Genomic DNA, 141,588 nt, shown 5'->3' with positions numbered 1-141,588 from the left:
TGCTACTGTTTTGTTTCAGCACTGATAGTGTGGAGTTAGAGAGTTTTACACATAGTCAAATCTCATGGTATTTAGACCCAGAGTACTTCAACATGTTTGAACCTTTTTCTTCAGCTTCAGAATAAAATGGAACAAGTAGATGATCATAATTTGAGTATTAGGATGGTACTGTGCTGTGCTCTTTGTGTCAGAGCCGGTTTTGGACAATGTGGAAATACTTCTGCAACCCCAGCCTTGTAACCAGAAGAGCCACAGAGATTTGACTTTCTGCCTTGCATCTGTAGAAGCTTGCAAGGGCCAGTGTTTCAGGAAATGCACATCCTCCCAACCTTTTCATAAACATCCCATGACAGAATTGTAACACCTACTTCTGCTATTTTGACAAGTTTTCAACAACTTTGCTAGAGTCCGTCATTTGTCTTACTGATGGATGAAGAGAATCTTCTACTCAGAGTTATTACCTTTTGAATGTTACTCCTACAATACTTTTTTTATTTGCAAGAGCAATTGTGGCTTCCAGTTTTATCTTGAAAATGCCAACTGACTACTGGACCTTTCCCTTCTGGAATACATACTGTGTGATTGAGGTAATGCATGCTTGCTATAATCACTTTTAAAAAGGCCTCGTGAGACTTTTGTCCAAATTCAGCCAGTTACACTTCAACAGTTTGCTCAGCCAGATGAAATTTTACCACAGCTACATGGTTGAACATATTTTTAATCAAGAAGCAGCAGTCATTGAATGTAGAACATAGAATGGTACTGAAAAAGGAATTGCTCTTCATTCTGCACAAAAAACTTTTTTTTTTTTTTTTCTGAAGCTCTTTCATCTTCACTGAAAAAAAAAACAAAAAAAAAGAGGAAAATAAGGAAAAAAATAAAAAAGGTGTGGAATCCTTTACTCCTCCCAAGGGTGAAGTGAAGCCATACTCAGGAAAATGCAAACCACAGCCAGTTTGGGGTTTTTTACACCTATTTATGAACCAGTTCATACTCTTTCTTCACCCTACTTGATTTTTCCCAAAACAGCCTATCAAAAATATCAAAAAATGGACATAAATATGTGTGGAGAAGAATACAGAGATGTGGCAGGAGCTGCAGGGGCCACTGCCTTCCCGAGAGCATTGTCTCCACAGGAAAGGAATAGCTCCGTGCACCAGACGCTCGTGCACCGCGGTGATATACGAGGGTCGACAAATGAAACGAGAGGGGTTCTTTGTTCGTGGAGTTTATTAATCTCACACAGAAAGGAACCAGGGAAAAAGAACCCAGAACAAAGGAGGGTCCAGGATTTTATATGGGATAGAGGAAGGCGGGGTATCTGAACTGAGGGCCAATGGGCTGAGGGAACAGGGGCAGCGTGGAGGTGGGACTAAGGAATAACAACTAACTGGGCTTCAGGGGAGGAGTGACTAGGAGTGGGGACTAATGGGGCATCAGGGAGTCAGGAACATTCTAGAACTGGGGTGTGGAAAAAGGATTATGTAACTAGGCACGTTAACATAAGATTGCAAAGAATTTTGGACGAACATTCCTTCCAAGTCTTTAAAGGGGAATTCCCTCCCAGGGCTTCTGGACTGCAGTGTCTCCTACAGAAGAGGAACTGGGAAACTGGAAAAACTTAGTTGTGACATCTGCTTGTTTTAAATGAAAGCACTAACATTGACATTATTCTACTTGGACGGTTGGTGATCCTGCCCTTTCATGCAGGTTTTACATAGTGAATGTGTGCAGTTATCTTTGAAAATGTCACTTAATAGTCAGTGTTAAAATGTGTGGGAAGTGTTTAGATCATACCTTTGTCGAGGACCTAGAACTATAAGTTGATCAAAAATCCCTGGGTGGGAGGTAGTGATGTGTCATTAGGTGAAAATTACTGAAGTTAAAAACCAAAACAAACAAACAAAAAAACAAAAAAAAAAAACAAAAAAAACCAAAAAAAAACAAAAAAACAAAAACCTCTATATTTTAAAAATTGGCCATGATTCAGGAAGGTGTTTATTCTGACTGATCTCATTCATGCATAATGACTAAAAATTGTCATTCACATTAAAATAAAAAGCGAAACTAACAGCCATTAGCTGTGGCCACCTCACTGACCTCTGATATTACAGTTTCTCCTTCTAACTATAAACTGTTTCGTGTTTGCCTCTGAAATCAAATAATGAACCCTACTTAAAGAGAATTGGTGTTTATTATGCAAAAATAAGTTTTTAAGATAATAATTATTTACCAGCATTGTCTTTTTGATACTCTCATCAAAATGACATGGATGGTGTGGACAACTGATGTCAACTACAAACTTTATTGCAATAGATCAGGCTTTATATGGTGTATATATGGCATTGATGTTGTTTTCATGTATCAAGTATTAAATGAGGATATATTCTTTATCTTATGGATATCAAAAATAGTGTGCTAAGCCTTCAAAGGATAAGGTATGTGTTAAATATTAATTGAGTAAAAGTGGTGGAAATGCTATGTGTTGGAAAAGGAGATTTTAGACTTACTGAATTCTTAACCCAGAAAGTGGAAAAATAGCCAAAAATGTTCTAGAGAAAAAGTTTAAGATGAAGTTCTGAGATTCCAGCAAAGAAATCTTTCAAAAATGTTGGTCAGCTTGGCATTACCAGGGAGATACAGGGACACAGGAGGTCCAGAGAACCTAGAGTCCTTTGGTGGTCATCTTTCCCAGCCTGATACTCACAGCAGGGAAAGATGAGGCAAGGTTCAGCAAGTCAGCCATGGCCTTATCTAGTGGAGCCTTGGAAGCTTCAAGACTGGAGCTTTCACCTCCTCTCTGCCTCAAAACTCTGAGTTTACAATTCCCTTCCCTTGTAGGCTGCCTGAACTGTGTTGTTACAGGGTGCTCTGGATAGAGCTCCCTCGGTCCTTTGGCTGGAGACCTTCCACCTTTGCATAAAATAAATAAATACTCACTGAATTAGAAAGAGGAAATGAATCTCAGCAGTGGTGGCTGGTCCTAGTCAAATGAGTACTTAATTTTTTATACACAAGGAGAGAACGCTGACACCATGACTTGAAAGGCTTCTCCCCTTTGAATACCCTTGTGGTCTCAGAACAGAGGGATCTAAATGCCTTCAGGCTGAGGTGAGATTGAACCCATCCAGGACAGAAGTCCTAATCACTCAGCTATTAAGTAAAACAGAGCTACAGTTCCCTCCCATTCTTGGAAACTATGTCATTTAATTGCCCATACTTTTCTTACAAACTGGCCAGAAATTTTAAGTTTCCCTGAGGGTAAAATATATTATGAGCATGAAGACATATGGGAGGAGTGGGAGCAGAGGAGAAGATTTGCAGGAAAACAAAGAAAACATAGTACATAATTTTATTTGAATGTACGAAATGCTTTTTTATTTATTTATTTATTTATTTTGTTCCATTTTTTGGCCACCCATCTGAAAAATTTATATTTTTCACAGTCATGTACAGGACTACTACTATATCCATATCCTCATAAAAAGAATAGTTGCATAATGAGTATTTAAAATCTGCCTTTTTAAATATCATGTGTAAGTTTGCCTCAGTATCTGAGGGGATGGAGAAAGAAATCTGCAGATTTGTGTCAAGTGGCAGTTGTAAGAAAGGATTTTGGCAGCATTTCATGCAGCAGTTTCTGAATTCTCCTTCCCTTCATTTCCTCTCTCAGCAGCCAACAAAATGAGTTGACACAAGGCAAATGCCTGCCAAAGAACTTTAACAAGAGGCAGTTTTTAATTAACAGGGGCCAAAGAAGGTGATAACCCCAAGGGTAGGGAGGAGAAATTAACATGGAAAAGCAGTTCCACGCTTCCGTGGGTCCCAAAAGGCCATTCGTATTAGTGGTGTCTGTTCTGATTGAACCTTTTCCATGTCTTTTTATTGATTCCCTTGTCAGAGTCTAACAAAAACACTGCTGGCCGTCAGTTGTTTGCTCGTGGTGGCAGCTTACGGCTCCAAACAGCTTCCTTGTAAAACATTCAGCACGGCGAGATCTGTCACTGTGGTTAGCATTTCCCAGAAATGATTAATTTTCTTAAACCTAGAATAAAATCCAACAAAATTAAAGCTAAAGCCTACTGAAATGAAAGAAATTCGGTTCACAGTTTCTCTCCAAGTAACTATTTCATCCTATTAACTGTTTGCCTGGCTTAGAGTAAAATGTTTTAATTATTAACCTTTTTAAAGTGGGATTTCGGAGCAGATAATCATGCTGACTGTTTCAGAAAGGATTTAGCCATTTAGCATATCTGGCACTTGCGGAAAGTATTTTTAAAAAATAATATCCTGTGGATAAATATTTCAAGTTTCTCTTCCTGGGATGAAAATGAATAATAAATAAAGCTTGTAAGAGCTTGAGGAAAAACCTGCCTAGCAAGCAAATATAAATAAGTAAAAAAAGAAATGTAATAAATAAATGAAAAGCTGGCACTTTTATGTGTATCAGTGCCTATTCCAAATTCAACTAATGCCAGAAGGTGGAGGACGGTTCTTTACAGCTTCTCAGGAAAATCCATGCTTATATTTGTATACTTCTGCTGCATAGCTAGCTCCGGATAATAAAGACCATAATTCAATAATATTCAAAAAACTTTATAGGGGAGTGCCAATGTTTACCTTCCTGCTTCTCAGAGACATAGAAAATGGTGTCATTATATGAAAAGGAAGTATGCTCCTATTTTCTTCTTCAGAGGTGGGGCCTAAATGTTGGTGTTCACTTGGTTAGCTGACATATTTAAAGAGAGTGTGGTTGTCCCATTTCACTTGGAAGAGTGTCAGCCTCAGCCCTTCAAACACATTAGGTATTTCAGTAGACAGACTCTCCTTGGAAAAGCATGCACGGCCCCCAATGACTTGGGGGACTCTATGTTGGACTCTATGCCACATCCTACTTTCAGCCCTCTTTACAAGAGGAGTGAAGACTGATTGCTGTTTATTTGCACTTATTGTTTCCAATGTTTTCAGAGTGCACTTTACCAGGAGTGCACATTAATGCAAAAAAAAAAAAAAAAACAAAAAAAAAAACAACAAAAACTAGTCTGAGATCAAACACTCCATTGTACTGTGCATGAAAATATTTAAGACAAGTGAGAATGGGAAAAATGCCAATGAACTTACTGGGGAAAAATCCAGTGTACACAAGAGACAACATGTACATCTATTTAATGAGGCATGTAGCCATATAAATAACATGTTTGAATGTTTCATGTTTCATGCCAATGTTTCATGCCAAAATGATATCCGTTTTTCCAATGGGCTAGAAATGTAAGACATTGAAGTATTTTATCTTCCATCTCCCTTAAAGCATCATGGGAGTCACAAATAATTTAATCTATGTTCCCTTGGCTGACTGCAGACATCATTGGATAGTAAGATCTCAGTGAAGATCTGTGACCAGCTCACTAAGACTACTTGCTAGTCGCAGTTTCTTTTGCTTGCACACATTGTATTAGCTGATAATGTTCTCCTTTCTCACTGTTTGACTAAAAAGTCAAAGTGGAAAGAACACAATAGATGGTAAGCCATGAATAATTAATATTTCAGATTGATTTTGAGTGTATAATCATTACTAGGGTGATGTACTCTATTTTCAGGAGTCAGAAAGAATGGCATCTTTGTGCTTATGCCTTTGTTATTTACCAGGAGGAGATTTTAAAAGGAGAAGATTTCATGTTGTTCAAGAACACCATTTTGTATCAAAATATTTTCAAAAGCACCTGTGGGTTTTGAGTATTGCAATGTTTTGTGTCAGTGAAAAGAGGAGCTGGGGAGAGCTGGGCCATCCTCTGCAGGTAACTTTCTTGACATCCTTTAATGACCAGGTGAAACGTCTTGTGAATGAGGAAGGGTTGGGTGTAATCTACCTGGACTTCAGCTAGGCCTTCAATGCTGCCACCCACATCATTCTCCTGGGAAAGCTGTAAACCCACAACTTGGATAGCTGCATGTTTCACTGGGCTGAGGACGGGCTGGATGGCCGGGCCCAGGGAGTGGTGGTGAATGGAGTCACACCCAGCTGGTGGCCAGTCATGAGGAGCATTCTCCAAGTCTCAGTGGTGGGGATGGCCCTGTCTTTATCAACCAACTGGATAAGGGGATCAGGTGCACTCTTAGTAAGTTCACAGATGACTCTACATTGGGAGGAACTGTTGATCTGCTGGACGGCAGGAAAATTTTGCAGAGGGATCTGGAAGGCTTGATTGATGGGCTGAAGCCAATTGAATGAGGTTCAATAAAGCACAGGCTTGAGTCCTGCCCTTAGGTCTCAAAAACCTCATGCAGAGCTTCAGGCTTGAAGGCAGAGTGGCTGGAAAACTGCCTGGTGGAAAAGCACCTGGGGGTGCTGTTTGATAGTGGCTGAATTTGAGCCAGCTGTGCCCAGGTGGTCAAGAACGACGGTGGCATCCTGGCCAGCATCAGCAATAGCGTGGCCAGCAGGACCAGGGCAGAGTCTCCCTGTACTGGACATTGGCAAGGCCAGATCTTGAGTCCTGTGCTAAATTTTGGGCCTCCCTCTATAGGAAAGATTGAGGGGCAACAGAGCTGGGGAAGGGTCTCAAGCACAAGTCTGATGAGGAGCAGCTGAGAGAGTTGGGGGAGTTTATGCCGAAGAAAAGAAGGCTCAGGGGACACTTTATCACTCTCTACAACTGCCTCAAGGGAGGTTGCAGCCACGTGGGAATTAGCCCCTTTTTGCATGCATCTAGTGACTGGATGGGACAGCAGAGGCTCAGGCTGTGCCAGGGAAGGTTCAGTTTGGACATTGAGGAATAATTTCTTCACAGAAAGGGTGTTTATGCGTTGAAATGGATTGCCCAGGGAGATTGGTAGAGTCTCCATCCCTGGCAGTGTTGAAGAAACAAATGTGTTATGGTTATGGCACTAGGTGTTATGGTTTGGTTGATATGGTGGTGTTTGGTCCAAGGTCTTGGAGGTCTTTTCCAGACTTAATGATTCTATGATTCTGTGACCTTCAACCCATTCCCAAGACTGTTATAGTTTAAGTAGCTATTCTTAATGCTTATAATTTGTAGTTCAGCCTCAGTACTATTACAGAAGAACTTTCTGAAAATTGTCTTGAACAGTGTCACTAACAGTTTATTTCCATTAAATTTCACCATTATTACCAGCACTATTGATATTAATATTATTTGTATTATGACCCAAAAAGCATAACTCAGAAATAGACTAAGATCTGTTGTTTATCTCACATAGCTGATTAAGTGTGATTTTAAGTGCAGTGTCCTTTTCTTGCTCTTTTTGGAGATATTTTCACCCCCTCAGAGGAGGTCATCCAAGATAAATGTTGTCACCGATGCTTGACTTGCTATGACTAAAATGACAGCTGTTTAACAGCTATGTAATAAGTGCTGTTCATCTGGTTTTTATATTTAAAATAAATGGTAATTGACATTAAACAGTAGGAGCTATGGTAACAAGATTATTGCAGCTAGAGAGACTGTAGGTATCAGCATCCATTGTACACTGGAACCCATGAGATTTCATAGCTGTTCTTTGTTATTTGGCAATACATATTCTCAGAGATAACCCTTTCTCAGCCCAAATAAAAGAGATATGGTGTTCTGTTAGATTTTTTTAAAGATTTTTATATTTTTCAAATAGTAATCCTACATAGTTTCTGGCTGAAAAACCCTATAATGTGTCTAGGCTGGCAGTGTTTTTTATTATCTCCTTATGTGATCATTTAAATAAAGACAATGAACACTGAGAAAACATTAATCTCCTCTTCCCCCCCTCTTGAAAACAAGGCTCAGAGAAAATACTGACAAATGATAATTTAATTTGTTTGACCTCTAAAGTGATTAAATAATTATGAAACTTCTTCTCTTTAACAACTGGTTGAAGTACTTTATATTCTTTACTCAAAGAGATGCAGTTTCCAGCTACTAGCAGTGTGATTGATTTTTCCATATCAGATACATTGTTATGGTCTATTGCTTCCATAGCAAACCTATAACATCTGTCTTCAAACTCAGGCTGCAGTCCTGCACTACTCAGTGATACTTTATGCAACCACATCCTTCCATTACAAATATGAGTGGATTAATATTGATTTTTTCCCTCTTGTCCAAGACAGAAGGTCCATCTTAACAGCAATAAATTGCACATCTGAGATATGATGACATGCCTGGTGCTCCTTGGTCTTCATACCACAGATTATTACTTTGCCTTGAAACCAATTTCTGATGTTTTTAACCCATTACAAGGGCTGAAATTGAAAGTTGTCTCCAGGTTTAAATACTTGTTTGTGTTATGTTGACAATAAAAATTCACAGTCGCTGGTCCTAGAAATAGCTTTTAACTCTAATCATGAGTGGTGAGAGTGATCTTCCAAAGCTTGTGCACAGGCAGGCTTGGAAATAAAACTTCAAAGAGCAGTGCTAGAGCAGGAATGACAAACAGTGAGAACTGACCACTTGCTCAGAAAATCAGTCTAATGAGGGGAGTAACAAAAAGAGTAACAAGGTAGTACTGGGTAGCAGACACAGCACTGTTGGAAGGGTGAGGATGCACTGAGTTAATGATACACCTTTTATGAATGTCATGCATGATATTGCTGTCAAATCCCTCTAGAAAGGTGAAGCTTTTCACAGTTTCATTTTCCTGCCTTACTTGGCTGATGAAGGGACACTCAAAATACATTTTCAGATCTAGAATTTGCAATGGGGATCAAATCTGCAGGAAATTAATTGTTGAGTATAGACACTTTTATGGCTCCTGCCAGATCCCTCATGATGTTCTGCATACTTTATGGTGTGCTGATGTGGTACTGTTTGGTCACTCTGGTGCTTTTAGGCAATGTTTCATTAATATGATATTTATTTTGCTGTGTTTTCTTGGTTCATTTTAAGTGCTTTTTAAGCAGCATTTTTAATATGCTGTTAACTGATATAGGCATTTTAGTCTGAGAGAGACACATATGTAAAGACTGAAATATGATACATGGGGCTGAATTTTGGTGTGGAAGAGAGAAAATCTGCCTAGGAAATGATGCAGCTGCAGGGATGTCATGATAACCAGTTGCGAACATGACATCCCTGACAGAAAAGGAACTGCTGAGCCAGTGGCTCCCTAAAGCCCTGAGCTACCACAGGGGTGGCACCTGTGGGTGCTCAGTGCTCATGGGGGCATCATCTTTTCCCTTACAGGCAGCTTACCATGGGCCTGGGACGACCCCTTCCCCTTCCCCTTCCCCTTCCCCTTCCCCTTCCCCTTCCCCTTCCCCTTCCCCTTCCCCTTCCCCTTCCCCTTCCCCTTCCCCTTCCCCTTCCCCTTCCCCTTCCCCTTCCCCTTCCCCTTCCCCTTCCCCTTCCCCTTCCCCTTCCCCTTCCTCTTCCCTTTCCTGAACTACATCTGTAATTTGCAAAGGTGTTCTCATCAGAAATCATTGTCTAGAGCTGAAAAATATAAACTAGAAATGTCTCTAGTAGAATATGAATAAGAGAGATAGCAAAATTTATGCAAAATACAGACTGGAAATCCATATTCAAAATATTTTCAAATGCATATGCGATATATTCAAAGCACATCTGCTACAAAAAGAACCTGTCCACAAGCATGAGATGAGGATAGATGTAGACAGAGTTTTTCTTCAAAACAGAAGCTCTGTTATTCTTAGGGGGAAAAAAAAGGTACAAAGCTTTATGTTAAATTCTGCTGAAGTACAACAATGATAACAAAACCCAAAAACATTGAACCTGTAGCAGTTTTAGAGTCTGCAAAAAGCCTTGGCTGAGCACACCAGCAGCTTTTCTGAAGACAGTTTTGAAGCTTTGTATTTTCTTGAAGATTTTCCATGCAGTTAGGAAGCTTTGACAGAAATCGTTCTAGTAGCTGGAGAGAAAAATGCTTCTGGAGTGGGCTCAAAGTTCAAGCTAAGCAAAATATATCATAAGGTTGGAACATCTTACCTCAGTTATCTTTAAATTCACTGGTAGATGGGAAAATGAAGAGCAAATGAAGAGAAATTCCCACCAAGGTGAAGGGAACATGCATTTCTCATGCTGTTGTTGTGAACATGGAAGTTGAAATGTTTTGTAGACAAAATCACTGTATATAAAGCTGCCATAGTTTGAATACTACTAATGTGATTAAGGTTTAGATTACACTCCTAAGCAAGCAAATGCCACAACAGTTTTTTGATGTGTTTATAAAGTGATTTTATTCACAAATTATTTGCAAATGAGTTTTTTCATAATTTGCTCTTTGGAATTTTTTGACAGTATTTTATGTGAAGAAACTTCATTCATATTTGTATCATGCAGATTTTTGTTTGGGAGCAACTATTTGCATATTCATATTTGTCCTGTGAAATGCACATTGCACAGGTGGCTACCCTTATGTCCTAATGTGGCCTTATGAGCTAGCTAGGGACATAAGGAAAACATACCTCAGGAAAAGGCTAGAGAGAATTCTGTCTTGTTAGTCTTTTTTTGTCTTTTTAATAAACTTGTTATCGTGGTCCCTAAGTGTTTTGTCCTCATGGTAAAGCATTAATAGCTGTTATTCATGTCAAAGTGGTTCAAATGGGGCCTTTAAATTGTTATAGTTTTCTCATTTCCATGAAAAAAAATATTTTTGTACACCGATGTACTCGAGATTTAGAAACATCTTGCTGGTTGACAGGAGTGAAATGTTTGTCAAGAAATAGAGATTGGGTTGCTAATTTTTAAACAAGTATAGTTTATACAAGGGTAGGTTTTGGGTGATGAGTCCTTTTTGTTAGGCATGCTGGTGTACTTAGATAAATAGATGAGATTTGTGGTACAAAAAAAAAAAAATGTTCTTATGCCATAGAGGTTTATAGCATGATTTTAATATGCAACTTGATGACTTTCTTATGAAAGAATTGTTGGAGCTAATAATTTCTTAGCTAGGTGAAAAATGCCTCCAGTCTTTTTCTTGCAGGAGTATTTAGTGGTTTTCACTAGAAATGCAGTGATTATTTCCTTCACAATAATACCATACTGTGATATTGTATTTGATTAGCATGAAAAATTATTTCAGCATAGTCCTATTTGAAAATGTGTTTGTGATATTTTAAAATATCATTAAACAATTCCTAAGAAGACATTGTATGTTATTCTCCTAGATTGCATTTTCCTTCAGCGTTACTAAATGCTTTGCTTATTACTTTATTGTGTTACATAAGCTGTCAATATTCATAACTAAAATCCAAAATGGGAATGTGTGACACATGACAGAAACTGATTTCTCTCTGCAATCGTAGTTTCAAAACCCAGCTATTTTTATTGTCATGACTGGTTTTAAAATATTTAAAACATTAGTACCTGAGATACAATATTGCAATTTTATGAGTCTCATTAGAGCCTTCAATTGGTGAAAACAGCAAGGCTACGGTGCATGAGGTGAGGCTGCTCTTTGAAGGCAGTGAGCAAACTCAGTGTTCTGAGGCAGGTGTAATCTGTCAGGTTTGGAAGAGAAGCAACATTTGTACTCTACTTCTGGTCAGGGGAGAGTGAAGGTTCTATGACTCCAACTTCCTTTGAGTTTTTATCCTTGTACACCCACTACAGTTAGCCCAAAACCTTTCCTGCAAACCTGGTCCTGGCAGAGGAGTGTGGATGTCCTGCATTTTGTGAGGAGGGACGTGCTCAGATGGGATACCAAGGGCTGATCCTCTCCAGAGGCCCCTCCAAGGTTCTGTGCCTGCACCAGCCTTAGTGTGCTGCCCAAAACCAGCATTAGCCTGGACATTTTCATTGTCTCAGTTTATTTTCCAATTCTGTTAACCGAGGTGATAATGGGGGATTTTCATATTCATACACTCAAAGCCATCTTCCTCCTAGCCATGGAAGAATAGTAAAGGGGTTATTATAAAATCAGGCCTGCACTGTGTGTAGTGTAGTTCTGAAACATAGTTTTTCGTTCCTTGAGTAATTTAATTATTTTAGAGAAGTATATTTTTATGTTTGTAAAGAAAACAAAGGCAAATTGGAATATAGCCTTATGTATCCTTATTAATATAGCTTCAAAAGTGTTCTTTCACAATACTATTAAGATTACAAGCAATATGTTGAATGGTTACAGAAAAACTACTGCAAATAATAGTTCCTTGTTCCTATGTATTGCAATAAAATCCTTAAGTATAGTGATTAAATGCTACTTATTCTAAGATTTCAGCATGTATGCTATGTTCCAAGGATATTTCAGCACAGTGTAGAAAAGACCTGAGAGAGTCCAGCCATTTCCAGACTTGCTTCCCATAATAGCTTGATTTTGCCCTAAGGCAGAAGCTTCAGAAAGAACTGAATAGATCCATTACTTATGAGAACTTTGAAACACTATAAGAACCTGGAGTGGTATTTCATGGAAGAAAACAAAAACTGTGGCAGATTTCACACCATTTATAAGCTCCCAAAAGACAAACAACATTTCCTAAACGGGGATATATTTACAAAGGCAGATGTTATAAATACATGACTCATATCAACTCAGCAGTGTTCCCTAAAATGACCTTGCAAATCAGAGAAGACAGGTTCAGTATTCCATTGAGGAAACATTGAATGTGCCTACATGAGCTTTTAGTTTTCATCAGGACTGTGCTTTTGAAGCAGATCTCCAGGTTGTCTCTACTTACTGCACTTTGGTTCACAGCACAAAGACATCAGCTTGCTCAGTATGTTTTTCTTTTAGATGAAACTAAAATTAAATACACTTGGAAAAGCCACTTCATGATTCCTAGCCACAGCCCAGGATAAACAGTCCCCAAAAGAAAAAGAAAAGGTAGGAAAGAGTACACAAATGCCCCAAAAGCTGTGCTGTGTATTTTCTAGGTACTTGCCATCAGCTACAGCTTCACAGAGCAATTTGGTTGCTCTGAGTTCTCATGTTGACCCAGCCAAAGCTGCTGCAGATTGCTGTTGGAGATGTACACTGCAGAAAGAGTGTATCACTTGAAGATCCTGTGGAATACTGCATTTCACAGTGAAGGAGTATTGAGAGGAAGGAGAAAAAACACAGCAAAGACTATTTTTTTTGAGAATATTAAATCTATAGGTAGCAGTCAATGGACCTTGCAGTGGGATTACTGTGCATTATTACTGTCACTGCTTATTTACAGTGGTAAAAATGTTTCTACTGTCTCAAAAACCTGTATAATTTAAAGTTGACATATTAATGGCTTCAGAACCTGTCTATGTGTGCACATTTTTTTTTATATTTTTTTGAGATTTTCTTTGTGAAAGAGTGAGCCAATATTTTCTTTATTTAAGCAAATAAAGAGAATTTAAGAGAATAAATTGTTGGCTAAGAAACTGCAAGTATTGGTGTGATACAGAAATATATGAATTTGTGTGGGTAGAAAAGAGATGTGCCTTCTCCCACATGCCTTCTTCGAAGGAGTTTCTAGAGAAAGCCGAGTGCCTTAAAGGACTTTACTGAAAAATATAGCAGCAAATGTCAACATACCTGTGTCATTTTCCAGACTGTTGACTGTGCCCCACTGGATGTGAAATGAAGCAGTAAAAAAGAGAATTAATAGAATGATAGGGAAAAAATATCTGGTGGGTTTTTCTTGTAAGAAGACTGAATGTATGCTGTAGAATTCACCCTTGGATTGTGTCCAATCCTCATGCTGCTGTTAAAGGAGACAGGCTGTTTATTCTGATCATCTGAGTAAGTTCATGGTCCATCATGAGGTGGCCTCCTCATGGTCATAGATTCTTTGAAACATAGCATGATTTGTGGTGAAAGGTAATTTTAAAATCATGGCTGCAACTCATTATTTTGGGCACTAGACCAGGCCCCATGCAACTGGCCTTGAACACTTCCAGGAATGGGACATCCACAACTTCTCTGGGCAACTTGTGCTAATGCCTCACCATCTCCACAGCAAAGAGTTTCTTCTTTTTATTTAGTTTAAATCTACCCTATTTCAGTTTAGAGACATTTTCAGGTGTGCCCTTGGAAGAAGTTGTTCTCCAGCTTTTTTGTAGACCTTTCTGGAAGGCTGCAATAAGGTCTTACTGGGTATTCTCCAGATTAAACCCCAACTTCCTCAGCCTGCCTCCAACAGAGGACATAATGACAAAGCATTTTAGTTTCTTCACATTTGAAACAGTGCAACTCAAATCACTTTTTTATGGCTTTAAACATCTATTTCTGCCACCTGGCAAAACTGTCTTACTGCCTAATCTTGTTGGGAATAGGCATAGGAACAACAAGATTATCATACCTTTTCTACTGGAATGGGATGTTTAAGTAATTCCCTGTCATTAAAGTCAACAAGGTTAATTGTAATCATCATAAGATGCAGCAACACTGGATTTAAACTAAAGTTTTACTGTCCTTGAGGAATGTTTGGTGACTACAACAAAGAGAAATTAAACCAAAAGAGGCATAAATTGGTGTATTATACCATATGCAATTATATATTGTCACACATAAGAGGGGGAAAATTACTAAAGGAGAGATCCAGGGTGAATATAAGTGAAGTATGATCGCTTAAATACTGTGAAAAGTTATAAAATCATCAAGACATATCAGGAACACTATTCACTATCAGACAATTGACATCACTGTTAGGAATCATTTGGCCTAACAGGATCCTTTGGGAATAACTATTTTAAAATAAATTCTTTGCTAGTCTGGTTCTTCCAAAATGAGGCAGTACATTCTGCATTTTCTGAACCTTGCAAAACTCACCATGACTTCTTCTGGAGCATCTTACAAGTTATGGTACATTGAGGTGCAATGTAAAACAACAGAGTACAACAAACCCCAAAACAATTCCACTAAAGAAACCACAAGAAATCAGAGCACTACTTTTAAGCAGGTACTTCACTAAAGTGATGTTGGTGACACTGGAATGACATCTCTCATTCATACAGTACAGATCTTTTGCATTTAGATTTTACTAAATCTATCTGCTTCTACTTTCAGTGACACATTCTTACTAAGCAAGCAAAATAGAGAAGGGACAGTGTTTAGATTTTTGTTTTTCTTTAACTGTTTGAACTTCAATGGTGTTTTTAAAGAACAGAAAGAATTCTGCTAGCTTTCTATTTGTTTGCTTTTTCCATACTGTAGTCATTAGGGCAAATATCTTGCCTCAAGTTAAATAAAACATTTAGTTGTTGCCTTTGGCAGATGGATATTCTTGATCGTAGAATGAATTTGAGGCCCTGTCTCGTAGTTCAGAGGTCATGTGTGAATTTGTTATGCTTGCTGGTTAACTCAACAAAATAAATGAATCTGGTGAAATTCTCAGGAAGTGTTTATTTTTTAATGTTTCCATAATATAGAGTAAATTATAATTTATGAGGTATAATTGAAGAAAAGTCTAGAGGAAGTTGTGTATAAGATTAGGGGATTATTAAATCAACTTTATTGTGTTTTCAAAACTTAAATAAAGTTACAATAAATTGTTTGAGAGTGCTATCAACTCACAAATCTTAATAATTTAATAAATATTCTGCTGTAAAGCGGAGTATAAGGCCAAATCCCAGAGTGGTTTGTACACAGAGTATTATAATAGTAATATAATATTTTGTCTTTACCTTTTGTCTGTTTTCATACACAACAAATGGTGATTGTTCATTAGTTTTAATGAACTGCATCTAAGAACTTGCAGGAGTTAGGAGGATAGTTGACATCCCCCTCCTTTTTCTCCATCTGTTGCAGGCTGTTAGATACTGCTGTTGAATGCAAGGAGGGAGCATCACTTATTACCTCTCTTGAAGCATGTTGACCTTTTAGGCTCTTGGAAAAGTGACTGCAATGTCAATACACATCTTATGGGAGATGGCAATTATTCATCTCTCCGTGTTGCCCAGAAGGAAACAAATACGAAAATTGTGAGTTTATTTCCCATGAAGGAGGATGAGGGTAAACAGAACAAGAAAGCAGCTGCTGCAGTTGGGGGTGTGTGTGTGTGTTCGTGCTCCTTACTTTAAAAAAAAAAATTATTATTGCTATGTTTTATCATAACTATGATTTAGAAACAGTGCCATAAAAATTACCTGTGGGCATTTTTTTGCACGCAGCCTTGGCACACTCTGTCCTGACGGTAGAATGTAACATAATGAAAGATCTGAGATCTGCTCCAACAGTAGCTGTTCAGCATCAGCTGCTCAGGATGGTGGGAGCAGCGGGGTCAAAGAGATTCGGCGCAGGACTCTTTCCAGAGCTTAATAACAAAGTCCAACAACAAATGCTGTAGTAAGATAACTGCTTTAATGGGAAGAGGAATATAGGTACCCAGCAAATCTTAAGTCCCCTTGGTTGTTGGACACCCTGCATTTGTGCAGCATCAGTTGGAGCTCAGGTAGACTTCCACACATCATGCTGTTCAGATCTGATCCTGTCCATGAGGGAAAGCTCTCCATTTTTGTCATATACCTTCTTCACAAGTAAGCAACTCTGTTCTAATGAGAACTTCCTGCTGCCCTTTTAGGTAAAGGCAAGGCCATAAAGGTGGTCCAACAAACAGTACCCAGTGGAAGCTGCCTACAAAATTCTCACTTTCTTGTAGGCAAGAGCACAAATTCTCTTGCACAATTTCCCTCTTGTGTAGGCTTAGTTTATGCTGCAGCCAAGGAACCTTTGCTGCACAGTACAGTCCCAAAGGCCTCACATTATGTGCAGCTCAGTACAGCACAGTTCAGCACAGCCCTGTGCTTCCTTAATTTCTGTTTTCACTGGTTCCAAAATGTGCAACACTTTCCCCATCAGGGTCAATAGAGCAGGTATCCAGCAATGACATAACTGAGTGTAGAGTGACATCTGCACTTATTGACAATACAGCACAATAAATCATGATTTATTTTAATAATATCATTTTAAATAAATATTTCAGTAATACTCTGGGGTTTTTTTTCTGGAAATTTAAGTAACTAATTCTAAAATAAAAAGAAGTCCCTCAGTTTCTTGTACTTCTCCCATGTTAGAAAGACGCTACAGATGAAATGGATGAGATTTGATCCAATTTGCAGTGACATTGTAGCGGGAAGAGTTGTATGATAGCTGGTAATCTATACAGGCTATTTGCATCATATACAAATACAGTTTCAGAACCTATTGAAAAGATATGCACGTGTGCATTAATTCATCCATTTATTGCAAAGGGGGAATCCATTTTCTTTCAGATTATGCTTATCTCATGTGAAAGGAATGCTCATTTATTAGTGGATAAGACCATGTATCAAGTGACTGTTCCTACTTTTGAAGCAATTCAATTTTGTGACTGTATATATATATATATGTGCACACTTCAGATATATTTTGACTTAATGAAGAGCTTAATGAAAATCAGCATTCATTGCTTCTGTGTAGTCAGATAAATTAGTTAATGCACAAACTGAACTCTTATGTATTATGCAAAAGATTAGTTCTAAGATTTGCATAATGTGCTACAAATGACCTACTGTTTCAAACAGTAGCAGCTTGGGTAAAAGTGGGTTGAAAGCTGAAGTGACGTCAATAAAGTAATTACTCCTAGCTTGGCACATCTCATTCATTGTCAAAAGTTCAAGTCCCTGTAGTGCTGAGAGAACAGCTGAAAGACATTGAAGGCAGGTTAAAGCAAAAATACTACAACAGCAGTCAGCAGGAAGGGCAGAGAATGGTCAGTGGGATTGGGATAGCAGGGATTCTTAGCTATTCAGCATCTGATCCAAAACCCCATTAAAATGAAAAGCAGTCCTTGTGCCTCCTTAAAGAGTGTTATTATTCTGAACCACAAGCTGTAGATCTGAGTTATGAGATTGTACTAATTCAGACCTGACTACACTGTTAACTAGACCTTAAATCAGTGCAATTTCTGAGAAGGGGGGAAACACTCTTTCCTTACAAATCTTGAAGTAGATTTGCTACATGAGAAACAGCAAGTGCCTGAATTTGCATAAAGATTTTGATCATATCAGGGGGCAGCACACAGAGTGTATTGGAAGCACATGATCTCCAGTCAGTTCTTTATTTGGTTTCTTATATAGTCAAAGCCTTAACTTTCTCTTTCCTCCAGTGTCACATAGGAGAAATTTTTGTGAAAATGTCTTAAAAAATTTTGTCTTGCTATAGCAAACAGCTTACAAGAACAAGTCCATGGCATTAACACTACTCAGCATAGATTTTCTGAAACATTAGACTAAAAATATTATTATATAGGTAGCCTGTTCTGAAGGCATTTCAGTCCCTCTGCACACCTGGGAGCCAAAAAGGCTTGAATTGGTGCTATTAAAAAACCTTTTTAGTTTGTTCTCAAGTAATGATTGAATTGATATTAGAATTGCTAGCTCCAGATTGACTGAGGCATGCAAACAGAGCAATTGAAAGAGATGCATGCCACCACTGTCAGAGCAATAGGCTTCCCTCTGTCAGATGCCTGAAGGAGCACGAAGGTGTTTTGTGTTCTGTGTTGGTCAGGCAAGCAGGTACATAAATTCACTTACCATAATTTTAATCTAATTTTTAAGAGGATTATTAATAAAATTTTTAATCAATCAATGCACAAAGTATTATAATTTATTTATTTTGCTCTTATTGAAGGAGGGAAAAAAACAATTAATTTTTTTTTTTGCATTAGAGGCAAGAGGAGTTTGCAATCCAAATAATTTTTGGCTGAGGCTTTCTTAAATTATGGTTTTCTCAAGGTAGAGTAAGGTCTAATCCACTCTTGTAGTATAAAAATGTGAGCTGCAGCAGTTGAATTTCAGTGTTGCAAATTTGTGCAGTTTGTTAGCATGATTCTTATAATGAGTGACTGTTCCAGTGAAGCCTCAGGCACAAATGCTGTGTGAAAACATAAGCAAAATAAATTAATAGGTCTTCAGGTTAGAGAAAAGAAGCTTTGAGAACCAGACATGTTTGCAGAACTGAAAAAAAAAGCAATTTTTGTGGCAAGGGGCAGAAAGACTGGTGCAGTGTATCAGCAGTGTGGAGTGGGGGCATTGTGGCATCCAGGGGAAAGGGGTGCCATGTGTCCTGTGCTTTGCTCTGAGCAGCACTCTCAGTGTGCCATGTGCATCCTCTGTCCACAGGGCTTTTTTGGGAAGCCTTGATCAGCTAAGAGCCTGGGCATCCTCCACAAAGGGAGCTGCAGCCCAGCACGACCACCCAGGGCTGGTGAATGTGTTGACCTGCAAGCTCTGTTCAGCATCAGCCCTTGCTCCTACTCTGACTTCTGCTGTTCTTCTGAGCAGCACACAGTGCTGCTCAAATGACTGGCTCTTGAACAAAACTCTCAAGAACAAATGGGAGAGGGAGAACCCCTTCCTTTCATTAACACACACAGGCACAGCAGATGGAATAAATGGACCAGCTGCTTTCAGTACTGAGGCACCTGAATTTACTCCAGCCACTCTATCAGGAGGAAAATCACATGCTTGAATGTCTGGTTAAAACCACTTTTGGGAAAAAGAAGCAAGAATTTGAAAATTGTATGCTTCGTTCAAAAATTATATAATTTCAATCTTTGTTCATCATGGGGAGTAGTAAAAAAGCAAGTAGGGTATCTAATAATGGGAACAGTTTTCAGAGACTTGGTAACAGCCACAGGCACAGCAGATTGAAGTCAGGTCATTTTTAACAATAAGACAAAGTCTCATTTTTTCACTAGGCAGCAGTGTTTGTAGCTATCTTTATGACAGCCAGTGTTCTGTCTTAATTAGTAGTATCATTTCTACTTCACCTAAGACAGCTGAAGGGTTCTCCTGGGATCTATTCTTGGATACAATTTTGTTTAATCTTATTATTAATGGTAATAATTTTTTTTCTTGCTTAGATTATCATCTGTATGCCAATGATTCTATTATTTAAACAAATAATTATTACACATTACAATTCCATTTACAGCATGACAATAACAAATCATAGTTACAGCTCATTCAAAGTAAATTAGTTCTAAACCACAAATAAAATTAATTGCAAGATACTTGATTGAAAAATAGAAACAGTTAAAACAGGAGCTCTTTATCATGGTCTTTGATGGTATATTACTTACTGGAATAAAGCTACTACCCTTAAATATCTTGGTGATTGTTAGCAAACAAAGAGTAATTGAAACTTGGTTGCTAAGTAACATTATTTTTCATTGGTGACAATAATGATTTTCTTTGCTGGTTCTATTGTTGTTCATTGCACAAGCTAAATGTTTTCTCATAACATTGTGAAAACATTCTTTGGATTCCAATTGTTTTATGTGATACCACTGGATCTGTTTTAAAAGCTTACAGCAGCATGGTATGCTCCGGGAAGAGTGGTGGTGTGGGATTTTCCGTGGTAGATGTAAATTTTTAGAATGCCAAAGATGCATGAATGAAAGCTGGAACTGCAGTCCAAGATCAGCAGTGCTAGCTTTCTCTCATATACTGCAGGTGAAAAAATTTGTAGCAATATTTTTCTTGATGTCTAAATGTCTTAGCAGCATTAGGTGCATTTTTCAGATGCTAACACTGGCTTTTGGGAAAGCAACTTTAGTAATCCGAAAAGAGGCTTTATTTTTAAATATTTTTAAATTCAGAGCTCTTTGATTGATGATACAGGTAGCCATCTACAGTTTTACCCCCAAAAATTCTGTTTCATCAGATCATGTAGCTGGCAGATTCTATTCCAAATTGCTTTGTGATTGATGCAAGGGATGAAAAACTAACAGCAAAAAAACCCCACCCATGTTAGTTGATTGTTTTGACCCATTAAGTAGAGAAGTTCTGTTTTAGGTCAAAACTCTGCTATGTGAAAATTACATTAATATTCATATGGCAAAAGTTTAAAAAAACAATTTAAAGATTTTTTTAACATTTTGGAGGTTTTTTTAATGTATACATTATCTTTGAAATTAAATAAAATGCATGGTTATTCTAATTCTAAGAGGAAATGTTAGGAAAAGACTTTAAATAAAGACTTGCACTACAAACTAGAAGAGTCAGTAAGGACTTTTAATTTTCCAGCAGATGCATGATTTTCCTTGCAGAGAGCTATGCCATATCCCTTTTCTCTTGTCTGCTGAGGTGCCTTTTACCTATTAACTTCTTCAGAATGACTGAGTGTTGCTTATATCTCTAAGAGCAAAGCATCTGCAAGTACAGGAAGTGCACACTGCAACAATTTACATGACAGGGTTGGTTTACGGAGCAATTTACAGCATAAATTTTCCGACTGGGAATGTAGGCTTTGGAGAGATGCCAGCTGCAGTTTAAGGAGGAAGGAGGTATTATCTATTTTGTTTTGAGTACAGGTTTTTTCAGATCAGGAGTTATGACCTTGTGTCTGTGAAGTACCTTGAAAAATTAAGTTGGAACCTATCCGGTGCTACAGAGCACAACTGTTACACCAGTCCTTATGCTGTAAAGAAAACATACATCATAAGAGAGATGTTTCTGCCAGAAGGAGAAATTAAATTTGTGTCTGTATGTGTGTACATATGTGCCTGATTATTGGCTTCACATGGAAACTCATTGTGGCAAAGAGCATTGCTAGTTTTAGTCCTCTAAAGACTAAATTTCCACGCTGAAAAGTTTGAGGTTGAACTCTTTGAAATAATTTCTGTGTTTGAAGATTTTTTTTTATTTTTGATCTGACTAGCTGGTTCCTTTCATTTATTTAGATTTGGATAGCTGCTGCTTCTTGAAAATGCTGGGAAGTGGGGTTTGTATTTTTTGTGTAAAAAGAGGAACATTTGGAAAAGCATCAGACTTCTTGATTTATTTCTGAAAGGAAAATGACTTCTGCAATGCACCTCAACATCTCTTTTGTGTGTTTTCATGTGTAGTAAATATATGCTGATGTTGATAAAATCTGTTTTCCTAATGAATGTTTTAGTATTCTTTTGTTCCTTTGTATTACGTTCCTATTAACTGGCTTCCTGTTTAGATACTGTGACTAATACTTGGTTTCTAGTTTCTAATTTGATTACTTAATTAATGGTTTCCAGAGTTCCAGAATGATGGTACATTTATAAATGAAATGCAGCTACCACTGTTTTTGAGTATGAAAAGGACTAAATGTCAGTCAAGTCCCTTTTGAAATATTTTAAGAGAAAATGATGAGAAGAGGAGAGGAGAGGAGAGGAGAGGAGAGGAGAGGAGAGGAGAGGAGAGGAGAGGAGAGGAGAGGAGAGGAGAGGAGAGGAGAGGAGAGGAGAGGAGAGGAGAGGAGAGGAGAGGAGAGGAGAGGAGAGGAGAGGAGAGGAGAGGAGAGGAGAGGAGAGGAGAGGAGAGGAGAGGAGAGGAGAGGAGAGGAGAGGAGAGGAGAGGAGAGGAGAGGAGAGGAGAGGAGAGGAGAGGAGAGGAGAGAAGAGAAGAGAAGAGAAGAGAAGAGAAGAGAAGAGAAGAGAAGAGAAGAGAAGAGAAGAGAAGAGAAGAGAAGAGAAGAGAAGAGAAGAGAAGAGAAGAGAAGAGAAGAGAAGAGAAGAGAAGAGAAGAGAAGAGAAGAGAAGAGGAAGAGAACTATAGGTTCTTCTATAGGTGAGAAGCAGAAATTATCCAGTAGTCAAGGCAAAATTTTAATGGATTTTAAATGTTCTGGATGAGTTATTCACACTTTTAGGGGAGTTTCTCTGTTAGAGTATATCTCTCAAGTTTCTCTGAGTCTCTCTTGAGAGTCTCTCAAGTTTTCAGCCCATATATTCTACATGCACTATATGATTTTGCACAGGAGCCAAGCTATAAATTCTGCAATCTGTTATCTGTGTAGAATTACAGAGTGTGATGCTACCTAGTCTTTTGGGATTTTATTCTTTCAGAGCAGAAAGTGTGTTAATAAAATCTAGTCACCTAGTAACAATGAGGAAGTACTGTGTGTGTACAGAAAGCAGATTAGGCTGAGGTCGGTGACTTTATGACTGCTATTCCAGTATATTTTATTTAAAAGGCAAAATGCCAGAGATTTAGTGCCTTTGAAAATAGTACTATGTAAAGCTTGTGTTGTATGATGAACACAATAGAGGAAGAGAAGTGACAGCAAAGAGTGATTTTAATTTTTTTTAATGTTCCCTCTTTCCATAACAGTCCCTGTGTCACATCATCCTTATAAACACTGCTGGAGCCTCTCAGTAGGACATTTACTCTGGAGAGATTTTTGTCACATGTGGACTGCCTTCAAGCCAGGAATTCAGTTGCATTTAAGGCAGTATGCTGAAGGAAAGCAGTTTGGTTAAAACGGAAGAAAGGCTTGAAATGCCTCAATGAAACCATCATCTTCTGTGCAGGTTAGCTTCATCTAGGTAGAAGCATCACTAAGCAAAGGAGAAGACCACAGACACTACTATGCTGCATCCATGCTGCAAGAATGATTATAAAGCAAGATGCTGAACAGATGTGATATAATAGAAGAAGTCAGTCTACAGAGCAGAGGGAAGAGCACATTTTATCAGGTTGTGCCACATGTTTTGTGGAAGCTGATAGCTACAGCAAAACGTGACCCACCTGGCATGTCATCTCTGTCCAGGTGTTTGTTCTCCAGACATGGTTGCTGTAATGTGGATAATTTCTGTATTTGTGTTCATAGTCATATCTATATATAGTTATGTTGTCTATGAGACCAGTATTGATGCTTGCATTCCCCATTTACCTCAGAAATTATTCTATTAAAATCAATGAACATATTGGTCCAAGGGAAAGGAATATGGTGTTGGATCAGTTGAGAAGTGTGTATGAAAATTCACTTGTTCATGAAAGAGACACCAAGGACATTCAAAGCTTCTACTGCTACCCAAAGCAGGAAAGTGAGAATTTTCTGTCTTTTATATGAACTAAAAGGAGGATTTTTAATATCTAGACCCTCATCTAGTTATGATGCTGTGTATGATAGTATCTGTGGGCACTGGATTAAATTCACTGCACTTTGTAATTTCTCATTACACACCCACTTGTGCAAATGTCATTACACTTTTCTGGATGGTGATGATAGGACATGTCTGAGCTCTCTCACCCTCTTTGTTCTCGTTTGAAAAGAGAATTAGTCCTCCAGCAAGCCTCATTGAAAGAAAAAAAATCCCAGATAAAGAGAAGAGGAAGAGGAAGAGGAAGAGGAAGAGGAAGAGGAAGAGGAAGAGGAAGAGGAAGAGGAAGAGGAAGAGGAAGAGGAAGAGATCAGGGTCTTAAGTTGGGTGTATGATTTAGAGTAGCCTGAAAATATTGCAATATTTATGTGCATTTTATTCTGTGTATGCACAAAGCACTTGTCGTTCTGAGTCAAGAGAACGAGATGTTTGAGTGCTATGAAAAATGAGACAATATTCTGCTCCCAATGCTTGTATCTTTGTGTTCTGGGTGCAAAGTAGATTTGGTGTATTACCAGCCCAGGCATGTGATGTTTTATTCCTGCATTACAATAATATAAGCACCTATGAACAGCAGAAGGTAAAAAAGTTGTAGTGTTGCAATTCTTCAGACATAACTCTGAGCTTCATGTCTTTTTGTTTCTTATGGTGCCAAAAGTGAGAAACTTGACCTTTATTTAAGAAAACTTATAAACCTTATTTTTTATAAAAAGGCTCTTGAAAACAGATGAAGAAACATACATGAACTATATATTCAGATGTCTTTCAAGCTGTATACAATGAAACATCATATAACTGTGTGATAAACTTAGGATTAATAGTTTGTTCAATGGATAAAATTCTTCTTTGGATTTTTTTTTTTTTATGATAGATGTTTTCAGTGCATGAAGTATGAGGCTGAGGAACTTAATTATTTGTATACATTTTTTTTTAAATATATCTCTGTTTCTATCACATTTCTGTACCTGACACAGTTCCATACTCAGTGTTTGTTTCAGAACACAGAGTTGGGCTTTAGTCAATCCTAAAAACCTTTCTGAATATGTTTAAATTGAAGACATAAGTGCATGTAATCAGTTACCACATGTGGAGATACTATTTGGTGTAAAGAGAACAGGAGCTGTATATTGCCTACCACTTATCTAACAAAATGGCTTATGCCTCCAACATAAATTAGTCATTCAAATTGTGGGAGTCAGAACCTCACAATCCCTCAAAGTCAAATTTTGATGGAGTCAGTATCTCCCTCTGGGATATACAGTACTCTATTTGTAATGCTTTGTGCTTCCACTGTTTCTACTTTCACATAAATCTTTTTTGGAAACTGTTTATGTTTTGGGTTTCAGATATTTTAGTGTGGCTGTAACTTTTCATTTGCACCACATGCTTTTCCAGGGGAATATAATTGATCTATTCCCCTTTGCAATATTCTATATTTTATATTCACTTTAGCTGCCTGCCTTTCTTCCTCCACCCCAATAAATTCTTTATTGCAGTTTTTTTTTTTCCTCAAAGCTTCCAGATTTACTGTTTCTGTTTTAAAGTAATGCATAAAACGATAATTAGTGAAGGCATTACTGCTTTCAGTTTACAATGTTACTAAATAGAATGACATTCACTTTCCTGATAAATGTGCGGTAAACTAGAAATGTAGAATAAAGAAGTTATTACTTTTTTCTTTTTACTTTTTCTTTTTTTTACAAAAGATTTTCAAATGCCCTACAATATATCTTGTCAATGAAGAATTTTTAGCAGCCAAGGCTTTTACCTGTAGTGAATACCTGGTTCAGGGTAAGAGGTCAAGGACAAAGACCTCTCTCACTGTCAATATTCAGGCAATTGATCTTCTCCTTTTATTTAATCTCACCAGCCACTTCCCTTCGTTTCCTCTCCTTTCCCTCTGTCTTTTTTCCCTTCCCCCATTCCACTCAGAGAAACTAAATGTTCCTGCTGCCAGCAGAGCTTAGTGTAAGTGTAATATTACATGAATCAAAGGCCCTTTAGGCCATGATATAGACTGGTAATTTATTACTGAAGAACAGAGACTTTTTTGAAATTTCCTTTAGTTCAGGCAGATCACTATGAATTAACTAGGCAAGAGGGCAGCAGGTGCTCTCATTAAATTTACAGTCACTGCCAGCAGACAGGGAAGCATTTAAAAAAAGAATATGCAGCTGTGCTGACACATGTAATTGCAACCATCCACAGACTCACAAGATGTGTGGGGGTAGACACAGACTTTTGGTCACTGTGCTCGAGCTGTGCAGGCACACAAGGACCAAGGCACATTGTGCTTGTGATTAGGTCCCTAAAACGGCAAATTGCTTTTACTAGACCTCCAAACATTGTGTGAGAAACAAATGAACTACTGGCAGGGCTGGGTTTAGTCAAACCTCCCAGCTGAAGTGACCTTGAACTTCAGAGAAGTTCATAGCCTGATTGCAGCTTTGTGGTTTTGGCATTTCTCCACTTACCCTTTGTAAAATAACAGCTTCAACAGATCTCCCCTTGATCTATGTTCTTGGCTCAGTTTCTTCAGCCATCAGATAGTGTTTTGTGTATAACTGCTATTTGAAACTAATGAAATGACATTTTTTGCAGAATCAAACCTATATTTTCCTTAAAAGAAAGGAAATTCCATGCAAATCTTCCCACTAATGATACCTTCTTAGTTTTCCTTTGTAATTGCTTATTAAGAAAAAAAATAGTATCGAAATGCTTATTTTGCACCCCAAACATTCCTTGGGGAAATGCTAACAAAGTAAACTCTTGGCACTGATTCAGAGCTCCTTTGAGTCAAGACTTCCACTGACTTCAGTGAGCTTTTACATCTGGCCTTTAAAACCTAGTTTTAGCTTTAGACATATGTGTTTTGTTTTCGTTACAACTTTTCATGGAAGTTTCACACGCATGTCTAAGGTTCTACAATAACCAGAGTCTTATGCCTTGTTATCTAAGTTCAAAACAATCCTCAAGTGCAAATGTACTGGAGTCAGTGCTCTGTATTCAAAATGGGTTGTACTTTGTCTATGGCTGTGCATCATAAGCTGTTTGTATACTGCACACTGTTACAAAAATGTGCCTATTTTTTTTCTTAAGTTTCTTTTTAAAATATTTTAACTAGTAAAAACCTGAAAAAGTTAGTTTGATTGATTAGAAAATTACATATAAATTATATAACTCAGCATGTATAACTAAAAAGAAATTTGATTTTTTTAAATAGAAAATTGGACTTTTGATTATTTCTTTCACTCTTTCTGTCCATCCTTCCTTCTTCCTTTCTATTTTCAGAGTGTATAAGCCAAAGAATAAGATATAATTTCAAGTTTTTAGTTTCCTTTGATCTTAAAAAATAAAGATGCTTCATATTGCATTTTTAGTGTGTCTGAGCCTTAAGACAAATTAAGGGAAATATGGGCTCAGTTCTTCAATTTTTTCCTATATGTAAACTTCTTTTCAGGATTATAAATCACCAAATACCTCTATATACAGTCATCTATACAAGGCTTTAAGAAGAAGTTTCTCTTATCTTGTATTTACAGTTTCCCTGCATTCATAAAATACTCTGATGCTACAGAGCTATGAACAAATTACACCACTTTTAATAGAGCCATTTATCTGTTTTAGAGAAGATTAGCATGCAATCCCTAGAGACATTTCTCAGCTAATAAGAATAAAATGAATGCTTCTTGAGCACCTGTAATCAAATTACTTTTTATTCCCTGAACCCTTGACAGACTGCAAGTCTTGTAGTTTCCTAGGTGGGCCTTTTACAGACCCTGGTAGTGTACTGCTGGAATTTTTCCTTTCTGTCCTCTCACATTTTGCCCACTCACCAGCCACCATTTCTTGAGAGAAAAATGCACCAACCAACCACCCAACCAACTGCCCTGGTTTGAAGGACAGGTGTCTGCCAAGAAAGGCAGGAGCTTCTCTTTGAAATGGAGAATGTAAATGCCCTCCCTCCAAATTATTATAATTTTGAAATTAAGGGGCTCTCAGGCAAAGATATGGGAATTTGGAATAACAGTTCTTTACTAGGAAAATTAAAATACAAACACACTATTACAAAGAACAATCCCAAAACACTGACAGAGTCAGAATACAGCCTGACACCCTGTCAGTCAGGGTATGGTAGCAGTCCCATTAAATGGTGGCTACAGTCCTCCTGCAGTGGCAGATGTGGTTCGGGTGAAGCAGTGCTCCTGTAGAAGGGGGCAGTTTTCCTCTGAAGGTCCAGGGATGGTGTGGAAAGGTCCTGCTTTCCTCTGGAATCCAGTGGAAATAAGGTACTTTGGTGTTCAAAATCTCAGTTTTTATCTAGGTAGGGAAGTCTTGGCTCCTCCCCCTGGTTGGAGCATCTCCCAGTGGGATGATGTAATTTTATCAGTCATACAGTGAGACTTGATACTTGGGCCAGCAGCAGATGATATCTTCCTTGAGAAAGGATGGGCTGTGGAAAAGATAAAGAATGATTGCTCCACCTGGTTTTAAAGGTGGCCCATTAGTAGAAAATACGTGCCACAGAGATAAGGATCACTGCCCCACCCGGCTTCAACAGATGGTGATAGAATACACATTTCTGGTCGCATCCTGTATTGCAACCCAAGACACCAACCAACCAAGAAACTCCTCTGAGATGAAAATCCCAGCATTTTGAGGGAATGAAGCGCTCCACCAGCCATTCCTCATTAGGTGTCACAGCCCAGCCTGAAGTGCTGGTGGAAAAAGGGCCAAATCATTTTATATCTTGTTGAGGAATACTGCTACTGCAGACTTGATTGTTCCCAGACAGCTGCCACAGCAAGACTGCTGCACCTACAAAAAATAACATCAGAACACAAACAAACAAAAAACCAAACCAACCCAACCAAACAAAAGGTTAAATTAAGGAAGGAAAACATCCCATTTAGGCATAGTAAAGTCTTTCACAGTTCAAACAAAAAACAATGTGTAAAACTAATCCTGTTCAATATAAATTTGTTTTCAGGAATAATATTTGGCTCAAATTTAGTCTGATGTTTTCAGGCAGAATTCAGTAGTTTTATCTCAAAAAACTTAAAATAGGTATTCTGAGCTTGTTAAATGTATATCCAAAAATTAAATGGAACTCCCTTGTATAACTCTGATGAACTTTTCTGTTATCTCCACAGAAATAAGTTTGATTTCTCTCATGATATCAAAATGACCTAGCTATGATACACAGATCTGTTTTACAGATTGGGAAACAGAAGTTGTGTTTTTGCACAAAGTTCATGGGTTCTTCAAGTTGGAAACCCAAACGAACTGATTTTCTGTTTTTAATTAACATCATTACCCATAAATTTGCTGAATTACCAGAAAGAAAACCAGCTGACCAGACATAGCTTTGTTTAAAAAGAAGGCAAGTACTGTATGTTGGTTGAAAGTTATTATATAAGCAGATGTCCATGTCAGGATGTCGTTTCATGGATTTCAGATCAGACATGACACCAGCTTGAGATCGAATCTTTTATTCTTATCTCACTCTCTGTAATCTCTCAGCATGGGATTCCCTAGCACTTGTGCTGACTCTCTCTTTACAATGTCAATCATACTTGCATCTGAGGTGAAACTGATCAGAAAGATTCAAGTGAAAAGGACTTCTCCAGGTGTCTTTTCCTTTTGTGAGGAAAACCTCTCATGGGCTGCTTAGAAGAAAGAGAAAAGGTTGTTTGCCAAGTGTGGGTCTTGTATTTAGCTCTGAATTTAGTACATATGAAATCTGAAAATCTACTCCCACTCCCTACAGTAGAAGTTACATGCCTCACCTGTCTGGAAAATTATAGTGTAAAGCAGGCATTAACAAATCCTGCACGTCATCTCAATACCAAAAACTTTCAGCAGTCTGTTTTATTTCCACATCTTGCACATGCTTTGTAATTTCATTTTTACATGAATTTATTAGGTGAAATATCTGATGAAAGAGTGGCTAATTTGCCACCTAGGTTTTTTCCCTTATAATTATTTTTTTAACTTTTTAAAATCTTTTTTAAAATTTAATATGTATCCGTTTTAGTGAGCAGGAGTCAGAGCACATTAACAGCAATGAGCTTATTTACATAATGAGTCAATATCTTACTGGATGTTGAAAACAGATGAGTCCATACTCGTGCTAAAAGCAAAAGGGGTCCAACAATAAGGACCCTCTTGATAGGAAACTGCTGGAAATCTTGGCTTGGAGTTTTTGTATTATTATTATTATCATTATTGTTATTGTTATTATTGTTGTTTTGCTGTTGTTGTTGTTGTTGTTGTTGTTGTTGTTGTTGTTATTATTATTATTATATTTTATTTTTTATGAAAATAAAATATTTTCTTTTTTATTTTTGTACTATTTTTACCTATCTTGAATTCATTTTCTCATAATCTGGGTGCTGCAAGATCCTACGAAACAAAGCGAAAAAACCTTGTATGGTCTTCATAAGGATTGAAATAATACTGATAGTTCTTGAAAGCACATGCTCAGTCCTAGAAAGTCCTGTAATAATTTCATGGTGTAATAGTGGTCTACGAACATCAAAATATATGAACCTGTTACTAACTCTGGAAAGTTCATTTTAGACAATTTAGTTGGAGCTTAAATATCCTTGACAAGTCACCTGCAGTATTGAAAACCTAGAGCAAATATTGTTACAAATTTATAAAGGAATAGAAGTGTTATCAAAACCTGGCAAATTTTTCACTGATGTTAGGTGCAATTCTACAGTGGAAAAACCTCATATGTTGCCAGTTACCTCTTTACAGTGTCCAGAAATTTAATTTTGCTTATACTGAGGTTTCCTTTACAACAGAAACAAAAGCCATTAGGCATAAACCTTAACTAATTATTGTCAGATGCAAGAATCTGCACCTAAACCCATATTTTTACATGGCTGCTTAAACAGAACATTTATATTTACAAATTTTATGTAAGATGCATGACATTTAAGGCACCTTTACTGAAGAAGACTTTATCCTCTTAGCATGCATAAATCCAAAGGAATATCTGGTTACCATCACTTCTTTTAATTTAGTAGACATTACTGTGATATTTGATTTCAGTTATTATCTCTCCAGATGCTTAATGTTAAAGTGACAAGAGTTTTGTTTATCAAAAGCACATGTTATTGCCTGAAATCCATGCCCTTCCCATTATATTTATCCTACACATGACTTAATTAAAATTTCTTTTAAAAGTATCTATTTATAGGTTCTGTGTCTTCTCTCCCCATGTGCAAATGAATATCATGCCTTCACGTCTTCTTGCAGGGTTTTGCTGAGGACAGTAAAACTGAAGAGACCACCATTGATGAATGCAGTGTAACTCAACAAAGGGAATGAACCTACAGATGTTCTCAGATCACTCCATATCTAGAATAAGTATACTGGCATGCCCCCATGTTCCTTTGATCAGTGCAGGACTGACCTCTAACCAAGTCCTGCTCCACCACCAGAAGTCACAGTGTAGCTTCATCATTTTAACTATTTTTACTTGCACATAGCACTGCTGTCTATTTCTCACTCTCTATGGCTTTTCATTTTTCACCACACATTGCTCATTCAGAAAAGGTATATAAATTTATTTACCCTATTTTGCTTTTCAGAGTATTTTACTTAGACCTTCCTTTTTTTTTCTCCAGCTCCCCCATCAACCATGTTAAGATTGGGGAATAAAGTAAAAATCATAGTGGTTTAATGAGTTTTTTAAGTCAAATAATTAAATGTATATTTTATATAATATAATTATATAATACTTACAAGTTATGCAATTTTTTTTTTTTACATTTAAATTATAAGCACAATTTAAAATTTTTAGAGGACCAAGTATGCTAATTACATACTTTTTGTCCTTTCTTGCACATTAGTTTAAGTGCAGAAGAGATCCAAAATAATTTTTTTCCCCTAGTTGTGCCAGGTTCCTTCATAATCGCTTTTATAATCTGTGAAAAGCAACCGGACAAGAAAAAAAGAGGCTTTTGCCTTTTTAGTTGAAGCTCAATGAAAAATTCTAAACTCTCATCTAGGAGCTTAATAACAGCTGTATTTCAGATCCGGGTGAATAAGGGCTATTGAAAACTAATAGTGCACGAATTGTAGGATTCAGTGGATTGCAATAATCATATTTACCAAATGTAGAAAGGGGACAGCACCAGGGAATGACAATGATGGTTTCTTGCCTTGAAGCATACACCAGCATTTTAAAAATATTCTGTATCATTGTGTGACCAATGTGAGACAACATAATGGTCAGTAAGCAACGAAGACTATTTGCTTTTCCTCAAAAGTCTAGAAAATACAAAAATATTTTTTTAAAAACAAAACAAAGCAGTGGTTGACACCGTGCTCATGCTGTGGAATATTGAATAGCTTAACCTGAGATGTACCAAATTCTGGTGAGTTTTTCAAAACATATTTTAAATAGATGATTTATGTCACTGTCTCATACACTGTCTCATACAAATACCCATGTTAAATGAAAATTCTCAGGTTTTTAAGTTAATTTAGGAGACCAGGAAGTATCTATCTAAAACCAAAATCACTAAATAATTTCTACTTTAGCAGACCTAATGTTGTATTCTTCTGATAATATTCTTTCTATGAAAGAAGAAGAAATTTTAAAAATTTTGTTGTAATACGTTGTCTCAAGGGACTCTGATATAAGGAAAAGCAGCTTCTTGTTTTTCAGTGGAGCTTCAGCTAAAACTGCCTAACAAATGAAAATAGCATTCAAGTTAATATATCAAGCTTAATCTTGATCCACGATGAGAAAAATCTGAATGACAGTGTATTGCTGCGCTGTATCTCTGAAACACAAAATTCTTGAAAACATTCTGAGCCTCACCCAGTGGGTGTTCTGGTTGGAAAACTTTGAAAGCTTCACCTCTAGACAGTGCTTGAAAAGGGCACAAATTGGATGTGAAGGGTGAGCTGAGTCCCTGCCGTGATGACCAATGAGTGGGGACATCTCTGAGGGCTCACAGTTTGAGTGAAGGCCATAAGAGTGTCAGCTGGAGGTGCTGAGTCTTATCCAACTTACACAAAAATGTGTGATGAAAACTATCCAAGCATATTTGGGCCTGCATTTGATAAAAGTATGCTGCTAATTTTTTCTGAGAAAGCAGATATTTACCTTGGGAATTTGGAAGACTATTGTAATGTATGTTGATATACTGCATAAAGCACTCAATGGGCATCACAGGTAGGGCAAGGATAACTCCTTGCAGAAAATTGCTTTGCCTATAGTTCTCAAAGAGTTATGATGGTTCAAAGGGCTTCTTATACCTATGGTTTCTGGTTTTTTTCTTTCCTTAGGTTGTGAATAATTCTATGCAGATTGAGAACTCACTCTCCACCACAGCACCAGTTCCTGCCGTGTGTTTGTATGGGATAAATGCAAATATGGGTTTCCTCAAAAACATATGTTTGACCAGGAGTGATATGCTCATCACAAGACAGTTTCTTCTAAGCCTACAGATGCGCCCAGAAAGAAATTGTGGGGGTTGGATTGTTGGACAGTTGCTGAATAAACTCAGGAGCTTACTATTTTCTGTTCTTCAGGTTTATAGTTTATTATGAGGGCGTGGGTGTAAGAGAGAGTGTAGAGCAGGGAGAGTAAGATGGTAAGAAGTAAGAGATAAAAGCAAGGGGGCAAGGGAGAGGTTAGAGAGCGATTTCACATTTCAAATACAATAAGTATTCTTCTAAGATGAATATTCTAATTTCCGTTAACAAATCTAAACCAATATACTAATTTCCTAATATTTGCATGCAACCCATAGGAACAACTAAATTACCATGTTCTATGGATTTCTTATCTGTACCCGATTCTTCAGACCTTTCCTACCAGGCTTGGGACAGGGTGTCACTTGATTTTTTGGTATTTGTGGCATTTCATATCATCTAAACAAAGCAAGATGCCTCAAAACTTAACATAACTATTTTCAGATGTATATCGAAGATTCCTAACAACACTATTTCATTTATTGCTTCAGAACTACTTGCTAGGCACTCATAACGTTTTGAATTCCTTCCCCAACACCCTGGAGCTGAGCACCTTGGAGGCCCAAAGGTTGAAGAGAGGGAAGCATAAGGAAAAGGTGCCCTTTCAGCCCTCCTTTACTCTTCCATAGCCAGTGACCGCCAGGAAAGGGGGGCAAGCGGGCCTGGTTCCTCCTCCTGCCCTGCCGTGAGGGGCGGCTGGAGCTGGGGGATTCCAGGGAGACAGGGACAACATCTCTAGAGGGCAGCTGGTGTGGGGCAGCTGTCAGGGGGCCTGTGGGGCGGAGAGGGGACCCTCCGTGAGGGGGGAAGAGCCTTGGGCCGCTGGCAAGCAGCGCAAAGCCACGAAGGGGAGAAGCCGTCCGCAGCGCACGGCTTCCAAGGCACGGACCAGTTCAGAGCCAGCGTGGCAAGGGAGGGAACCTGCCAGGGCTCTGGAGGCTCCTGAGCTTTTATTGCCACTCTGTTGCATCTAAATGTTGCTTGGGGTGAAATCAGCAGGAAAGGCCTTTGTAGGGTTTTACAAAGATGTTTATTTCAGCCACTGCTCAGCATTGTCCAGCGTTTGGGGAACAAAGGCAAGGAGTCTTGTGAGGGTCCAGGTTTAGTACATGGAATGAGCAGGCGGGGAGAGCGTCAGGGACCAATTATCAGGTGACACGGGGGTGCCACAAGGGAAGGGCCAGAGCAGAGGACCAACAGAGAATTAGGGTGGGAGTGACTGAAAGGCTGGGAGAGGGCACGGGCTTGAGGGAACAGAACATGGGCTTGCATTCCCTAGTTGCGAGAAGCTTTCTGGCTCTCCACACCACTCCTGCTGAAACTAAGGGCTGCAACAGAGCGTCATCTGGCGACTTCATCATCTTCATCTTCCTCATTCTCTCTTCCCAGCACTTTATTCACGCTGACAGGTGGCAGCACACGTGTGGTCCAGTTCTTCTGAGTCTCAGCTTGTTCTTTGATAGCTTCATTCTTATTTCTCCTAAAGGCTAATTCTGAGCTACCCTACATCAACAATACCTACTCTTATCAAAACCTACTCTTATCTAAACAATGCACCATAAACAAAGCTTTCTATAACCTATAGTTCTACCTAAAACCTAAAGAAACCTAAGAAAATCTCTAAAGATGAAATCTACTAGCTCTGGAAGAGCTCTTCTAAAAGTCTGGGCATGGGGGAATCTGGGCCAAAACAGCAGGCATCCCCTTTGCACTCCTCTCAGGTGGCGCGGCACGTCTCTTCTCCGCTCTTCCCGCACTTGCTTGGCTGAGGTGATCAGAGCGGCCAGGCTGGAGGCAGGATGGCCTGAAGTCACAAAGGGATGCTGCCCAGAGGAAAAACGTTCAAAAGAAAGGATTCCTTGTTACTTGGCAAGACCACAGGCTCCAGCAGGATTGCTCTGGCTCCCGGGAAGATGCACAAAGAGGACCGAGGGCACCATCTGCCCCTCGGCCTTCCTGTGCCGCACCTGTCTCAGCCAGGTCCACGTGGCCCACCCTCCTCTTCATCCCTTCCTGCGGGGCTCCTCAGCTCCCAGGCCCTTTGGCCGCTTTGCATTTTCTCACCTCCAGCAGTTCCTGGGCAGACCAGCGCCCGTCCTCGTCTGCCTGCAGGCAGCAGCTCAGGAAGAGGCGCAGGAGAGCCGAGTGGTGCCGGGGGTTCCGCAGTTGTGGGGGCCCGTTCCTTTCTATCAGTTCACCAACCTACAGGAAACGGAAGAGGACACTGCAGCTGCTCCTTTCCCAGCCACAACAGCTCTCAGCACACGCAGCCCCCTTTAGAAGCTGCACCTTACCCTCAGACGGGCTTCCCTCTGGAAAGGAGCTTCCCCTTGCACCATTTCCAGCCCCATGATCCCCAGCGACCAGATGTCCACTTTGGGGCCGTAGGCTTCTCCTCTCACCACTTCTGGTGCCATCCAGCCGGGAGTGCCCACCCTGGAGCTGCGCTTGCTGCGCTCAGGGCTGAGCTGAGCGCAGAGGCCAAAGTCAGCTGAGGAGAAAAACAAAGCCTGTCAAAGGCAGCTCCCCCTGCCAAAGCGGGCAAAAGCATTGCCCACGCCAAGGCTGACCAGGCCACCCCGCTGCAGCCGGCTGCAAAGGCAGCCGTGCTCTTCTCCCACGGGGCTGGAGCCAGCAAAATAAGGCACTGGCTGCCACAAAAACACCCTCACCTCCCACACATTGGCCCAGCAGCACTTGTGGGCACCTGGCAGTCACACAAAAGCGGCCCCAGAGCACATGCTGGCAACGCTGCACCTGCCCAGGGATACCCACTCAGTTTGACTGATCCGTCCATGCCCACAAGAACATTGGCGCTTTTGATGTCTCTGTGGATGACTTGGCGGGAATGAAGGAAATGCAGTCCTTGTAGGCACTGAGAGAGAAAGGACAGAGGCAAGGGGAAAAGTTCAGCACCTGATTATAACTACAGAAAAGGAAAGGGCTCCATGAGACGGACAGCTCTGTCATGGAGCTGAGAGGCAGGGGGCAACATCACAGTCAGAACAGAGAAAGGGAAAGAGCGTGCTGCTTCAACGCTCTTCAAAGAGGTCTGTCTTCTTGGAAGGCATCTGAGATTCCTAAAGCCCTTCCTGGTTTTGGTAAAAATGACATGAATTTTGGCTAAGAGGTGTCATGGCAAAGATTTTCTTGAGAGGCTTGTGGCAGCAGAGGAGGAAGCAGCACACTAGACGTGAGTCCAGAATCCAATGCCGTGTGGCCTGAAAGGCTCTCCTTTGAAGCTGAGGACATCTCCATTGGGCTGAGCTTGAAAATTTGCAACCCACAAGCCTGCTTAGAGGGGCAAGGAATGCAGGACAGTCAGACCGGCTGCATGCAAAGGCTGAGAGGAAAAGCTGGCAAGACAAAAGAAGCGACAGCAAGTGAGCAAGGGAGCATGAGCACCAAAAGACAAAGAGTATGCAAGCGTGCAAGAACAGAGCCAAGGGAGTGCAGGGAAACCGACAGGCAGTTCTTTCCAGATGTTCCTCCTTCTTCTCCAGGTTGTGACATCAGCTCCAAAGGAAAGGCATGAACAAGAAATCTCTGCTCTTCCTACCCACCAGCTGACAAGTGCCACTCTGGGCAGGCCAGGGCAGGCACAAGCGGGATCCCTCACCTCCCGACAGACAGCGCCGACCTGTCCTTCCTCCAGGTACACTGCCCTGAGCACATCTGACAACGTGCCGCCGTCCATCAACTCCATGGCCAGCCAGAGTTCCCCATGGACCAGGTAGCTGCAAGAGGAAAACCAGAGCATGGCAAGAGAGCAATGGCCTCAGCTTGATCACCCCAGGGCCTGAGCCAGCCTTTTGCACAGCTCTCCAAGCTACGTGTGCCACAAGAAGTCATTGCACACCCAGTGCCACCTCCTCCACGTCCTGGTGACGACTAGAGAAATCATCAACAGCTCCCTTTTCTGCCACGCACCAAAGGGCTTGCTCTCTTCTGCCTTGCCCTATCTAAAGGAGCAGCGACATGGCAACAGCCCAACCTGTCTAAGTAGGTGACAATATTGGCATTCCTGTTGTCCCTCATGGCCAGGATTTCATTGACAGCCAGCTCCTCGGATCTCTTCCCATAAAGGTGAATTTTCTTGATGGCCACCTGAAAGGACATTGAAGACCACTACCTTGACAAGTCGCTCCTTGCCCGAGATCTCAGGGAGCGAGCTGCGCCAAACTGCCCTGGTACTGGGCAGCAGAGCTTAGGAGAAACACCACAGCCCAGCCCAAGTGCATTATGCACTCCTAGCCAAGACTGTGCTTCAGAGCAACAGCCTCTTCTGCAGACATGGAGCGGCCACCCGAAGCTCCAGGCTGAGCTCACAGCAGTGGGGAAAGCGCTGCAGAGCTGCAAAATCTGCTGGGGATGACGACACTTTACCTGTTGTCCTGTGCTGGCATCGAGGGCTTTATAAACAGCTCCAAATCCCCTAGAAAGAAAATGGCAGCAGAGAAAGGCCTTCAGTCTGTGGCAGTGAAAGCAAGGCCAGGCAGGAGATGTCCCCAGGCTGCCTGGCCTCTCTAGAAAATGCCTGGCTGCAGCCTCTCTTCAGCCCGTAGCTTATCAGCCCACCAGCCTCTGCCAGGCAGGGCAGGGTGTGCAGGAGCAAACTCAGCTCCAGCATGAAGAGCAAGGGCTGCTGTAAATCCCCATAGGCACACGCCCAGTTAGGTCTGTTCCAAACCTAAGGGCACGTGTACTCATGTGACTGCATGTGCATGTCAAAAAGTGGAGAAAAATCATATTCCGAACAGTGTGGTTGAGAGTCTGGCATTTCTTGGGTGCCAAGGTGCTCTTCTAGGCCATAAAGGTGCAGAGGCAGGAGATCTTCCAGGTCCTGCTCCTTGCCACAAGCAAGACATTGTCGGCACCCTGTTGGCTTTGATGATGCCTTTGGACTGCCCTGACTCAGCAGTCCTGAGAGGTGGCAGGAGGGAAAGGCAGAGTTTGACCGTGCTTGGAGCTTGCCTGACTTCACTCTTGATATTGCAGCAGCCAAAGACCTGGCCCACGCTTTTGTATAAGGAGCAGGCGTCACACTTACCCTCGTCCAAGTTCTTCAAATGCCATGTACCTCTGCGTCGGCTGGCCCAGACTCACAATGCCCCCTGAAAGACAAAAGCAGTGCAAGGCACTCACTGTCAAACACAGATGGCAATCCACACATGATCCCAAGTGCAGCCCCAGCGTGGCGAGCTCTGGGCCCTTTGCAGCCTCTAGGCTTGCAGCTGCTGAGATCAGCAGGTGGGAGGGCAATCTTCTCCACCTTTCAGCAGCTGGCCTTTCCAAGAAGGGCTTTGTTTGTTTCTAGCACAGCATCTCATGTGCTAAGCCAAAAGGATGGGCCTTTAAGGACTGGGCCTGCGGAGCAAAGGCAAGGCCTTTGCAGCCTCTCTGCTCACGTCAACTCTCACTGGCAGAGCCACTTAGGAGCACAAAGTGTCCGAGGCAGAGGAGGAGGAGTAAAAGCCACAGGCAGAAAAGAGCCAGAGAGCTGCCTGGGGCCTGCTCACTAGCTAGGGGCCAGCCTTCTGCTCAAGCACAAACGAGCCTCTCTGCTTTTGCCTTTGGCAGAGAAGGCAGCCCAGGCAGAGCCAAGGCAGTCCCAGCTGCCCTCAGGGGCACCAGGAGCAGCCCCAGCGCTCTGTCGCTGCCTCAGAGCACAGGCACAGCTTCTGCAGGGAGAGCCAAGTGCCTCTGAGACACTGAAGCACTGAGGAGGAGCTTCTGTCACAGCGAGACACGCAGGCAGCACAGTGCTCTGGCAGACAAGAACTTCACCAGACGTACTCAGGCTCTTCAGGCTCTGCTCCTCTCTCCTCTGGGGCTGCCGGGCGGCACGCTGACGTGCAGGGCGTCTGTGGAGCTGGAGAGGAAGGATTGCCCGTCAGAAGGGTGGCTGGCACACGTGCTCCGCAGAGCACACGGCAAAGGCAAGGCCTCAGGGAGGTGCTGTCAGCCACCGCCCGGCCACTTGGGCTGGGGGCTTTTGGATGTCCCCTACTCAGAGGCAATGGGAAAACCCTAAAGGCTACTTGGATACAGGAACTCATGGATCAGCTGTTGTATGCAACATTTTATCAGCTTTTCTGTAAGTGGCCTGCTACAAGGTATTGAGGCATTTGCAAAGATCCAGAAGGAGATGAGAGCTCGGCCCCAGAGCATTGTTGCTTTTCGACTTCCTTGTTCCCCAGAGCAACTAAGATACCCCGCAGCTGGCATGCAGGTGTCTCAGAAGACAGCCCAGGGCATGTGCCTTTTTGGATCTGTTACACACATTTCCCCTCTGCATTTCAGGCTCGAAGGAGTGGCCCTTCAGAGCTGCATCCCAGCTCTTCTTGGACCCACTGCCCTTTACATAGAGCCAGAAGAGGGGAATCAGAGTTTGACACAAGTGGGATTCAGAGTCAGGAAAATCCTAGAAATATGGGTGAATTAGCTGCGACTCCATCGTGCTGCGCATTTTGGCTGCTGCACTTGCCTTTCTTCTCTTGAAAGGCTTTTCATTGGCAAATGAGGAAAGAGCCAGTGCTGCCTTTGCTCCTGCTGAGGCCAACAGCCGCTTGGGCTTTCTATCAGCCTCCCAGGCTGGCACTCTACGCTCTCCTGCAACAGGCCAAGCTCACAGCTTGCCCCACAATTCTTGCACGGTCAAGCAAGGTCACAAGTTCCTTCGCCACTCACCAAAGGACCGTCTTGTCTCCAAGCACGTGTGAGGTGACCTGCAGCGAGCAAAGGAAAAGGAGGCAGATGCCCTTAGAAACGTGCCTGTCTTGTGGAGTACCACAGAACAATTTAATCCCAAGAGAGACATTTCCCCTTTCCCAACGTGCCTCCAGGATCAACCCTTCTTTCCCACGGCAAGGAAGAGAACAACAAGGACGCTCCCCTAGGCTCTGTCTACGTTTGGGCCTCTTGTGCCACGAGGGAAATAGGAACATGGTCACGCAATTGCCAGCTGCTTTTTCACGAGTCAGAGTTCCTGTTCTGCCCAACAGCTCAAGCAATGGTTTCTCCTTGCTGCATTTTATGTACTGCTTCAGAAATTGCATGCAGTAATCCCCATCAATTTTCTGAAGACCATAGCCAAGGAAATCTTCCCCCACGGGCCCTCTTCCCTGTGGCAGCTCTCTGCTGAAGAACCTGGGAACATGTCCTGGGGTCAGCAGCAAACTCTTACTGGTTTGGAGTTTGTGCTGCATTGCCAAGGGAACCACCGGCTTGGCACACCATAAAGGGTCAAGTCAGAGAGCCAAGGCCTCTAAATGGCAGAATGTGGAGCCAAAGATGCTTTCCCTCACTCCCAGAGAGAACCGCAGAATGTTTACAAGTGTTTTCTGAGGATCTCTCCTTAGAGTCTGCATTTTGCAGGTGGTCTAGGTTGAAGCAGCAAGCTGAAGGAATGACAGACTCCACTGGCACGCACTGTCCCGTGCAGGGAACTCAACCTGCTGCAGGTTCCATTGCAAATACTTTCCAGCCAGCACGTGGTATAGACAATCCGTTTGGAACTGACCCGGTTGGCAACAGATTTCCCACAGTGGGGGCAGCTGAATGCTCATTTTGCTCCCAAATCAACTCAATCACTACTCGGCCATAAAGAGCAGAGTGAAGCACAGGCCAGGTGATGTGACCCCCAGCATAAACCTTCACTTACGAGTCAGCTGCAGCAGGTAGTAGCTGGAATAGGCAATAGAAAAAACGGTGCAAACCGCGGCACAGACTTGCTTGATCATTTTAGCAGTGCTCTGCAGGTTTGCACACTGAATGTCACCCGAGGGAAAAAGCGAGACTCCTCTCGGGGTGCAGGCCGTCTGCTGAGAACTCCTTGATCACAAGGATCCTCCCGCAGCCAGCGAGCGCAAGAGCCGCTCTGGACAGCGAGGCCCCGCGCGCCCCGGGACGGCGCTGTGCTGACAGCTCTGTGACGTGGCACCGCTGCCGTGACCTCACAAGAGCGGCTGCTCTGCCTTTGTTGCCGTACTTGTGCCCAGCAACCCCTTCTCCTGTACAGCTGATGCAAAAGAAAAGCCTGTCCGCTTCTCCTCAGGCGTAAAGCACCAGCAAAAGTCCTCATGCTCCATGAGCCAGCGCTTGAGACATCCCAGGCAAACTCAGAAAATGCACTGGACCAGCTGGCGCCCAAGAAATGCAATCAAACATGACTTTTGGTCTCCAAGGCTTTGACGAAAAGCAAGTGTGCTTCTAACTTCTGGCATCTCAGTTGCTTCTCAAAAGCCATACTTCTTCAATGACATTCAGGGGACAAAAGAAGCAAGGGAAATAAATTTCCAGGGGTATTGCAGTGTGCAGTTGCTTCTTGAGCACATGGGTGCATGTTCACCTTTGCTTTGACTCACTTTGGAGCCTCCTGACCTCCCTTTGGCTCAGGGAGATGCTGGCTTATCTCCTGATGCAGAGCTCTTCTGCTGCTTGCTGTTCCTCTGGCAACTGCAAGTCTCAGAAGATGCAGAAGAGCCGTGCGCTGATTCTTGGGCTGCCACAGTTTTGCTGTGCGGCAGCTCTGGCTGCAGCCTGCGGCCCACGGCTCTGCAATGCCCTGCAGATGTGGAGCCCAAAGAAGGCCCCTTTGCAACGGTCCAAAGCCGCACTCTACAGCTGTTTGCCCAGGCTCCATGCTCCCTGGAAGATTCCCTGCAGGCATTTGCACAGCCAAATCCCAGTAGAAACGACATGTACTCACTCTCTTCTCTTGCAGAATCCCAAATTCAAGACAGGAGCCAGCTTGAGAGAGAAAGAAAATGCTGGGTGCCAGGAGGCAACAAGTGCATGCAACTGCCCTGGAAATCAACTCTGCTCACCCATGGAACGATGATCCCAGGCTTAGCTCGCTTTCCTGGTGATTCAGCCCACACAGATGCTCATCTGTTGGGCGTGAGGTGAGGCTCTGTAGTGATGCAGAGTCCCCAGGCAGGTGCGAAGGCAGAGCCACTTGATTGCAGAAAGTTCCAGACTTTTCAGTCGTAAAAACATCACTCAACCAATCCCCATGAACCACGATGTAAACATGCCATGCTTTTTCTACCTCTCCAATGGTTTTTCTACCTCTCCAATGTTTTTTCTAACTGCAATTCAGCTGAGTCACTTTCCCCCAGTCCTTTCCTCCTCAGCTGAAGTAGCAGGCCTGAGGCGTGACTTTACTAGGTCTTCCCTTTGGGAGCTTTGACCTGTGTTGGACAAGACAGTGTCTTTGAGGGGCCTTAGGCTGGGCTCTTCACACTTCAGACACTGAGGGTAGTATTTGAAAATCAATGCAATTGCAAAGGCCCAGCCCGTCCTTGTTAAAAAACAAGACTGGTTGTAGCACTCAGTGCCGTGATTTAGTTAATGAGAGGGTGGTAGGTTACACGTTGGATTTGATAAGCTCAACAACATTTTCCAACCTACTCCATTCTCTGTCGTTCTTAGTAGGCGTGAAATTCTATTGCTGCAGGAGTTACTGTCGTGGTTTGAAGGACAGGTGTCTTCCAATAAAGGCAGACGGTCCTGTTTGAAATAGAGAATGTAAGCCCGCTCCCTCCCGAGTATTATAATTTTGGAATCAGGATCTACTCAGGCAGAGGCAAGTGGCTAGGAATACCAGCTCTTTACTGATATATCTAACCGGACAAACAGAAGCAAGAGCAGCTGTAAAAATGAACAACAGAAGAGAAGAAATAACACAGTTGCAGTCCCTTTTTCAGCCGCACACACACTCGGCCTGCCCTCGGTCCCGGTGCTGGAAGGTGGGGTAGGGCCCGTGCTACTGCGGAGGTGGCAGACAGGACGGGGGGAAAGGGGCAGTGGCAGCTGTGTCCCACATGGGAGGAAAGGTGGAGGAAGGGCTTTCCACTCATTGTTTGAGTTTTGTTGGTCAGCTGTGGTCTTAGAGGTGGTAGGCTGGAGCGGAGTGGATGCAGAGCATTGTCCCACAGCAGAGAGCCTGGCTTCCCGCTGTTCCACCCACATGAGCTGAAGATGGGGAGGGCAGTCATCCTCCCTCACCTCGTTGGGAAATGTGAAAAGCCCCGGAGCCCAGTGCCCAGCTACACTTTCTCTTGAGTCCTGAAATAGCCTGCGTGTAACCCGGCAGGCTTCCTTCTCATACTAATGGGAAAAATTCTTGAAGCTGCTGCAGTAAAGGAACAAAGCCCAACCCCCAAGAGTTACCCAGGAGAGTTGCTTCAATTTCAAAGCCTCTGGTTTTCCCCACTTGCAAGTCAGCTCCCATCAAGCAGGAAATTGCAGGGCTTAGAGAAGGAAGAATGACACCTCTGCAAGGACAGCCGAGTGCAGGCCCTCGGATCCCCTGGAGCTGAGCACCTTGGAGGCCCAAAGGTTGAAGAGAGGGAAGCATAAGGAAAAGGTGCCCTTTCAGCCCTCCTTTACTCTTCCATAGCCAGTGACCGCCAGGAAAGGGGGGCAAGCGGGCCTGGTTCCTCCTCCTGCCCTGCCGTGAGGGGCGGCTGGAGCTGGGGGATTCCAGGGAGAGAGGGACAACATCTCTAGAGGGCAGCTGGTGTGGGGCAGCTGTCAGGGGGCCTGTGGGGCGGAGAGGGGACCCTCCGTGAGGGGGAAGAGCCTTGGGCCGCTGGCAAGCAGCGCAAAGCCACGAAGGGGAGAAGCCGTCCGCAGCGCACGGCTTCCAAGGCACGGACCAGTTCAGAGCCAGCGTGGCAAGGGAGGGAACCTGCCAGGGCTCTGGGGGCTCCTGAGCTTTTATTGCCACTCTGCTGCATCTAAATGTTGCTTGGGGTGAAATCAGCAGGAAAGGCCTTTGTAGGGTTTTACAAAGATGTTTATTTCAGCCACTGCTCAGCATTGTCCAGCGTTTGGGGAACAAAGGCAAGGAGTCTTGTGAGGGTCCAGGTTTAGTACATGGAATGAGCAGGCGGGGAGAGCGTCAGGGACCAATTATCAGGTGACACGGGGGTGCCACAAGGGAAGGGCCAGAGCAGAGGACCAACAGAGAATTAGGGTGGGAGTGACTGAAAGGCTGGGAGAGGGCACGGGCTTGAGGGAACAGAACATGGGCTTGCATTCCCTAGTTGCGAGAAGCCTTTCTGGCTCTCCACACCACTCCTGCTGAAACTAAGGGCTGCAACAGAGCGTCATCTGGCGACTTCATCATCTTCATCTTCCTCATTCTCTCTTCCCAGCACTTATTCACGCTGACAGGTGGCAGCACACTGTGTGGTCCAGTTCTTCTGAGTCTCAGCTTGTTCTTTGATAGCTTCATTCTTATTTCTCCTTAAAGGCTAATTCTGAGCTACCCTACATCAACAATACCTACTCTTATCAAAACCTACTCTTATCTAAACAATGCACCATAAACAAAGCTTTCTATAACCTATAGTTCTACCTAAAACCTAAAGAAACCTAAGAAAATCTCTAAAGATGAAATCTACTAGCTCTGGAAGAGCTCTTCTAAAACTCTGGGCATGGGGGAATCTGGGCCAAAACAGCAGGCATCCCCTTTGCACTCCTCTCAGCTGGTGGGGCACGTCTCTTCTCCGCTCTTCCCGCACTTGCTTGGCTGAGGTGATCAGAGCGGCCAGGCTGGAGGCAGGATGGCCTGAAGTCACAAAGGGATGCTGCCCAGAGGAAAAAGGTTCAAAAGAAAGGATTCCTTGTTACTTGGCAAGACCACAGGCTCCAGCAGGATTGCTCTGGCTCCCGGGAAGATGCACAAAGAGGACCGAGGGCACCATCTGCCCCTCGGCCTTCCTGTGCCTGCACCTGTCTCAGCCAGGCCCACGTGGCCCACCCTCCTCTTCATCCCTTGCTGCGGGGCTCCTCAGCTCCCAGGCCCTTTGGCCGCTTTGCATTTTCTCACCTCCAGCAGTTCCTGGGCAGACCAGCGCCCGTCCTCGTCTGCCTGCAGGCAGCAGCTCAGGAAGAGGCGCAGGAGAGCCGAGTGGTGCCGGGGGTTCTGCAGTTGTGGGGGCCCGTTCCTTTCTATCAGTTCACAAACCTACAGGAAATGGAAGAGGACACTGCAGCTGCTCCTTTCCCAGCCACAACAGCTCTCAGCACACGCAGCCCCCTTTAGAAGCTGCACCTTACCCTCAGACGGGCTTCCCTCTGGAAAGGAGCTTCCCCTTGCACCATTTCCAGCCCCATGATCCCCAGCGACCAGATGTCCACTTTGGGGCCGTAGGCTTCTCCTCTCACCACTTCTGGTGCCATCCAGCCGGGAGTGCCCACCCTGGAGCTGCGCTTGCTGCGCTCAGGGCTGAGCTGAGCGCAGAGGCCAAAGTCAGCTGAGGAGAAAAACAAAGCCTGTCAAAGGCAGCTCCCCCTGCCAAAGCGGGCAAAAGCATTGCCCACGCCAAGCCTGACCAGGCCACCCCGCTGCAGCCGGCTGCAAAGGCAGCCGTGCTCTTCTCCCACGGGGCTGGAGCCAGCAAAATAAGGCACTGGCTGCCACAAAAACACCCTCACCTCCCACACACTGGCCCAGCAGCACTTGTGGGCACCTGGCAGTCACCCAAAAGCAGCCCCAGAGCACATGCTGGCAACGCTGCACCTGCCCAGGGATACCCACCCAGTTTGACTGATCCGTCCATGCCCACAAGAACGTTGGCGCTTTTGATGTCTCTGTGGATGACTTGGCGGGAATGAAGGAAATGCAGTCCTTGTAGGCACTGAGAGAGAAAGGACGGAGGCAAGGGGAAAAGTTCAGCACCTGATTATAACTACAGAAAAGGAAAGGGCTCCACGAGACGGACAGCTCTGTCATGGAGCTGAGAGGCAGGGCGCAACATCACGGTCAGAACAGAGAAAGGGAAAGAGCGTGCTGCTTCAACGCTCTTCAAAGAGGTCTGTCTTCTTGGAAGGCATCTGAGATTCCTAAAGCCCTTCCTGGTTTTGGTAAAAATGACATGAATTTTGGCTAAGAGGTGTCATGGCAAAGATTTTCTTGAGAGCATTGTGGCAGCAGAGGAGGAAGCAGCACACTAGACGTGAGTCCAGAATCCAATGCCGTCTGGCCTGAAAGGCTCTCCTTTGAAGCTGAGGACATCTCCATTGGGCTGAGCTTGAAAATTTGCAACCCACAAGCCTGCTTAGAGGGGCAAGGAATGCAGGACAGTCGACCGGCTGCATGCAAAGGCTGAGAGGAAAAGCTGGCAAGACAAAAGAAGCGAAAGCAAGTGAGCAAGGGAGCATGAGCACCAGAAGACAAAGAGTATGCAAGCGTGCAAGAACAGAGCCAAGGGAGTGCAGGGAAAGCGACAGGCAGTTCATTCCAGATGTTCCTCCTTCTTCTCCAGGGTGTGACATCAGCTCCAAAGGAAAGGCATGAACAAGAAATCTCTGCTCTTCCTACCCACCAGCTGACAAGGGCCACGCTGGGCAGGCCAGGGCAAGCACAAGCGGGATCCCTCACCTCCCGACAGACAGCGCCGACCTGTCCTTCCTCCAGGTACACTGCCCTGAGCACATCTGACAACGTGCCGCCGTCCATCAACTCCATGGCCAGCCAGAGTTCCCCATGGACCAGGTAGCTGCAAGAGGAAAACCAGAGCATGGCGAGAGAGCAATGGCCACAGCTGGCTCACCCCAGGGCCTGAGCCAGCCTTTTGCACAGCTCTCCAAGCTACGTGTGCCACAAGAAGTCATTGCACACCCAGTGCCACCTCCTCCACGTCCTGGTGATGACTAGAGAAATCATCAACAGCTCCCTTTTCTGCCACGCACCAAAGGGCTTGCTCTCTTCTGCCTTGCCCTATCTAAAGGAGCAGCGACATGGCAACAGCCCAACCTGTCTAAGTAGGTGACAATATTGGCATTCCTGTTGTCCCTCATGGCCAGGATTTCATTGACAGCCAGCTCCTCGGATCTCTTCCCATAAAGGTGAATTTTCTTGATGGCCACCTGAAAGGACATTGAAGACCACTAACTTGAGAAGCTGCTCCTTGCCCGAGATCTCAGGGAGCACGGAGCGAGTGCTTGTGCCATGAGGCAGCGAGCTGCGCCAAACTGCCCTGGTACTGGGCAGCAGAGCTTAGGAGAAACACCACAGCCCGGCCCAAGTGCATTCTGCACTCCTAGCCAAGACTGTGCTTCAGAGCAACAGCCTCTTCTGCAGACATGGAGCGGCCACCCAAAGCTCCAGGCTGAGCTCACAGCAGTGGGGAAAGCGCTGCAGAGCTGCAAAATCTGCTGGGGATGACGACACTTTACCTGTTGTCCTGTGCTGGCATCGAGGGCTTTATAAACAGCTCCAAATCCCCTAGAAAGAAAATGGCAGCAGAGAAAGGCCTTCAGTCTGTGGCAGTGAAAGCAAGGCCAGGCAGGAGATGTCCCCAGGCTGCCTGGCCTCTCTAGAAAATGCCTGGCTGCAGCCTCTCTTCAGCCCGTAGCTCATCAGCCCACCAGCCTCTGCCAGGCAGGGCAGGGTGTGCAGGAGCAAACTCAGCTCCAGCATGAAGAGCAAGGGCTGCTGTAAATCCCCGTAGGCACACGCCCAGTTAGGTCTGTTCCAAACCTAAGGGCACGTGTACTCATGTGACTGCATGTGCATGTCAAAAAGTGGAGAAAAATCATATTCCGAACAGTGTGGTTGAGAGTCTGGCATTTCTTGGGTGCCAAGGTGCTCTTCTAGGCCATAAAGGTGCAGAGGCAGGAGATCTTCCAGGTCCTGCTCCTTGCCACAAGCAAGACATTGGCGGCACCCAGTTGGCTTTGATGATGCCTTTGGACTGCCCTGACTCAGCAGTCCTGAGAGGTGGCAGGAGGGAAAGGCAGAGTTTGACCGTGTTTGGAGCTTGCCTGACTTCACTCTTGATATTGCAGCAGCCAAAGACCTGGCCCACGCTTTTGTATAAGGAGCAGGCGTCACACTTACCCTCGTCCAAGTTCTTCAAATGCCGTGTACCTCTGCTGTCGGCTGGCCCAGACTCACAATGCCCCCTGAAAGACAAAAGCAGTGCAAGGCACTCACTGTCAAACACAGATGGCAATCCACACATGATCCCAAGTGCAGCCCCAGCGTGGCGAGCTCTGGGCCCTTTGCAGCCTCTAGGCTTGCAGCTGCTGAGATCAGCAGGTGGGAGGGCAATCTTCTCCACCTTTCAGCAGCTGGCCTTTCCAAGAAGGGCTTTGTTTGTTTCTAGCACAGCATCTCATGTGCTAAGCCAAAAGGATGGGCCTTTAAGGACTGGGCCTGCAGAGCAAAGGCAAGGCCTTTGCAGCCTCTCTGCTCACGTCAACTCTCACTGGCAGAGCCACTTAGGAGCACAAAGTGTCCGAGGCAGAGGAGGAGGAGTAAAAGCCACAGGCAGAAAAGAGCCAGAGAGCTGCCTGGGGCCTGCTCACTAGCTAGGGGCCAGCCTTCTGCTCAAGCACAAACAAGCCTCTCTGCTTTTGCCTTTGGCAGAGAAGGCAGCCCAGGCAGAGCCAAGGCAGTCCCAGCTGCCCTCAGGGGCACCAGGAGCAGCCCCAGCGCTCTGTCGCTGCCTCAGAGCACAGGCACAGCTTCTGCAGGGAGAGCCAAGTGCCTCTGAGACACTGAAGCACTGAGGAGGAGCTTCTGCCACGGCCCACAGCGAGACACGCAGACAGCACAGTGCTCTGGCAGACAAGAACTTCACCAGACGTACTCAGGCTCTTCAGGCTCTGCTCCTCTCTCCTCTGGGGCTGCCGGGCGGCACGCTGACGTGCAGGGCGTCTGTGGAGCTGGAGAGGAAAGGATTGCCCGTCAGAAGGGTGGCTGGCACACGTGCTCCGCAGAGCACACGGCAAAGGCAAGGCCTCAGGGAGGTGCTGTCAGCCACCGCCCGGCCACTTGGGCTGGGGGCTTTTGGATGTCCCCTACTCAGAGGCAATGGGAAAACCCCAAAGGCTACTTGGATACAGGAACTCATGGATCGGCTGTTGTATGCAACATTTTATCAGCTTTTCTGTAAGTGGCCTGCTACAAGGTATTGAGGCATTTGCAAAGATGCCAGAAGGAGATGAGAGCTCGGCCCCAGAGCATTGTTGCTTTTCGACTTCCTTGTTCCCCAGAGCAACTAAGATACCCCGCAGCTGGCATGCAGGTGTCTAAGAAGACAGCCCAGGGCATGTGCCTTTTTGGATCTGTTACACACATTTCCCCTCTGCATTTCAGGCTCGAAGGAGTGGCCCTTCAGAGCTGCATCCCAGCTCTTCTTGGACCCACTGCCCTTTACATAGAGCCAGAAGAGGGGAATCACAGAGTTTGACACAAGTGGGATTCAGAGTCAGGAAAATCCTAGAAATATGGGTGAATTAGCTGCGACTCCATCGTGCTGCGCATTTCGGCTGCTGCACTTGCCTTTCTTCTCTTGAAAGGCTTTTCATTGGCAAATGAGGAAAGAGCCAGTGCTGCCTTTGCTCCTGCTGAGGCCAACAGCCGCTTGGGCTTTCTATCAGCCTCCCAGGCTGGCACTCTACGCTCTCCTGCAACAGGCCAAGCTCACAGCTTGCCCCACAATTCTTGCACGGTCAAGCAAGGTCACAAGTTCCTTCGCCACTCACCAAAGGACCGTCTTGTCTCCAAGCACGTGTGAGGTGACCTGCAGCGAGCAAAGGAAAAGGAGGCAGATGCCCTTAGAAACGTGCCTGTCTTGTGGAGTACCACAGAACAATTTAATCCCAAGAGAGAACATTTCCCCTTTCCCAACGTGCCTCCAGGATCAACCCTTCTTTCCCACGGCAAGGAAGAGAACAACAAGGACGCTCCCCTAGGCTCTGTCTACGTTTGGGCCTCTTGTGCCACGAGGGAAATAGGAACATGGTCACGCAATTGCCAGCTGCTTTTTCACGAGTCAGAGTTCCTGTTCTGCCCAACAGCTCAAGCAATGGTTTCTCCTTGCTGCATTTTATGTACTGCTTCAGAAATTGCATGAAGTAATCCCCATCAATTTTCTGAAGACCATAGCCAAGGAAATCTTCCCCCACGGGCCCTCTTCCCTGTGGCAGCTCTCTGCTGAAGAACCTGGGAACATGTCCTGGGGTCAGCAGCAAACTCTTACTGGTTTGGAGTTTGTGCTGCATTGCCAAGGGAACCACCGGCTTGGCACACCATAAAGGGTCAAGTCAGAGAGCCAAGGCCTCTAAATGGCAGAATGTGGAGCCAAAGATGCTTTCCCTCACTCCCAGAGAGAACCGCAGAATGTTTACAAGTGTTTTCTGAGGATCTCTCCTTAGAGTCTGCATTTTGCAGGTGGTCTAGGTTGAAGCAGCAAGCTGAAGGAATGACAGACTCCACTGGCACGCACTGTCCCGTGCAGGGAACTCAACCTGCTGCAGGTTCCATTGCAAATACTTTCCAGCCAGCACGTGGTATAGACAATCCGTTTGGAACTGACCCGGTTGGCAACAGATTTCCCACAGTGGGGGCAGCTGAATGCTCATTTTGCTCCCAAATCAACTCAATCACTACTCGGCCATAAAGAGCAGAGTGAAGCACAGGCCAGGTGATGTGACCCCCAGGCATAAACCTTCACTTACGAGTCAGCTGCAGCAGGTAGTAGCTGGAATAGGCAATAGAAAAAACGGTGCAAACCGCGGCACAGACTTGCTTGATCATTTTAGCAGTGCTCTGCAGGTTTGCACACTGAATGTCACCCGAGGGAAAAAGCGAGACTCCTCTCGGGGTGCAGGCCGTCTGCTGAGAACTCCTTGATCACAAGGATCCTCCCGCAGCCAGCGAGCGCAAGAGCCGCTCTGGACAGCGAGGCCCCGCGCGCCCCGGGACGGCGCTGTGCTGACAGCTCTGTGACGTGGCACCGCTGCCGTGACCTCACAAGAGCGGCTGCTCTGCCTTTGTTGCCGTACTTGTGCCCAGCAACCCCTTCTCCTGTAGAGCTGATGCAAAAGAAAAGCCTGTCCGCTTCTCCTCAGGCGTAAAGCACCAGCAAAAGTCCTCATGCTCCATGAGCCAGCGCTTGAGACATCCCAGGCAAACTCAGAAAATGCACTGGACCAGCTGGCGCCCAAGAAATGCAATCAAACATGACTTTTGGTCTCCAAGGCTTTGACGAAAAGCAAGTGTGCTTCTAACTTCTGGCATCTCAGTTGCTTCTCAAAAGCCATACTTCTTCAATGACATTCAGGGGACAAAAGAAGCAAGGGAAATAAATTTCCAGGGGTATTGCAGTGTGCAGTTGCTTCTTGAGCACATGGGTGCATGTTCACCTTTGCTTTGACTCACTTTGGAGCCTCCTGACCTCCCTTTGGCTCAGGGAGATGCTGGCTTATCTCCTGATGCAGAGCTCTTCTTCTGCTGCTTGCTGTTCCTCTGGCAACTGCAAGTCTCAGAAGATGCAGAAGAGCCGTGCGCTGATTCTTGGGCTGCCACAGTTTTGCTGTGCGGCAGCTCTGGCTGCAGCCTGCGGCCCACGGCTCTGCAATGCCCTGCAGATGTGGAGCCCAAAGAAGGCCCCTTTGCTACGGTCCAAAGCCGCACTCTACAACTGTTTGCCCAGGCTCCATGCTCCCTGGAAGATTCCCTGCAGGCATTTGCACAGCCAAATCCCAGTAGAAACGACATGTACTCACTCTCTTCTCTTGCAGAATCCCAAATTCAAGACAGGAGCCAGCTTGAGAGAGAAAGAAAATGCTGGGTGCCAGGAGGCAACAAGTGCATGCAACTGCCCTGGAAATCAACTCTGCTCACCCATGGAACGATGATCCCAGGCTTAGCTCGCTTTCCTGGTGATTCAGCCCACACAGATGCTCATCTGTTGGGCGTGAGGTGAGGCTCTGTAGTGATGCAGAGTCCCCAGGCAGGTGCGAAGGCAGAGCCACTTGATTGCAGAAAGTTCCAGACTTTTCAGTCGTAAAAACATCACTCAACCAATCCCCATGAACCACGATGTAAACATGCCATGCTTTTTCTACCTCTCCAATGGTTTTTCTACCTCTCCAATGTTTTTTCTAACTGCAATTCAGCTGAGTCACTTTCCCCCAGTCCTTTCCTCCTCAGCTGAAGTAGCAGGCCTGAGGCGTGACTTTACTAGGTCTTCCCTTTGGGAGTTTTGACCTGTGTTGGACAAGACAGTGTCTTTGAGGGGCCTTAGGCTGGGCTCTTCACACTTCAGACACTGAGGGTAGTATTTGAAAATCAATGCAATTGCAAAGGCCCAGCCCGTCCTTGTTAAAAAACAAGACTGGTTGTAGCACTCAGTGCCGTGATTTAGTTAATGAGAGGGTGGTAGGTTACACGTTGGATTTGATAAGCTCAACAACATTTTCCAACCTACTCCATTCTCTGTCGTTCTTAGTAGGCGTGAAATTCTATTGCTGCAGGAGTTACTGTCGTGGTTTGAAGGACAGGTGTCTGCCAGTAAAGGCAGACGGTCCTGTTTGAAATAGAGAATGTAAGCCCGCTCCCTCCCGAGTATTATAATTTTGGAATCAGGATCACTCAGGCAGAGGCAAGTGGCTAGGAATACCAGCTCTTTACTGATATATCTAACCGGACAAACAGAAGCAAGAGCAGCTGTAAAAATGAACAACAGAAGAGAAGAAATAACACAGTTGCAGTCCCTTTTTCAGCCGCACACACACTCGGCCTGCCCTCGGTCCCGGTGCTGGAAGGTGGGGTAGGGCCCGTGCTACTGCGGAGGTGGCAGACAGGACGGGGGGAAAGGGGCAGTGGCAGCTGTGTCCCACATGGGAGGAAAGGTGGAGGAAGGGCTTTCCACTCATTGTTTGAGTTTTGTTGGTCAGCTGTGGTCTTAGAGGTGGTAGGCTGGAGCGGAGTGGATGCAGAGCATTGTCCCACAGCAGAGAGCCTGGCTTCCCGCTGTTCCACCCACATGAGCTGAAGATGGGGAGGGCAGTCATCCTCCCTCACCTCGTTGGGAAATGTGAAAAGCCCCGGAGCCCAGTGCCCAGCTACACTTTCTCTTGAGTCCTGAAATAGCCTGCGTGTAACCCGGCAGGCTTCCTTCTCATACTAATGGGAAAAATTCTTGAAGCTGGTGCAGTAAAGGAACAAAGCCCAACCCCCAAGAGTTACCCAGGAGAGTTGCTTCAATTTCAAAGCCTCTGGTTTTCCCCACTTGCAAGTCAGCTCCCATCAAGCAGGAAATTGCAGGGCTTAGAGAAGGAAGAATGACACCTCTGCAAGGACAGCCGAGTGCAGGCCCTCGGATCCCCTGGAGCTGAGCACCTTGGAGGCCCAAAGGTTGAAGAGAGGGAAGCATAAGGAAAAGGTGCCCTTTCAGCCCTCCTTTACTCTTCCATAGCCAGTGACCGCCAGGAAAGGGGGGCAAGCAGGGCCTGGTTCCTCCTCCTGCCCTGCCGTGAGGGGCGGCTGGAGCTGGGGGATTCCAGGGAGAGAGGGACAACATCTCTAGAGGGCAGCTGGTGTGGGGCAGCTGTCAGGGGGCCTGTGGGGCGGAGAGGGGACCCTCCGTGAGGGGGAAGAGCCTTGGGCCGCTGGCAAGCAGCGCAAAGCCACGAAGGGGAGAAGCCGTCCGCAGCGCACGGCTTCCAAGGCACGGACCAGTTCAGAGCCAGCGTGGCAAGGGAGGGAACCTGCCAGGGCTCTGGGGGCTCCTGAGCTTTTGTTGCCACTCTGCTGCATCTAAATGTTGCTTGGGGTGAAATCAGCAGGAAAGGCCTTTGTAGGGTTTTACAAAGATGTTTATTTCAGCCACTGCTCAGCATTGTCCAGCGTTTGGGGAACAAAGGCAAGGAGTCTTGTGAGGGTCCAGGTTTAGTACATGGAATGAGCAGGCGGGGAGAGCGTCAGGGACCAATTATCAGGTGACACGGGGGTGCCACAAGGGAAGGGCCAGAGCAGAGGACCAACAGAGAATTAGGGTGGGAGTGACTGAAAGGCTGGGAGAGGGCACGGGCTTGAGGGAACAGAACATGGGCTTGCATTCCCTAGTTGCGAGAACCTTTCTGGCTCTCCACACCACTCCTGCTGAAACTAAGGGCTGCAACAGAGCGTCATCTGGCGACTTCATCATCTTCATCTTCCTCATTCTCTCTTCCCAGCACTTTATTCACGCTGACAGGTGGCAGCACACGTGTGGTCCAGTTCTTCTGAGTCTCAGCTTGTTCTTTGATAGCTTCATTCTTATTTCTCCTTAAAGGCTAATTCTGAGCTACCCTACATCAACAATACCTACTCTTATCAAAACCTACTCTTATCTAAACAATGCACCATAAACAAAGCTTTCTATAACCTATAGTTCTACCTAAAACCTAAAGAAACCTAAGAAAATCTCTAAAGATGAAATCTATTAGCTCTGGAAGAGCTCTTCTAAAAGTCTGGGCATGGGGGAATCTGGGCCAAAACAGCAGGCATCCCCTTTGCACTCCTCTCAGCTGGTGGGGCACGTCTCTTCTCCGCTCTTCCCGCACTTGCTTGGCTGAGGTGATCAGAGCGGCCAGGCTGGAGGCAGGATGGCCTGAAGTCACAAAGGGATGCTGCCCAGAGGAAAAAGGTTCAAAAGAAAGGATTCCTTGTTACTTGGCAAGACCACAGGCTCCAGCAGGATTGCTCTGGCTCCCGGGAAGATGCACAAAGAGGACCGAGGGCACCATCTGCCCCTCGGCCTTCCTGTGCCGCACCTGTCTCAGCCAGGTCCACGTGGCCCACCCTCCTCTTCATCCCTTGCTGCGGGGCTCCTCAGCTCCCAGGCCCTTTGGCCGCTTTGCATTTTCTCACCTCCAGCAGTTCCTGGGCAGACCAGCGCCCGTCCTCAGTCTGCCTGCAGGCAGCAGCTCAGGAAGAGGCGCAGGAGAGCCGAGTGGTGCCGGGGGTTCTGCAGTTGTGGGGGCCCGTTCCTTTCTATCAGTTCACCAACCTACAGGAAATGGAAGAGGACACTGCAGCTGCTCCTTTCCCAGCCACAACAGCTCTCAGCACAAGCAGCCCCCTTTAGAAGCTGCACCTTACCCTCAGACGGGCTTCCCTCTGGAAAGGAGCTTCCCCTTGCACCATTTCCAGCCCCATGATCCCCAGCGACCAGATGTCCACTTTGGGGCCGTAGGCTTCTCCTCTCACCACTTCTGGTGCCATCCAGCCGGGAGTGCCCACCCTGGAGCTGCGCTTGCTGCGCTCAGGGCTGAGCTGAGCGCAGAGGCCAAAGTCAGCTGAGGAGAAAAACAAAGCCTGTCAAAGGCAGCTCCCCCTGCCAAAGCGGGCAAAAGCATTGCCCACGCCAAGCCTGACCAGGCCACCCTGCTGCAGCCGGCTGCAAAGGCAGCCGTGCTCTTCTCCCACGGGGCTGGAGCCAGCAAAATAAGGCACTGGCTGCCACAAAAACACCCTCACCTCCCACACATTGGCCCAGCAGCACTTGTGGGCACCTGGCAGTCACCCAAAAGCAGCCCCAGAGCACATGCTGGCAACGCTGCACCTGCCCAGGGATACCCACTCAGTTTGACTGATCCGTCCATGCCCACAAGAACGTTGGCGCTTTTGATGTCTCTGTGGATGACTTGGCGGGAATGAAGGAAATGCAGTCCTTGTAGGCACTGAGAGAGAAAGGACAGAGGCAAGGGGAAAAGTTCAGCACCTGATTATAACTACAGAAAAGGAAAGGGCTCCATGAGACGGACAGCTCTGTCATGGAGCTGAGAGGCAGGGGGCAACATCACAGTCAGAACAGAGAAAGGGAAAGAGCGTGCTGCTTCAACGCTCTTCAAAGAGGTCTGTCTTCTTGGAAGGCATCTGAGATTCCTAAAGCCCTTCCTGGTTTTGGTAAAAATGACATGAATTTTGGCTAAGAGGTGTCATGGCAAAGATTTTCTTGAGAGGCTTGTGGCAGCAGAGGAGGAAGCAGCACACTAGACGTGAGTCCAGAATCCAATGCCGTGTGGCCTGAAAGGCTCTCCTTTGAAGCTGAGGACATCTCCATTGGGCTGAGCTTGAAAATTTGCAACCCACAAGCCTGCTTAGAGGGGCAAGGAATGCAGGACAGTCAGACCGGCTGCATGCAAAGGCTGAGAGGAAAAGCTGGCAAGACAAAAGAAGCGACAGCAAGTGAGCAAGGGAGCATGAGCACCAGAAGACAAAGAGTATGCAAGCGTGCAAGAACAGAGCCAAGGGAGTGCAGGGAAAGCGGACAGGCAGTTCATTCCAGATGTTCCTCCTTCTTCTCCAGGGTGTGACATCAGCTCCAAAGGAAAGGCATGAACAAGAAATCTCTGCTCTTCCTACCCACCAGCTGACAAGTGCCACTCTGGGCAGGCCAGGGCAGGCACAAGCGGGATCCCTCACCTCCCGACAGACAGCGCCGACCTGTCCTTCCTCCAGGTACACTGCCCTGAGCACATCTGACAACGTGCCGCCGTCCATCAACTCCATGGCCAGCCAGAGTTCCCCATGGACCAGGTAGCTGCAAGAGGAAAACCAGAGCATGGCGAGAGAGCAATGGCCTCAGCTTGATCACCCCAGGGCCTGAGCCAGCCTTTTGCACAGCTCTCCAAGCTACGTGTGCCACAAGAAGTCATTGCACACCCAGTGCCACCTCCTCCACGTCCTGGTGATGACTAGAGAAATCATCAACAGCTCCCTTTTCTGCCACGCACCAAAGGGCTTGCTCTCTTCTGCCTTGCCCTATCTAAAGGAGCAGCGACATGGCAACAGCCCAACCTGTCTAAGTAGGTGACAATATTGGCATTCCTGTTGTCCCTCATGGCCAGGATTTCATTGACAGCCAGCTCCTCGGATCTCTTCCCATAAAGGTGAATTTTCTTGATGGCCACCTGAAAGGACATTGAAGACCACTAACTTGAGAAGCTGCTCCTTGCCCGAGATCTCAGGGAGCACGGAGCGAGTGCTTGTGCAATGAGGCAGCGAGCTGCGCCAAACTGCCCTGGTACTGGGCAGCAGAGCTTAGGAGAAACACCACAGCCCGGCCCAAGTGCATTATGCACTCCTAGCCAAGACTGTGCTTCAGAGCAACAGCCTCTTCTGCAGACATGGAGCGGCCACCCGAAGCTCCAGGCTGAGCTCACAGCAGTGGGGAAAGCGCTGCAGAGCTGCAAAATCTGCTGGGGATGACGACACTTTACCTGTTGTCCTGTGCTGGCATCGAGGGCTTTATAAACAGCTCCAAATCCCCTAGAAAGAAAATGGCAGCAGAGAAAGGCCTTCAGTCTGTGGCAGTGAAAGCAAGGCCAGGCAGGAGATGTCCCCAGGCTGCCTGGCCTCTCTAGAAAATGCCTGGCTGCAGCCTCTCTTCAGCCCGTAGCTTATCAGCCCACCAGCCTCTGCCAGGCAGGGCAGGGTGTGCAGGAGCAAACTCAGCTCCAGCATGAAGAGCAAGGGCTGCTGTAAATCCCCGTAGGCACATGCCCAGTTAGGTCTGTTCCAAACCTAAGGGCACGTGTACTCATGTGACTGCATGTGCATGTCAAAAAGTGGAGAAAAATCATATTCCGAACAGTGTGGTTGAGAGTCTGGCATTTCTTGGGTGCCAAGGTGCTCTTCTAGGCCATAAAGGTGCAGAGGCAGGAGATCTTCCAGGTCCTGCTCCTTGCCACAAGCAAGACATTGGCGGCACCCTGTTGGCTTTGATGATGCCTTTGGACTGCCCTGACTCAGCAGTCCTGAGAGGTGGCAGGAGGGAAAGGCAGAGTTTGACCGTGCTTGGAGCTTGCCTGACTTCACTCTTGATATTGCAGCAGCCAAAGACCTGGCCCACGCTTTTGTATAAGGAGCAGGCGTCACACTTACCCTCGTCCAAGTTCTTCAAATGCCGTGTACCTCTGCGTCGGCTGGCCCAGACTCACAATGCCCCCTGAAAGACAAAAGCAGTGCAAGGCACTCACTGTCAAACACAGGTGGCAATCCACACATGATCCCAAGTGCAGCCCCAGCGTGGCGAGCTCTGGGCCCTTTGCAGCCTCTAGGCTTGCAGCTGCTGAGATCAGCAGGTGGGAGGGCAATCTTCTCCACCTTTCAGCAGCTGGCCTTTCCAAGAAGGGCTTTGTTTGTTTCTAGCACAGCATCTCATGTGCTAAGCCAAAAGGATGGGCCTTTAAGGACTGGGCCTGCAGAGCAAAGGCAAGGCCTTTGCAGCCTCTCTGCTCACGTCAACTCTCACTGGCAGAGCCACTTAGGAGCACAAAGTGTCCGAGGCAGAGGAGGAGGAGTAAAAGCCACAGGCAGAAAAGAGCCAGAGAGCTGCCTGGGGCCTGCTCACTAGCTAGGGGCCAGCCTTCTGCTCAAGCACAAACAAGCCTCTCTGCTTTTGCCTTTGGCAGAGAAGGCAGCCCAGGCAGAGCCAAGGCAGTCCCAGCTGCCCTCAGGGGACACCAGGAGCAGCCCCAGCGCTCTGTCGCTGCCTCAGAGCACAGGCACAGCTTCTGCAGGGAGAGCCAAGTGCCTCTGAGACACTGAAGCACTGAGGAGGAGCTTCTGCCACGGCCCACAGCGAGACACGCAGACAGCACAGTGCTCTGGCAGACAAGAACTTCACCAGACGTACTCAGGCTCTTCAGGCTCTGCTCCTCTCTCCTCTGGGGCTGCCGGGCGGCACGCTGACGTGCAGGGCGTCTGTGGAGCTGGAGAGGAAAGGATTGCCCGTCAGAAGGGTGGCTGGCACACGTGCTCCGCAGAGCACACGGCAAAGGCAAGGCCTCAGGGAGGTGCTGTCAGCCAGCGCCCGGCCACTTGGGCTGGGGGCTTTTGGATGTCCCCTACTCAGAGGCAATGGGAAAACCCTAAAGGCTACTTGGATACAGGAACTCATGGATCGGCTGTTGTATGCAACATTTTATCAGCTTTTCTGTAAGTGGCCTGCTACAAGGTATTGAGGCATTTGCAAAGATCCAGAAGGAGATGAGAGCTCGGCCCCAGAGCATTGTTGCTTTTCGACTTCCTTGTTCCCCAGAGCAACTAAGATACCCCGCAGCTGGCATGCAGGTGTCTAAGAAGACAGCCCAGGGCATGTGCCTTTTTGGATCTGTTACACACATTTCCCCTCTGCATTTCAGGCTCGAAGGAGTGGCCCTTCAGAGCTGCATCCCAGCTCTTCTTGGACCCACTGCCCTTTACATAGAGCCAGAAGAGGGGAATCACAGAGTTTGACACAAGTGGGATTCAGAGTCAGGAAAATCCTAGAAATATGGGTGAATTAGCTGCGACTCCATCGTGCTGCGCATTTTGGCTGCTGCACTTGCCTTTCTTCTCTTGAAAGGCTTTTCATTGGCAAATGAGGAAAGAGCCAGTGCTGCCTTTGCTCCTGCTGAGGCCAACAGCCGCTTGGGCTTTCTATCAGCCTCCCAGGCTGGCACTCTACGCTCTCCTGCAACAGGCCAAGCTCACAGCTTGCCCCACAATTCTTGCACGCCAGCAAGGTCACAAGTTCCTTCGCCACTCACCAAAGGACCGTCTTGTCTCCAAGCACGTGTGAGGTGACCTGCAGCGAGCAAAGGAAAAGGAGGCAGATGCCCTTAGAAACGTGCCTGTCTTGTGGAGTACCACAGAACAATTTAATCCCAAGAGAGAACATTTCCCCTTTCCCAACGTGCCTCCAGGATCAACCCTTCTTTCCCACGGCAAGGAAGAGAACAACAAGGACGCTCCCCTAGGCTCTGTCTACGTTTGGGCCTCTTGTGCCACGAGGGAAATAGGAACATGGTCACGCAATTGCCAGCTGCTTTTTCACGAGTCAGAGTTCCTGTTCTGCCCAACAGCTCAAGCAATGGTTTCTCCTTGCTGCATTTTATGTACTGCTTCAGAAATTGCATGCAGTAATCCCCATCAATTTTCTGAAGACCATAGCCAAGGAAATCTTCCCCCACGGGCCCTCTTCCCTGTGGCAGCTCTCTGCTGAAGAACCTGGGAACATGTCCTGGGGTCAGCAGCAAACTCTTACTGGTTTGGAGTTTGTGCTGCATTGCCAAGGGAACCACCGGCTTGGCACACCATAAAGGGTCAAGTCAGAGAGCCAAGGCCTCTAAATGGCAGAATGTGGAGCCAAAGATGCTTTCCCTCACTCCCAGAGAGAACCGCAGAATGTTTACAAGTGTTTCTGAGGATCTCTCCTTAGAGTCTGCATTTTGCAGGTGGTCTAGGTTGAAGCAGCAAGCTGAAGGAATGACCGACTCCACTGGCACGCACTGTCCCGTGCAGGGAACTCAACCTGCTGCAGGTTCCATTGCAAATACTTTCCAGCCAGCACGTGGTATAGACAATCCGTTTGGAACTGACCCGGTTGGCAACAGATTTCCCACAGTGGGGGCAGCTGAATGCTCATTTTGCTCCCAAATCAACTCAATCACTACTCGGCCATAAAGAGCAGAGTGAAGCACAGGCCAGGTGATGTGACCCCCAGCATAAACCTCACTTACGAGTCAGCTGCAGCAGGTAGTAGCTGGAATAGGCAATAGAAAAAACGGTGCAAACCGCGGCACAGACTTGCTTGATCATTTTAGCAGTGCTCTGCAGGTTTGCACACTGAATGTCACCCGAGGGAAAAAGCGAGACTCCTCTCGGGGTGCAGGCCGTCTGCTGAGAACTCCTTGATCACAAGGATCCTCCCGCAGCCAGCGAGCGCAAGAGCCGCTCTGGACAGCGAGGCCCCGCGCGCCCCGGGACGGCGCTGTGCTGACAGCTCTGTGACGTGGCACCGCTGCCGTGACCTCACAAGAGCGGCTGCTCTGCCTTTGTTGCCGTACTTGTGCCCAGCAACCCCTTCTCCTGTACAGCTGATGCAAAAGAAAAGCCTGTCCGCTTCTCCTCAGGCGTAAAGCACCAGCAAAAGTCCTCATGCTCCATGAGCCAGCGCTTGAGACATCCCAGGCAAACTCAGAAAATGCACTGGACCAGCTGGCGCCCAAGAAATGCAATCAAACATGACTTTTGGTCTCCAAGGCTTTGACGAAAAGCAAGTGTGCTTCTAACTTCTGGCATCTCAGTTGCTTCTCAAAAGCCATACTTCTTCAATGACATTCAGGGGACAAAAGAAGCAAGGGAAATAAATTTCCAGGGGTATTGCAGTGTGCAGTTGCTTCTTGAGCACATGGGTGCATGTTCACCTTTGCTTTGACTCACTTTGGAGCCTCCTGACCTCCCTTTGGCTCAGGGAGATGCTGGCTTATCTCCTGATGCAGAGCTCTTCTTCTGCTGCTTGCTGTTCCTCTGGCAACTGCAAGTCTCAGAAGATGCAGAAGAGCCGTGCGCTGATTCTTGGGCTGCCACAGTTTTGCTGTGCGGCAGCTCTGGCTGCAGCCTGCGGCCCACGGCTCTGCAATGCCCTGCAGATGTGGAGCCCAAAGAAGGCCCCTTTGCTACGGTCCAAAGCCGCACTCTACAACTGTTTGCCCAGGCTCCATGCTCCCTGGAAGATTCCCTGCAGGCATTTGCACAGCCAAATCCCAGTAGAAACGACATGTACTCACTCTCTTCTCTTGCAGAATCCCAAATTCAAGACAGGAGCCAGCTTGAGAGAGAAAGAAAATGCTGGGTGCCAGGAGGCAACAAGTGCATGCAACTGCCCTGGAAATCAACTCTGCTCACCCATGGAACGATGATCCCAGGCTTAGCTCGCTTTCCTGGTGATTCAGCCCACACAGATGCTCATCTGTTGGGCGTGAGGTGAGGCTCTGTAGTGATGCAGAGTCCCCAGGCAGGTGCGAAGGAGAGCCACTTGATTGCAGAAAGTTCCAGACTTTTCAGTCGTAAAAACATCACTCAACCAATCCCCATGAACCACGATGTAAACATGCCATGCTTTTTCTACCTCTCCAATGGTTTTTCTACCTCTCCAATGTTTTTTCTAACTGCAATTCAGCTGAGTCACTTTCCCCCAGTCCTTTCCTCCTCAGCTGAAGTAGCAGGCCTGAGGCGTGACTTTACTAGGTCTTCCCTTTGGGAGTTTTGACCTGTGTTGGACAAGACAGTGTCTTTGAGGGGCCTTAGGCTGGGCTCTTCACACTTCAGACACTGAGGGTAGTATTTGAAAATCAATGCAATTGCAAAGGCCCAGCCCGTCCTTGTTAAAAAACAAGACTGGTTGTAGCACTCAGTGCCGTGATTTAGTTAATGAGAGGGTGGTAGGTTACACGTTGGATTTGATAAGCTCAACAACATTTTCCAACCTGCTCCATTCTCTGTCGTTCTTAGTAGGCGTGAAATTCTATTGCTGCAGGAGTTACTGTCGTGGTTTGAAGGACAGGTGTCTGCCAGTAAAGGCAGACGGTCCTGTTTGAAATAGAGAATGTAAGCCCGCTCCCTCCCGAGTATTATAATTTTGGAATCAGGATCACTCAGGCAGAGGCAAGTGGGCTAGGAATACCAGCTCTTTACTGATATATCTAACCGGACAAACAGAAGCAAGAGCAGCTGTAAAAATGAACAACAGAAGAGAAGAAATAACACAGTTCCAGTCCCTTTTTCAGCCGCACACACACTCGGCCTGCCCTCGGTCCCGGTGCTGGAAGGTGGGGTAGGGCCCGTGCTACTGCGGAGGTGGCAGACAGGACGGGGGGAAAGGGGCAGTGGCAGCTGTGTCCCACATGGGAGGAAAGGTGGAGGAAGGGCTTTCCACTCATTGTTTGAGTTTTTTTGGTCAGCTGTGGTCTTAGAGGTGGTAGGCTGGAGCGGAGTGGATGCAGAGCATTGTCCCACAGCAGAGAGCCTGGCTTCCCGCTGTTCCACCCACATGAGCTGAAGATGGGGAGGGCAGTCATCCTCCCTCACCTCGTTGGGAAATGTGAAAAAGCCCCGGAGCCCAGTGCCCAGCTACACTTTCTCTTGAGTCCTGAAATAGCCTGCGTGTAACCCGGCAGGCTTCCTTCTCATACTAATGGGAAAAATTCTTGAAGCTGGTGCAGTAAAGGAACAAAGCCCAACCCCCAAGAGTTACCCAGGAGAGTTGCTTCAATTTCAAAGCCTCTGGTTTTCCCCACTTGCAAGTCAGCTCCCATCAAGCAGGAAATTGCAGGGCTTAGAGAAGGAAGAATGACACCTCTGCAAGGACAGCCGAGTGCAGGCCCTCGGATCCCCTGGAGCTGAGCACCTTGGAGGCCCAAAGGTTGAAGAGAGGGAAGCATAAGGAAAAGGTGCCCTTTCAGCCCTCCTTTACTCTTCCATAGCCAGTGACCGCCAGGAAAGGGGGGCAAGCAGGCCTGGTTCCTCCTCCTGCCCTGCCGTGAGGGGCGGCTGGAGCTGGGGGATTCCAGGGAGAGAGGGACAACATCTCTAGAGGGCAGCTGGTGTGGGGCAGCTGTCAGGGGGCCTGTGGGGTGGAGAGGGGACCCTCCGTGAGGGGGAAGAGCCTTGGGCCGCTGGCAAGCAGCGCAAAGCCACGAAGGGGAGAAGCCGTCCGCAGCGCACGGCTTCCAAGGCACGGACCAGTTCAGAGCCAGCGTGGCAAGGGAGGGAACCTGCCAGGGCTCTGGGGACTCCTGAGCTTTTGTTGCCACTCTGCTGCATCTAAATGTTGCTTGGGGTGAAATCAGCAGGAAAGGCCTTTGTAGGGTTTTACAAAGATGTTTATTTCAGCCACTGCTCAGCATTGTCCAGCGTTTGGGGAACAAAGGCAAGGAGTCTTGTGAGGGTCCAGGTTTAGTACATGGAATGAGCAGGCGGGGAGAGCGTCAGGGACCAATTATCAGGTGACACGGGGGTGCCACAAGGGAAGGGCCAGAGCAGAGGACCAACAGAGAATTAGGGTGGGAGTGACTGAAAGGCTGGGAGAGGGCACGGGCTTGAGGGAACAGAACATGGGCTTGCATTCCCTAGTTGCGAGAACCTTTCTGGCTCTCCACACCACTCCTGCTGAAACTAAGGGCTGCAACAGAGCGTCATCTGGCGACTTCATCATCTTCATCTTCCTCATTCTCTCTTCCCAGCACTTTATTCACGCTGACAGGTGGCAGCACACGTGTGGTCCAGTTCTTCTGAGTCTCAGCTTGTTCTTTGATAGCTTCATTCTTATTTCTCCTTAAAGGCTAATTCTGAGCTACCCTACATCAACAATACCTACTCTTATCAAAACCTACTCTTATCTAAACAATGCACCATAAACAAAGCTTTCTATAACCTATAGTTCTACCTAAAACCTAAAGAAACCTAAGAAAATCTCTAAAGATGAAATCTATTAGCTCTGGAAGAGCTCTTCTAAAAGTCTGGGCATGGGGGAATCTGGGCCAAAACAGCAGGCATCCCCTTTGCACTCCTCTCAGCTGGTGGGGCACGTCTCTTCTCCGCTCTTCCCGCACTTGCTTGGCTGAGGTGATCAGAGCGGCCAGGCTGGAGGCAGGATGGCCTGAAGTCACAAAGGGATGCTGCCCAGAGGAAAAAGGTTCAAAAGAAAGGATTCCTTGTTACTTGGCAAGACCACAGGCTCCAGCAGGATTGCTCTGGCTCCCGGGAAGATGCACAAAGAGGACCGAGGGCACCATCTGCCCCTCGGCCTTCCTGTGCCGCACCTGTCTCAGCCAGGTCCACGTGGCCCACCCTCCTCTTCATCCCTTGCTGCGGGGCTCCTCAGCTCCCAGGCCCTTTGGCCGCTTTGCATTTTCTCACCTCCAGCAGTTCCTGGGCAGACCAGCGCCCGTCCTCATCTGCCTGCAGGCAGCAGCTCAGGAAGAGGCGCAGGAGAGCCGAGTGGTGCCGGGGGTTCCGCAGTTGTGGGGGCCCGTTCCTTTCTATCAGTTCACCAACCTACAGGAAATGGAAGAGGACACTGCAGCTGCTCCTTTCCCAGCCACAACAGCTCTCAGCACAAGCAGCCCCCTTTAGAAGCTGCACCTTACCCTCAGACGGGCTTCCCTCTGGAAAGGAGCTTCCCCTTGCACCATTTCCAGCCCCATGATCCCCAGCGACCAGATGTCCACTTTGGGGCCGTAGGCTTCTCCTCTCACCACTTCTGGTGCCATCCAGCCGGGAGTGCCCACCCTGGAGCTGCGCTTGCTGCGCTCAGGGCTGAGCTGAGCGCAGAGGCCAAAGTCAGCTGAGGAGAAAAACAAAGCCTGTCAAAGGCAGCTCCCCCTGCCAAAGCGGGCAAAAGCATTGCCCACGCCAAGCCTGACCAGGCCACCCCGCTGCAGCCGGCTGCAAAGGCAGCCGTGCTCTTCTCCCACGGGGCTGGAGCCAGCAAAATAAGGCACTGGCTGCCACAAAAACACCGTCACCTCCCACACATTGGCCCAGCAGCACTTGTGGGCACCTGGCAGTCACCCAAAAGCAGCCCCAGAGCACATGCTGGCAACGCTGCACCTGCCCAGGGATACCCACTCAGTTTGACTGATCCGTCCATGCCCACAAGAACGTTGGCGCTTTTGATGTCTCTGTGGATGACTTGGCGGGAGTGAAGGAAATGCAGTCCTTGTAGGCACTGAGAGAGAAAGGACAGAGGCAAGGGGAAAAGTTCAGCACCTGATTATAACTACAGAAAAGGAAAGGGCTCCATGAGACGGACAGCTCTGTCATGGAGCTGAGAGGCAGGGGGCAACATCACAGTCAGAACAGAGAAAGGGAAAGAGCGTGCTGCTTCAACGCTCTTCAAAGAGGTCTGTCTTCTTGGAAGGCATCTGAGATTCCTAAAGCCCTTCCTGGTTTTGGTAAAAATGACATGAATTTTGGCTAAGAGGTGTCATGGCAAAGATTTTCTTGAGAGGCTTGTGGCAGCAGAGGAGGAAGCAGCACACTAGACGTGAGTCCAGAATCCAATGCCGTGTGGCCTGAAAGGCTCTCCTTTGAAGCTGAGGACATCTCCATTGGGCTGAGCTTGAAAATTTGCAACCCACAAGCCTGCTTAGAGGGGCAAGGAATGCAGGACAGTCAGACCGGCTGCATGCAAAGGCTGAGAGGAAAAGCTGGCAAGACAAAAGAAGCGACAGCAAGTGAGCAAGGGAGCATGAGCACCAGAAGACAAAGAGTATGCAAGCGTGCAAGAACAGAGCCAAGGGAGTGCAGGGAAACCGACAGGCAGTTCTTTCCAGATGTTCCTCCTTCTTCTCCAGGGTGTGACATCAGCTCCAAAGGAAAGGCATGAACAAGAAATCTCTGCTCTTCCTACCCACCAGCTGACAAGTGCCACTCTGGGCAGGCCAGGGCAGGCACAAGCGGGATCCCTCACCTCCCGACAGACAGCGCCGACCTGTCCTTCCTCCAGGTACACTGCCCTGAGCACATCTGACAACGTGCCGCCGTCCATCAACTCCATGGCCAGCCAGAGTTCCCCATGGACCAGGTAGCTGCAAGAGGAAAACCAGAGCATGGCGAGAGAGCAATGGCCTCAGCTTGATCACCCCAGGGCCTGAGCCAGCCTTTTGCACAGCTCTCCAAGCTACGTGTGCCACAAGAAGTCATTGCACACCCAGTGCCACCTCCTCCACGTCCTGGTGACGACTAGAGAAATCATCAACAGCTCCCTTTTCTGCCACGCACCAAAGGGCTTGCTCTCTTATGCCTTGCCCTATCTAAAGGAGCAGCGACATGGCAACAGCCCAACCTGTCTAAGTAGGTGACAATATTGGCATTCCTGTTGTCCCTCATGGCCAGGATTTCATTGACAGCCAGCTCCTCGGATCTCTTCCCATAAAGGTGAATTTTCTTGATGGCCACCTGAAAGGACATTGAAGACCACTAACTTGAGAAGCTGCTCCTTGCCCGAGATCTCAGGGAGCACGGAGCGAGTGCTTGTGCCATGAGGCAGCGAGCTGCGCCAAACTGCCCTGGTACTGGGCAGCAGAGCTTAGGAGAAACACCACAGCCCGGCCCAAGTGCATTCTGCACTCCTAGCCAAGACTGTGCTTCAGAGCAACAGCCTCTTCTGCAGACATGGAGCGGCCACCCGAAGCTCCAGGCTGAGCTCACAGCAGTGGGGAAAGCGCTGCAGAGCTGCAAAATCTGCTGGGGATGACGACACTTTACCTGTTGTCCCGTGCTGGCATCGAGGGCTTTATAAACAGCTCCAAATCCACTAGAAAGAAAAGGGCAGCAGAGAAAGGCCTTCAGTCTGTGGCAGTGAAAGCAAGGCCAGGCAGGAGATGTCCCCAGGCTGCCTGGCCTCTCTAGAAAATGCCTGGCTGCAGCCTCTCTTCAGCCCGTAGCTCATCAGCCCACCAGCCTCTGCCAGGCAGGGCAGGGTGTGCAGGAGCAAACTCAGCTCCAGCATGAAGAGCAAGGGCTGCTGTAAATCCCCGTAGGCACATGCCCAGTTAGGTCTGTTCCAAACCTAAGGGCACGTGTACTCATGTGACTGCATGTGCATGTCAAAAAGTGGAGAAAAATCATATTCCGAACAGTGTGGTTGAGAGTCTGACATTTCTTGGGTGCCAAGGTGCTCTTCTAGGCCATAAAGGTGCAGAGGCAGGAGATCTTCCAGGTCCTGCACCTTGCCACAAGCAAGACATTGGCGGCACCCTGTTGGCTTTGATGATGCCTTTGGACTGCCCTGACTCAGCAGTCCTGAGAGGTGGCAGGAGGGAAAGGCAGAGTTTGACCGTGTTTGGAGCTTGCCTGACTTCACTCTTGATATTTCAGCAGCCAAAGTCCTGGCCCACGCTTTTGTATAAGGAGCAGGCATCACACTTACCCTCGTCCAAGTTCTTCAAATGCCGTGTACCTCTGTGTCGGCTGGCCCAGACTCACAATGCCCCCTGAAAGACAAAAGCAGTGCAAGGCACTCACTGTCAAACACAGATGGCAATCCACACATGATCCCAAGTGCAGCCCCAGCGTGGCGAGCTCTGGGCCCTTTGCAGCCTCTAGGCTTGCAGCTGCTGAGATCAGCAGGTGGGAGGGCAATCTTCTCCACCTTTCAGCAGCTGGCCTTTCCAAGAAGGGCTTTGTTTGTTTCTAGCACAGCATCTCATGTGCTAAGCCAAAAGGATGGGCCTTTAAGAACTGGGCCTGCAGAGCAAAGGCAAGGCCTTTGCAGCCTCTCTGCTCACGTCAACTCTCACTGGCAGAGCCACCTTAGGAGCACAAAGTGTCCGAGGCAGAGGAGGAGGAGTAAAAGCCACAGGCAGAAAAGAGCCAGAGAGCTGCCTGGGGCCTGCTCACTAGCTAGGGGCCAGCCTTCTGCTCAAGCACAAACAAGCCTCTCTGCTTTTGCCTTTGGCAGAGAAGGCAGCCCAGGCAGAGCCAAGGCAGTCCCAGCTGCCCTCAGAGGCACCAGGAGCAGCCCCAGCGCTCTGTCGCTGCCTCAGAGCACAGGCACAGCTTCTGCAGGGAGAGCCAAGTGCCTCTGAGACACTGAAGCACTGAGGAGGAGCTTCTGCCACGGCCCACAGCGAGACACGCAGACAGCACAGTGCTCTGGCAGACAAGAACTTCACCAGACGTACTCAGGCTCTTCAGGCTCTGCTCCTCTCTCCTCTGGGGCTGCCGGGCGGCACGCTGACGTGCAGGGCGTCTGTGGAGCTGGAGAGGAAAGGATTGCCCGTCAGAAGGGTGGCTGGCACACGTGCTCCGCAGAGCACACGGCAAAGGCAAGGCCTCAGGGAGGTGCTGTCAGCCAGCGCCCGGCCACTTGGGCTGGGGGCTTTTGGATGTCCCCTACTCAGAGGCAATGGCAAAACCCCAAAGGCTACTTGGATACAGGAACTCATGGATCGGCTGTTGTATGCAACATTTGATCAGCTTTTCTGTAAGTGGCCTGCTACAAGGTATTGAGGCATTTGCAAAGATGCAGAAGGAGATGAGAGCTCGGCCCCAGAGCATTGTTGCTTTTCGACTTCCTTGTTCCCCAGAGCAACTAAGATACCCCGCAGCTGGCATGCAGGTGTCTCAGAAGACAGCCCAGAGCATGTGCCTTTTTGGATCTGTTGCACACATTTCCCCTCTGCATTTCAGGCTCGAAGGAGTGGCCCTTCAGAGCTGCATCCCAGCTCTTCTTGGACCCACTGCCCTTTACATAGAGCCAGAAGAGGGGAATCACAGAGTTTGACACAAGTGGGATTCAGAGTCAGGAAAATCCTAGAAATATGGGTGAATTAGCTGCGACTCCATCGTGCTGCGCATTTCGGCTGCTTCACTTGCCTTTCTTCTCTTGAAAGGCTTTTCATTGGCAAATGAGGAAAGAGCCAGTGCTGCCTTTGCTCCTGCTGAGGCCAACAGCCGCTTGGGCTTTCTATCAGCCTCCCAGGCTGGCACTCTACGCTCTCCTGCAACAGGCCAAGCTCACAGCTTGCCCCACAATTCTTGCACGCCAGCAAGGTCACAAGTTCCTTCGCCACTCACCAAAGGAGCGTCTTGTCTCCAAGCACGTGTGAGGTGACCTGCAGCGAGCAAAGGAAAAGGAGGCAGATGCCCTTAGAAACGTGCCTGTCTTGTGGAGTACCACAGAACAATTTAATCCCAAGAGAGAACATTTCCCCTTTCCCAACGTGCCTCCAGGATCAACCCTTCTTTCCCACGGCAAGGAAGAGAGCAACAAGGACGCTCCCCTAGGCTCTGTCTACGTTTGGGCCTCTTGTGCCACGAGGGAAATAGGAACATGGTCACGCAATTGCCAGCTGCTTTTTCACGAGTCAGAGTTCCTGTTCTGCCCAACAGCTCAAGCAATGGTTTCTCTTTGCTGCATTTTATGTACTGCTTCAGAAATTGCATGCAGTAATCCCCATCAATTTTCTGAAGACCATAGCCAAGGAAATCTTCCCCCACGGGCCCTCTTCCCTGTGGCAGCTCTCTGCTGAAGAACCTGGGAACATGTCCTGGGGTCAGCAGCAAACTCTTACTGGTTTGGAGTTTGTGCTGCATTGCCAAGGGAACCACCGGCTTGGCACACCATAAAGGGTCAAGTCAGAGAGGCAAGGCCTCTAAATGGCAGAATGTGGAGCCAAAGATGCTTTCCCTCACTCCCAGAGAGAACCGCAGAATGTTTACAAGTGTTTCTGAGGATCTCTCCTTAGAGTCTGCATTTTCCAGATGGTCTAGGTTGAAGCAGCAAGCTGAAGGAATGACCGACTCCACTGGCACGCACTGTCCCGTGCAGGGAACTCAACCTGCTGCAGGTTCCATTGCAAATACTTTCCAGCCAGCACGTGGTATAGACAATCCGTTTGGAACTGACACGGTGGGCAACAGATTTCCCAGAGTGGGGGCAGCTGAATGCTCATTTTGCTCCCAAATCAACTCAATCACTACTCGGCCATAAAGAGCAGAGTGAAGCACAGGCCAGGTGATGCGACCCCCAGGATAAACCTTCACTTACGAGTCAGCTGCAGCAGGTAGTAGCTGGAATAGGCAATAGAAAAAACGGTGCAAACCGCGGCACAGACTTGCTTGATCATTTTAGCAGTGCTCTGCAGGTTTGCACACTGAATGTCACCCGAGGGAAAAAGCGAGACTCCTCTCGGGGTGCAGGCCGTCTGCTGAGAACTCCTTGATCACAAGGATCCTCCCGCAGCCAGCGAGCGCAAGAGCCGCTCTGGACAGCGAGGCCCCGCGCGCCCCGGGACGGCGCTGTGCTGACAGCTCTGTGACGTGGCACCGCTGCCGTGACCTCACAAGAGCGGCTGCTCTGCCTTTGTTGCCGTACTTGTGCCCAGCAACCCCATCTCCTGTACAGCTGATGCAAAAGAAAAGCCTGTCCGCTTCTCCTCAGGCGTAAAGCACCAGCAAAAGTCCTCATGCTCCATGAGCCAGCGCTTGAGACATCCCAAGCAAACTCAGAAAATGCACTGGACCAGCTGGCGCCCAAGAAATGCAATCAAACATGACTTTTGGTCTCCAAGGCTTTGACGAAAAGCAAGTGTGCTTCTAACTTCTGGCATCTCAGTTGCTTCTCAAAAGCCATACTTCTTCAATGACATTCAGGGGACAAATGAAGCAAGGGAAATAAATTTCCAGGGGTATTGCAGTGTGCAGTTGCTTCTTGAGCACATGGGTGCATGTTCACCTTTGCTTTGACTCACTTTGGAGCCTCCTGACCTCCCTTTGGCTCAGGGAGATGCTGGCTTATCTCCTGATGCAGAGCTCTTCTTCTGCTGCTTGCTGTTCCTCTGGCAACTGCAAATCTCAGAAGATGCAGAAGAGCCGTGCGCTGATTCTTGGGCTGCCACAGTTTTGCTGTGCGGCAGCTCTGGCTGCAGCCTGCGGCCCACGGCTCTGCAATGCCCTGCAGATGTGGAGCCCAAAGAAGGCCCCTTTGCTACGGTCCAAAGCCGCACTCTACAACTGTTTGCCCAGGCTCCATGCTCCCTGGAAGATTCCCTGCAGGCATTTGCACAGCCAAATCCCAGTAGAAACGACATGTACTCACTCTCTTCTCTTGCAGAATCCCAAATTCAAGACAGGAGCCAGCTTGAGAGAGAAAGAAAATGCTGGGTGCCAGGAGGCAACAAGTGCATGCAACTGCCCTGGAAATCAACTCTGCTCACCCATGGAACGATGATCCCAGGCTTAGCTCGCTTTCCTGGTGATTCAGCCCACACAGATGCTCATCTGTTGGGCGTGAGGTGAGGCTCTGTAGTGATGCAGAGTCCCCAGGCAGGTGCGAAGGAGAGCCACTTGATTGCAGAAAGTTCCAGACTTTTCAGTCGTAAAAACATCACTCAACCAATCCCCATGAACCACGATGTAAACATGCCATGCTTTTTCTACCTCTCCAATGGTTTTTCTACCTCTCCAATGTTTTTTCTAACTGCAATTCAGCTGAGTCACTTTCCCCCAGTCCTTTCCTCCTCAGCTGAAGTAGCAGGCCTGAGGCGTGACTTTACTAGGTCTTCCCTTTGGGAGCTTTGACCTGTGTTGGACAAGACAGTGTCTTTGAGGGGCCTTAGGCTGGGCTCTTCACACTTCAGACACTGAGGGTAGTATTTGAAAATCAATGCAATTGCAAAGGCCCAGCCCGTCCTTGTTAATACAAAAGACTGGTTGTAACACTCAGTGCCGTGATTTAGTTAATGAGAGGGTGGTAGGTTACACGTTGGATTTGATAAACTCAACAGCATTTTCCAACCTACTTCATTCTCTGTCGTTCTTAGTAGGCGTGAAATTCTATTGCTACAGGAGTTACTGTCGTGGTTTGAAGGACAGGTGTCTGCCAGTAAAGGCAGACAGTCCTGTTTGAAATAGAGAATGTAAGCCCGCTCCCTCCCGAGTATTATAATTTTGGAATCAGGATCTCTCAGGCAGAGGCATGGGGCTAGCAATACCAGCTCTTTCCTGATATATCTAACCGGACAAACAGAAGCAAGAGCAGCTGTAAAGATGAACAACAAAAGAGAAGAAATAACACAGTTCCAGTCCCTTTTTCAGCCGCACACACACTCGGCCTGCCCTCGGTCCCGGTGCTGGAAGGTGGGGTAAGGCCCGTGCTACTGTGGAGGTGGCAGACAGGACGGGGGAAAGGGGCAGTGGCAGCTGTGTCCCACATGGGAGGAAAGGTGGAGGAAGGGCTTTCCACTCATTGTTTGAGTTTTTTTGGTCAGCTGTGGTCTTAGAGGTGGTAGGCTGGAGCGGAGTGGATGCAGAGCATTGTCCCACAGCAGAGAGCCTGGCTTCCCGCTGTTCCACCCACATGAGCTGAAGATGGGGAGGGCAGTCATCCTCCCTCACCTCGTTGGCAAATGTGAAAAACCCCGGAGCCCAGTGCCCAGCTACACTTTCTCTTGAGTCCTGAAATAGCCTGCGTGTAACCCGGCAGGCTTCCTTCTCATACTAATGGGAAAAATTCTTGAAGCTGGTGCAGTAAAGGAACAAAGCCCAACCCCCAAGAGTTACCCAGGAGAGTTGCTTCAATTTCAAAGCCTCTGGTTTTCCCCACTTGCAAGTCAGCTCCCATCAAGCAGGAAATTGCAGGGCTCAGAGAAGGAAGAATGACACCTCTGCAAGGACAGCCGAGTGCAGGCCCTCGGATCCCCTGGAGCTGAGCACCTTGGAGGCCCAAAGGTTGAAGAGAAGGAAGCATAAGGAAAAGGTGCCCTTTCAGCCCTCCTTTACTCTTCCATAGCCAGTGACCTCCAGGAAAGGGGGGCAAGCGGGCCTGGTTCCTCCTCCTGCCCTGCCGTGAGGGGTGGCTGGAGCTGGGGGATTCCAGGGAGACAGGGACAACATCTCTAGAGGGCAGCTGGTGTGGGGCAGCTGTCAGGGGGCCTGTGGGGCGGAGAGGGGACCCTCCGTGAGGGGGAAGAGCCTTGGGCCGCTGGCAAGCAGCGCAAAGCCACGAAGGGGAGAAGCCGTCCGCAGCGCACGGCTTCCAAGGCACGGACCAGTTCAGAGCCAGCGTGGCAAGGGAGGGAACCTGCCAGGGCTCTGGGGGCTCCTGAGCTTTTGTTGCCACTCTGCTGCATCTAAATGTTGCTTGGGGTGAAATCAGCAGGAAAGGCCTTTGTAGGGTTTTACAAAGATGTTTATTTCAGCCACTGCTCAGCATTGTCCAGCATTTGGGGAACAAAGGCAAGGAGTCTTGTGAGGGTCCAGGTTTAGTACATGGAATGAGCAGGCGGGGAGAGCGTCAGGGACCAATTATCAGGTGACACGGGGGTGCCACAATGGAAGGGCCAGAGCACAGAACCAACAGGGAATTAGGGTGGGAGTGACTGAAAGGCTGGGAGAGGGCACGGGCTTGAGGGAACAGAACAGGGCTTGCATTCCCTAGTTGCGAGAACCTTTCTGGCTCTCCACACCACTCCTGCTGAAACTAAGGGCTGCAACAGAGCGTCATCTGGCGACTTCATCATCTTCATCTTCCTCATTCTCTCTTCCCAGCACTTTATTCACGCTGACAGGTGGCAGCACATGTGTGGTCCAGTTCTTCTGAGTCTCAGCTTGTTCTTTGATAGCTTCATTCTTATTTCTCCTTAAAGGCTAATTCTGAGCTACCCTACATCAACAATACCTACTCTTATCAAAACCTACTCTTATCTAAACAATGCACCATAAACAAAGCTTTCTATAACCTATAGTTCTACCTAAAACCTAAAGAAACCTAAGAAAATCTCTAAAGATGAAATCTACTAGCTCTGGAAGAGCTCTTCTAAAAGTCTGGGCATGGGGGAATCTGGGCCAAAACAGCAGGCATCCCCTTTGCACTCCTCTCAGCTGGTGGGGCACGTCTCTTCTCCGCTCTTCCCGCACTTGCTTGGCTGAGGTGATCAGAGCGGCCAGGCTGGAGGCAGGATGGCCTGAAGTCACAAAGGGATGCTGCCCAGAGGAAAAAGGTTCAAAAGAAAGGATTCCTTGTTACTTGGCAAGACCACAGGCTCCAGCAGGATTGCTCTGGCTCCCGGGAAGATGCACAAAGAGGACCGAGGGCACCATCTGCCCCTCGGCCTTCCTGTGCCGCACCTGTCTCAGCCAGGCCCACGTGGCCCACCCTCCTCTTCATCCCTTCCTGCGGGGCTCCTCAGCTCCCAGGCCCTTTGGCCGCTTTGCATTTTCTCACCTCCAGCAGTTCCTGGGCAGACCAGCGCCCGTCCTCGTCTGCCTGCAGGCAGCAGCTCAGGAAGAGGCGCAGGAGAGCCGAGTGGTGCCGGGGGTTCTGCAGTTGTGGGGGCCCGTTCCTTTCTATCAGTTCACCAACCTACAGGAAATGGAAGAGGACACTGCAGCTGCTCCTTTCCCAGCCACAACAGCTCTCAGCACACGCAGCGCCCTTTAGAAGCTGCACCTTACCCTCAGACGGGCTTCCTTCTGGAAAGGAGCTTCCCCTTGCACCATTTCCAGCCCCATGATCCCCAGCGACCAGATGTCCACTTTGGGGCCGTAGGCTTCTCCTCTCACCACTTCTGGTGCCATCCAGCCGGGAGTGCCCACCCTGGAGCTGCGCTTGCTGCGCTCAGGGCTGAGCTGAGCGCAGAGGCCAAAGTCAGCTGAGGAGAAAAACAAAGCCTGTCAAAGGCAGCTCCCCCTGCCAAAGCGGGCAAAAGCATTGCCCACGCCAAGCCTGACCAGGCCACCCCGCTGCAGCCGGCTGCAAAGGCAGCTGTGCTCTGCTCCCACGGGGCTGGAGCCAGCAAAATAAGGCACTGGCTGCCACAAAAACACCCTCACCTCCCACACACTGGCCCAGCAGCACTTGTGGGCACCTGGCAGTCACCCAAAAGCGGCCCCAGAGCACATGCTGGCAACGCTGCACCTGCCCAGGGATACCCACTCAGTTTGACTGATCCGTCCATGCCCACAAGAACGTTGCCGCTTTTGATGTCTCTGTGGATGACTTGGCGGGAATGAAGGAAATGCAGTCCTTGTAGGCACTGAGAGAGAAAGGACAGAGGCAAGGGGAAAAGTTCAGCACCTGATTATAACTACAGAAAAGGAAAGGGCTCCATGAGACGGACAGCTTTGTCATGGAGCTGAGAGGCAGGGCGCAACATCAGGGTCAGAACAGAGAAAGGGAAAGAGCGTGCTGCTTCAACGCTCTTCAAAGAAGTCTGTCTTCTTGGAAGGCATCTGAGATTCCTAAAGCCCTTCCTGGTTTTGGTAAAAACGACATGAATTTTGGCTAAGAGGTGTCATGGCAAAGATTTTCTTGAGAGGCTTGTGGCAGCAGAGGAGGAAGCAGCACACTAGACGTGTGTCCAGAATCCAATGCCGTCTGGCCTGCAAGGCTCTCCTTTGAAGCTGAGGACATCTCCATTGGGCTGAGCTTGAAAATTTGCAAGCTTACAGGGGCAAGGAATGCAGGACAGTCAGGCCGGCTGCATGCAAAGGCTGAGAGGAAAAGCTGGCAAGACAAAAGAAGCGAAAGCAAGTGAGCGAGGGAGCATGAGCACCAAAAGACAAAGAGTATGCAAGCGTGCAAGAACAGAGCCAAGGGAGTGCAGGGAAAGCGGCAGGCAGTTCATTCCAGATGTTCCTCCTTCTTCTCCAGGGTGTGACATCAGCTCCAAAGGAAAGGCATGAGCAAGAAATCTCTGCTCTTCCTACCCACCAGCTGACAAGGGCCACGCTGGGCAGGCCAGGGCAAGCACAAGCGGGATCCCTCACCTCCCGACAGACAGCGCCGACCTGTCCTTCCTCCAGGTACACTGCCCTGAGCACATCTGACAACGTGCCGCCGTCCATCAACTCCATGGCCAGCCAGAGTTCCCCATGGACCAGGTAGCTGCAAGAGGAAAACCAGAGCATGGCGAGAGAGCAATGGCCACAGCTCGCTCACCCCAGGGCCTGAGCCAGCCTTTTGCACATCTCTCAAAGGTACGTGTGCCACAAGAGATCATTGCACACCCAGTGCCACCTCCTCCACGTCCTGGTGACGACTAGAGAAATCATCAACAGCTCCCTTTGCTGCCACGCACCAAAGGGCTTGCTCTCTTATGCCTTGCCCTATCTAAAGGAGCAGCGACATGGCAACAGCCCAACCTGTCTAAGTAGGTGACAATATTGGCATTCCTGTTGTCCCTCATGGCCAGGATTTCATTGACAGCCAGCTCCTCGGATCTCTTCCCATAAAGGTGAATTTTCTTGATGGCCACCTGAAAGGACATTGAAGACCACTAACTTGAGAAGCTGCTCCTTGCCCGAGATCTCAGGGAGCACGGAGCGAGTGCTTGTGCCATGAGGCAGCGAGCTGCGCCAAACTGCCCTGGTACTGGGCAGCAGAGCTTAGGAGAAACATCACAGCCCGGCCCAAGTGCATTCTGCACTCCTAGCCAAGACTGTGCTTCAGAGCAACAGCCTCTTCTGCAGACATGGAGCGGCCACCCAAAGCTCCAGGCTGAGCTCACAGCAGTGGGGAAAGCGCTGCAGAGCTGCAAAATCTGCTGGGGATGACGACACTTTACCTGTTGTCCCGTGCTGGCATCGAGGGCTTTATAAACAGCTCCAAATCCACTAGAAAGAAAAGGGCAGCAGAGAAAGGCCTTCAGTCTGTGGCAGTGAAAGCAAGGCCAGGCAGGAGACGTCCCCAGGCTGCCTGGCCTCTCTAGAAAATGCCTGGCTGCAGCCTCTCTTCAGCCCGTAGCTCATCAGCCCACCAGCCTCTGCCAGGCAGGGCAGGGTGTGCAGGAGCAAACTCAGCTCCAGCATGAAGAGCAAGGGCTGCTGTAAATCCCCGTAGGCACATGCCCAGTTAGGTCTGTTCCAAACCTAAGGGCACGTGTACTCATGTGACTGCATGTGCATGTCAAAAAGTGGAGAAAAATCATATTCCGAACAGTGTGGTTGAGAGTCTGACATTTCTTGGGTGCCAAGGTGCTCTTCTAGGCCATGAAGGTGCAGAGGCAGGAGATCTTCCAGGTCCTGCTCCTTGCCACAAGCAAGACATTGGCGGCACCCAGTTGGCTTTGATGATGCCTTTGGACTGCCCTGACTCAGCAGTCCTGAGAGGTGGCAGGAGGGAAAGCAGAGTTTGACCGTGTTTGGAGCTTGCCTGACTTCACTCTTGATATTGCAGCAGCCAAAGACCTGGCCCACGCTTTTGTATAAGGAGCAGGCGTCACACTTACCCTCGTCCAAGTTCTTCAAATGCCGTGTACCTCTGTGTCGGCTGGCCCAGACTCACAATGCCCCCTGAAAGACAAAAGCAGTGCAAGGCACTCACTGTCAAACACAGGTGGCAATCCACACATGATCCCAAGTGCAGCCCCAGCGTGGTGAGCTCTGGGCCCTTTGCAGCCTCTAGGCTTGCAGCTGCTGAGATCAGCAGGTGGGAGGGCAATCTTCTCCACCTTTCAGCAGCTGGCCTTTCCAAGAAGGGCTTTGTTTGTTTCTAGCACAGCATCTCATGTGCTAAGCCAAAAGGATGGGCCTTTAAGAACTGGGCCTGCAGAGCAAAGGCAAGGCCTTTGCAGCCTCTCTGCTCACGTCAACTCTCACTGGCAGAGCCACCTAGGAGCACAAAGTGTCCGAGGCAGAGGAGGAGGAGTAAAAGCCACAGGCAGAAAAGAGCCAGAGAGCTGCCTGGGGCCTGCTCACTAGCTAGGGGCCAGCCTTCTGCTCAAGCACAAACAAGCCTCTCTGCTTTTGCCTTTGGCAGAGAAGGCAGCCCAGGCAGAGCCAAGGCAGTCCCAGCTGCCCTCAGGGGCACCAGGAGCAGCCCCAGCGCTCTGTCGCTGCCTCAGAGCACAGGCACAGCTTCTGCAGGGAGAGCCAAGTGCCCCCTGAGACACTGAAGCACTGAGGAGGAGCTTCTGCCACGGCCCACAGCGAGACACGCAGACAGCACAGTGCTCTGGCAGACAAGAACTTCACCAGACGTACTCAGGCTCTTCAGGCTCTGCTCCTCTCTCCTCTGGGGCTGCCGGGCGGCACGCTGACGTGCAGGGCGTCTGTGGAGCTGGAGAGGAAAGGATTGCCCGTCAGAAGGGTGGCTGGCACACGTGCTCCGCAGAGCACACGGCAAAGGCAAGGCCTCAGGGAGGTGCTGTCAGCCACCGCCCGGCCACTTGGGCTGGGGGCTTTTGGATGTCCCCTACTCAGAGGCAATGGGAAAACCCCAAAGGCTACTTGGATACAGGAACTCATGGATCGGCTGTTGTATGCAACATTTTATCAGCTTTTCTGTAAGTGGCCTGCTACAAGGTATTGAGGCATTTGCAAAGATGCAGAAGGAGATGAGAGCTCGGCCCCAGAGCATTGTTGCTTTTCGACTTCCTTGTTCCCCAGAGCAACTAAGATAGCCCGCAGCTGGCATGCAGGTGTCTAAGAAGACAGCCCAGGGCATGTGCCTTTTTGGATCTGTTACACACATTTCCCCTCTGGATTTCAGGCTCGAAGGAGTGGCCCTTCAGAGCTGCATCCCAGCTCTTCCTGGACCCACTGCCCTTTACATAGAGCCAGAAGAGGGGAAATCAGAGTTTGACACAAGTGGGATTCAGAGTCAGGAAAATCCTAGAAATATGGGTGAATTAGCTGCGACTCCATCTTGCTGCGCATTTCGGCTGCTGCACTTGCCTTTCTTCTCTTGAAAGGCTTTTCATTGGCAAATGAGGAAAGAGCCAGTGCTGCCTTTGCTCCTGCTGAGGCCAACAGCTGCTTGGGCTTTCTATCAGCCTCCCAGGCTGGCACTCTACGCTCTCCTGCAACAGGCCAAGCTCACAGCTTGCCCCACAATTCTTGCACGCCAGCAAGGTCACAAGTTCCTTCGCCACTCACCAAAGGACCGTCTTGTCTCCAAGCACGTGTGAGGTGACCTGCAGCGAGCAAAGGAAAAGGAGGCAGATGCCCTTAGAAACGTGCCTGTCTTGTGGAGTACCACAGAACAATTTAATCCCAAGAGAGAACATTTCCCCTTTCCCAACGTGCCTCCAGGATCAACCCTTCTTTCCCACGGCAAGGAAGAGAAGCAACAAGGACGCTCCCCTAGGCTCTGTCTACGTTTGGGCCTCTTGTGCCACGAGGGAAATAGGAACATGGTCACGCAATTGCCAGCTGCTTTTTCACGAGTCAGAGTTCCTGTTCTGCCCAACAGCTCAAGCAATGGTTTCTCCTTTGCTGCATTTTATGTACTGCTTCAGAAATTGCATGCAGTAATCCCCATCAATTTTCTGAAGACCATAGCCAAGGAAATCTTCCCCCACGGGCCCTCTTCCCTGTGGCAGCTCTCTGCTGAAGAACCTGGGAACATGTCCTGGGGTCAGCAGCAAACTCTTACTGGTTTGGAGTTTGTGCTGCATTGCCAAGGGAACCACCGGCTTGGCACACCATAAAGGGTCAAGTCAGAGAGCCAAGGCCTCTAAATGGCAGAATGTGCAGCCAAAGATGCTTTCCCTCACTCCCAGAGAGAACCGCAGAATGTTTACAAGTGTTTCTGAGGATCTCTCCTTAGAGTCTGCATTTTGCAGGTGGTCTAGGTTGAAGCAGCAAGCTGAAGGAATGACCGACTCCACTGGCACGCACTGTCCCGTGCAGGGAACTCAACCTGCTGCAGGTTCCATTGCAAATACTTTCCAGCCAGCACGTGGTATAGACAATCCGTTTGGAACTGACCCGGTTGGCAACAGATTTCCCACAGTGGGGGCAGCTGAATGCTCATTTTGCTCCCAAATCAACTCAATCACTACTCGGCCATAAAGAGCAGAGTGAAGCACAGGCCAGGTGATGTGACCCCCAGGATAAACCTCACTTACGAGTCAGCTGCAGCAGGTAGTAGCTGGAATAGGCAATAGAAAAAACGGTGCAAACCGCGGCACAGACTTGCTTGATCATTTTAGCAGTGCTCTGCAGGTTTGCACACTGAATGTCACCCGAGGGAAAAAGCGAGACTCCTCTCGGGGTGCAGGCCGTCTGCTGAGAACTCCTTGATCACAAGGATCCTCCCGCAGCCAGCGAGCGCAAGAGCCGCTCTGGACAGCGAGGCCCCGCGCGCCCCGGGACGGCGCTGTGCTGACAGCTCTGTGACGTGGCACCGCTGCCGTGACCTCACAAGAGCGGCTGCTCTGCCTTTGTTGCCGTACTTGTGCCCAGCAACCCCTTCTCCTGTACAGCTGATGCAAAAGAAAAGCGTGTCCGCTTCTCCTCAGGCGTAAAGCACCAGCAAAAGTCCTCATGCTCCATGAGCCAGCGCTTGAGACATCCCAGGCAAACTCAGAAAATGCACTGGACCAGCTGGCGCCCAAGAAATGCAATCAAACATGACTTTTGGTCTCCAAGGCTTTGACGAAAAGCAAGTGTGCTTCTAACTTCTGGCATCTCAGTTGCTTCTCAAAAGCCATACTTCTTCAATGACATTCAGGGGACAAAAGAAGCAAGGGAAATAAATTTCCAGGGGTATTGCAGTGTGCAGTTGCTTCTTGAGCACATGGGTGCATGTTCACCTTTGCTTTGACTCACTTTGGAGCCTCCTGACCTCCCTTTGGCTCAGGGAGATGCTGGCTTATCTCCTGATGCAGAGCTCTTCTTCTGCTGCTTGCTGTTCCTCTGGCAACTGCAAGTCTCAGAAGATGCAGAAGAGCCGTGCGCTGATTCTTGGGCTGCCACAGTTTTGCTGTGCGGCAGCTCTGGCTGCAGCCTGCGGCCCACGGCTCTGCAATGCCCTGCAGATGTGGAGCCCAAAGAAGGCCCCTTTGCTACGGTCCAAAGCCACACTCTACAACTGTTTGCCCAGGCTCCATGCTCCCTGGAAGATTCCCTGCAGGCATTTGCACAGCCAAATCCCAGTAGAAACGACATGTACTCACTCTCTTCTCTTGCAGAATCCCAAATTCAAGACAGGAGCCAGCTTGAGAGAGAAAGAAAATGCTGGGTGCCAGGAGGCAACAAGTGCATGCAACTGCCCTGGAAATCAACTCTGCTCACCCATGGAACGATGATCCCAGGCTTAGCTCGCTTTCCTGGTGATTCAGCCCACACAGATGCTCATCTGTTGGGCGTGAGGTGAGGCTCTGTAGTGATGCAGAGTCCCCAGGCAGGTGCGAAGCAGAGCCACTTGATTGCAGAAAGTTCCAGACTTTTCAGTCGTAAAAACATCACTCAACCAATCCCCATGAACCACGATGTAAACATGCCATGCTTTTTCTACCTCTCCAATGGTTTTTCTACCTCTCCAATGTTTTTTCTAACTGCAATTCAGCTGAGTCACTTTCCCCCAGTCCTTTCCTCCTCAGCTGAAGTAGCAGGCCTGAGGCGTGACTTTACTAGGTCTTCCCTTTGGGAGCTTTGACCTGTGTTGGACAAGACAGTGTCTTTGAGGGGCCTTAGGCTGGGCTCTTCACACTTCAGACACTGAGGGTAGTATTTGAAAATCAATGCAATTGCAAAGGCCCAGCCCGTCCTTGTTAAAAAACAAGACTGGTTGTAGCACTCAGTGCCGTGATTTAGTTAATGAGAGGGTGGTAGGTTACACGTTGGATTTGATAAGCTCAACAACATTTTCCAACCTACTCCATTCTCTGTCGTTCTTAGTAGGCGTGAAATTCTATTGCTGCAGGAGTTACTGTCGTGGTTTGAAGGACAGGTGTCTGCCAGTAAAGGCAGACGGTCCTGTTTGAAATAGAGAATGTAAGCCCGCTCCCTCCCGAGTATTATAATTTTGGAATCAGGATCTCTCAGGCATAGGCAAGGGGCTAGGAATACCAGCTCTTTACTGATATATCTAACCGGACAAACAGAAGCAAGAGCAGCTGTAAAAATGAACAACAGAAGAGAAGAAATAACACAGTTGCAGTCCCTTTTTCAGCCGCACACACACTCGGCCTGCCCTCGGTCCCGGTGCTGGAAGGTGGGGTAGGGCCCGTGCTACTGTGGAGGTGGCAGACAGGACGGGGGGAAAGGGGCAGTGGCAGCTGTGTCCCACATGGGAGGAAAGGTGGAGGAAGGGCTTTCCACTCATCGTTTGAGTTTTGTTGGTCAGCTGTGGTCTTAGAGGTGGTAGGCTGGAGCGGAGTGGATGCAGAGCATTGTCCCACAGCAGAGAGCCTGGCTTCCCGCTGTTCCACCCACATGAGCTGAAGATGGGGAGGGCAGTCATCCTCCCTCACCTCGTTGGGAAATGTGAAAAACCCCGGAGCCCAGTGCCCAGCTACACTTTCTCTTGAGTCCTGAAATAGCCTGCGTGTAACCCGGCAGGCTTCCTTCTCATACTAATGGGAAAAATTCTTGAAGCTGGTGCAGTAAAGGAACAAAGCCCAACCCCCAAGAGTTACCCAGGAGAGTTGCTTCAATTTCAAAGCCTCTGGTTTTCCCCACTTGCAAGTCAGCTCCCATCAAGCAGGAAATTGCAGGGCTTAGAGAAGGAAGAATGACACCTCTGCAAGGACAGCCGAGTGCAGGCCCTCGGATCCCCTGGAGCTGAGCACCTTGGAGGCCCAAAGGTTGAAGAGAGGGAAGCATAAGGAAAAGGTGCCCTTTCAGCCCTCCTTTACTCTTCCATAGCCAGTGACCGCCAGGAAGGGGGGCAAGCAGGCCTGGTTCCTCCTCCTGCCCTGCCGTGAGGGGCGGCTGGAGCTGGGGGATTCCAGGGAGACAGGGACAACATCTCTAGAGGGCAGCTGGTGTGGGGCAGCTGTCAGGGGGCCTGTGGGGCGGAGAGGGGACCCTCCGTGAGGGGGAAGAGCCTTGGGCCGCTGGCAAGCAGCGCAAAGCCACGAAGGGGAGAAGCCGTCCGCAGCGCACGGCTTCCAAGGCACGGACCAGTTCAGAGCCAGCGTGGCAAGGGAGGGAACCTGCCAGGGCTCTGCAGGCTCCTGAGCTTTTGTTGCCACTCTGCTGCATCTAAATGTTGCTTGGGGTGAAATCAGCAGGAAAGGCCTTTGTAGGGTTTTACAAAGATGTTTATTTCAGCCACTGCTCAGCATTGTCCAGCGTTTGGGGAACAAAGGCAAGGAGTCTTGTGAGGGTCCAGGTTTAGTACATGGAATGAGCAGGCGGGGAGAGCGTCAGGGACCAATTATCAGGTGACACGGGGGTGCCACAAGGGAAGGGCCAGAGCACAGAACCAACAGGGAATTAGGGTGGGAGTGACTGAAAGGCTGGGAGAAGGGCACGGGCTTGAGGGAACAGAACATGGGCTTGCATTCCCTAGTTGCGAGAACCTTTCTGGCTCTCCACACAACTCCTGCTGAAACTAAGGGCTGCAACAGAGCGTCATCTGGCGACTTCATCATCTTCATCTTCCTCATTCTCTCTTCCCAGCACTTTATTCACGCTGACAGGTGGCAGCACACGTGTGGTCCAGTTCTTCTGAGTCTCAGCTTGTTCTTTGATAGCTTCATTCTTATTTCTCCTTAAAGGCTAATTCTGAGCTACCCTACATCAACAATACCTACTCTTATCAAAACCTACTCTTATCTAAACAATGCACCATAAACAAAGCTTTCTATACTCTATAGTTCTACCTAAAACCTAAAGAAACCTAAGAAAATCTCTAAAGATGAAATCTATTAGCTCTGGAAGAGCTCTTCTAAAAGTCTGGGCATGGGGGAATCTGGGCCAAAACAGCAGGCATCCCCTTTGCACTCCTCTCAGCTGGTGGGGCACGTCTCTTCTCCGCTCTTCCCGCACTTGCTTGGCTGAGGTGATCAGAGCGGCCAGGCTGGAGGCAGGATGGCCTGAAGTCACAAAGGGATGCTGCCCAGAGGAAAAAGGTTCAAAAGAAAGGATTCCTTGTTACTTGGCAAGACCACAGGCTCCAGCAGGATTGCTCTGGCTCCCGGGAAGATGCACAAAGAGGACCGAGGGCACCATCTGCCCCTCGGCCTTCCTGTGCCGCACCTGTCTCAGCCAGGCCCACGTGGCCCACCCTCCTCTTCATCCCTTGCTGCGGGGCTCCTCAGCTCCCAGGCCCTTGGCCGCTTTGCATTTTCTCACCTCCAGCAGTTCCTGGGCAGACCAGCGCCCGTCCTCGTCTGCCTGCAGGCAGCAGCTCAGGAAGAGGCGCAGGAGAGCCGAGTGGTGCCGGGGGTTCTGCAGTTGTGGGGGCCCGTTCCTTTCTATCAGTTCACCAACCTACAGGAAATGGAAGAGGACACTGCAGCTGCTCCTTTCCCAGCCACAACAGCTCTCAGCACAAGCAGCCCCCTTTAGAAGCTGCACCTTACCCTCAGACGGGCTTCCCTCTGGAAAGGAGCTTCCCCTTGCACCATTTCCAGCCCCACGATCCCCAGCGACCAGATGTCCACTTTGGGGCCGTAGGCTTCTCCTCTCACCACTTCTGGTGCCATCCAGCCGGGAGTGCCCACCCTGGAGCTGCGCTTGCTGCGCTCAGGGCTGAGCTGAGCGCAGAGGCCAAAGTCAGCTGAGGAGAAAAACAAAGCCTGTCAAAGGCAGCTCCCCCTGCCAAAGCGGGCAAAAGCATTGCCCACGCCAAGCCTGACCAGGCCACCCTGCTGCAGCCGGCTGCAAAGGCAGCTGTGCTCTTCTCCCACGGGGCTGGAGCCAGCAAAATAAGGCACTGGCTGCCACAAAAACACCCTCACCTCCCACACACTGGCCCAACAGCACTTGTGGGCACCTGGCAGTCACACAAAAGCGGCCCCAGAGCACATGCTGGCAACGCTGCACCTGCCCAGGGATACCCACTCAGTTTGACTGATCCGTCCATGCCCACAAGAACGTTGGCGCTTTTGATGTCTCTGTGGATGACTTGGCGGGAATGAAGGAAATGCAGTCCTTGTAGGCACTGAGAGAGAAAGGACAGAGGCAAGGGGAAAAGTTCAGCACCTGATTATAACTACAGAAAAGGAAAGGGCTCCATGAGACGGACAGCTTTGTCATGGAGCTGAGAGGCAGGGGGCAACATCACAGTCAGAACAGAGAAAGGGAAAGAGCGTGCTGCTTCAACGCTCTTCAAAGAGGTCTGTCTTCTTGGAAAGCATCTGAGATTCCTAAAGCCCTTCCTGGTTTTGGTAAAAATGACATGAATTTTGGCTAAGAGGTGTCATGGCAAAGATTTTCTTGAGAGGCTCGTGGCAGCAGAGGAGGAAGCAGCACACTAGACGTGAGTCCAGAATCCAATGCCGTCTGGCCTGCAAGGCTCTCCTTTGAAGCTGAGGACATCTCCATTGGGCTGAGCTTGAAAATTTGCAACCCACAAGCCTGCTTAGAGGGGCAAGGAATGCAGGACAGTCAGACCGGCTGCATGCAAAGGCTGAGAGGAAAAGCTGGCAAGACAAAAGAAGCGAAAGCAAGTGAGCGAGAGAGCATGAGCACCAAAAGACAAAGAGTATGCAAGCGTGCAAGAACAGAGCCAAGGGAGTGCAGGGAAAGCAGCAGGCAGTTCATTCCAGATGTTCCTCCTTCTTCTCCAGGGTGTGACATCAGCTCCAAAGGAAAGGCATGAACAAGAAATCTCTGCTCTTCCTACCCACCAGCTGACAAGGGCCACGCTGGGCAGGCCAGGGCAAGCACAAGCGGGATCCCTCACCTCCCGACAGACAGCGCCGACCTGTCCTTCCTCCAGGTACACTGCCCTGAGCACATCTGACAACGTGCCGCCGTCCATCAACTCCATGGCCAGCCAGAGTTCCCCATGGACCAGGTAGCTGCAAGAGGAAAACCAGAGCATGGCGAGAGAGCAATGGCCACAGCTCGCTCACCCCAGGTCCTGAGCCAGCCTTTTGCACAGCTCTTCAAGCTACAAGGTGTGCCACAAGAAGTCATTGCACACCCAGTGCCACCTCCTCCACGTCCTGGTGACGACTAGAGAAATCATCAACAGCTCCCTTTTCTGCCACGCACCAAAGGGCTTGCTCTCTTATGCCTTGCCCTATCTAAAGGAGCAGCGACATGGCAACAGCCCAACCTGTCTAAGTAGGTGACAATATTGGCATTCCTGTTATCCCTCATGGCCAGGATTTCATTGACAGCCAGCTCCTCGGATCTCTTCCCATAAAGGTGAATTTTCTTGATGGCCACCTGAAAGGACATTGAAGACCACTAACTTGACAAGGCGCTCCTTGCCCGAGATCTCAGGGAGCACGGAGCGAGTGCTTGTGCAATGAGGCAGCGAGCTGCGCCAAACTGCCCTGGTACTGGGCAGCAGAGCTTAGGACAAACACCACAGCCCAGCCCAAGTGCATTATGCACTCCTAGCAAAGACTGTGCTTCAGAGCAACAGCCTCTTCTGCAGACATGGAGCGGCCACCCGAAGCTCCAGGCTGAGCTCACAGCAGTGGGGAAAGCGCTGCAGAGCTGCAAAATCTGCTGGGGATGACGACACTTTACCTGTTGTCCCGTGCTGGCATCGAGGGCTTTATAAACAGCTCCAAATCCACTAGAAAGAAAATGGCAGCAGAGAAAGGCCTTCAGTCTGTGGCAGTGAAAGCAAGGCCAGGCAGGAGATGTCCCCAGGCTGCCTGGCCTCTCTAGAAAATGCCTGGCTGCAGCCTCTCTTCAGCCCGTAGCTTATCAGCCCACCAGCCTCTGCCAGGCAGGGCAGGGTGTGCAGGAGCAAACTCAGCTCCAGCATGAAGAGAAAGGGCTGCTGTAAATCCCTGTAGGCACATGCCCAGTTAGGTCTGTTCCAAACCTAAGGGCACGTGTACTCATGTGACTGCATGTGCATGTCAAAAAGTGGAGAAAAATCATATTCCGAACAGTGTGGTTGAGAGTCTGACATTTCTTGGGTGCCAAGGTGCTCTTCTAGGCCATAAAGGTGCAGAGGCAGGAGATCTTCCAGGTCCTGCACCTTGCCACAAGCAAGACATTGGCGGCACCCTGTTGGCTTTGATGATGCCTTTGGACTGCCCTGACTCAGCAGTCCTGAGAGGTGGCAGGAGGGAAAGGCAGAGTTTGACTGTGCTTGGAGCTTGCCTGACTTCACTCTTGATATTTCAGCAGCCAAAGACCTGGCCCACGCTTTTGTATAAGGAGCAGGCGTCACACTTACCCTCGTCCAAGTTCTTCAAATGCCGTGTACCTCTGTGTCGGCTGGCCCAGACTCACAATGCCCCCTGAAAGACAAAAGCAGTGCAAGGCACTCACTGTCAAACACAGATGGCAATCCACACATGATCCCAAGTGCAGCCCCAGTGTGGCGAGCTCTGGGCCCTTTGCAGCCTCTAGGCTTGCAGCTGCTGAGATCAGCAGGTGGGAGGGCAATCTTCTCCACCTTTCAGCAGCTGGCCTTTCCAAGAAGGGCTTTGTTTGTTTCTAGCACAGCATCTCATGTGCTAAGCCAAAAGGATGGGCCTTTAAGAACTGGGCCTGCAGAGCAAAGGCAAGGCCTTTGCAGCCTCTCTGCTCACGTCAACTCTCACTGGCAGAGCCACTTAGGAGCACAAAGTGTCCGAGGCAGAGGAGGAGTAAAAGCCACAGGCAGAAAAGAGCCAGAGAGCTGCCTGGGGCCTGCTCACTAGCTAGGGGCCAGCCTTCTGCTCAAGCACAAACAAGCCTCTCTGCTTTTGCCTTTGGCAGAGAAGGCAGCCCAGGCAGAGCCAAGGCAGTCCCAGCTGCCCTCAGGGGCACCAGGAGCAGCCCCAGCGCTCTGTCGCTGCCTCAGAGCACAGGCACAGCTTCTGCAGGGAGAGCCAAGTGCCTCTGAGACACTGAAGCACTGAGGAGGAGCTTCTGCCACGGCCCACAGCGAGACACGCAGACAGCACAGTGCTCTGGCAGACAAGAACTTCACCAGACGTACTCAGGCTCTTCAGGCTCTGCTCCTCTCTCCTCTGGGGCTGCCGGGCGGCACGCTGACGTGCAGGGCGTCTGTGGAGCTGGAGAGGAAAGGATTGCCCGTCAGAAGGGTGGCTGGCACACGTGCTCCGCAGAGCACACGGCAAAGGCAAGGCCTCAGGGAGGTGCTGTCAGCCACCGCCCGGCCACTTGGGCTGGGGGCTTTTGGATGTCCCCTACTCAGAGGCAATGGGAAAACCCCAAAGGCTACTTGGATACAGGAACTCATGGATCGGCTGTTGTATGCAACATTTTATCAGCTTTTCTGTAAGTGGCCTGCTACAAGGTATTGAGGCATTTGCAAAGATGCAGAAGGAGATGAGAGCTCGGCCCCAGAGCATTGTTGCTTTTCGACTTCCTTGTTCCCCAGAGCAACTAAGATAGCCCGCAGCTGGCATGCAGGTGTCTAAGAAGACAGCCCAGGGCATGTGCCTTTTTGGATCTGTTACACACATTTCCCCTCTGCATTTCAGGCTCGAAGGAGTGGCCCTTCAGAGCTGCATCCCAGCTCTTCCTGGACCCACTGCCCTTTACATAGAGCCAGAAGAGGGGAATAACAGAGAATTTGACACAAGTGGGATTCAGAGTCAGGAAAATCCTAGAAATATGGGTGAATTAGCTGCGACTCCATCTTGCTGCGCATTTCGGCTGCTGCACTTGCCTTTCTTCTCTTGAAAGGCTTTTCATTGGCAAATGAGGAAAGAGCCAGTGCTGCCTTTGCTCCTGCTGAGGCCAACAGCTGCTGGGCTTTCTATCAGCCTCCCAGGCTGGCACTCTACGCTCTCCTGCAACAGGCCAAGCTCACAGCTTGCCCCACAATTCTTGCACGCCAGCAAGGTCACAAGTTCCTTCGCCACTCACCAAAGGACCGTCTTGTCTCCAAGCACGTGTGAGGTGACCTGCAGCGAGCAAAGGAAAAGGAGGCAGATGCCCTTAGAAACGTGCCTGTCTTGTGGAGTACCACAGAACAATTTAATCCCAAGAGAGAACATTTCCCCTTTCCCAACGTGCCTCCAGGATCAACCCTTCTTTCCCACGGCAAGGAAGAGAACAGCAAGGACGCTCCCCTAGGCTCTGTCTACGTTTGGGCCTCTTGTGCCACGAGGGAAATAGGAACATGGTCACGCAATTGCCAGCTGCTTTTCACGAGTCAGAGTTCCTGTTCTGCCCAACAGCTCAAGCAATGGTTTCTCCTTGCTGCATTTTATGTACTGCTTCAGAAATTGCATGCAGTAATCCCCATCAATTTTCTGAAGACCATAGCCAAGGAAATCTTCCCCCACGGGCCCTCTTCCCTGTGGCAGCTCTCTGCTGAAGAACCTGGGAACATGTCCTGGGGTCAGCAGCAAACTCTTACTGGTTTGGAGTTTGTGCTGCATTGCCAAGGGAACCACCGGCTTGGCACACCATAAAGGGTCAAGTCAGAGAGCCAAGGCCCCTAAATGGCAGAATGTGGAGCCAAAGATGCTTTCCCTCACTCCCAGAGAGAACCGCAGAATGTTTACAAGTGTTTCTGAGGATCTCTCCTTAGAGTCTGCATTTTGCAGGTGGTCTAGGTTGAAGCAGCAAGCTGAAGGAATGACAGACTCCACTGGCACGCACTGTCCCGTGCAGGGAACTCAACCTGCTGCAGGTTCCATTGCAAATACTTTCCAGCCAGCACGTGGTATAGACAATCCGTTTGGAACTGACCCGGTTGGCAACAGATTTCCCACAGTGGGGGCAGCTGAATGCTCATTTTGCTCCCAAATCAACTCAATCACTACTCGGCCATAAAGAGCAGAGTGAAGCACAGGCCAGGTGATGTGACCCCCAGGATAAACCTTCACTTACGAGTCAGCTGCAGCAGGTAGTAGCTGGAATAGGCAATAGAAAAAACGGTGCAAACCGCGGCACAGACTTGCTTGATCATTTTAGCAGTGCTCTGCAGGTTTGCACACTGAATGTCAAGTGACGGAAAAAGAGAGACTCCTCTCGGGGTGCAGGCCGTCTGCTGAGAACTCCTCGATCACAAGGATCCTCCCGCAGCCAGCGAGCGCAAGAGCCGCTCTGGACAGCGAGGCCCCGCGCGCCCCGGGACGGCGCTGTGCTGACAGCTCTGGGACGTGGCACCGCTGCCGTGACCTCACAAGAGCGGCTGCTCTGCCTTTGTTGCCGTACTTGTGCCCAGCAACCCCTTCTCCTGTACAGCTGATGCAAAAGAAAAGCGTGTCCGCTTCTCCTCAGGCGTAAAGCACCAGCAAAAGTCCTCATGCTCCATGAGCCAGCGCTTGAGACATCCCAGGCAAACTCAGAAAATGCACTGGACCAGCTGGCGCCCAAGAAATGCAATCAAACATGACTTTTGGTCTCCAAGGCTTTGACGAAAAGCAAGTGTGCTTCTAACTTCTGGCATCTCAGTTGCTTCTCAAAAGCCATACTTCTTCAATGACATTCAGGGGACAAAAGAAGCAAGGGAAATAAATTTCCAGGGGTATTGCAGTGTGCAGTTGCTTCTTGAGCACATGGGTGCATGTTCACCTTTGCTTTGACTCACTTTGGAGCCTCCTGACCTCCCTTTGGCTCAGGGAGATGCTGGCTTATCTCCTGATGCAGAGCTCTTCTTCTGCTGCTTGCTGTTCCTCTGGCAACTGCAAGTCTCAGAAGATGCAGAAGAGCCGTGCGCTGATTCTTGGGCTGCCACAGTTTTGCTGTGCGGCAGCTCTGGCTGCAGCCTGCGGCCCACGGCTCTGCAATGCCCTGCAGATGTGGAGCCCAAAGAAGGCCCCTTTGCTACGGTCCAAAGCCACACTCTACAACTGTTTGGCCAGGCTCCATGCTCCCTGGAAGATTCCCTGCAGGCATTTGCACAGCCAAATCCCAGTAGAAACGACATGTACTCACTCTCTTCTCTTGCAGAATCCCAAATTCAAGACAGGAGCCAGCTTGAGAGAGAAAGAAAATGCTGGGTGCCAGGAGGCAACAAGTGCATGCAACTGCCCTGGAAATCAACTCTGCTCACCCATGGAACGATGATCCCAGGCTTAGCTCGCTTTCCTGGTGATTCAGCCCACACAGATGCTCATCTGTTGGGCGTGAGGTGAGGCTCTGTAGTGATGCAGAGTCCCCAGGCAGGTGCGAAGGAGAGCCACTTGATTGCAGAAAGTTCCAGACTTTTCAGTCGTAAAAACATCACTCAACCAATCCCCATGAACCACGATGTAAACATGCCATGCTTTTTCTACCTCTCCAATGGTTTTTCTACCTCTCCAATGTTTTTTCTAACTGCAATTCAGCTGAGTCACTTTCCCCCAGTCCTTTCCTCCTCAGCTGAAGTAGCAGGCCTGAGGCGTGACTTTACTAGGTCTTCCCTTTGGGAGTTTTGACCTGTGTTGGACAAGACAGTGTCTTTGAGGGGCCTTAGGCTGGGCTCTTCACACTTCAGACACTGAGGGTAGTATTTGAAAATCAATGCAATTGCAAAGGCCCAGCCCGTCCTTGTTAAAAAACAAGACTGGTTGTAGCACTCAGTGCCGTGATTTAGTTAATGAGAGGGTGGTAGGTTACACGTTGGATTTGATAAGCTCAACAACATTTTCCAACCTACTTCATTCTCTGTCGTTCTTAGTAGGCGTGAAATTCTATTGCTGAAAATCTGCAGTAGTTACCGAGTAGATTTTCCTCAATTTTAAAGCGTCTGGTTTTTCCTTTTACAAGTCATCTCCCATCGAGCAGGTAATTGCAGGGCTTAGAGAAGGAAGAGCAACACCTCTGCAAGGACAGCTGAGTGCAGACCCTCGGATCCCCTGGTGTGGAGGTAGTGTTTTTGCTTTGACGGTCGCTGGACAGTCTCTGGAGCTTACTATTTTCTGTTCTTCAGGTTTATATTTTATTTTAAAGGCATGGGTGTAAGAGAGAGTTTAGAGCATGGAGTGTAAGAGAGGAAGAAGTTAGATAAAAGAGTAAGGGGTTAAAAGAGAGGTTAGAGAGTGTTTTCTCATTTAAAATACAATTAATATTCTTCTATGATGATTATTCTAATCTCCATTAACCAATCTAATACAATATACTTATTTCCTGATATTTGCATGCAACCTGTAGGAACTACTAAATTACCATGTTTTATGGCTTTCTTATCTGTAACCCTCATCTTCAGACTTTTCCTGCCAGGCTTGGGACAGGATGTCTGTTGGTTCTTTGTTATTTGTGGCTTTTGGTATCATCTAAACAAAGGAAGAGATCTTAAATCTTCACATAACTGTTTTCAGCATCTATGTCAAAGATTGCTAACATCTCTATTTCATCTATTGTTTCAGAACTACTTGCTAGGCACTCATAAGATTTTCCTATTCCCTCCCCAACAGAAATAGTTTCCTAATTTCATTCAGATGTATGGATCATAGCTGTAATCATCTCTCTCTCTCTCTCTCACCAACTCTCTTCCACTCCCTTTCCTCATACCTTTATTTTTGATTTTGTTAGTCCTTCCAGCTCAGCCACTTGTGCTGTTTCTCTAGATAGATGGAAGTCTCGCTCATCTGCCGTGTGGGAAGTGACTACTAGCCTGTCAAAGCTTCTTATAGCTTTAATAGAATCTCAGCAAGTTCAGTTCCTACTTTGGAGGATTGGTTGGTGTGATACCATGGCAGGGTGATGTTACTAAATATCTGCTTTTTTAATATCCTCACATGGGAATTTTAATTGCTCCCAGTTGGCTACCATCTTTGATCATATTTGGCTCCTCTACAGAGCCTGTGGCACTCCAGTTACAGACTTATACTCCAGAATGGATTTGGCATCTCTTCTGCCAGCGTCTCTGCTCCCACTGAAGTACCTCTATCTCTCTGTTACACACACACATATATATGGTACTCTTTTGTACACACACTTCGTCTTAATAGCATCAATGCATTGAGGAAGCCCATGCAGCTCCTCCTATGGTATCTGCCTATTCTGACAGAATGATAGAAGTGAGACCTTTACCATAAATTTCCTGTATTTTTATAAAGCTAGAAAGTAAACCTTGATGGTTTATTTCCCCTCAAATTATTTCTCATCCCTATCTTAAGCCAACACACAATTGCTTTGATTAATGCTTTTTATCAGACTAAAGATCTTTTATTCTATTCAGCTGCCATATTTCTGGGCTGCAAAACTGTTCTTCAGTCAGCTATGTACATAAAAGAGCAGAAGATATGACTTGAATACTAGTCTGTTCTGTCATGACAGGGCTAACCATACAAATCTGTTTCAAAAACTCTCCAGTGATGAATATTTGACTATCTCCCCGAGCAATCTGTTCTAGTACTTCACCTTCCTTATCCTTAGGAAATTTTTCCTCCCTCCTGCAATTTAAGTGCATTGCCTCTTGTTCCAACAGCCATTGATGTGGAGAACAAGGTATTCTCCTCTTCCTTTGTCTATCTTTTTCTAATATGTTTGAGCACTGCTACCATATTCCCCTATCAATTTTATCTTTGAGACATGCAACGCCAGCTCTTTTAATTCTTCCCATGGGTTGTGTTCTTTAGATGTCTGATTTTTTTCAGTTTCTCTCCTCTGGCCTTTTCAACCTTTCTTCCTTTAAGACCTTTTTTTGGAATTTTTTTTTTCTTCCACATCCCACCATCCCACTCCAGACTCCAACATGCACATGTACTCTATGAGGAGGCTGAGGGAGCTGGATATATTTAACCAAGATAAGAAGAGGCTGGAGGGAAATAGTCCACAGAATCACAGAATGAGTTTGATGGCAAGGGATCACAGTGGATCATGTGGTCCAATCTCCCTGCTCAAGCAAGGCCTAAAACACATTGCACAAGATTTTGTCCAGACTTCTTGAATATCTCCAGACAGGGAGAATGCACAGCCTCTGGGTGACTTGTTCCATTGCTCAGTCAGCTGCATAGTAAAGTTCTTCCTTACGTTTAGGTTCTATACATCAGTTTCTGCCTGCTTCCTTTTTCCCTATTGCTTGGCACCACCAAGCAGAGTCTGGATCCATCCTCCTGACACCTTTCTTCAGATACTCACAGACGTTGATAGACTCAGCCATCTCTTATCAAGGTGGAATGGACCTTGCCCCCTCAGCCTTTCCTCATAAGAGTGATCCAGTTCCTTAATCACCTTCATAGTCTTCTGCTGGCCCCACTCCAGGAGCTCCATGTCTCTTGTACTGAACATTTCAGAAGTGCTTGCTGTCTTTAATGATTTAATGCTGTGTAGAGAGGACAAATTCTTCTAAGATGCTTAGTGAAGGGATGAGAGACAAAGGTCACAGATTGAAACGATGGAAATCTTGATTGAATAACTGGAATGAGAACGGTAAAGCACTGAAAAAGGAACTCAGAGAGGCTGTGAATTCTCCATCCTTGAGAATTTCAAAACTCATCTCAACAGGCATTTTAACAATGTGACCTAGTGTCACTTTGATTGGAAGGCTTGACTAAATGATCTTGAGTGGTTCTTTCCAGCCTAAATGATTCTGCAAATCTTTGTTGCCTAAAACTGATCATATTACACCATGCTTCAGTAATGCCCAAGAGGTAGAATCACAGAATAACAGAATAGTTACTGTTGGAAGGGATTTCTGGAGATCATTTAGTAGACCTTGTCAGGGTCACCAGGACAGCAAGTTACACAGGAATTGGTCTGAGTGGGTTTTGAATGTCTACAGAGAGGAAGACTCCATGACCATCCTGGGCCAGTGCTCTGCCACCCTGAACGAAAAGTTCTTTCTCATCTTGATGTGGAAGTTTTTGTGCTTTATTTTATGGCCATTATTCCTCGTCCTGTCTCTCAGCAGCAGTGAAAAGAGTCTGGCACTATCCTCTTGGCACCTGCCTTTGAGATATTTTTATGTATTTATGAGATCCCCTCTCCGCCTTCTCTTCTGTGGACTAGTCTGGCCCAGCTCTCCCAAGAGAGCATCTCTTGTAAGAGAGGTGTCCCAGGCCCATCACCATCTTTGTGGACTCCACTGGACCCTCTTCAGTAGCTCCTTGTCCTTCTTGATCTGTGGAGACCAGAGCTGAATACAGCAGTCCAGGTGTGACCTCACTTGACCTGCTGGCCATGCTACTCCTGATGCATCCCAGGACATCATTGGCTCTCCCAGCCACAAGGACAAACTGCCTTCTCATGATCAACTTGACTCCCAGATCTCCACAAAACTACTCCAGTAGGTCAGCCCTGAAGAAGGTGAAGGATTAATTCTGTAGTTATAAATTATGGTCCTCACGTATCTTTAAATTATATTTGCCTTTTTGCAATTTTATTGACTAAAGCTCATGATTTCACTATAGCTCCCAGAAATGCTGGTAGGACTGCTGTCCCAGAGACTTTGCATCATTCCTTTATTCAGCTGACTCTGAATACTTAACCCTTCTGAAACTTCCTTCGTTTTTTGCATCCCTCTTTCTTTTTTCCTTGAGTTAGTGAGGAGTCTTTTAAGTTTGAATACTGCCCTTCAGAAAGCTTGCAGTCCCTACCAGATTTCTTAGCAAAGGATAATTTACCAAACATTTTCCTCATCTAAATAATTAATAACATTATGATATTATGGTAGCAGAATAAATACATTCAATTTAGTTGATCCCTTCCTAAAGAATGAGAACAAAAAAGCCTGAATACAGCTTTCTAATAACCTTTTTAATCTACCTTAAGCAATTTCATCTCTATGTTTTGAACTCTTTCTCTGAGTGTGTTATATGAAATAGAGGTGTTCTTTTTGGCTGTTTTAGTCTTGTCTTGTTTGTTTGTTTTGATTGTGGTTTTTGTTTGTTTGGATGGTTTTGGTTTGGTTGGTTTTGGTTTTGTATTTTAATGGTAATTTCTCATGAGGCAGGCAAAGTATCTGGCTCGTTCGATATTGCTTTCCTCAGTACTGAAGCTACATGTCTGCACTAGAATTTTCTGTGACTTCTTTTACTTTTTAAATTACCCAGTCTGCCTTTGCCAGTTTATTGGCGTCCTTTACGCCTTCCACATTTTCTTCATGATTCCAGATGATTCTGCTTCCCTGTGAACCAAGAATGGCAAAACACATCAGAGCTATATATTAAAAATCTTAAATTTTTCTGATAATTTAAGGTATTTTCTTTCATAATTGCTTAGTTTTCTCTGCCTTTTTTGAAATCCTGGAGTCCATTCATGTGCATATGTTGATGGCTACCGTGTTCTGCCTTGATTACTACTAGAACCATAAGAAGGTCTCTATTTTCCCAAAGCTGGGACTTGCTTCTTGAGACGCATATCAATATATTCTCAATCTTTCCTTCTAATCATATCACTCTTCCTAGCATGTCTCTTAGGTCAGTTAAATCATAGCTTTTATCTTACACTGCTTTTACATCTTCTTGATTGTTTCCTGATCTGTTTCCACTGGAGCACAGAAATCACAAACATGGAACAGTGAGTTCATTCATTGAACTCACTTTCTTTATATGATGCTGCCATGAATAACATTATCCTTCTTACTTTTAAGGGATTTTATCCAGAGTGTTGCAGTTTCTCCTTGCCAGTCAGTCACAGCTGAAGATATTCTCCTGTAAAGCTAGTGAATGTCACGCAGTATGTGTAAACCCCTTTCATGCCATAGAAACCACCCTCCAACAATGACTTATGGACCATCTTCCCAAAGTCAAGAAAACTAAAGCCCTCCTGGTGAACCATCTGTGCAACCCTGCTTTCATCTGTGGGATGAATCTGTCCTGGTTTGATCCTTTGACCCTTGATAGAAGGATTAATGAAAATACCGTCTGAACCTCTGACTTCTTCACCCTTGCTCCGAGCCTCATTGTCACTTTTGATCCATTTAGAGGCATTCATAGCAGTATTGTTAGCATTCAGGTCTTTTGTTAAATCAGATTCTCTTTAATGACATATGCTACTGAATAACCATTTTGGTGAGTTTTTCTAAGAATTTGTCATTAGTCTCTGTGCAATAATTATCTGTCCTTGGGGAACTGCAAAATCTTTTTTACACACCAACACTATTGTAAGGTATTATTTTTTGGTCTGAATTAGTTCCTGCTTTGTTGGTGCGAGAGTCCTTCATTAAAAAGCCAAGACTGACTGTTTTCTATTAGTTGTTCCTCAGTAGTTCCTCACTGTGAATGCGTGAGAGCCGGCTTGTTAACATCATGAAATGTCAAGATGTGACTGCCATGGATGACTATCAGGGAAACTGCAAAACCTAACAATTTACTTTTGTGGAGGTGGCCATCAGGAATGAAGTCAAAACTGAGAAGTCATAAAGTCTCCCCACAGATAACGTTTTACTTACTCTTAACATTTATTTCCTTTTTTAAAAAATCAATTTCTTATCTATTTACAGATCATAGCAGGCAAATGTGGCAATGGTCATACTGGTACTAAATTCTCTTCATATCACGATCCACATATATTTGGTTAAAATGTTAACTTCTGCACATCCTGTTCTTACTGTTTGCTGGCAATCAAAATTTGACTTTCAGCAAAAGACATAGCTTGTTGCAAGCATCTTTGTGCTGTAAAGCGTTTGTTGCTGTGGTTTTCTAGCTATAAATTTTTGCAAATATTTGTCTTTGGTATTAAATATATAGAGATAGAATGCATGAGAATTTTTCTCCACTGGTAATAATGATGATATCAGGGAGTAGGGATGTAATAATCAATTATTAAGGTTGAATTTTTTTAGGAGGACTCCTGAACTAAAAGGAAGACTTTTTAGTGTCATATTTGGTTTCTAGACACTACATCAATATTTTCAAAAAGATACCATTTATTTTAGAAATGCCATTATTATTTTAAATACTACAAAAAAAAGTTTTTAATTAAAATAGTATGGCATTTTTTCTCTTCAGTATTGCTTAAAATGTTAAACAAAATGCCTAATTTATTCTTGAGCCAGATAAAGTTTTATTCCTTCTTAATAAAATTAAGAATCAGATAATGTATCATCCCAAAGGATGCAGAAGAAAAGAAAATCCAAACTTTTATAATTGAGATAGTTCATGTTCATGTCAAAGGAAGTGAACTAGAGACTGTTTATAAGATGTGAATTGGGAAGGGAATACAATTTTTTTTGGGAATGTGTTGCTGCTTGGTTAAAGGTTGGACTCAATGATCCTAGAGGTCTTTTCCAGCCCTAATATTTCAATAAGTTAGGCTATTATGTTATATTAAGGAAGAGGAATTTTAGTAAGATTATATGATTACATGTCTATTGAAAGAGTAACTACTTGTGCTAGGTCTAGAATACATAAAATGAGGAAGAAATAAAGCTGAAAATTAATAACTAAATAGGTCTTCTCAAAGTAAGTTCATCTGTTGCTTCTGAGGAGAGGTCTGTAGGGCAGGAAGGAGGGATGCTTGTTGCTCCAACAGGATTTGCAGGAGGGGACAGCCAACAGATTCCTATGATAAACATCATAGCTCGCTTTGTTTCAGGTGATTCTGAATAGCTGTGGAACAGACAGAGTTGTGTCTCATCACTGTAGAACAGGCAGCAGGAGGTATGCTACAAGCCATTAAATTACATTCCAGAACAGGATGGCAGCCTTTGAATTTTCTATCTACATAGTGAAGGGAGGAATCAATTTGCATCACAGGTGTGAAAAATTTAGTCTGATTGATTTAAACATAATGAAGGTAGTAGACTTAGATTAGATTCTATGAAAAAATTCTTTAATATGAGGGTTATGATGCACTGGCATAGATTGCCCAGATAAGTTTTTGATTCCCCATCCCTGTAAGTGTCCAAAGCCAGGTTCAATGGCGTTTTGATTTTAGTCTAGTTTGGCTTTTCTGGTCTAGTGGCCTAGTGTCCCTACCTATGGTGGAAAGTATGTGTGTGTGTGTGTGTGTGTCTGTGTGTAGTTAGATGATTTCTGAGGTTCTATGACTGACACTTAGGTTCTAATGCTGTCAGAATATAAGTTTCTCAAAAAGGTCAAGAAGTTATTACTGACAATTTGCTAACTTTAAAATAGCTACATTCAACACATGGACACTTAATCATCAGTTTAGCAGAATTTTAAAAAATGGTGCATGTTTAAATGCTGATGCATTTCTTCTGGGGGAAAAAAAAAGATGACTAAATGCCAGCATTCATCTTTAAATAAAATATCTGTGTGTTTTAGAGAAAAAAAATATGAGTGGGAACTGAATCCTGCTATGAAAGTATCATAGTAAATGTTCCAAAATTACATATCCTGCAGTTAGCACAAAAACCACGAGTGTTTATGCTATAAAATAATAGAAAGTAAGTAAAAGTATCTTTTGGAGTTGATCATTCGAGCAACATATAAAAAGTATGTAAAATGCACAGCAAGTAGGAGAGATAATTTTTTTAAAATTGACTGAAACATATTTTAAACTAAACTGTGTGTTTAAAGATTACAAAGTTCCAAATGAAGCTTAAAAACTGTATTATTCATTGTCACATGAAAATCACAGAATACCACAGAATATTGCAAACTATAAGGAACACACAAGGTTCATCGAGTACAACATACAGCCTTGCACATGGCTTCCTCAAGAATCACAACATGTGACTGTTTGTAGTAAAGTAGAGGAAGTACTCAAAAAGTATTGTCACAATCAGCTATTGTACATTTTACGTAGTAGTGGACGTGATAATATTTTTCCCATTCTCTAAGTAATTCTGAATGATGTTAAGCAGTTAAGCCATCAGGTCTAAAGCATTTGAAAGGTTTTAAAGTATTTTGAACAAGATTGATGTAAAAAAAATCTAGCTGACTACTCTGATCCTCTAATTTGCTATATTTTTTGAAAGACAGAATGTGAATAAAACTGATACTAAACCAATGTTTTTAAAGGTGATTTTGATGCTGTGCATAATTAAAGACTTATGAAACACAATAATAGATTAAGACTTGAAGGAATACAAAATTTGCCAATGACACCAAAATGGGAGGAGGCGTTGGCTCCCTCAAAGACAGAAAGGCACTGCAGAGCGATCTCAACAGGTCAGAGAGCTACAAGTGCAATTAACAACAATTAACAAATTTGAAGTTTAACAAAGGCAAGTGTCAGACTCTGCACCTGGGACTGGGAAACTCTGTTTGTGTGTGTGTATAAACAAGGAATCTAAAGGATGGAGAGCACCACTGCAGAAAGGGCCCTGTGGTTTCTGGTCAATGACAATTTGAACATGAGCCAGCAGTGCCCTGGCACCAGGAGGAACAAGCCTGTCCTGGTGGCATCAGGCACAGCATCACAGCCGGGCAAGGGAGGGGATTGTCCTGCTCTGCTCTGAGCTGGGGCAGCCTCACCTCCAGTGCTGGGGCAGCTCTGGGTGCCACAACACAAAGACACTGAGCTGTCAGAGAGTGTCCAAAGGAGCCGTGAGGGTGTGAAGGGTTTGGAGGGGAAGCCGTGTGAGGAGGAACTGAGGGCACTTGGTCTGTTCAGCCTGGAGGAGACTGAGGGGAGACCTCACTGCAGTCACAGCTTCTTGTGAGGGAGCAGGAGGGGCAGGCACTGATCCCTGCTCTGTGGGGACAGGGACAGGACCCGGGGAATGGCCTGAAGTTGTGTCAGGGGAGGTTTAGGTTCAATATTAGAGAATAGTTCTTCACCCAGAGGATGACTGGGCACTGACCAGACTCCCAGGGAAGCTGCCACAGCACCAGCCTGACAGAGCTCATGAAGACAATGCTCAGAGGCACACGGTATGATTTTTGGAATGTCCTGTGCTGGGCTGGGAGTTGATCTGTAATTCTTAACACGAAAAAATTTTCCTCACTGTAGACCTTCTCCCTGGTTCCCTCCTCAATGCTTTGGCAGTGAAGTCTGAAGCGCAGGTGCTCAGTATCTTTGCCTTCTCTGCAAGATCCATTTCAAAGGTTCCCATTGTATTCTCTACCAAATCCACATTTTCCTAGTATTTGTTTTGTTATTGATGTAATTGAACAAGGCCTGCTTGCTGTGCTGGATAGGTTTAACTGCAGATGGGCCTTGGTCCTCCTCATTGCATTTCTGCGTACTCTGACAACATTCAAATATTCATCCCTGTTTCCACCTTGTGCATCTTCTGCTTACATCTGTGTTTTAACAGGAGCTCCTTCTTCACCCAGGTCCCAGCCATTTTTGCTCAATTTCTTCCCAGAGGATGTGCCATTCTTGAGCCTAGAGGAAGTGACCCTTGAGTATCAACCAGCTCTCTTGCTGTTTTTGTATAGAGCTTTATTGCACTTTCAGATTTTTCTCATTGTCTGAAAACTATCCATTTGCAAACATGACCACCTCTGTGGCCATCTGTTTTGTTTTCTCACCTCCTTTTTATTTCACTCTCCCTCTCCACACTCTTAGTTTCTGATTTCAGCAATCTGCAGGAGCTCATTGGGCTCAATGTTGACCCCATAATCAGCATTCCCAAGTATGGAAAGAGAAAAAGAGTCAAGACAGTGACATATTTCATGCTTCCTTTTTTTTTTATTATTTCACATATTTACACACTTTTTTGCAAGTACTTCCTGAAAATACATTTCTCCATTATTTCTAGACATAAGACTGTTAAATATGTGTTAAGTATATCTTTAATTTTTTTAATTTCATGTTGTTAAGCTCTCTCTTGTAATTGATATGAGTTGTATATTACCCTAAGTAACTTTCAAATAGACATGTTTCAAATAGACATGCAAATTGCACTTTTTTTCTTATTCTTTTTGTGAAGTTCTATGTTGCTTTTTCCTTTTGTGTGCAAATTTCTTTGCTTCAATATTATTTCAAAAATGTATCTTCCTGCATTTCATCCTGATGTACAGTTAGAAGTCAGTTTTAAAAGAAGCAAAAGTTTGCAGACGTACTGTTTTGTTTTCTTTGGAACAGTTTGCTAAAATGTCAGCAGATTTGCAGGAAACAAAGCAACATGAAGGTGTAAGGGGATAATTTTGATCATTGCCAAGAACTAGTGCAGCTTTTGGAACCCAAGGAAAAATAATCCATCTGTTTATCTAATACGACTCTTAATATTAACATTACAAATCTGCTTCTTATTGTTAGTGTTATTATTTCTCCTATCTTGTCAAAATCATTCAAGTTGCAGGAAAGGAATGGAGAATTTTATCCCACAAGTAATTAGAAGAATTCTTAACAATACTTATCTTAAAGAATTAAAAATTATGTACTTAGAAGAGAGGCCAGGCAATCTTCTCCAGAACAGCTCTGATATAAAATTCTACTTTCTTCAAATTTAGAAACATTACAAGGGTCATACTAATGTTTAATAAAGCACAGAAATTTATTGTTCAGTAAATATAATGTGAATTTCTTCAAATATCTTCTTCTGTTCAACACACCAGGTTCAGGCACAATGCAGAGTTCATGCATTTGAATGATGATGCTCCATAAATTGCTACTGTAGAATGAAGTGACATATATAACTGTGGAAGGAAGAGTCTTTTGTAACTTAATACATTTGGGGAAAATTACTGCCTATTTTCTTCATCTGAAAAGACAGGCAATAATAAGGAGATGGTCAGGCAGACCTTACCATGTAGGAGCAGAATTTTACAGACATACCTGGTATTTCAGAAGTTTGTAGGGGATGGCGCAAAAACTGGTAACCTGGAGGAGTTGAATATTTTTGTGAAGTAAGCTCAGTTAAATATTATTTTTCAAGCATTAAAAAAATTTAGGATTGCGTACACCTACATGTGTATTCTAGCAACTGGCAGATCCTTTCTCTTTGGTGTTTGTCAGTTTGCAGCTACGTGTTTTATTTTCCTTGTGTTGATACAGATTTAAGAGGCAAGCCTTCCCTCTGACCCTTTCAATAAATGTTAATCTCAGTTGGGTATTTCCCAAGCCCCAGGCCCTGGGAAATGAACCTCCTCAGATTGGACAGGGTAGGAATGGAAGATGGTCACTGTGGGGCTGCCATGTATGGCATCTCTGGGATTTAAGGGGAACAACAGAGAAATAGGCAGCGAGTCTGGAGAGGAAGGCTGTCCCATGTTGTCTCTGGAAAGAACACTTTTGTGTTAATCTACACCCTTGGCCGTACTATTCCTTTTACAGGCATGGTCTAGCTCTTAATCACTGCATGGTATAAGCCCAAATGGGACCATTTCCAGTGCTACACATTAATATTATTTATTAGAAGGCCCAATAAAGCTTTCCTCTGTAGCCAGGCTATTATTGTATGGTGTCATTACATAAATAAGATTTGGAAGACTGCTTCCACTTACAGACATGTAGCAGAAGGCTTAATCTGAGAGGCCAAGTAGGATGTGATTTTAGGCTTTTTTTTCCATCAACATTAAGCAGACCAAATATTGAGGATGATTTGGGGACTAGAGAGTTTCAGCCAAAAAAATTTGTTGCAATAAATTATTTCCCTGTTTTCATTCCTTCACTTTAGAGATTTGGAAGGTTGGGAGTTTGTTTTTTGTTTGTTGGGGTTAGTTTTTTTGATTTTTGTGGTTTTTTTTTTTTTTTTTTTTGGTAGTTTTTGTTTTTGGGTATTTTTGTTTGTTTGTTTGTTTGTTTATTTTTTTTTCTTGTTGTTTTTGTTTGTTTTATTTCTTTTAATTCTGTGGAGTCTGTACCAGCATCAGCTTCCCATATGTTAGAGGCATCTCAGGGTTTATTAGTCAGCCTAAGTCAACTGAGATTTGTTGTATTTGCTTTCATAAAATCTGTGTGTACTATATACTTCTTGAACTGGAAATCACACAATGCTTCTTATTTGCCTTCAATCACTCACAGATGCAGAATGGTCAGACCATTTCCCTTTAAATTGACCTGAGGGATTAGAGGAATTCAAAGGAATTTCCAGCTAACTAGTGCCTCTGATTTCCCTGACTTTATTTCTTGAGCCTTCGAGGTCAGAGTCTCTGGTAACTTAATCTGTCTCTGCCTCCCCGATTTGTTCACTTCCTTCCTTTTGTTTGCCTCCAGAGCAGTAACTGAGTAGCCAGGCTCAACTCCTGTGTTTGTGTGCTTCCAGAATTTTAAACCAAACCGTTGTGTTAGAAGCACAGGAGTCTGAAATTCTCCTTCATAGCAGTTTACACCCTTTAATCCACAACCATCGATAGGTGTAGAATTACATCAAAGGTAGATGTGGAAAAAACAAGCCTGTTGGCAGTAGTTTAAATCTGGCATGCAAGGATCCCAGCTTCCACTGAAAAAATCCTACAGGGATTGGAGAAGGACTAAAAACTGGTCCCAAAGCAGCAGAGTATCAGGAGCAGTGAAGGTCTTTCAGCGCTCATAAATCTGAAGAGGAGGATTCAAGATGTTCTGACTCATAGCAGAAAACACAAAATCCAAGGAGGGGAAGGGGGAAGTTAGGAAGAGGAGAGCAAGGCCACAATCTGCTTTCAATCAGGCGTGGCTAATGGCTGTTCTCCATCTTTTGTTGGTTTTTGTTTCAGAAACTGGTCAGGAGTCTGTGTGGATTGTTTCAATTTTATCAGGCGACAGGAGCTTACTTAGGAGGCAGGCATCTGAAAAGTGGCTGATGCTTTTAAAAACACTTCTAATTCTTTTATTCTCCACCTGCTGCCATAACTTTGGTGTTTCTAGTTTTGACATCTGCTCTTCATTCAATTACTCATTTTGACTAAGTACTTGTAGGGAATGAAAGGGGCTTCCTTTCAAAGGCTTTTTGTGTCATTATAGCTGTGTATCAATATAGAGTAGATAGCTGACTGCCATCTACTCTATACATCAGTTTCTATTTAAAAAATAAATTAAAAACCAAATCCAGTAAACCTCCAATCAGATTGATGTTTGAAAAACTGAAAAAAGCTTTTTCTTTTGCTTTTTCCTTGAATTTTTTAGCATGGAAAGTATTCATAAAGAGTATTGGTTCCAAAAAAGTCATGATTTAAAAATCTCACAATGCATAAATATGTTTGATGGAGTAAAAGTTTTCAAAATATGAACAAGATCTTTCCAAGGAAGACAGTAATTTTTGGCTTGTGTTTGCCAAGTAAAGGAAAACTAAATCTCTTATCATTACTACAACTGCCACCTTCCTGTCCGATGTGTTATGGTGATCCCCCAAAAAATAATTTAAGTGTATATTTCACCTACTCATCCTGGCTAAAATGAGGAAATCAAGTAAAGTGTGAGGAAAAAAAATACAGTGTGTGATTGTCCTGGGATAGTGTTGGATTTTTAGATAGCAAACAATTGTCACTTAAAAGTTATAATTTATGTTATTTCTTCATGATGCCCAGACAGACAAATTGTGTGAGGATGGAACAAAGCTTGAGGTACCTCTGAATCTATCTAAAGTAGCCAGAAGTGTTTCCAGCAGTTTTGTCAATATGTCCTAGGAACTGAAAGAGCCTGAGGAAATTCAGGAAAAAGTTAAGTTTTAGAAATCAATGGGATCTAAGAACAGATATGGAAGAAAATGTAGATGATGAACTCAAAGGAGAAAAAACATTTGAAGTTCAGTCTTATCTTTGCTTGTCCAAGTTTTAGAAAGGAGGAAGGAAATGTTAATGAAGCTGCTATATCCACACAACTTCCTTTTAATCCTGTGTCTCCTTTTTTTTTTTTGCACTGCTCTAGCAAGTGCTCTGTCCTGTCATTTATTGCTTTCTAGTGAAAAAAAAAAAAAAAAAAAAAAAAAAAAAAAGATTATATAAGGTAAATAAAATCTTAACTGTGTGAAATACTTTCCTTCATTTTCATCCAAGCATCTTTCCATATATGGTACAAGTAAATTTTCTCAGACAAAATTCAAAAATCTAAATTAGCTTTGGAGTTATTGTGATTGTTTCTAGCAGCCTGTGGAAGTCTTTATTCCTTTGGCTTATCCCGGATGTACATCCTTCAGAATCAAAAATGTGGTTTGTAGTTCTTTTATACAAAATTTCTCCCATGTTATGCTGGTGGATGAGACACATTTATAAGCTCCCCTCATCAGAGAGGAATTGGCTGCTTTCTCCCATCCCTCTCAGTTTGGGAAAGAGATATTGGCAGTTTAATAGAAGTGACCTCTAACAATAAGACTGTGAACAGCAGTGTGAAGGGGGCTTTGGAGCAATGATTTTACTGAGGAAAAATGTGGGGGGATTTACTTGGCCTTTGGAAATCCAAGTCAGGTTAGCAGACTGCTACAGCCAGAGCAGAAAGCTGCACACCCACAGTTGTGCCACACAAATGCATCAGGTGGTGATCTAAACAAGTGGAGTATGAGACATGCAGAGAGAAAACCATCATATAAATTGCAAAAATATGAGTTTTGCAGTGTGCTATACCTTTTTGTTTTAAATGATACTACAGACAGTGGTACATTTTTCCAATTCTTCAGGGAGGCTAGATTTAGATTTCAGAACAGGGAAGTTTTTTCTGTTATTCAGAAAGTCTGCATTTATTTTGGTTTCTTTCCATCTTCTAACTCCCAGTTATAACTTCATGGACCAAGAAGCCTGTGCAACTCCATGCTTCAGACCACCATGTACTCCCTAAACTTGTTGCCTTCTGTAGATGGTGAAGAGGAAGAGGGGCTGGAAGGGTCACTTATAGTCAGTCCTTGACTTGAAAAATTGTGATGTCTCCCTGGTGCCTGCATCCTGCAGTTAATCATAGCAGTATTTAGCTGGTCTTGCTGCATTTTAAGTCTGTGAAAATAATGAAATTGTGTTCCATAGATGAAAGCCTAGGACCTGTGTTTTTGATCATGCTGATTAATCCTTCATTTATGGAAGTTCTCTGAACTTTCTCTGACATGTTAGCAACTTTCTATTTTACCTGAGTTTCCAAGAAATTAATATTGATGTTTGAGTTCAGGCACACCACTGCTATACAGAGAACTGTCACTTCTTATATACGAGAAATGATGGCTTTTTCATATTGTTTCATAAAGTGTATTGATCTCTTTTGCCACCAATTTTCTATTACAAGTTCTTTGCTAATTTTGATTTTCCTATTAGTCTTCTCGAGTTTTTTTTCCTTCACTGTTTTGCAAGTACCTCCCCCCTGCTGAGTATCTGTTTCAATTTATTTTCCCTCAAACACTTGAACTTGTCTTTTTCACAAGACTCATTTTGTGACTTCCTGCCTGTATTTCTGACCCCTCTAGGACACTCTGGTTTACAATCAAACAGACTTGTTCATAGGCTCCATGAAAGAAGAGACTGTGCATTTGTAGGTTTATTTTTATTGAATCATGGTGAAAATTGCACCTTGAGGGAGGACTTTATTGCATTTAACTACTTAACCAGGATTTATTAAAAATAAACAGCATATGAGTCAAGACCTTCCAGATGGGATCTCACTTTAAATTTTGCTTCAAAATATATACAGACTTATGCATTATCTATGTATAACTCCTCTGATTAATGAGCCTTAGATCAGCCTAGATTAGTTGCTCATTATTTTTGGTTCAGATACTCAAAAAGTCTTTGTATATCATTGATTTGAACAGATTGAGTGTGGTGACTGAAGAGGAGTTTCCCTTCTCAAGGCACTTTTATGTGGGAGCAATAATTAAAAACACAACATAGGAAGAATTGACCTGCGCCTCATCCTCTACCATAGTTAAGGTCATTACAGCATTTCTGGGGACTCTGCTACTTTTAGGAAGTTAGTTTGTTGTCCTGCAGTTTTAAATAAATAAAGTCTAGCTTGAGGTCAATATCTGTGGGAGTTGAGGGACAACTGGACCTTTGCAGTGAAACTGGACCTTTTACTGGATCCTAACTCACAAATTATTTATACTGTAAGAAAAAAAAAAAAAAAAAACCAAAAAAAAAAAAACCAACATGTTTTCCTCCTGGTATTTTGAAGAGTCAAAAATTCCAGATAGAAATTCAGTGGTTTGATCTTACAGAATTTTTATAGAAGAAAGTTGTTTGCTATAAAAGTGGAAAGGTTGCACTGAGCCAGGTTTTCATCTGTTGCATCAGTGTAATGCTAAGCAAATTCTACTGATCCTAGTGAAACAACACAGGATTTTTTGCTGGATTCACACTGGACTTATAGAGATAAGACTCTAAATTTCTAATTTTGAATGGACTTTAGGGAAAGTATTGACAGTATTTGATGGATTTCTGCAACACACTTGGACTGTGTGTATATGACTTTTTTTCTTTACATGTGCATATGACAACCTTTTAGAGACAACAGTAGGGAAAAAAGTCTGTGGCAGAAGTGAATTACAGGCAAAATACCTTTTTTTTATGTTTCTTTTTTTCTGCTAACACTACAGTGTTGGTAAAGTTTAAATAAGCATACTGCACAGCTATAGAAGAAATAGTCACAACTGTATTACATCAAAAACTGGAGCTCAGGCAAGCAAAAATCAAAGCCAATGTCAAGTGCATCAAGATCACCATCAGGCTTTGTCTGGTTGCTAAAAAAGAGCTTACTCTTGAAAAAGGGGGAAAAGGCAGAAGGAAGCAAGGTTTTACAATCATAGCTCACATTCCATATCACATAACAGATACTCCAGGCTTTGTCTCATCCTTTAAATCTGTTCTTGACTGAGGAATTAAAGAAAGGCATGAGAAATCCAGAGAAGGAGGTGTGCAGTGCCTGCACAGAGAATGCTGACATCTTGCTGTAATGCCATTTAGACATCCCCACTGCCAGCCAAAGAAAAAAGAACACGGCTGTGTGCTGTGTGTGCCTTCCCCTTACCCCCTGCACACTTGTGCTCATTACAGCTCTTTCTTTAAACTGCTGGCTAGACAGCTGGCCATGCCTCAGAGGAGAGTGGGGTAAGGGAGCATATAAATTACTGTTGCATTTTATGGCCAAGATAAACTCAAACTGCAGGGTTATAGCTTGAACGAACACACAAAAAAGAGAACCTTGCAGGTCTGAAAAGCAAAGGGAAGGAAAAGGAGAGTAAAATATATTTCAGCTAATCTAACAATTTGAGGGGGTGGGGAAAAGAGAAGACACATAAAAGATAGATCTTCTTTAGGTCTAAAGAGAAGAACTAGGTTAATACTTCTGTGTATTTGTAATTCTGTAATTTCAAAGTAGTATTTTTTAAGAAGCTTTAGGCTTCTTTAAATTATGCCATTATATATTTACAAAGATGGCAAAGAATATGGGGTGATAATTTTAAAATTGTGCATTTTACTAAATGAGGCTTAACATACATGTACTTTCAGATAGGTAGGATCTTGGATAACTTTCCCACATGAACACTAAGCAGGTTAGTCTACTTGGACCTGTCTGAGGTGCTTCCATGCCTCTCACAAGTGATGGGCTATAGCCTGTTATTTTTTAAAAAAGATTCAAGATATATCTGAGTGTGAAAGAGTTATTAAGAAAATATAATTTCATCTGTATTAATTTCTGATTGACTTTACACAGGAAAGAACAAATAGGAGTTCCTAATTTCTCAGAATCTCAGGATGGGTCAGGTTGGACTGGACCACAGTGGGTCATTTGGTCCAACTTCTCTGCTCAAGCAGGGCCATCTCAGGGCACCTGACATGGGATTGGATCCAGATGAGTATGGAATATTTCCAGTGAGCAAGAATCCACACATTCTCTGGGCACCCTGTGTCAGTGTGTGGTCACTTGCACACTAAAAATATTCTTCCATGTTCAAGTGGAACTTCCTGTGCATCAGTTTCTGCCTCTTTTGCTGTTACTGGGCACTTGTGAGCAGAGCCTGGCTCCATCCTATTGACACCTTCCCTTCAGATACTCACACACATTGATGCCCTCTCTGTTGTCTTTTCTTGAGGCTGAACAGGCCCAGCTTCCTCAGCCCTTCCATTCATAAAAGAAATGCTCCAGCCTCTTAATCATCTTGTTGCTCATACCCCGACCCATCCCAGGAGCTCTGTGTCTCTCACGAACTGAGAAGTCTTTCTCTGGACACAGCACTCCAGGTGAGGCTTAACGGGGGGCTGAGCAGAGGAGCAGGATCTCCTCCAACCTGCTGGCACTGCTCCTCAATGCAGCCCAGGATATCATCAGCCTTCTTGGCCACCAGGGCACACTGCTGCCTCATGGGGAGCTTGCTGTCCCCCAGGACCCCCAGCTCCTTCTCCACAGAGCTGCTTTCCAGCAGGTCACCCCGGCCTGTGCTGGTGCCAGGGTTGTTCCTCCCCATGTGCAGGACCCTGCATTTGCCTGTGCTGAATTTCAGGAGGTTCCTCTCTGCCCATCTCTCCAGGCTGCTGAGGTCCTTCTGAAGGGCTGCACATTCCTCTGGGGTATCAGCCACTCCTCCCAGCTGTGTGTTGTCAGTGAAATTGCTGAGGAGGCCTCTGCCCCTTCATCCAAGCCATTGATGGGTAAGTTAAACACGCCTGGGCCCAGTATTGGACCTTGGGATGACCCACCACAGACAGGCCTCCAACTAGAGCCTGTGCCACTGGTTATGACTCTGGGATCTGCTGCTCAGACAGTTCTCAATCCACCTCCCTGTCCACTCATCCAGTCCTCTCTTCCTGAGTTTGTTTGCCTGTGAGGACATTGTTAGAGACTGTGTTGAAAGCCTTGAAGTCAAGGTAGAAGATGATCTGCTGCTCTCCCCTCATCCATTCAGGTTGTTGTTTTATTGTGGAAAGCAATCAGGTTGATCAGGCATGACTTGCCTTCAGTGAATCCATGCTGACTACTCCTGATCACCCTCTTGTCTTTCCTGTGGAAAGAGGTGGCCTCTATCCACAGGGAATGAGGTGCTTTCCAGGGGCTGAGGTGAGGCTGACTGGATCATAGCTCCCTGCATCCTCCTTCTTGCCCTGTTTGAAGACTGGGGTGACATTTGCTTTCTTCAGTCCTCAGGCACTAGTCCTGATTTCCATGGCCTTTCAAAGATGATAGCAAGGAGCATAGTTATGATGTCCATCATCTGTCTCACTCCTGCGTGCATCCTGACAGGGCCCATGGACTTGTGTATGTTGAATTTGCCTAGGTATTCTCTAACCCAGTGCTCTTTGACCAAGGAAAACTCTTCCAGCATCCCTTTACCCTGATCTCCTGCCTCAGAGATCCCTGCAGGCTGGTCTTGCCAGTGAAGACCAAAACAAAGATGTCATTCAGTTACTCTACCTTCTCTGTGTCCTCTGTTACCAGGGTCCCCACTTCATTTAGTAATGGGCACACATTATCCTTAGTTTTCCTTTGGTTACTGATGCATTTGTAGACACTTGTATTGTTGACCTTGACATCTTTGTGCAGATTTAATACCAGATGGGCCTTTGACTTCCTCATCTCATTTATATTTACTCTGACAACCTCCCTACGTTCATTCCAAGTGACTTGACATTGTTTCCATCTCCTATGTATTTTCTGCTCAAACTTGAATTATGACAGGAGCTCTTGATTCATCTAAGCGTGTATCTTGCCTTCTTCTCCCAGTTTCATGCTCATTGGGATGCATTGTTCTTGAGCCTGGAGGAAGTGATCCTTGAAAATCAAGTCTCTTGGATCCCCCCTCCCTGCAGGGCCTGTTCACTTGTGATTCTTCCAAGAAGATCCCTGAAGGGACTACAGTCTGCTCTTTAGTCTCAAACAATCCTCAATCTCTTGGTCTCCACAGCAAAACTCGTCCCCAGCCATCACAGCTACAGCAAGGCTTTTTCTTTGTATAAATTCCAGCAGCACATGATCCTTGGGGAATCCTCCACTGCCCGTGTCAGGAAGTTGTCAATGCTTTCCAGGAAACTCCTGGGATTCACTGTGTAGCTTCTCCAGCAGATGTTAGGGTACTTGATAAGTGGTCTTTGAGAAGATTTATTTAATTTTGCACCCAGTACTGGGTAGGTTATTCAGAGAACATAGGATTTGTTTGAATGCCAGCATGGATTTATGCTCTAGCCTGTAATACCAGGTGCCAAATATTCAGATAGTTGTATATAAAAACTGCAGTCCATTACCTCACACTACTGTAAGTATTCCCTGGGAGTGCAACATAGTGGAACAAAGAAAAGCTGAAACCTATATAGCTTGGCCCCTTCCCTCAGGAAACTCGGCTTCAGTGCCAGAAGACCAACAAAATAAGTACGAAGTGGACTTGTTTTCAAAAACCTCTGGACTGGAGCACAGTGTGTGGTGTGTAATACTGCTCTGCTGCAAGAAAACATAAAGCATGAAGCTTTATCTTTCAGCCAGAAGCCCTGGGTTTTGTTGGAGACCACAGTCTAAGTCAAGAATCAAAACACTTCCCCAGCTCAACTGCAAATTGAAAAGAAGTCCTTGTACTGTTCTGGCAAATATACAGAAGGAGGATGACTTCTAAATGCTTAAAAGGTTCTTAGAACAACTTTGTGACTTTAGTAGGTGAAAAAAATAATAATGCCAGTTACATATTTGTTGTGCTTCTGTGAAGGTCTGACAGGTCAGGAAGAAAACTTTTAAGAAAAGTAATTATTTGTTTGCTGTGTACTAATAGTATGATGATTGTCACTTAAATGTGATTATATTGTATAAATAGAATGTCAGAAAGCAAGGCAAAATATTCTACACAATTTATTATAGTACAAATTCTACAAAGACAAGCCATAACAATCAACCTTGTATTCTCTGTACCAAGGTTAGTGACTGAGTTTAAGAAAATCCTTTTGGTTTCTATTCAAATATCATAGCATTATGTCATGGTTACAGGAAAAAGAGTGCCAAAGATGTAACCAAACTATGTATTCTGCATACCTGCATTATTCCTGGCAAACTCTTAATGGGGTCACCTGCAGAAGCTGTCCAGTGCAGGGTATGGACTGGGTGTTAAACGAGAGAAGGAAAAAGAGACAACCCTGTGGGGCAGGGTAATGCTTTTCTCCTTCACACGGATGACTCAGCCCTGATAACTCCCTCTGGGGAAGGAGCAGCACAGTCCCACCCATCCTGAGGGGGCCGTCTCTGCTGATGGACCTCAGTGGCACTAGCAGAATAGACAGCTGCAATGACCATCAAGGACTCCAGAAACATCTTATGACTCAAGGGAGTACACCATCCCATTGTGAAACTCCTCACCCTGAGGGAGGTACTGAACATTCCTGCCTGGATGTTGAGGGTATATAATCCTGAGGTTTGGGAACTTGGGCGCCAGCACCACTGCACATCCAGAGAAGGACTGAACTTCCACAGGACCACTGCTTTTGACAAGACTACAAACATCACTTCAACAGCACTGCAACCATTGCTTGACTGGACTGTGACCACCAACTTGACTAACTTGGGCCAGGTTGTACTCTGATCCTGTGGGTTTAAACAAGTTTTTCTTATCATTGCATTTATTGTAATCTCTCAATTAAATTTTAATTCTGACGTGAAATCTCTCACAAGGTATTTTTGTGGGGTTAATTTGTTCCACTGGCTTGCTTTCAAACCAACACATACTAGCACTCCAAATAAGCTCAAATAAGGTCCAAATGTCAAAATATAATTCCTACCAAAATCTGACAGCCTGGCATAGAACCTTTAACAATGTCCTAAACCAGGCATTGACATATATATAGTGTTACAAGTGTGTGACTGGACATAAAAGCTAAGTACTGTAATCTGTTCTCAGCCCACAATAATACAGTATTCATGCATCCTTTCTGCTGTCTGTCATGAATCATGATTGTTGACAGATACAGGTGAAAGGTCTCAAAACACTGCATACAAGCAGATAGTTGTGGGGCTTTTTTATCTATAAGCCAATTAAGTAATTAGACTTCTGTGGCCATGAGCTCTCCCAGTCATTAATAGACAGCTATGAAAAATGTTTTGCATTAAAAAGAAAAATACACAGATTTTCTGTAAATCCTGGGTTCTCCTATTAGATTATTTTCTTTATAAACAAGCTGTAATTCTTACCTGGAATTCACTGTAAGTTTTATATGTGAAACAACTATTGAATAGATTAAAATTTAGTGGCTTTATAGTTAAGAAGTACTTCAAAACTGATGTTGATAAGGTTCTAATACTAATTCTGCTTTGGAGATAGGCTTCAAATGACTAAATTAAGCTTCTGATCAATAAATAAAAAAAATACACATTTTTGTTAAATTATTAAATTTTACATAAGGAGATGTTCCATACTAATACTGTGAAGCATTTTTGCAGAAAAAATATGGGGCAATTCTTCAAAAGAAATTTAAAATTGTGTCATGATTTGTTCTGCTAAAAATTAGATTCATTCAAGGCAGTTTTTAGCAGTTTGAATATATCAACATCTAAACCAAGGTGGTAGCTTTTTGAAGACAATACTGCAATCTAAAGGATGTAATAACAGGTAGCCTTGTGATTGAAAGAGACAGACTATTTCCTTAAAAAACAAACCCTCCAGTATTTATTTTATTTCTTTTGAAGACAGACATTTTTTGGAGTGTCTGTCACCTGATAATGTGTTTTCAAGATAGACTGGCTTTACAAGGACTCTGGAGAGTCATGGAGTTATTCTCTTGAGAAAACACTTCCTATGACACGAAGGCATCAGATGATATCAGAGGTCAGATATGATTCCATCTTTGCTGCTAAATATTAATTCTCTCATCAGTGCTTCATATATTATTCCTATTCCTATCATTGCTTTCTTTTCCACAATTAATCTCCATTCTTACACAATTGCATCCTATTACTCTTTACTTTTTTCCACCAATGCTCTTCAGGTTGTGTTGTGTCATATGTGTTTCCCAGTCGAATGTCATTCTCTTCACTCATTTCACTTTCCTACTTGTATAAGGAAGTCTAAAATTATGGCCTTTGGCTAAAATTTATTTTTATTTATGGAGTTTAATTTACTGGGATAAAGTCTAGAGGATGACCAAAGAAGCGCTGGTATTGTAAGCATAGACCAGTTGAAAATCAGAGCATTGCTCTGAATTTTGGATTCCAATCTTTCTGCATCTACACAAAATTTATTTTGAGATTATTTCTGATTACCTTCCATATTCCATCATCTAATCTTTATTTTGTGTATGTAGAAATGATTTGATTGGTTTTGATAGCAATGCAATTTTGGCAACAATTTTCAATAACATTTGCAGTTTATCCTTTTTACAAAGGAGAGTAAGATAACTTTAATAAGAAGTGAGGCTATCCAAAGGCTCTCATCATTAAACTAAATAGACACTCTTCTGTATTTTAATGTATTAATTTTAGTCAATTTCATAGGACATGGATTTGCAGCTCACCTGGGCACACTGTATAAAACTCCATTTTTCCTGTCTGTCTCACCTTGTGAGACAGCATAAGTATTTCTTCTTATGTGTGTGAAGATATGCAAATTTTGCAGGTACTGAAGGATGCTTTCCTCCCCTCTAAATGGTAATAATTGAGAAAAGAATGGTCTCAATGAAAAAAGGCACATGTACAGTAATGCATGTTATTTTTCAAATAGAAATACAGTCTTTCCAAATAAAAAAGTGTGTGGTCTCTGAAATCCATCCTAAATGAAACTGTGCATAGCCACAGCAGAAGTATGTCAATCAATTCTTTGCCAGTTTTTCTTTGAAGAAGAAATAAAATAGCAAGTACACAGAATGTGGATCAAATTGCTGGAAGCATGGAGGTAGATCAATTATTCACCATTTATTGCAAAGCAGAACAGCTCAACAATTCGTAAATGGAAGATAAATACCTAAACCGTTATTATTAAACATGGATTTATTTCTGTCTTTATTACATTTTGACTTTGGCAGAGCTTATAAAAGAAAGAATATTTTTATGTGAAAAATTTACTGGGGAAAAAAATTTCCATTCCATTTTTGGTTGTTTCGTGCACCTGACATTTCACTCTTCCATAAAACTCCTCTGGAATAATGGAAAGTTTTCACATTGAATCACACAAATGTTTTCGAAGCCACTTCTGTGTAAAATGTCATGCTCTGTATTTCTGATGAGACACTTAAGAGGACTTGGGGCCAGGTCTTAAATCTCTGTCTTGAAGGAAGGTAACAGTAAAAATGAAGAAATTAGCATTATCTAGACCAACCGGCTGTAGAAATGCTCTTATGTATTTCTAATTGGCTGCAGGACTGAAAAAACAAAAATTATGCTTACAGAAAGGAAATAGTTGTCCTCTTACTTCAAGAGAAAATTAAGGTATGACTTATTTGTAAACAGAGTGATATGATTTCTCTGAGCCTTGTCTGCTGATAGATCATCTGCCAGAGTGTAAGCTGCTGATGAATTCCTCAGATTGGAAAAAAATAGGAGTGTACTGTGATTTTAGTTGAGCAAGAGGAAATCTAGCCCACCTTTCATTTCTAAGGACTTTGCTTTAATATATAAATCTTTTATATATAAGTCTCTGGTTTTAGATATAGGTCTTGGAAAATCTGGTTGTTTCCTCTTGTTTTTGTCGTGGATCACGTAGGAGGAAAACGCTGCAACTCTTAAAGCAAAATCCTCATTCTACATTGGTGGTCCCTTTCCTGAGGGATTAAGGGGCCAGAATGCAAGGAAAGAATCCTAAACCCTTGCTTTCTGGAAGGATTGTGAAGAAGTTCTTTGTGGCAGGGAAGCTCAAATGAAAAGGGCCAGCTGAGAGGCAGGAAGGGCCATGCTGCCTCTGCTGCACATCAGAGCACGTTGTGGTGCGTGGAGTCTGTTGGGAGGCAGGCATGATCCTAGGGCTACTGTAGGACCTCTCCAGGCCCTGGACCAGCAAAAATGAGCCTGAAAGCCTTTTCCTGGCTGTGTTCTCCCTTGGCTGCAAGTTCTAGGTTGCCTCCTCTACAAGATGTAGTTGCAGAAGAGATCTGAAGTAACCACAGCCAGCTTTAACTGGCTACACAGATCGAACAGGTTTGCACTGCCTCTCTAGCTGAGGCACAGGAAGGGGGATGCTGTCCATGAGGAAGTACCAAAAACGAGCAACATACACAAATTCCTAACATGGGAATCTCCAAATGATGTATGAATCACTCCATTAAACAACCCTTCCTGAATTCTTAGTTTATGTTGTAATTAATGCTCTGAATAACTTTGGATCAGCCTAAAGATGAGACACAAATTTTTTATGGAATTAAGTTCCTCTGGCTTTGCTGAATCACATTCATCTGTCTATTTCCACCATTTTGCCAATTAATCTGGAATTTAACCAATATGTATAAAGCATTATGGCTCAAAGGTAAAGCAGAATTTTAAAGCAATCAACCTTTCTATTAAGGACTGTAAATGACAGAAGAATAGGGAAAAAACCTCAAGTAATAGAGATTAAAGATTTTCTGAAGTCTTTTTAAATAGACTGGACTATTATCTACAAAAGACAAATGTTTTTAACAGAATTGCAGATAAATATTCTTCACAGATTTCAATGCTTCCTGAAATTATGACCTCTCTCATTATCAGAACATCAAGAAATACTATGTTGGTTGATGTCAGGATTGATTTTTCAGTGCTGATCTGAAATCTGTAGTAGAACGCAAGTGAACTATGGGCAATGACATGCAAGTGGACAGCTCTGCAACTCCTAATGCTGCAAGCTCTGCTTCTCCTGGGGTTGAAAAAGGACAGCAAAACCTGTCAGATAAGTATAGTGATTTTGTTTGCAACAACAGTTGAACACAAAAGCAAAAAAATAAATTTTGAAGATAAGAAATGACATTATTTCTCAAATGTGTTTCCCACAATTTATGATCAAGTTTATAAATATCAAATAATTGAGCTGTAAAGGGGACAGGTGATTGACAAATCCAGAAACTGTATCTGAAGTCATATTTGCCCTGAGTTTTCCAATGAGTGAGTCACTGAGTTTTTCAGAAGCTGTGATGCCAGGTAGAGCTCCATGTTGAAATAAGACTTTTTAAAAAATATATCTGTGCTAAGAATTTCCTCTTCATATCTGATGCATGCTTCAATGGATGTCATAATATTTAAGCAGTTGCTTGCTGTTATTGTGTCAAACACACAGCTTAGGAATGTACTCAGTCACTTGTGCTGAACTGTGAAGCCAAGGGCAAAAGGCAAGAGTGAGTTTCCAGGGTGAAGACTAAACTGCTGGATGGCAATAAAGATGGTGCTGGATACGGGCTCACAGCACCAACCTTACATTCTTAAACAGATCTTTGTCAGGCACAAGATTGCACAGCCCCCACAGTAATAATAAAGCAGCATGCCTTCTGTTTTTTACATGCTTGTCTCTTTGAAGAACTGTTTTTAGTAGTCAAGCCTTCTGACAGATTTGATAAATTGTTATTACAATTTGTGCTCTGTGTCCAGCACAAACAGTTCTCAAAATACTCAGAAAAGAGAAAAAAAAAAAAATCTATTACAAAACACAGAGGTGCTTTCAGATTCAGTCAAGTGAGATTAGCCAGTTTAGTGCGGCTGCATGGCTGCAGCCATTAATTGAGAGCCAAGGGAGATATATTCTACAGAGAGCAGAGCATTTTACAGCATATCTTGGATAAAACATCTCCTGGTCAGTATTAACTCCCAAGCCTTGTTAAACAGCATAATTGAAAGAAAAATGTCACATAATTTTGCTCCTAAATAATTGATGGCGGCTGAGCACTAGACAAAAGGCCTGGTTCTCCCTCCCCTCTTTAAGGTTCTCCAGGCCCTGTCTGCAAAACCTGCCAGCAGTCACTGGAATTTATGAGGATGTAAAAATATTGTAGCTGATCAGAGAAACAGGCTGCGTACATGCCTTCACAGTGTTTGTTTACTACACTATTTCTATTCTTTTGAGTTTTCGTAGACCTGTTTTCTTTTGCTGAATAAACAGATATATCCAAGAGAGTTTAGGAAAATACCTTAAAATATGAAAACACTGCTGGCTTGTCTGCTGAGCTTAAAGAAGCTTATGACTCAAAGAAATCTGGGATCAGGTTTTCTGTTTGCTAACAACAGAAGGGAAAATCTACAAAATCCGATTACAAACAAAAAATTAAAAAAAAAATATTTTTCTTGTATGAAAAATGGATTTTAGAAAGAGAGATTATAAATAGTTTTCTTTTCTTATTGTTTTTTTGTTGTTTTTTTTTTTTTTGTTTTGTTTTTTTTTGGTGGGTTTTTTTTGTGTTTTTTTTAAACATAGGAACTTTGGAAGTAATTAATTTACCTACTTGGAAATAATTTCCTCAATGCTAGGAGGACCTTTCTAACATTTTGTATTCACAAAGAACCTTATACACAGCATGCAATTCATACATAGTTATGAAATTTTGCATAATGCAAGTGACACTTCTTCATCCATTTTCGTCTTTTTCTTTCTTGTGAATTGCAGCTGTTACATCTGTGGCAGTTTCCATAGCAACACTCAATTTTGGACTTTACTAAAGGGTGGGAACAAGTAGCTTGAGAATGATTGACCAGGAAATACGTTTAAAATGAAAAATTATAAAACATTTAGGGTCTATTAGGAGGAAAAAAAAAACCCAAAAAAACACACAACTGAAAAACTCCGAACCCTTTCCAGCTCCTTAGAGTGTTTTAACCTAGCCCTCCAAAAGTACTCCAAACAGCAGTTCTGGACACATAAAACATTAACACTGTGACCTGAGATTTGGCAGTTTGATGAGACAGTGGTTTCTACTGCGAAGATTATGTCACTGTAACTTTGTACTAAATTTTCAATATAAAGAGTCCTGTAATTTTTGCAATCATTCCACTTTCTCTCAGGAAGTGATCTTGCCTCAGCAACATGTGTGCTGGAGTCACACGTGATAGCGCCGAGGTGGTCTGGACAGGCACTAGAGTATGATCTCAGCGCTGTAAGATTTAATAATAATCACATGGCAGTTGCACGGGAAAAAGGTTCATAAATTACAAGAATGCTTCCCCCCTATCCCCCACAGTCTGTTTTAAGGACCATCTCTGTTTTAAAGCTGTGCTTATATATATTTAGCTGAAGCTCAAAAGAATAATGGGAGTAGTAACTAGTAGAAACATAAAGAGCCTGGAAGAGAGTCTACCATGACTGCTGCACAAGCCCGCCCCATGGAGTGAGTACTCTCTAGAAATAACTGTTGCTAATAACTTCAAAGGGAGGGAAAATAGAGGAGAGAGCAGATATTTGGTGGTTTAGCAGCTAAAACTTTGAACCTTTCACCTCTGTATCCATGATGAAAGTCCAGCTTGAAGTTCTCAGAAAAAGTATTTTCTACTTCAAAATGGAAAGACCTTACCATACATAATTGGAAGTGATTTAGGATAAGGAGTTAAAATAGTAGTTTTATGGGGTCATGACCTTTTAACCTCCACATTTTGTCATGGTTCTTTTTTACAGCTGGTGGCATTTAGTCCAGGGAATAATTTGTCTTGACATGTTTTTGTTTTGCTTTGTGTTCAGTTTTGTAGCAGTGTTTGGTTTTGCAGCAGTGGCACATAAATACTTCTTATAAGTGTTTAGATGCTCTAAATTGGATTATTAGAAGCTTGATTATTTGTCTCATCTTCTGATTTATTATAGTACATGAATTACTATGCAAGTTCATATCTAAAATCAGCATTACAAAGGCATGATTGGAATTCCATGGGAAGAAACCAGACTAAACAGAGAAGGCAGATTGTGTGCTCTAACAAATGCCTGCCTGGTGAGGATGGACCCCATAGCTGTTCCAGGCCACCCATAACTCTTAATTTCATGCAATCATGGTAGATACCTGTTACAAGACTAAAGAACTCATGGGACTCAGCCTAAAGAAGAGCCTTTATTTCCTGCTATCATCCTTTTCATGATACATTTGCTGCTGCATAAGATGGTTTGGCCTTGTCTCAAGGTGCACAACTCTCTCACAGCTGGGTTTCTTCCTGAGCAATGAAGATACTTGGAAACACACACACTATGTGTCTGCAAGTGTGAGCAGGGACTGCAGTTCTGTTAACAAAGCCTTCACTTAAGTCTTCACCAGAACAGACCTTCTGCTATATGTAAAAATTAACTAACGTATTTATGCATGCATGCATATATCTGTAAATAAAAGACAGTTTAATCATTTGAAAGGCATTTCAGCTTATCCTGATATGACTTTGCTAGCCTTTTTCAGAAACACTGTGATGAGAAAAGAAAAAAGCATCTAAAAAAACAGCAGAGCAGAAATTTAGCTTTATGAATCATGATAACTGGGGGAAGACAGGAGAAGGAAAAAGAAAACCAACCCAAACTTAGAAGAAAAGTGAAGTACAGCAAGATGACTAGTGAAAGAGTTAAGTTCTTTGCTTCATGCAGCTTGGCAAATGGATGAACACAAATCACTGCAAAGGAAAAAATGCTCTTGGAAATCTCTGGAGACTGGCTTCACATGGCTAATTTACAACCACACGCAGCATCTGTCACTTTTACAAATCAATGAGAGTGCCTACTCTCTAACAGCACAGGTTCACTGGTAAAGGTTGCTGGTGTCGGCCATACAGATGAGACCTTTCAGGATGTCAGAAAAGAATGTCGGTGACGCACATTAACACCCACACGCTCCTTTATGTCACTTCCAATTTACTTTATCTTAAATTGTCAGCTAGCAGAGCTCACTCTGATATTAATAACTGGAGGTTTGCATCCAAGCCAGGAAAAATAAACCCTGCTGATAGCTCCATGAGACATCTGGCTTGCTCTAAGGAAAGCCAAAAGTGAAAGATAGAGCTCTTAGCCCTTCTTAGTAGAGTCTGCAATATTTAGAAAGGAAAAAGATGTTATGACTTACAGATGGCCCATGTGTAGCATACAGAGAAATACTTGCATTTTGTCATTTTTTTTAGATGTTGTTCTACAGGAGAGTGATTCAATTCTTTTACAATACTGGAGTACAAAAGAAAGTGTTAAAGCCACATACTGATACAAAATGTTCCCAGGAGCTTGAAGTAGTTTCCCCAGCCCTGAGTTTATATTTCTCCATGGTATTACTGGCATTTAATCCTCTTTCTCACTCTTTTTCCAGTCTCATTGGTAAGACTTCATGGTCTTGATTCACTTTTTTAATTCAGGGGGTGTAAGTTTAGATGTGGGACTTGATGATGGAAATATTATTTGGGTAAATCAACAATGCCAAACTTGTCTCAGACCAGCTAGCAGGCAGACACACAAAGCACTTGCCCATCATTGCTCTTTGGAAGTAGGGGGCAGGATCCCCAGCCAGCTGCTGGAGAGAGGTGCTAATGCAGCTGGTTCCCATAAGTGTGCTTTGCCAGGGTTACTCCGTGACACTGCAGCTTTCCATTAAGGGAAATCACAGAGGGCCTTGTAGCACTCCCCATGGTAATTGCAGATCACTTCTTTCATACATTTAAATCAGGTGAATAAAACCCTAACTTCTTTTTTTCTGTGTCCCTCGCCTTAGCAGGGGTAGATATTTATCTACAATTTTGACTGAATCTGCACATGAAGACCTTTCTTTTGCAGACAAAACTTTAGTATGTTCATTGGAAGGTTAAGAAAATAATGTGTTACTATTTGGATGATTGTTAAACCTGCTTCTCAAGGAATACACTCAATCCCTATCTGTAATTTTATTAACTGCATCTCTACCCCTCTGGTTATATTATTTTCAAGATGAAACATCCTAGAAATGCTTTTCTTTTTCCACCAGATGCTTTCCCTGCCTCTAATATTGTCTGCAGGTTCTATCACCTACCTCATTATCTTCTTTCCCGGTTGTTTATACATATGTAAAATACATAGATGTCAGTAACAAACTTGTGGCATCCTATCCCTCAACAAAAATATCAATTTATTTCTGTATTTTACTTTCTGCTTTTAATATATTTTTCTTTCCTGGGCTTGTCTCCTCTCCTGTCTTGTAACACCTCTGCAAACAACATTTGGCAGGGAGCAAGACTGAAAGCTTACCTGAAAGCTCAACTACATAGTATTAGCCAGCTCATGCTTACCTGCCTGTTTTAGGTGACTACTCCAATAAATCTAGTGGCTATACTAGTCATGATTCCCAGCTACAAAAATAATACTTTATTTCCAAGTGTGTCATGTTGATCCCAGTGATCATTTCCTCTTTTTTGTCAGCTTTCTGGAAAATAATTTCAATGCTCTAAAGAAGTTCGACTTTCAATTACATAATTTTCTGGACTACCCTTGAAGCACCTTTAAAGATTGATGCCATGCTTGTCATCCTTTTTCCTCTAAAAGGTAGGTTAAATGTGTTTGACTCATCAGTAGTCACTCTTGGATTGCAGAATAGACATAGCCTCAGTAGAAATAAATTTAGCAAATGGATGCATGTCAGGATGGCAAAAAAAAAAGATTCAACTATCTGCCATCTTTGAAATGTTAAGAGACATGGGGGGTGACCCACCCATGTCCTGGGTTGCCTCAGGCCCAGCATCTCCAGCTGGGTAAGGCAGGGGATTGTCCTGCTCTGTTCTGCACTGGGGAAGGCACGGATCTCTTCTCCTTGTTGATCAGGACCTGAAGGAATAGCCTGAAGTTGTGTCAGGGAGGTTTAGGTTGGATATCAGGAAAAGTTTTTCCCCCAGGCAGTGGCTGGGCACTGGAATGGGCTCCCCAGAGAAGCTGTCACAGCACCATCCTTACAGAGCTCCAAAGGTATTTGGACAATGCTCTCATGCACATGGTGTGACTCTTGAGCCTGGTACTTTGCAGGGTAAGGAGCTGGACTAGGTGGTCCTTATGGGTCCCTTCCAGCTCACCTTATTCTGTGATTTTGTGACTGATTCTGTGATTCTGTGACTAATTACATCTCTACAGACAAAGCTGTGACATTTAATCTGACTCTTAAGCTTTCTGTAAGAATTGTGTCCATTCTTCCTCTTCTGCTTGGGTCATGGAGTTTTGCATTGGAAGAAATAACTGACCTAGTTGTCATTCACCTACACTACACATATTTCACTAATCTTTATCTGGTGTTAGATAGGGGGAGAAAGTGAACAGTAAATACACAAGGCAGAGACTTCCCAAAACAAGGATGTTTCAAAACTGATTTGCACACTGCAGAGAAATTATTGCCCCTGGATTTATCTCTGTTTGGCTCTTAGACTGGAGCAGTCACACTCCTTGATATGCTAAGAAAACAGAAAAACCTTGTGGGATTGTTGTTTTTATTGCTGGCAGCAAAGCACGATATAGCTCTCCCCAAGTGAAGCAAAACATTTTCTATGAGGGTTTTGTAAAGTATACAATGAAAAAACATACAGCTATGAAGCTATGAATTCTGGAATTAACTGAAATCGAGAATTCAAACAGTCATTTCTGCTCTCAAACTCTAATGGAATCTTCATGTTCCTAATGGGCTTGACATACACAGGCTACAGAAGCAATTAGAGCCTGCTCTTGTTTAGATTTTTGGGATTCCTTATGACTAGCAGTATGTCATCCCAGACTTAAGATCTGGTCCTTTCCTCAGGATTTTCACCACTGACTGTTATTCTACTGTGATAACTAAAGTAATTGTAATAATATTAATTAAGAAATATTTTTTTATTAATGATGTTTTATGATGACTATGTACATTGCATAATGAATGCTGGAAATTTTGGCCATATTTTCATTTAAACTTTCAGGAATTTTAAACTCAATAGAAGCACATGAGGTGCACATGGCAGAAATAAATAGCACATAGGTACAATAGAAAGGACATATTTCCTGCTGTTCTGTACAGGTAGAAACTAGTATTGCTTAATTAGTTTGGGTTGGTGTTTTCATTTACCACCAGTGATTTCCAGAAGGATGAAATGGTAAGTAACCTGTGCAAGATACACAGCCAGATATATCTGTTTAGCACCTTTAGTAACCTATACTCAGCTTTTACTTGGTTGCTCTTCAATTGTTCAGGCCAAGCTGACAGTCTTAATCATTCCTCACTGACTTTGGTTCAAACCTATTGAAACATGCCTCTTATTTGGGCTAAAATGCAGAAACTGTCCCCAGTTTTTTCTTCTCTTCTGCTTATATTAATTAAAATATGTTTGGGATAAAGCACTGTTAAAAATATTTTATCTCACAGGAAATCAACACATCTGGTGAAATCATACTGAACTACATTCTCAGAGAGGAAAAAAACACTGGATGTAACATAAAGACATTCAATGAAGTTCAGAGATCAGTGCATAAGATAATTTTAGCTATTTCCCTGTCTCTATCCAGAAGATGCTGTGCAGAGGAGTGATCCTGACATACCATATTGAAATCCATAAATTTCCTCTATTGTCAGTAACTACAAAACTCTGAAACCACAGCAGCAGCTGGTGAAGCATGTAGAGATTTTGTTTAAAACCCATGGGTTTACATGGCAAAGTCTCCTTGTTTTTATATTCAATTGGCACTTTGAGGACTAACTTTATTCCAAATGTTTCATATGGGATAAGTTGCTTTCTCGTGCTGAATAATCATCTCAGGCCAAAATAAGCTGTCCTACAGACCACAATGTCCATAAAATTAAAAACAAAAAATTACAAAGAAAAATTTTAAAAATGGTTTGTTCAGATACAGGCTGCTTTGGATCAACAATAACAGCATTAAAATTACAAGACTTCTGTTTTATATATTTTGATCAAAGAAGTATATCTTTTTTAATTTAGGTCCTAGGAAGAATGGGCATTGTCTGCATTTCTCAGATCTCTTGCCCAGAGAGGGTTTCACTTTATTGTTTTAGATCCAGTTTTCACTATTCTATTTTTTTTTCCGTGATTCAAAGTGCTCCAAGGGTTTGTGGTTTTTTTGGTTTGAGTTTTTGTTTTGGTTTATTGTTTTTTTTAATAATTTCTTCTTCCTTCCTTTTATAGTCTTTTTATGTTCCCTAGAGAATATAGGCAGTTAAATAATATCAACTTTCTCTGTGCATCAGGATGCCACAGAAGAATGAATAATAGACATTGGTCAAGGAGCTAAAGGTTGAACTTGATCCATAAGTGAACAACCCTTTCACATGACTGAGGGAAGAGCAAGCAGCTATCACTGATCTTTTTTATAAGACTCATATCCATTTGAAAGCTTACTTTAATATTGGGGTTTTTCCTGCTATCATTTTCAGCAAAATTTTAGATTTTGGTTTAGATAAAGAATTTTTTTCCTTTATACATGCATGATAATTTTTTGTTTTGTTGACACAGAATTCTATGCCAGGAAAGTGAGAATGCACTGAAATTCAAAGAAATATTTCAACATCTAGTGCAAGAATTGAACACCCTTTGTCCCCACTCCTAGGAGTCTGGAGGAGAAACTGCCCAGAAGGGATTTGCACCCTTCAGTTGTTCAGGGTGCTGTGGAGAAGAAGTACAGATTGGCAGAAAAGATGCTGCCCAGAAACCATATGCTTCTTGAGCATTCTCAGAACACTGGCAAGGTTCCTGAAATAGCATATCAGTGCAAAATAAACTCAAAGCCAAAAATTAAACCTGAAAAATACTTTAAATTGCTCTTACTCTTTGTGGTCTATTCTATCTTGAATAGAACTCCTTCTGTGTGAAATTACTTCTCAGCACTACTGTTGTAATTCCACTTTCATTCTCTAATTTTGCATGCAATTCAGAATTCAAAAGCCTAGTGCAAGTCCTGAAGGCTCTCTCTGATTACAGGTATGCTCAATACCTACCTTGGAGATGGGGTTTTAGTGAGGTTCTCTCATTATAGTATTTACTCAAGAAGTAATAACCAAGCTCTAACACATCAAATGACATCCAACCCAATACAGAAAAAATATGTCATCTCCATCTAGGTTAAAAGGATATTAAACAATGTGTTTTTCAAAAGTAATCAGATGGCAAATGAAAATAGAAACATCATATAAATACTAATATTTTTAAAATAGTTTTTCATGCTGTAACCCCATCCCTTAATCAAATAAACATAGTCACTCACCTCCCCAGGATGAGCTCTAACCTGCTATTGAAAAAATTCAGCTTTGTAGCAGAGTTCTACATGGAACATTCCAATTTACACAAAAGTTTTCACCCCTCATTTGTGTCCTAAGCTCTCCAGAATATTTCAGTCTTCAATATATTTACTTGTTCTGTATCTATTCTACTCAACATCTCTCTTTATTTGGATCACAAATCCTTCAAAGCCTGCGAGTGGGTGCATGCAGCAGTGAGAGAAAAATCATATAAGAGGTCTTGCTCAGTCAGTTTATAAAGAAACTTAAGGCAATCTTCTGCCTCTAATCCTGGTGGTTCAGACCACTTGCTCATTTGTTGACAGATTTTGTTCAAGGTGGCTTATTCTGAGTGGATAAGGATTCTTGACTGTATAAACCTGGGCAATGCTTTTTATCTTAGCCATAAAATTCTGTACCTTACTTGCTATTTTGAGAAAAAAAAAATATTACATGGAAACTATGCAACAATTTGGGGGTTTAAAATAGTACAGTATTTCTCAAAAATGTTAATCTTATTTTCAATTTTTCTTAGAGTATTTTTGGAAGCATAGGCCTCCACTCTATACCAGTAGGAGATAAGTTAATCAAGAAAGCTCCAGACTTGAACCCAAGACTCACTTTTTTTTTAACCGCCACAATATTAAATTCTTCCAACATATCAGAAGGTTTACATTCTTACTTTTGTTTTGTTACTTGAGAAAATATTTACATAGGCATGTTTCCTTCAACCTCCATTTCAGGTGATACTTGGGACTATAGCAATACATATTACTAAAGGCAAGTTTCAGTGTATTCTTAATTTTCTGTACTTGGAAATAATGGTACTAACTTGTGATGGTGATTGTGCTGTTTCTGCCATACTTGTGGAAAAGCACCCTTTGGATAAAATCATACTGAATATTTTATAATACTGGACAAAACCTGATTCCTTTGGATTTTTTCCCAACTCAAATTCAGTCACTTCTACAACCCAAATGCACAACAGTTTGTATATAAGTGTTTTTGATACTGTAATGTAGAAAACATGAAAAAGGATTTTGGCCTTTGGGATTTTTTTTTTCTTTCTACAGAAGAAAAGGAGAGAAAAGAATGTTATGAAAGCAACTACTCAGAATTGATCAGAACTTAACCATGAAAGCAAAAGAATGAGGGGAAAACAAATAATTACAGTAACTCAGAAATGAAAGGACTTATGAGACTTATGTCTGTGCATCACAATAATGTGCCTTTCAAGGTCCAGTCAGTATTTTTCTGATAATCATTAATATATAAGTAGCTTTAGCTGTAATACAACTGATACTGTTGTAAATACTTTACCTGTATTATCATAACAACTAGTTATTGAGTTATTAATAGCATATTAAGGCATAAGTAAACTAAGAAAATTACTACCATTCTAAGATGAAGCTTTAAAAGACAAAAGATACAAAGGCATAGGCACTGAATTTACTATATTGGCAAAGACATAGTAACTACACTGAAAAGCTTCTGTGTTTGGAGTGTGAATATATAATAAGAGCTTAATAGTGTGGAATATAGGCTTGAGAACAAGGCTGTAGAATGTTGTGGTTAGCAAAAGAAATAACAGCAGAAAACAGGATAATTGACCATAGAAAACAGAGGCAAGGAGAGAAAGCAAGATTAAATACTAATAAGTATTTCTGGAAGACATGGTTAGAAATGATTGTCCTCCCCTTCCATTTAGAAGAGGCTTAGAAATGTCTAATAAGTGTAAAGCAGGTGTTATGGAAGCATATGATGTGGATTTAGACCATGCTTTTGATCCAAATGATTCAGAGAATTGATGGTGGGAGTCAGAAAGGTGTAAGGCAGACACAGGTTCTTTTATTTGCTTAAAGGATGAAGTGATCCTAATTAAATAATCTCCCATGATCTGCGTTGAGTAGTAATGAAATTTTCTTCCCCTGGCACTGAAGTGTGTTTTACAGTTTCAGCAGCATTCTGTGTTTAAATCCTATTATTACCTACCAGAATAAACAAGAAGTTTAACATGATTATTTGGGATGTTCCACTTACTTACAGCTGAATTTTTTGCTACATCTATCAATAGATAGACCATCTATCAATTTTCTTAGACTATAACATAGAGGATGAACATCTGTTAGCCTTTCTGTAATAATTAGAATGCTGCTTAATGAAATTATGCTCGTTTGGGGAGAAATCCTCCCAGAATAGTTTATAAAACCTATTTCTAAATACACTAATCTTGAGAGTTGTAACTTTTGGAAGATGCAGGATAGTGAGCATTAACACAACAAATAGTCTTGTACAGATGCTTAAGAAGGAGGAATAATATGTGTACACCAGGAGGAGTTCCTCTGAAGGAAAAAATAAAAGCTTCTGAGCACTTCAGGCATAGACTGCCTCTCCCATCCTTTGTAAAGGCGACATAGTGACCATACATTTACTTCAAATGGAATGCTTAAAAATAGCTGTGTAAAACAGGGCTGTCAAGTTCCACTGAGGAAAATGCCAAATTCCTTTTCAGGAGGATGATATCAAGTGAGGCTGCCTTATACTTAGTACCAGCCTTCAAACATCCTGTGCTCACTGCCTGTGCTGAGCTGCAAGTAAATGAACCCCTGGGAAAGCTGAAGTATTCCTGCTTTGAGGTGTTTGGAGAGGCTGGGTGGGTATTTCTTCTATTTTAAGTGGGTAATGATGTTGTAGTCTATCATCAGGTGACCTTTGTAATGTGACTACTGCTGCTAATTAGGTCCTGCAGCAGCACCCTTTTCTCCTATGGACAGAGTGGCAAGTGTGTGCCCACTTCAGGAGATGAGACCATCTCAACCCAGTTGCAAGTTTCATGGTTTAATTAGCCAAGCAGCCCAGGGAGCAGAAAACCCATGCAGTGTTACAACAGGCTGGGTAGGGTCAGGGGAAGGAGCAGCCTCGTGTTCACAGTGCTCTGCAGGGTGAGAGCAGCTGTGATCCTGCAAGCTTGCAGCTTACCTGGGGGCTCATCCCCTCCGTTTTGGTGCCACCACCCTGCCACCCCCTCGATGGCCCTCCCAGGGGAGCCTTGGACATCCAGAACATTCACACGGGAGATAGATGGCTAAAAAAACCCCTGTTCTGTTTCAAAAATGTGATTTCCTCCTAGTGGAACCATGTTTCTTAAGCAGTAGTGCAGAACTCCTTGAGGTCCCAGTTCTTACTCATGTTTTGAATACTTCAAGTGAAATTTTTTACTCATTAGCACTCATTAGCTACTTTACAGCATATCATAGTCATTATAGAGTTATTACTGCTAAATTCAACATTTAAGACTTCTGCAATTCATACAGAGTAAGTTTGTCTTATGCACAAAAACTCTTTTGATATTTTCCTCATTTGTTAATTTTACAGTCATGTTGCAAATTATGATTTTTCTCTGTTAATATACAAATGTTGTAATATAGGTGTTACTTCTGAAACAAGAGGTTTTGTGCAAACAAAGAGAAGAGGATGTATTAAAATTTTTCTAGTGGATTTCAGTTGGCTACTGATGGTAATTTTCCAAAACTCTTACCAGCCTGAATTCATTATCTGACAGGTGATAAAGTCAGCCTCTAATTTTGGTTTTCTTTTGTGTTTTGAACTTCTGGGACTGTGGCTCTTTTTTCCATTTCATTCTTACAAACCATGGAACAGAGATAATGTAATAATGCACAAAAAAAACCCCTTTCTTTCTTGGGAAAGCTGCAGTTTAATGTGGTCATAATAAATTCAGTACTGAATGTAACTGTGCTGAAAAATTGGTTTAGCTGCTATTAGTAATATTTAACATTTTCTCATGCAAGGTGCTCGAATAGACAGAATCTAGTAAGTTTTCTATGTTGTTAAGATTCCAAGATATAGGTATTAAGATACTTTATGTATATATTGTAATCCTACATAGAAGATTTTGATACCTGACTAGGACTGTAGTATCTCTGTGTTTAAAATCATATAATATTATCAGCATGGAATGAGAAGTTCATGAAATTTGATGTGATGCCATGATGTGACCTCATATAAACACTTTCATCAGCTGGGTTATTGTAGTAGAAAAAGTAACACCTTCATGCTGTTTATGGTAGTTTACACTTCCAAACCTAAATTTCATTAAAAGAGAGCTAGAGTTGTGTTTTGTTTTTCTATGATCACTTAACACAGGGTTCTATTAATTTTCATCGTGATTATTTTTCAGTTCTATAGAATCTTAAAATCTTATAATGGTTTGTGTTGGAAGGGACCTTAAAGATAATCTAGTGCCAGCTTCCCTGCCATAGACAGGGACACCTTTCAGCAGACCAAGCTGCTGAGAGCCCCACCCGTCCTGGCCTTGAACACTGCCAGGGATGGGACAGCCACAACCCTGGGCAACCCTGCTTATGGTGCCTCACCAGCCTCACAGTAAAAACTTCTTTCTTGATATCCAGTCTTAGCCTGCTTGCTTTTTGTTTGTTAGTTTGAGGCTATTCCCCCTTCTCCTCTCAATAGAAACACTTATAGATAGTCTCTATCCATCTGTCTTGTAGGCTCCCTTCAGGTACTGGAAGAATCCAGTTATGCCACCTTGAAGTCTTCTCTTTTTATAATAGCACAATTTCTCTTTATGTAATAGCACAGGGAACAAACAAACAAAAAAATCTGCATTTTTTGCAAAGAGGTTTTTGCTTTTGATGGGGAGATAGCTGGCACTCTAAACTGACTGCCTCAATTTACAAGTAAAACTGGCAAAAATGGGTGTGATATTAATTGTACCTCAGTGAACAACACCTATGATCTTCAGCATTCCACAGAAATTCAGGCATCTGTTCTGTTAAACTTCTGATTGCTTGAAAATTGGCCTTACACACAAAACCCCCTCTGACTAGAGTGTGTGGGTATATTTAGAGTTGCCAGCTCAAGTTAGATATAATAGAAACAAACTGTATTATGCTTCAGAGAACCTTAAATTAGGAAGTCAATGCTGTCTTGAAAAGTAGAAATTTCATTTTCTCTACTACCATGTTCCAGTGGACATAAATGAACCTCATCAGGGAATTCTATTGTCTATGATAGATCCTATCTTGCAAAATGTGTAAAAAAAAAATCTGAGTATCATTAGATATTACTTCAGTGTTTGAAATCTTTTTGGGCTGTCTCCTTGGAAAAACAGTAATAGTTTTGGACCAGAATTTTCAAAACTGGCTTTAACATTCACTTTTTCATCTTGTCAAGTGGGGACCAATTTTCTGAGATTTTTCTGAACAGTGTTTTTTGAGAACAGCCTTTATAGATCCTTGAGGTTATATTTCCTTTAAAGCCCTAAATCACTGCTTCACCTCTGACAACTGTTCTTTTTAGACATGATATTCTGATATTTTCTAAACATTATTCATCAGTCTCAGTCTAAGTCTGACCTGACACTCATCTGACATGATTACTGGTGTTGCTTTGGCAGTTGTTTCCAGCCAGTTGCACTTTTCTGTTCTCAAAAAATGAGTCTTTGATTATATGACTTAATATAATTCAATGATGAGGTGACCTTGTGGACATTTTTCCTGGTTTTCATGAATTTTTAGATTTTAAGAAGCAGATTTTTACTTCTCCTTGAATATTCTAAGTAGATCTGAAATACTGAGAAAATTTGGATAGTTTCACAATCGGTTAATTTGCTTGATGTGTGGAATAAATCTAATGTATTAGCATCCTATACTTAATCTTCTGTCCTCCAGCCCTTGAAGAAGTTTTATATGACATGTGCACACCTCAGGTCACTTTTTCTGACACCTTGGAAGATACCAGATATATTCATCTACAATTCCAGTTTTTTTCCAATTGATTTTGTTTCCATCACTGAAAGATTTCTTCTATAGACCAAGAGCTAATACTTCTTACACATTCAGTTTTGGTTTATCTACTGTTTGGGTTTTGTTTTACTTCCTTTGCTTCCTTTGGTGTTCCCTATGTACAAAACTTGCATGAAGTGCAGACTGTAATAATCTTGTTTTTCCCTTTTACCAAGCAGTTTTAGACAGATGAAGTCTGTGAGATATTTTAAGTATCAACAAGCAGCATGGGACTGAACTCAGTATCAGAAGTAGAAGTAGTATCAGTATCAGTAGTAGAAGTGTAGTGATGAATGGAGACCAGAAACTCGTGTTTCCCCAAGGCTGCAGAGCTGCCTGCTGAGAGCCTTCTCTGCTTGGGCAGTGCCTTCCTCTGAGCAGAGCACAGAATAACCACTCAGCTTGAAAATGCCACAAACTGGGGCTCTGGGGTAACCTACTGCATGGGAAAGGTTCTGCCGGGGCCTACATGCAGTTATGGCCTATCTTCATTTCTGTTTTTAGCTTCAGTAGCATTAGACACTCTCTTAGTAAGTAAATTACTAGATACTATGAAATTAAAACTGAAGCTGCTACAAATCTAGATAATGATGATAGGAATGTTCCCATCCATCATATTTTACATCTATAGGCACATAACTATGTGTGTATGCAAATATACATGTCACATATACAAAGGTATACAAAATTATACTTGCTGAATAATATAAGTTTACTCAATTGCATTCTATTGTAATCCATAATAATTTTTGGTTCAATTTTAAATAGAGATAATAATATAAATCACCACATTTTTAGGACATCATTGCACAGATAGATATTATTGATTAAAAATAATATTCCAGGTCCCTCTACAAAATACAGATATCAAATCCATGTGCATGATTTTTGTCTTACTTGGAAAGTGCAAAGACCAGCTCTTAGTGTTCAATATTTAAGGTTTCAGGATAATGTCTAGAATTTCATACTGAAACTAATTTCCATGAAGTTTTACTACTACCTTGTACCAATACAGAGTTTTCTCTTGAAAATAAGGATTCTTCTTTATAAACAAATGATTTAACAAAAATCAGTGCTGAAGTAAAAACCCCAAATCTCGATTGAGCACTCCAGCTTTATCCACACAGCTCTTAAACCTGAAGCAATGTTACTGTCCTCAGTACTGAAAAATAAGTGTTGACACCAAATCTATTACATAAACATAAAATGAACTCTGTGACTCTTCAGTCCTTCCAAGTGTCCAGCTACATTGGACCAGTTTAGAGTGATACAGTTAACCTGTGGGAAGTAATAAGACAAGGAATAAGGAAGATCATGCCTTTGGCAAAGTGCTTTCTTTGTATTAATTGCATTCTGAGCAAACAAGCTTATGAGAGAAAGACAGTAATGCTTAAAAAAAAACCCATGAAGGCAAAAATTGTTTGAAAAAGAAGAGATTTGATCCTTTACATAGTTTGATGGAAAATTAAAGGAAACAATTATTTCATTCTTACTGTCTGGTGAGACAGTGCTCATTATGTAGCAGGTTTACTTTAAAATCCTGACAGTTAGCATTTGTCTACTTGCCATGTGTATTAACACTCTCCAGTAGAGGCTTTAGTCAAGTGTAAAGAAATTGTTAAGTCCTTGCTCTGTTTCAATTTGATATTTGCAGATTGCCTTGTGGAATTTCACTGTTTTAGCACTGTCATATATTTTCAAGTTCTGTTAAGATTGGTCTGTGCCTTGAAAGTTATTTTTGTTTTGAATTATATTATATATTTTATATTTAAATATTCTTACATTATCAATTGAAAAAATCTGTAATCTTATCCCTTCTGAAGTCACCCTCCTAGAAGAATTACTGCTTTGATTTAATATTAAGTATATTTTCAAAATTGACTACATTAATTTGTCTTTTGTCTCTTTGTTTTGTAAGGAAAGACACCTTTCCTTCACTGTGAGTCCCACATCCAAGCCAAAACCAAAATATACCGTGGTCTAATATACCAAATGCAGCCCTCTGTGGCATATGGCACTACATTAATTTATTCAATCTACACCTGTCTTTAAATGAAGACCTCTTAGAAACTACCACAGAGGACAAAAGTGTTTGATTCTTATGCAGGCTGGGAACAGCTTCAAAAATCATGACTGCTCTGCCTGAGGTCACATGGCACCCAACCTCTGAGTCCGGAAGGAAGGAAGGAAGGAAGGAAGGAAGGAAGGAAGGAAGGAAGGAAGGAAGGAAGGAAGGAAGGAAGGAAGGAAGGAAGGAAGGAAGGAAGGAAGGAAGGAAGGAAGGAAGGAAGGAAGGAAGGAAGGAAGGAAGGAAGGAAGGAAGGAAGGAAGGACTTGTGATGTCCACATGAGCCCCAGTGCCATCCCTCAAATGGCCTCACTTTAGTGGTGCCATGTGAGCATTGGGGTCTCCCTGGGAGCTGAAAGACACTCAGGTCCAAAACTGCTTTTAGTCATGAGAGTGAAGTGGTCTGAAGGGACCAGCACCCCTGGCAGAGCATTCCCAATGCGTGTGTGTGCCTCTGCTTTGGAGCAGATGATGTTTGGTGACTCTCTCCAGTTGTAAAAAGTGTTTTTGATGGTTTGATCTTGGGGTTTTCCTTGACTTTGAAAGACTCAATGCTTTGCCCCATCATGTATTAACACTGCTAACACTGGGTGTTCTAACACAATACATGTGTGCTCCCAGTCCTTCATTTTCCCGGATCTTTCTTATGTCTGAATCCACGAGATTGAAATATAGAATTAGAATATCCTGAGTTGGAAGGGACCCACAAGGATTCTCAAAGTCCAAGTTCTGGCCCTGCACAAGACATCCACAAGAGTCACAATATGAGCCTGAGAGTGCTGTCCAACACCTCTTGAGTTCTGTCAGGCTGGTGCTGTGACCACTTCCCCAGGGAAGGACAGCTGATTTGGGAATATTGGAATTAATTGAAAAATTAATCATTGTCATTGTCCTGCATTGTCCATGCCATCCACATTATTTGGTAGTCTTAAATCTTGTGATTGTAATACCTTCATCTTAAAGGTCTGAAAGTCCTTTTTTCCATAAAAGATGTATTCTCATAATTATGCATTTTCTTGGCATTTCCTTTGCAAATTCTTCAAGATTTTCAATGGACATTAATAAGCTTTTAACCAGATCCCAGAGATTAAAGCTAAATAATTTCATGGTCGCAAATTTTCTGACTTAAATCTTAAAAAATGTGTAATTACCTTTCTTTTTCTTTACTCATCTAAAACCTTTTTATAGGTTAGTGGTGTTCAATGCCCCTAATTACCAAAAACGTTTAATTTCTTTTGAAAACTAGGTTGGAAATTAAAACAAAACAAAACAAAACAAATCTATATGACTATAATAGCTAATAATGCTAAATATAATGCTAAAAACTAATTTTAAAGTACCAACTTAAAATAATATGAAATAACATCCAAAAGAATGAAGATTTTTTTTATGTTATTTTGTCAATTCGATATAAGGTAGAAATATACAAATTCTCACATCAACAATTTACAAGTTAATATTTATTTCAAAGGAACTTAGATATGTCTTTCTTCTTCTCTGAAAGGATTGTTTTACAGAGCAAGTATGTCTACTTTTTCCAAGAGCTTGGCATGTTCACAGTGTAGACTGCATTAATATTGGAAATGGGCTGAAACAAAACCTTCACTGTGATAGTCCCAAAAGGTATGAGAACAATATCTTTTGGATTGAATCTAATGTCAGACTCATCATTTTCTAACAGAGATAAACTAAAACATTGACCTCTGTGGAACTTGGGCTCAGAGATGATTCCTTTTTATTCTGCACTATCAATGATCACATCACATTAATAAAGATTTCTCTTTGCCTGCTTTAGTTACCCTTCTGCACAGACAGAAGCTTTACCTCAAAAAAGTACTAAGGAAATAAAAGCCAGGTTAAGTTCCGTCCCATCATGTTTAATAGAATAAACAAGAGGAGTTTGTTGGTTGACAAATGGCTGAACAAGGGTGGTTAGTGTGCCAAGAAGGCCAAGGGCACGCTGGCTGTACCAGGAATGGTGTGGCCACCAGGAGCAGGCACCTGACTGTCCCCACCATGAGCACCAGCGAGGCTGTGCCTTGAGTGCTGTGTCCAGTTTTGGACCCTGATGACAAGAAAGACCTTGAGGTGCTGGAGCATGTCCAGAGAGGGGCAGTGGAGCTGGGGAAGGGTGAGGAGCACAAGTCCTGAGGATCTGGGGGTGTTTAGCCTGGAGAGAAGGAAGATGAGGAGGGACATTACTGGTCTGTGCAACCAGCTGACAGAGGGGTGCAGCCACTTGGGGGTCAGCCACTTCTTGCATGTGACAAGCAACAAGGGGAAATGGCCTCAGGTTGTGCCAAAGGAGCTTAAGATTAAAAATTAGAAAAAAGTTTCTTCATGGAAAGGAAGAACATAGGAACAAAGGACAAACCACACAGCAAGCCGGTGGAATCACAATCCCTAGAACTGTCAAAAATTGTGTGGATATGGCACTTGTGAAAATGCTTTACTGATGAACCTGGTTGTGGAAATAGGACTTGATGATTGCTAGTCATTTCTGACCTTAGCAATTCTATGATTATATGAATAAAATAATTTTAAAGCGTATCTTTGTGAACACCTTATCATGTATTTACAAAATATAAGATAAACAGGGAAATCACAAATAACACATCCTCACTTCAAAAAGCTTGTTTCTTTCTTTGAACCTTATTTCGGATTCATCCTCATATATGGAAGACAATTTACATTCTGTATTTGCAAAAATGCATCATCACAATACTATTGCATGAGAAATTGTTCATCCTTTTATGCAGACTTTTTGACTGTATATCTTTAGCTTTAATACCTTCCTACTTGTGAGCTTAATTTGGTCCAGAAAGGAGTGTTAGCAAAATTACCCTATGCAAAGCTACATTAATGACAACTCTAGCCTACATGAAGTGAGAAAATTAAAAACAAAAATTCCAAGTGAGTCAAGGTCTGACTCCTAGACAACCTTTTATGCCATCTGGATGTCACCTAACAGACAAATATAAGATATATAGTACTTCCAACTTTTTATAAGTTCACATGAAGATCTTTCACTTTTTAAAAGTTCATATGAAAATTTTCTTTGGTTTCATTCATATCACCTGGTATTGCAATACCATCTCCAAGTTATTGGGGGCAGGGGAAAGTTTAAGTAAACCTGTGCCCATAGGAATTTTTACAGGAATTCATTCTGCATGTTTTGGGGTTTTTTTGTTCTGAGATTTTTTTCTTTTGTTTGGTTGGTTGGTTGGTCCGGTTTTTTTTTGTTTGTTTTTGTTTTGGTTTGGTTTGGTTTTTGGTTTCTTTTTTAATTGTTGTTGGGTTTTTTTGTTTTGTTTTTGTTTTGTGGGTTTTTTTTTGGTTTTTTTTTGTTTTGTTTTTTGTTTTTTGTTCGTTTGTTTTGTTGTTTTATTGTTTTGTTGTTTTGTTCTTTTGTTGTTTTTTGTTGTTTGTTTTTGTTTTTGTTTTGTGGGTTTTTTTGCTTTGCTTTTTTAGCATAAAAAATTACTCTAAAGTATTTTAAAGAAAATACTACCATATGAAATTCAAATGAATAAATTTTAGTGAAGAATTATTTTGATTTCAAAATACTGAATGTATAAAGTATAAATATAATTTTAATAGTGCTAGCTACCCAGTCAGGAATACAAAATAATCTGTACAAATAATACATACAAAAGGTCAAATAGGCTGAAACACCTCTGGTTTTACATGTCAACTCCACAGCATATTTTCTAAACCATTTACAAGATAATAATTACTTTCAGAAGAGTCTCTACAAATAGTGTAGGAGAACAGATGTTAAATAAAAAAATTTTGTGAAGGTTTCAGCTGAACTGGGAAAAACCTATTGGACAAAAAATATTGTCAATTTTCAATGAATGCAAGCGATAACATTGTTTGCCATGTTTTGAATTAAAATATTGAGATGAGTTTTGGTAGAGGACCATAAATAATTTGTAACTCATATGAAAGATGTGGAGCCTTATGAACTTTCAAGATCCTTTTAAGGAAACTGGCCAAATTCCAAATTTACAAGCACACACAAATCTATATTTATTTTGGTTCATACTATAATCACATCCATTCTTCAAGAGATCAAATGATCTCTGTTGAATCATGTCCTTGAAGCTGCCCCATTTAGAAGCAAGAGAAAAATTCAGTGTCTCCTCTGTAGATTACCTGATTCTTTTGAAGTCAAGTGATTTTATCTGCATGGCAAATACTTTTGTGAAAACTGCCTATGCCTGTGTTAATATTTGAATATGTTGACACAGTTTAACTTTTTCATACTTTGAATTTCATCTAAACAATACTCATAAAAAGTAAAAGCTCAGTAATTATCATTACCCACATTGCATTCAGAATAACAACAACTGATGTATATAGCTTCTTTTATTTCTTTTCTCTTTAATGACAAAAGAAATAAGCTATAAATGCTTTAAACTGTGAACATAAATAATTTCTGTAAGCACATCTTTTCTACTGAGCTAGAGCATTTAGTCTTAATGACATTTTTGTCATAGTTACAAACGAAAAGCCAGAGTTTCTTTTAGTTTTTGTTGTTGTTGTTTTTGTGTGATTTTTTATGTGGAAGTTTTTTATTTTTTTTTGCCAGAGAGATATTATTCCTGTGAGGAACAAACATCAGAAAAAGAAATAAAATCCATATTAAATGGTTCAATTTAATTTAAACTTTCACCAAATTGCCTTTATTATTCCACCTGTTTTTCTTGGTGAAAGGAAGTTCTCTTTGTTAATAAGATCAAAATAAGTCATCCTATTATACCAGGTCTAATAAGTCAAATATTTCCACACCTCCTCTTCAGGATTTTCCAAATAGATTTTTTTATCATGGCAATAAAAAATCTTGTGTGGAACAGGTGTCATATCTGGGTACTTTAAGAAGCAAAAATGAATGGGGAGACCTGTCTGTAATTCCAAACTTCAGGGTAGGCTAATTGGATGTGTCCTCAAGGCAGGGACAATGGGAGGTACCTTCTCCCACTCAGGCTTGAGTGCAGTTCTCAATAACACTACCATGTTATCTTGTTATTTAAATGCTTCCTCCAGTAATTCTTAGCAGGCTTCATTCATGCATCTCTAACTATTGGAAAACAGCAAGGTTGCAAGAGTTGCTGGAAAGATGGCATCCTGAGCCTAGCTTAAAAATTTTGGGAATATGAGTCCAATATTTGAGAAAATACAGAGTAGTGATGTGATTTTTTGCAGGCAGTAGGACAATCACCAAGCCATGAATTCCTGAACTTCAGCAGTCTGGACTTCATGAAAACTGCTTTGTCTAGACAGAGCACAATGATGTAGAGACACATTTCCTCTGTGAGACCTCTGCTTTAACAAACAAGTTTGTTTGCTGTGTCTTCTCAATGGGTGCCTGCATCCCACCATTTCAGTTTTTCTTCCTTACCCAAAAAAAAAAAAAAAAAAAAAAAAAAAAAATTGAGTGCAAGCGTTTCAGAAATGCATTTTGTCTTTCAGTAAGTGAGAAAACCCATTAAGGCTCTATTACAGGAGTATAAATTGCAATTATGAATCTAAAGAAAACAGGAGAAATTCCAGAAGAACATGGAAGTTGGTGTGGGCTGCTTGGGATGCAGCAGAGTACCCGAGAGGGGTCAGGAAGCTCGACCCTTCCAGCAGGTGGAATCCCTGAGGGAAGGAGGACCACAGTGGGTCAGAGTTTCTTCAGAGAGCTTGTGTAAGGAAGAAATTTACAGCAGGGCTTTGAAGGGTCACTTGGCTTGAATGGGCTTGGCCAGCCAGCAGGAAATCGCACTACTTTTGTAGTTATCTCTGCCATAAATTGCACAGCTGCTACTGGAGCACCTTTTACTGAGGAAAGCAGCATCTCCCCTGCTTCCCTAACCTCCCATGTTCACTCGTGGGTTTTGTAGCAATGCATGACTCATATTATTTGCTGGAAGAAAAGACCAAAGTGATAGAGTATGCAAATTACAAACTATTGTGGGAACATTTATTGTTTCATAGAATATTTTTTCACAGTGCATGTAGACAACAACCTGTGGTTTTCTGTGCTTAGAAACAGCAACTGTGAAGGCTTCTACTGTGACAATAACATCATTTAATCACAAAAGGCCTTATTCTGCACTGTCTCTTTGTTGAAACCCAGAAAACCCTTTCTCTGGAGTCTCTTTGAGTACTCACAGTCAAACCCTGCTGTCATAAACCTGACAGCTTTACCCCAACTCATCTGAAGCAGAACTGTGTTCCAATAAACAAATACCTCTACCTTCAAATAACTGCCTCCTGCTTGAAAAATCTTTTCATAGTAATTACCCAAATTAATATAGAAATATAAAATATATTTTTAAGAAAATAATTTCTGAGGTCAATAAAAGGGAAAGTATTGTTAATAATTTGTACATGATGGTCCACAAAATGCTGTAATATGGAATAGGCTGCCTCAAGCTGGTAAATATTTCATTATGAGAGAGACAATGCTTTATTAGAAAGTATAGGAAATACCTATTTTTTAGGTTTCAGTGAACTTAAAAAAAATGCCCAATATGATGTGAATACTTCCAGAAGCCTGGACATCACCTATAAAGGCCTCCTTTCTTGATAGTAGGTGTACTATTTACATTCCATGAAGGTTTATTGACCAATATGGCTCATATTATTTTAGTTGCCCTAAGTCAAATGTACAAACTTTGGGACTGGTCACAAAGGCAGTTAAAAGTACAGTTCATGGGAACACAGAGGAATTGTATTTCCTCTTCAGAGATTTCCTTTTTGAATCATGTAGAAACTATTGATTATATTTCAAAGGCAGGGGTTTTTTTTAATACATGCCAGTGACTTCATCTGTCTAGAGCTGTCTGAACTTCAAACAGATTTGGGAAATACAGTAGATAAAAGGAATTTATGAGAAATAAATT

The 141,588-nt window shown here is 44.4% G+C and overlaps 6 protein-coding genes across 6 annotated transcripts; all 6 read right to left on the bottom strand.

The window, feature by feature from the left end:
• Positions 1-34,603: 34,603 nt before the first annotated feature.
• LOC130265441 (serine/threonine-protein kinase PAK 3-like) lies at positions 34,604-41,004 on the bottom strand. Its single transcript, XM_056514542.1, has 12 exons — positions 40,926-41,004; positions 39,750-39,874; positions 39,059-39,134; positions 38,313-38,376; positions 37,649-37,697; positions 37,257-37,369; positions 36,882-36,999; positions 36,038-36,137; positions 35,557-35,753; positions 35,327-35,464; positions 34,996-35,085; positions 34,604-34,765 (listed from the first exon to the last, which is right to left on the bottom strand). The coding sequence occupies exons 1-12, from the start codon at positions 41,002-41,004 to the stop codon at positions 34,604-34,606; spliced, it is 1,311 nt and encodes a 436-aa protein (XP_056370517.1).
• Positions 41,005-41,038: 34 nt separating this feature from the next.
• Positions 41,039-50,825, bottom strand: LOC130265440 (serine/threonine-protein kinase PAK 3-like). Its single transcript, XM_056514541.1, is given in 13 exon segments — positions 41,039-41,282; positions 44,750-44,862; positions 45,105-45,242; positions 45,335-45,531; positions 45,816-45,915; positions 46,659-46,776; positions 47,034-47,146; positions 47,456-47,504; positions 48,120-48,157; positions 48,159-48,184; positions 48,874-48,949; positions 49,569-49,693; positions 50,747-50,825. Coding segments are annotated over 13 exon segments (1,416 nt in total).
• A 34-nt stretch (positions 50,826-50,859) lies between these two features.
• Positions 50,860-60,985, bottom strand: LOC130265439 (serine/threonine-protein kinase PAK 3-like). The gene is given in 12 exon segments (XM_056514540.1): positions 50,860-51,103; positions 54,573-54,685; positions 54,927-54,962; positions 54,964-55,065; positions 55,158-55,354; positions 55,639-55,738; positions 56,484-56,601; positions 56,859-56,971; positions 57,281-57,329; positions 57,945-58,008; positions 58,699-58,774; positions 60,683-60,985. Coding segments are annotated over 12 exon segments (1,515 nt in total).
• Positions 60,986-63,692: 2,707 nt separating this feature from the next.
• On the bottom strand, positions 63,693-70,545 carry LOC130265209 (serine/threonine-protein kinase PAK 3-like). The gene is made up of 11 exons (XM_056514109.1): positions 70,384-70,545; positions 69,411-69,448; positions 68,516-68,591; positions 67,762-67,825; positions 67,098-67,146; positions 66,676-66,788; positions 66,301-66,418; positions 65,457-65,556; positions 64,976-65,172; positions 64,746-64,883; positions 63,693-64,504 (listed from the first exon to the last, which is right to left on the bottom strand). Exons 1-11 carry the CDS (start codon positions 70,460-70,462, stop codon positions 64,280-64,282), a joined length of 1,197 nt encoding a protein of 398 aa, XP_056370084.1. The 5' UTR covers positions 70,463-70,545; the 3' UTR covers positions 63,693-64,279.
• LOC130265438 (serine/threonine-protein kinase PAK 3-like) lies at positions 70,497-80,264 on the bottom strand. The gene is made up of 12 exons (XM_056514538.1): positions 80,186-80,264; positions 79,011-79,135; positions 78,318-78,393; positions 77,564-77,627; positions 76,901-76,949; positions 76,479-76,591; positions 76,104-76,221; positions 75,271-75,370; positions 74,790-74,986; positions 74,560-74,697; positions 74,206-74,318; positions 70,497-70,740 (listed from the first exon to the last, which is right to left on the bottom strand). The coding sequence occupies exons 1-12, from the start codon at positions 80,262-80,264 to the stop codon at positions 70,497-70,499; spliced, it is 1,416 nt and encodes a 471-aa protein (XP_056370513.1).
• Positions 80,265-80,298: 34 nt separating this feature from the next.
• Positions 80,299-90,078, bottom strand: LOC130265437 (serine/threonine-protein kinase PAK 3-like). The gene is made up of 12 exons (XM_056514537.1): positions 90,000-90,078; positions 89,028-89,065; positions 88,132-88,207; positions 87,382-87,445; positions 86,718-86,766; positions 86,296-86,408; positions 85,918-86,035; positions 85,074-85,173; positions 84,593-84,789; positions 84,363-84,500; positions 84,010-84,122; positions 80,299-80,542 (listed from the first exon to the last, which is right to left on the bottom strand). The coding sequence occupies exons 1-12, from the start codon at positions 90,076-90,078 to the stop codon at positions 80,299-80,301; spliced, it is 1,329 nt and encodes a 442-aa protein (XP_056370512.1).
• Positions 90,079-141,588: the final 51,510 nt, after the last annotated feature.

The sequence above is a fragment of the Oenanthe melanoleuca genome, chromosome Z, assembly GCF_029582105.1.
Source record: "Oenanthe melanoleuca isolate GR-GAL-2019-014 chromosome Z, OMel1.0, whole genome shotgun sequence".
In the NCBI taxonomy this organism is placed as follows: domain Eukaryota; kingdom Metazoa; phylum Chordata; class Aves; order Passeriformes; family Muscicapidae; genus Oenanthe; species Oenanthe melanoleuca.
This window is presented reverse-complemented; position numbering and strand designations above follow the sequence as displayed.

What these genes read in the sequence shown, in the direction of transcription:
- LOC130265441 (XM_056514542.1), bottom strand. Translation starts at nt 41,004, where the DNA reads ATGATCAAGCAAGTCTGTGCCGCGGTTTGCACCGTTTTTTCTATTGCC. An exon ending in AGCCTTTCAAGAGAAGAAAG is followed by an intron (nt 39,135 to 39,749) that starts GCAAGTGCAGCA and finishes CTTCCTCTCCAG; the next exon opens with CTCCACAGACGCCCTGCACG. An exon ending in ATGCCAGCACAGGACAACAG is followed by an intron (nt 37,370 to 37,648) that starts GTAAAGTGTCGT and finishes ATGTCCTTTCAG; the next exon opens with GTGGCCATCAAGAAAATTCA.
- LOC130265209 (XM_056514109.1), bottom strand. Translation starts at nt 70,462, where the DNA reads ATGATCAAGCAAGTCTGTGCCGCGGTTTGCACCGTTTTTTCTATTGCC. An exon ending in GGAGACAAGACGCTCCTTTG is followed by an intron (nt 68,592 to 69,410) that starts GTGAGTGGCGAA and finishes TTTCCTCTCCAG; the next exon opens with CTCCACAGACGCCCTGCACG. An exon ending in CTGCCCAGGAACTGCTGGAG is followed by an intron (nt 64,505 to 64,745) that starts GTGAGAAAATGC and finishes TCCTCTGGGCAG; the next exon opens with CATCCCTTTGTGACTTCAGG.
- LOC130265438 (XM_056514538.1), bottom strand. Translation starts at nt 80,264, where the DNA reads ATGATCAAGCAAGTCTGTGCCGCGGTTTGCACCGTTTTTTCTATTGCC. An exon ending in GGACGGATCAGTCAAACTGA is followed by an intron (nt 74,987 to 75,270) that starts GTGGGTATCCCT and finishes TTTTCTCCTCAG; the next exon opens with CTGACTTTGGCCTCTGCGCT. An exon ending in CCCCACCAGCTGAGAGGAGT is followed by an intron (nt 70,741 to 74,205) that starts GCAAAGGGGATG and finishes CTTTTGCATCAG; the next exon opens with CTGTACAGGAGATGGGGTTG.
- LOC130265437 (XM_056514537.1), bottom strand. Translation starts at nt 90,078, where the DNA reads ATGATCAAGCAAGTCTGTGCCGCGGTTTGCACCGTTTTTTCTATTGCC. An exon ending in ATGCCAGCACGGGACAACAG is followed by an intron (nt 86,409 to 86,717) that starts GTAAAGTGTCGT and finishes ATGTCCTTTCAG; the next exon opens with GTGGCCATCAAGAAAATTCA. An exon ending in GGACGGATCAGTCAAACTGA is followed by an intron (nt 84,790 to 85,073) that starts GTGGGTATCCCT and finishes TTTTCTCCTCAG; the next exon opens with CTGACTTTGGCCTCTGCGCT.